This window comes from Mesoplodon mirus (assembly GCF_964341445.2).
Source record: "Mesoplodon mirus genome assembly, chromosome: 2".
Lineage (NCBI taxonomy): Eukaryota > Metazoa > Chordata > Mammalia > Artiodactyla > Ziphiidae > Mesoplodon > Mesoplodon mirus.
Genome location: NC_138977.1, coordinates 195,316,965 through 195,455,764, shown reverse-complemented (window position 1 = coordinate 195,455,764; position 138,800 = coordinate 195,316,965). Strand labels below are relative to the sequence as shown.

The window sequence follows — 138,800 nt, the reverse complement described above, 5'->3', positions numbered from 1 at the left end:
CACCAGGGAGGCCCTGTGTCTGTTTTTTTAATGCACAAGTGACAGTCATGTTCTTCTAATAGAAAATCTAAATGTGTCCTTTCACAAGTCCCTCCATTGGTCAAAGCTAATTATGACATAATTGTGAAACATGTAAGAGGAGCTACAGAATACTTTGCATTTGTGCTTAGAATTTAAAAGTCAAGTTTCTCCATCTGAAGAAATTTTTGTGTACAATGAAATATTAAACTTGGATAATCATTTACTTGAACTTAACTTTTTTTTGGGGGGTGGCGCTAGGAACATCCTCATGCTGGAAGGATGTGAGGGCCATTTTCCAGGATCCTTACCCCCCAAAATCATTCCAGAGGTCTCCTCTTTTTCACCTAGTTTGCCGATTTCATGGCCTATATTTTAAATGTAATTTTCTTTAACAGCTAATAGTCCAGAGTAGCATTTGAAGTTTTGATTTAAAAGGAATAATTCTTTTAAAATTTTCATTGCTTTGATTAGTCATTACTTCTCCATTTAGTAAAGACTTTGGAGGCGCAGAGACCTTCATCTACTTATTCGAGCTGTAGATTTGATCAGAGTAATTTTCTAGGCGGATTTCATTGTTTGAAAAGTAGTTAAATATTCATTAAAGAATTTCTAATGTCGTATTTGCACATTTTATATGGTCATGTCCTACAGTTTAGGGTTTAAAAAATAAACAGATCACTCTGAAAATGTTGTTTCCTTTTTTCCTTCAGCTTTTTTTCTGCTATGAGTTCCATTTGGATATTTTCTATTACAATCTTGACTAGTACTCATTCTCAGTGATCTAAGGGATTAAAAAATAAAGTGTAATATGGATAAACCACAAGGTCCTACTGTATAACACAGGGAACTATATTCAAGATCCATATTGCACTGTAGGGCACAGTGCACAAATTTAAACTCCAGAAATGTGCCAGGGAGGCTGAAAATAACAACAACAATAATAATATATAACAAAATTACTATAAAAAGAAAAAACATAACTAGATGCAATGCATGAAACTTTATTGGATTCTGGATTTTTTTAAAAAAATCTAGTTAAAAGGCATTTTGGGAAAAACTGAGAACATTTAAGTATGACCTATATTTTAAATGATATTTAAGCAGAGTTAATTATCCGAGGTGTGATAACAGTATTGTGTTTATGAAGAAAAACGTCCTTATGCCTAGTTCCTGCATGTGAATTATTTCAGGGCAAACTGATATGAGATGTGCAATTTACTTGTAATTCAGGAGAAAGAAATCTCTCTATGCAGATATATGATAAAGCTAAATTGCAAAATGTTAACAAGTGGTGAACGTAGATGAAGCATAGAGGAATGTTCATCTGTCTTATTGTATTACATTTTCAACTTTTCTGTAGATATGAATATTTCCTAAATAGAAAGTCTGAAGAAAAACTAACTAGAAACTGATCACGCCTCTACTTAGGAATATAATAAAGTTACAGAGAAAGAGAGTAAGAGAGACAGAGCCATTGCCTTGCTGGCTTCTCTCCTGTGGGCTCTGTGCAACGGAAGCTTCCCGGGCCCCACGATTACCTTAAAATGTTTTCTACATTATTTGAATTGTAGTGAGAAAATGTGGTCCTGAGGAATGTAACCATGGTGATTAAATGGTAAGATTGAAAAAAAAAAAAAAGACAGCACTAAAAGAGCCACGAACACGAGTATATTTTAGAGGAAAACGAATTTGGCAAGCCAAAGTACTGCGCGCGATGCTCGGGAACGCGTGGTGCTCCGCGACCCGGGTGATGTTTTGTGCGTCCGGTGGTGCTCCGCGCGCCGGGTGATGCTCCGCCGCGGGCGCACACAGGGTTAACTGCAGGCCGAGGGGCCCGCGCATCCTCTGCCCGCCCACATTCCGCCGCTGAATGGAGGCGATGGCCTGATGCCGGTGGGGTGATGTCGCCGCTCCGCATCCAACCTTCCCACTGGCCAAGCCCGCGCCCCTCCGGCGCCGACCCTGCGCTCTGCAGTCACGTTACCTTCCCCACCATTCACGCGGCCCGACGGGGGTTACAAAGCGGGACATTAAGAAGTCTATGGACGTCGTCGCAGAATCTAGAAATGAGGGGCTAGGAACGTGGAGACAATTACCGTGGTTCTGAAGGCCCCCGTCGTCGACTAGCCTAGTAATCTAACCCCTTTCGTGATGTGACAGGGGGCCTGTGTTTGCAGATCTGTTCCTTTGTCTGAATTTTGGAAATAAAGCGTGGTACAACTTGAGAAATGTGTGTGTGCGTGTGCGCGCCCCCTTTCATTAAATCCCTATGAATCAAACAAAAAAAAGAGACACTTTTCCTGATTTGCCCTTGTCTAATCTTATAAAGCACCTCTCATAAAATATAAACTTTTTTTTAATAATAGAAGAACTGGGTTTTAAGTTTACAGAAACCTAAATGAAAAGAATATATTATTTTCATAAATAATGCTCCACCAAATCTAATGATTTATTCTTCTTTCTGTAAAAACCATATTTTTAAAATAGCTTCAGCTGGCACTATTTCCCAAACTATTTTATAAAATATATAAAACATAAAATAATGTAAATCCTTCATTTTTATCACCTATCCAATTACCATGAAAATTAGAGAAAGTGTGATTAAGTGGGCAATACAAAATGACATTATCACCAGAAAAAGTAAATTGGCATGTGCAGAATGAGTAAAAGGAGATGTCCAAGTAGAAAATTAAATCACTCCTTTAACTAGTAGAGAACACACAATGCCCCAGGCGCCAGGGATTCAAGAGTGTGTGGAACACCGGTCTTGCCCTCCAGAATCTCCCAGTATTCCTGAGGAAGAGCGTTGATTGAGGTGGCCAGTATTATGAAAGAGTAAGTACCAGGTGCTGCAGGAGCCCAGGGTGCTGCAGGGACACCCGACTGGGTCAGGGTCATGGGTGTGTGTGGAGGTGACAGAGAGGGGGACTTAGGAAGGCTTCCTGAAGGAAGAAATACTGAGTTGAAACCTGAGAAAAGAAGTTAGGCCAGGGGTTCCCTAACTTCGTGGACATTAGAATCACCTGGGGAGCTTTTTAAAATCCCTGTGGCCCAGGTCACACTCCCGTACATCAGAATGTCTGGGGGTGAGAGCCTGGCAACAGTGTTATTTAAAATTATTTTAAGGGACTTCCCTGGTGGTCCAGTGGGTACGACTCCGTGCTCCCAATGCAGGGAGCCCGCGTTTGATCCCTGGTAGGGGAACCAGATCCCGCATGCATGCCACAACTAAGAAGTCCTCATGCTGCAACTAAAAATCCCACATGCCTCGAGGAAGATCCCGCGTGCCGCAACTAAGACCGGGCGCAGCCAAATAAATAAATAAATAAATGTTAAAAAATAAATAAAATTATTTTAAAACTCAGGTAATCCCAATGTATAGCAAAGTTGGGGGAATTACTAAAGCAAAGGGAGGGAAGCTGATGTTTTAGTTTTCTTAAGGAAAACATTTGCCCAGCAGGCATGTAGTAGTTGCTAGTCATTGTTCTGGTTTCCATCTTCTCCTCTGCGCTGCCTGCCTCTAGGACACATTCAGGAAATGTCTATTGACGTTGGAGAAAAAGCGAATCAAAATCCGGATGTATAAGAAAACCAGGCCTTCCTAAGGAATGCCGGTGGACTAATTGGGGTCTGAAACTTACAATGGCAAATCCTTCCGTAAAGAGAAGGTAAAATGCAACATTTTGACAACTGGGGAAAAAATGCTGTAATTGTCGCTTCATAGGCAACAGTTAAAGAACTATCGTTTCTATCTTGAAAATGGCTCCCCCCTCTTTATTAAAAAAAGCACAACGTCTGCCAAAATTATTAATTAATAATTAAGTACATTAATTAAGTACATTAATCATGAACAGCCTAAGGAGGAGGCCACTCGAAAAAATATTCCTTTAAGTAAGTGTAGGCAGGCTGTGCGGGGTGAAGCTAGGGTTCTCTCCGCCCACTGGCCACCTTCCCTGCCTGCTCAGGGAGCGGAAGGATTTGCCCATCACGCTCTCCTAGCTAAGCGTTCTTTGAGATGCTACTCTACCTTGGCATGAAATAGCCTCTTGCAATTTACCTCTTGTTTTAAATGGTAGTTCCAAGCCTACAGGCACTTTAAGAGGGCGGGGGGGGAGAAGAAAACCTCAATCCAGGCTGAGGCAGGCTGCACTTTCAGTAGATCAGACTACAGAATATGAACTCCTTTTTTTTTTTGCGAGGGGCGGGGTGCTATTCTCTGACATTCTAGGAGACCCACTGTAGCCCCGAGGAAACAGCATGATGTCACACCACTCAAGGAGAGCCCCAGGGAATGAACCCCACAGTGCTCTATCTTATTAACCTCTAGGAACCTTCGCATCTCTCTGTAGGAAAGCGGGAAGTCAAAGGTAAGGCGTTTATTCCGTTTCATCGCTCCTCCTCCGAGCACCGGGTGCAACTGTGACCCCATGGGATTAACAAAGGCAATCCTGTGACCTAGATTCAAGTCACAAAGGCGCTCCTCAATCCAGGGGACTCTGAGGGGCCAGGGCCAGGAATGGTCTGGAGAGAAAGCACTCTTCATTAGTCCCATACCTGATGCAATAACGGGTCCGAGCCTCTGAAACCAACCTACCAGCACAAACCCCTGCAAAACGTAAATTGACCTAAAATGAAGCTAGTCCCAGGCAAAGCCCATGGACAAGGAAGGAGAGGATGTTTCGTAGGAAAACAAGTGTGGATTTTGCAGCAGTCTCCCCAAGTGTAGCCGGGAGCTGTTGCTGAGCCCTGAAAATCAACCAGGCTCTTCCAAATATCTTTTCCTCTTGGGCACAGTGAAGTAATGCCCCTCACATGTATATGTGGCTTATAATCTGCCAAGTGTTCTCACAGACATGACCTCATCTGAGCCCCCTGTAAGGTTGGCAGGGCATGCGTTATCTTTCCCAATTAACATTGTGAGAAACTGAGGCTCAGAGCGAATGTCTTGTAGGGAAGAGCTGCCCCATGAACCCATGTCTGACTTAACGTCCTCTTTCTACTCAATGGCATTTCTTCAAATCTGGGCTGAACATTAGTAGCTCTTTTTAAACCACCCACAGAGCTCATGAAAAATACAGATTTCTGGAACACACTTGGATCTTCTGAAAGTGACCATCTGGGGCAGCACCGGGGAGACTATTTTTTTTTTTTTTTTCTTTTTGCGGTATGCGGGCCTCTCACTGTTGTGGCCTCTCCCGTTGCGGAGCACAGGCCCCGGATGCGCAGGCCCAGCGGCCACGGCTCATGGGCCCAGCCGCTCCGCAGCATATGGGATCCTCCCAGACCGGGGCACGAACCCGTATCCCCTGCATCGGCAGGCGGATTCTCAACCACTGCGCCACCAGGGAGGCCCAAGGGAGACTATTTTTAACCTGCAGATTGCCCAGGCGATTCTGGTAAGAATCACGTTTGGTAACTTGTTACCCAGACAAGACCCAGGAGTGTTTCACTTTGATTCGTGGTTCCTATGAGCTCTTGGGTCTAGTGTTTCCTTGGCCTTGCACCAATTAGCCCTGTGTGCTGCTGGACAGGTCAGATGTCTACCTACTGCCCCCTTCCCCCAAAGTCCTCCCAGTGGTTCTTCTGGAATGCCTAGCATGTCCACTCTTTAAGAAGTTCTTCAGGTTTGGGTGGTGTGGTGATGACATGCACAGGTGTTATCTGGAGGAGCTGGTTCAACACTCTGCTGTCAACTTAGGACACTAGCTGTCCTGAGAAGGTGGATGAGGGTCCCGGCATGAGGAGAGAAGGATGTGGACCTTGCTTGGGAGACCCTCGTTCTGTTCCTGCACCTACCAGTTGGGTGGACTTAAATAAGTTGTTCAACCTCTCTTGGCCTCACTACCCTCTTCTGAAATCCAAGAAGGTATATCAGATCCAAATCCTTATTTCTAACAATATGTTATGCTGAAGACCAATGTGTAAAACAGGGGAAGTCAGATATGACAGGTGTCCACCAGGACTTAGAAAGTCAGACAGTGCAGAGCACACGTGAAGCTTCATTTTAAGTTTTACCGCCTTGAATCACCTTTCTTCCCTGACACCATGGCTCACAGAGATGGAGATGCAAATAAAACCAACTCCCAAATCACACACGTCTTAAAAACAGATGTAACCTCTAAGGGTTTTTTCAACGGTATGAGAATCTCAGGCTTGAGCTAAACTGCCTTCTATCTGGATGAGAAAAGAAATTAAAAAAAAGAATGATTACAACTGCAGCACACTGGAGTAGGATTAGAAGAGTCTAAATTCCTCAATTTAGATTGAGAGAACATGATACTGACACAGAAGTATCTTGGAGAAATGCTGTAGACAGAAAAGCAAGCAAGGTGTCTTGTGTACTACTATTTATTTGTGTTAAAAAAGAAAAGAGAAACAAGGAACCCATATACATATATGGAAAAGTGATCATGCTGGTTACTTCAATGAAGGGAACTGGGTGGCAGGGAGTGGTGTGGGAGAGAGGCTTTTCATGCTATACCTTTTTTTACCTTTTGATTTTCACTATGTGCATTTTACTTTTTTAAACTACCCTTGGGTATCCCCCATCACTCCCTTTGACCAGCAATTCCACTTCTGGGAATTGATCAAACAGATATACTCACATTCAAAACATGACATGACCGTATAGTTGTTCACTGAAGCTTTTTTTTTTTTTTTTTGGTAATGGCAAGTGTTTGAAACGTTGTCAATATCCACCAGTAGGAGACTGGTAAAACAGATTGTGGCACACCTACAAAATGAAAAGCCATGCATTGTGCATATTAGTACACTGAGGATGCTCTCAATGTACTAATATGCAGAGATGCACAAGATACATTGTTGAGTGAAAATAGGAAGACGCACAACAGTGTGTAGAATATGAATTTTAAAAGGGGGTTAAAATATATACATACATATATACATTCATATTTGCCTGCGTATGTATTAAATCTCTGGTAGGGTACACTAGAGACAAATAATAGCATTTATCTAATGTGGGAGAATTGGGTGATGGGAATGAGGATAGAAGAGAGATTTTATTGAATATCTTTTTATACTTTAATATTTTTGAACCATGTAAATATAATACCTACTCAAATTAAATAATTAATGTTTTAAAACAAACATATAAAAATTACACTTTGGCTTCCCCCTCCTCTATACCAGCATGGCCATTATGGCTTTGCTTCAGGGCCAGAACAACACACTCTTAAAGAAGCCAGTCCTCGGGCCTCCCTTCATCCTTTCAAATAGCGACTTGCAGAAAATCCAAAGCAGCATCTCTTCCCTCTAGCTTCCTAGTCTTCAGAACTGTTCCATGCTAGCATTAATCCCTTTTTCTTATCTGTCCCCCTTACTCAAATCTCATCAGTCTTCCCTGGGCCTCTACTCTGAACACTGCTGTAGCCACCAGAGCTCTGATTTATAGCACAACTTCGTGCTTGGAATTAAAGGAAAGCAGAAGCACGGCTCTGAACACGGGGGTGTCCCAACATCTCCCTAGGGTTGGCCAACTCCTGTCCCTGTTGCAAGCTCGTAACTGGTGCCACATCTCAATGTCCTCATACAGCTGACGTCCCCGGGTCTTTCAAGGGATAAATAATTGCCTTTCACACTGAATCAGTCATTTCAAACTCAAGGCTAGCTGAGCCTGCCCCCAACGCTTGGTAAACCCCCCACATACCCTGGTCACCCATCATGTGCTTATCTTTACCTGTTTCCTCCAGTTACCTCCAAGCTTGTCAAAAACTTGTTCTCAGAGCCTCCAGCATCCTCCCAAAAAGCCACCCAGGCCTTGAATCAATGAACTCCCAAGGATATCACTGCATTCATTTCAAACATGTGTCCACGGCACTGGGCAGGATGCTGGAAGACAGTCACGAACAAGACTGAAATGGTCCCTGTCTACGTGGAGCCAGTAGCCCAGCTGGAAAGGCAACTGAACAAGGGATCAAATACTGCAGCTCTCAACTCTGGCTGCACATTACAATTTCTTGGAATCTTTTAAAAAAATGCCAATACTCTAAGTCCCCTCTTGGCAAACTGAATCAGAATCTGGAAGTGAGGACCGTGCAGCAGTATTTTTTAAACTTCCCAGGTGATTCTAATGGCAACCAGCACCGACAAGCCCTAACACAAGAGTTACACAACTTCCTACTTGATAATACAATCTAAATGGTTCCTAGATGACAGTCCTTAACTTAATCATAAAAATGGAATGTATTTTCTATAGATACAAGGCTAGGAACTAGGGCACTGTTCTGAAACCCCATTTCGTACCACAAACACCACTTTAATCCTGAAATAAGTGACAAGAAGCCTGAATACATGCTTTAAAAAATATCCAGTGGCAGGCATACAATATTAAAACATGCCATGGAGTGATCAGGGCTTATCCACGAGACAGGATGGAATAACTTGGTGTTAAAAGTCCTGGGGAATTGACAAGTAATTTCCAAACTTCTTAAATCACAGGGTTTTCTCATAGCCTCCATCCATTCCTTAGAGGGTTCCAGTGGAGTTTCAACTACACAGATAACCGTCTAGTCATTCCTTTTCTCTATGACTGGGGGCCCAAGTGTGTGCTACTATGATGATGATTCTTCAGTCAGTGGGCCTCACAGGGCAGAGTATCACTCCTCCCACACCCTCTCTAGTGGGCAGCTCTGAAGATTTCAGAAGGCAGCTGAAGGACTATGCATAAGGATTTTCCTTTAAACTTTATTTGGGGGTGTGGGGACTAATGCTTTTATTATCTCTACTGGGGTCTAATCAGACCCAAAGAAAAAACAACACATGGGAATTAGCGTCAGAACAATGAAATACATACAGCTGACAAATATATATACATATACATATTTTTAAATTAATTAATTAATTTTTGGCTGTATTGGGTCTTCGTTGCTGCGCGCAGGCTTTCTTTAGTTGCGGTGAGCGGGGGCTACTCTTCGTTGCAGTGCGCGGGCTTCTCATTGTGGTGGCTTCTCTTGTTGTGCAGCACGGGCTCTAGGCGTGTGGGCTTCAGTAGTTGTGGCACGAGGGCTCAGTACTTGTGGCTCACGGGCTCCAGAGTGCAAGCTCAGTAGTTGTGGCGCACGGGCTTAGCTGCCCTGTGTCACGTGGGATCTTCCCAGACCAGGGCTCGAACCCGTGTCCTCTGCACTGGCAGGCAGATTCTCAACAACTGTGCCACCAGCGAAGTCCCCAGATGACAAATATTTAACCCCCACTTTTCTCATCTATAAAATGGGCATCATTATAGATAAAACCTCATAGGTCTGCTATGAAAATTAATGGTTATCATTTAGGTTAAGAGTCTGATATGTAACACTACACAGTAGGTGGTATTCATTTCTTTTAATCTCTGAAAAGGAGGGCTGGCAAATGCTGTTTTATGATTTACAGATTTACAAATGAATCTACAAAGGGGTTACACCAATACACATTTCCACCAGCAGTTTAAGAAAATACTCATTTTTAGCACCTCCACCACAGAGTATCATTCTTAAAAAAAAAATTGCCAATTTGATAGATAAAACTAGTATAAGTTATTTTAACCTTCATTCATCTTATTAGTTCTAGTGTTGAACTTTTTTCCTGTCATATTTCTGATTTTCTATTTCTTTTTTTGTATCTATGTATTTTTTACATATCAAATTTAAATTTAAAAATGTAATCACATCTCAGTCTTTTGATTTACAACTTTTGCTTTTATGCTTCTTCATCTTGAGATTACATAAATATTCACCTTTATCATCTTTTAGTTCTGTTTTTAAAAAATATTTGACTTTTAGATCCACATGGAATTTATTTTAGACTATGATGTAAACTAAAGATTTAACTTTAATTTTTCCTTAAACAATTAATTACTTCTATTAGGACCCCTTATATAATTCATTCTTTCCCTATTGATTGGAAATACCATTTTTATTCTCTTTCAATAACTTTCACTGTCCCTTCTTATAATAATAGCACATATTTTAATTATTATAGCTTTGTAATATGTTTTAGAATCAGGTAGTGCAAATTCGGGGGGAGATTCTTTTTTTTTTTTTTTTTTTTTTTTGCTGTACGCGGGCCTCTCACTGTTGTGGCCTCTCCCGTTGCGGAGCACAGGCTCCGGACGCACAGGCTCAGCGGCCATGGCTCACGGGCCCAGCCGCTCCGCGGCATATGGGATCCTCCCAGACCGGGGCACGAACCCGTATCCCCTGCATCGGCAGGCGGACTCCCAACCACTGCGCCACCAGGGAGGCCCAGGGGGGAGATTCTTGACAATGCATCTTGTTTGTGTGTCACACACTTGTTCATGCACATTGTCCCCTGAATTAAAACATATTACTTTGGGTAATGCAACCTAACTTGAGATACTTTATATGGTGGAACAGGGTGCAGTCATTAAAAAGAAGCTTTTCCAAAAGGAGATATTTATCAACATGGGAAAATGCTTTGCATATATTAAAAGATTCAGGTTAAACAGTATGATATGGCTTTGTTACAACCAACAAATTTCATGTCTATATGCACAGAAAACAGATTGTAAATAAATACACAGGGCTTCCCTGGAGGTGCAGTGGTTGAGAGTCCGCCTGCCGATGCAGGGGATATGGGTTCGTGCCCTGGTCCGGAAAGATCCCACGTGCCACGGAGCGGCTGGGACCGTGAGCCGTGGCCGCTGAGCCTGTGCGTCTGGAGCCTGTGCTCTGCAATGTGAGAGGCCACAACACTGAGAGGCCCGCGTACCGCAAACAAAACGAAACAAAAAAACACACACACACAAAACACAAAAATGTTAATGGTAAGCTGTTTCTAAGCAATGGGATGATGGGTGATTTTTACTTAGCTGTATCTTTCAGCCTTTCCCAGATTTTCTACAGTGAATGTGCTTTACTGTTATAAGCACAACAATCAGTAATTAATATTACTGAAATGGATGTTTTAAGGCCCAACCCTAGTAGCTGTCAGGACAGTTGGAGTCAATCCCACTCCAGAGAAGAGACTGGCTCTTTCTCTTCAGAGGGAGTCGTGGACGGGTATCCAGCCCTGAAAGAGTTCAGTCCTTTTGATTGAGATATGTTGCCATTAGAACATGTTAAATGCCAAATAACATCATCTGGAATCTCCTGGTTACCCTCTGTGTTGCCAGCTGGGAAAGGGCTGTGGGTGTCACCTCCTGCTCACCCTCTCCAAACCCCACCCAGGAGGGCTGGGAAGACACAAAGATGGTGTGCTGCATCAGGGCGGTATACAAATGCTGGCATATCTCCGACCTTCTAATTCTATCAGGAATGCTTAGGGTGTGAATTTGACCATCTTTCTCAGCTCATAAATCTACTTGGGGGCACAGCTGAGCTGTCAGAGGCCATCAAGCAAAGCTCTTTCTGAGGTTGGCAGTTTGAGTAAAACAGCCGGGATCATGCCTCAGTAAAGTCCAGTAAAGAGCTTTGTATGTGGGGGCCTGGAAAGCAGCTTCTCACATTTTGATACAATAGAACAAAACAGTGGGAAATGTGAATGTCTGATTATCTGGACTGGTGGTCTCCCCTATGCCCCGCCTGCCCACTGAGCCATGGATCCTTATTCATTCACAGTTCTTTGCATGCAGATGGATCTACCTTATTCCCAAACAACTGCTTGCAGAGAATCCCGTCAGATTGGTTTATTTAATCCTTGTCTATAAATACAAATTGCCTACATTCGCTTCCACTGGAATCTGCTAGCCTTTTTATAATGGTATCTACTAAACTTCAGGCAGGTCATTTCTGCATAGATTAATTCTCCCTTTATTCAGTGGTCAGAACAGAAACATTCTCCTCTTTCTGGGACAGAACACTCCCCCAGAAGAGTTCCCACTATTTCCTCTTGACAAAAATGTAGGGTTGAAACTATCAAAAGAAATCAGTTTCCACCTCTAGATTACAGCTCCATCCAGAATCCATTTGTTCCTCCAATTGGTCAGTTTACAACTCAGCTGATTAGAAGTTCTAAGTAAAAGCATACTTTCCAGCATCTGCTTCAAAAGGGGAGGCACTGAGGCAGGCAGTTAGATTTTCATCAACTTCCTTTTCGGGTCAAGCCTCCAAGCATGGTAGTGCAGTTTTCTGCCTTTAGAGTCATAAAGCTCCTCTGACAGATTCTACACATCGATTGAGGTGAGGAGGAGTGCTGGCCCCAGGACAGGCACTCGGCAGTTAATTCCCCTGATCTGAGACTGGATGTCCCAGGAAAGACCTACCCACCCTGCATCTCCATATGGTAGAGGCAACCAGTGACACTCCCAAAGAGCCTACGTGAAAGACTCCTGTCTCCCCAGCGCTGATTTACTGCTCACTAAGAGCACAGCACCACTTAGGAGGGCTGAGAAACACAGGCAAAAGGGAATCTTTGCTACACCAATATTGGTAACATTGTTCTGTTTTTCTTTTTATAATTTTGTAGTTTCACTTTCTATCACTACACATTTGACTCAACTGAAGTATTTTGATGTAAGAAACAAGGGTCCGACTTTATTTTGTCCTGATGGCTCCTCAGTTGTTGCAAGACCATTATCTTCCCCCCAGTTTCGTAATATCCTACCTTTCCTATCCTCTAATAGTTTGCATTGTCAAGTTTTTTACTTTTGTCAATTCCAGCAGGTTTAAAATGGCATTACCATGTTACCTAATTTGAATTTCCGATTACCAATACGGCTGAGCATTTTTGGAATGCTTAGTGGTCACTGGGGTCTCCCATTTTGAGAAATGCCTGCTTATTTTTTACTTATTTTCCCCCTTAGTTTAATATATCCTGGATATGAATCCTTTGCCCTTCAAATGTGTTGCAAATATTTTCTCCCACTTTGTGACCTGCCTCTTTACTTCCTTTACAACGGCTGTTTGATGAACAGATGTTCTTAATTTTAATACAAATTTATCAATCTTTTCTTTTAGGGTTAAGTGTTCTTTGAAGCTCAGTTAAAAGCTTTCTTATCCCCAAATCAGAAAGTCTTCTTCTGTATTTTCTTAACATTTAAAATATTTTGATTTTCATATTAAGTCCCATATAAAATCCATCTGGAAGTGATTTTTGTGTATGCATCCAGATATACAAATTTTTCCCATATGCATAACCAGTTGTTTCCTAACAATTTATTGAACAGCTCCTTCTTCCCACATGATCTGTAGGGCTACCTCTGGTGTATATAAAAATCCCATTTATACTCTGTTCAGTTGGTCAGATGAATCCATCCCTGCACCAATATTATTACACTTAGTTATTGGAGCCTTAATGCTATTCTTGACGTCTGGTCCTCTCGTTGACACGCCCCCCACCCCCTTCAGGAATGTCCAGCCTGTTCTTACCCCTTTACAGATAATTTCCTACTTGTTTAAGATTCTTTCATACCTTTTGGGAGAAAAAAAGTACATGAGTCACCTATGATCCCCACTTTTGTTGGGAGTGTTCTTTTACCTTTTCTCCATCTTTACAGTTCTATTTCTACTCTTTCAGTGATTATTCTTAAAATTTTAATATGCATACTTGAACTCTGAAGCTCATCAACACTTTTAAAGTTTCTCCTATCTCCCACATTATTGTCAAGTAGTACTTTAAATTCCACCTTGTTTTTAAAATCTCCTATCTATTTATTACTCCTACGGTATTTTTATAGACAATGCTTATTTTATTATAGTTTTGTTTAAATAGATATAATAGTCCTGCTAGGGACTTCCCTGGTGGTACAGTGGTTGAGAATCCAACTGCCAGTATGCCATGGAGTAACTAAGCCCGTGCACCACAACTAATGAGCCTCTGCTCTAGAGCCCGTGAGCCACAACTACTAAAGCCTGCGCGCCTAGAGCCTGTGCTCCGCAACAAGAGGAGCCACCACAATGAGAAGCCTGTGTGTGCACCACAACAAAGAGTAGCCCCTGCTCGCCGCAACTAGAGAAAGCCCGCGCACAGCAACGAAGACCCAATGCAACCAAAAATAAATAAAATAAATATAAAAAAATAGTCCTGCTACAAAATTCAAAAGGAATAAAAGACTATACAGTGAAAAGTCTCTTCAACACCTCTGTACCCTGGCACCTAGGTGTCCTCCCAATAGTTTGTGTGTATCCCGGAGGTGTTTTACGCATAAAGAAGCAAATGTATATTGTACTTTTTCCTGTTTTATACAGAGTACCAAATCATACATAGTCATCAACCTCTTACTTTTTTCATTTATTGTAACTTGAAGATGATTCCTTATGAGTTAGTACTTATTCTTTTTTTTACACGAGTATAATTTCAGTCTGTTTACCAACACGTTTACCAATTTCTTTGTTCACCATGCTTCTTGCAGTCCACTCCTTCCTTCTGGATTCAACTGCCTTCTTTCTGGAATAAATCCTATGAGTTCTTTCAGCAAAATCTGAAAATGTGTTTTTCATCCTCTCTTTTGAAAGCTAATTTATCTCTGTACAGATTTCAAGGCTAACATCAATTCTTTTCAACACTTACAACTTATTTTATTGTCTTCTGGCCTATATTGCTGCCATTGAAAAGCCTGCTACCAGCATAGTTATTCCTTTGCAGGTAATAACTACTAATTCCTTTGCAGGTAACTTTTCTTTTTAGTTCCTTTTAGATTTTTCTCTTGTCTTTTGTAGTTGTACTATATGTCTAGAAACAGACTTGTTTTTATTCACTCTCCTAGATATTTGTTACACTTTCTTAATTTGAGGATCCATAACTCCTCTAAAATTCTGGAAAAATCTTCAAATATCTTCCTTCCCCTATTCTTTATGTTGGATCTTCTCATTCTATTCTCCATGTTTCTTAGCCTTTTCCTATTTCCCATCCCTTCCTCTGCTATAACCAGGGTATCTTCCTGATTTATCTTCTAGTTCACCAATTCTCTCTTCATATATGCCCCATCTGTGGTTTAATCTGTCCACGGGGCTCTTAATTTCATTAATTATACATTTTTTTAGTTCCCAAAAAGACTTAGTTTTTCAAATCTACTTTGCCTTTTTCAGTATCATCTTTTCTAATGGTTTTTATGCTTTCCTCCCCCAGCCAATCATTTTAAATATTCTTATTCCATAGTTATCATCCTACATTAAGTTTGTGAGGGTGCTAAAGCTCTAAGGTTGTGTCTACTGACTTATGCTCACAGTGGATTGTTTTGGACTTTTGATCATGAGTTCAGTTAAGTGGAGTTTGTTTCTTCTGTACTGTAGGAATATGATGCAGGCTTGGGTTATGGGTATGTCTTCCTTCCCCAACCAGGTTGCCATAATGTCTGTGTGCTTTTGTCAGTCTTTTTCAAACTGAGATCCTCAGCCTCCTAGGGACATACATACCTCATATTTGAGCTTCTTAAGGTTTCATTGGAACAAAGGGACCAGTCCAGTGGCAAATAAATTTTGCTGTTTTAAAATTCTATGTTCTATATCTCCATGACAAGTGAGAAAACTCAACCACTGGTCCTGGGGATTCAGGGAAATAATAATATAATTACAATAACCAGTTTCTGCCAAGTACAGCACTTAGTGGCACATACAGAAGATCATTTAGTTTCCTCAACAAACCTATGAGATAAGTACTGTAAGGCTTATAAAGGTTATGTAATATGTTCAAGGCTGTAAAATTGGTGTGGGATAAGGTAAAATTCAAATCCAGATCCATCTAGAGCCCAATCAGTTAATCACTATTCACTCAACAAAAATTTACGGAGGAACTACTATGTGTCAGCCTGTGCTAAGTGATGGGTTTAGTGGTAAAAAAACAGATATCTTTCTTCTACCTTTCAACTTATCTGTGAGGGACTACTGTTTTTGTTTTCCTCTTAATTTCCAATTTGTTGCAGACCAATACTTTAGTTAAAGAAATTTAAGAGGACTTCCCTGGCAGGCTGGTGGTTAAAACTCCATGCTCCCAATGCAGGGGGCACGGGTCTGATCCCTGGTTGGGGAACTAAGATCCCACGTGCTGCATGGCACGGCCTTAAAAAGAAAAAAAAAGAAAAAAGAAAGAAGAAATTTAAAACATTGCATCAATGTCAAACTGCTATAAAAGTTTCCTTTCAATTTTTGTTTTCATCTCTCCATGGGCTGGTAACAAATAGTTTGCAGACCAGCCCCACCTGCAGGCCACTTTTGCATAGCACCGCTCTACAGTGTATTGGCAGACCATTTGAGGGGCTTTGTGCAGATTTTTGTGATGATGATGACAACTGTGGGTGAATAACAAAGTGGAGAAGACACTTCTGACAATGGTGGCTTGTATGTGGACAGCAAGAACCTTCTAAGAAGGTATCATTAAGTATTTTATGTCAGTCTTCCTCAGCTAGTAAGCATGAAAAGGAGGAGGCAGGTAGAGATTCAGCAGATAGTGAAAATGCCACATTACGGTCTAACTCTACACAAATCTGGCAGCTCTCCTGGTGAAGAATGTATACCACCACTTGCTTCCTCTGTTACTCTAGTCCTCTAATAGGACAGGACAGTAGGTAAAGGGCCAGTCAGGAATACTAATCACAAAAGCTTAGGGAAATTTATTTGCAAGTTTTCTTTCCTCATCACCCTGCAAACAACCGGATCACATCATACAATGGCATGCATGCTTAGGAACTAGCAAGTGAACATTTTAATATTATACCAACTCAAGCAGTAAGATAAAGCTGCTGAAAAATATTTCAAAGCCAAATGACTTATGGATTATTTGCACCATTATTCTCCTATTATGGAAAGCAGGGACCTGATCACACACACAGACACTTAGCATATTGAAACCATTTATCTTACTATACTTTCTTTTAAGAATAATAAATACTACTAACTTTAAGATTTGTAAAGTTATAAAGAAATTTTCTATGACACAGTATACAAAAATATATTCCTATTCCTTTTTGTAAGTTAAGATAGATTTCCCAGGGGAATTCCCTGGCAGTCCAGCGGTCAGGACTCCAAGCTCTCACTGCCAAGGGCCCAGGTTTGATCCCTGGTCGGGGAACTAAAACCCTGCAAACTGTGTGGTGTGGCCAAAAAAAAAAAAAAAAAAAAGATAGATTTCCCAGGAAACAGCTTTAAGGTTTGCCAAAACTTCTGTAGGATGGACTAAATGTCTAAAAGCGTCTGACAGCTACTTTCATCTTAAAGCATCTGAGCAGGTATGGTTACGATATTCAGTATTTCAAATTTTAAACTGCAGTCTTTATCACTATTAGACTCAGAACTACATTATTTTCCTGCAATTGTGGTTTATTGTAATCTTAATCCATTTTCTCAAAGACCATTCAACAACACATTTATGCTATTCCAGTAATTACCATGCTACCCAGAAAAACAAGTGAACAGTTTATTAAGAATTAAATGAGGGTATGGAATGTGATACAAGTAAGACACTCAAGATGGATATAATAGTACTACTCACACAAAAAGTTAAATCTCTTAAAAAAAAATCACAAGACAAAAGAAAAAGCAATTCCATCATCATAAAGTAAGGTATTTCATGCAAAAACTTCAAAGAAATCCCCAGTCACCCCCAAACCCCCCAAGCTCCTAACAAAAAGCTATCTGAAATATTGCCATGCTAACATATTAACCACAATATAATCATTCATAGAAAAGCAACACACTAATTAAGCAATGGATTAGATGAAACAACACAGGCTGCAATATTGTAAACTCATAGACCACAATGATTTTACATGATAAGCAATTCCAGAGTCACTCATAGGGTGAGCAATATGGGCTAAATGTTGAGAGATAAGGTATGTAAATATAAACTCCATTAACTCATCTCATTATCTTCTAATTATAAAACCTAGAAGCTTCCAGACCTGAAAAATTACATAAAATTTGGCATACTCCATTTGTGTTCCAAGAATGACGTTAGGATCATATTTGCCATTATTAGAGAGCTGTATAAAAGCACTTCATGGTCAGGAATTGACCTCTTAAATGATCACAATTTACATCATAGAAACACAACTCCAGATCACATTTACTGTGATTAACTCTTACTCAAGACAAGAAACATGATTTTCTAGCACTTTATGTACAAGTTACTGCAAAAGCCCAGTTAATTTAGAGACCGAATAAAATGTAAAACAAATGTGAACTGGTACAGAGAGTGAAGGGGAACAGCCTCATTAACAAAGATTTAATGGGTAACAATCTTGTCTTGATTTCTGAGAGAACTACAGTCAACAAACAGACTGCCAAGCTGTAACTCATATCTCTGTACCAAGATGCTTTAGCATATTTCATGGAAAAGATAGTTTTACGTTAAAAAAATAGGAATGGCATTTTATGGGATAGCATTCCCCTCCACAGCTGCCAAACAAGCCTGGTCACCAGGTGGTGCATAAACAAAGTGTTATTTCCAAGTGGGTGTACCATGTCATGATGAGGCAACCCAGGAGCGGAAGCACCCATTTCACTGCACCTGCCTATTCAGGAGGCCAGGAGAGAACTGGGACACCTACATTTCATGGTTTTGGGTTGAGCTTACCTATGGTGTATAGATTGGCTATAAGTAAAACAGTAAGGCCAAAGAAAAAGAACAGGAAAAAAATACTTTGGAGAAAAAACTACCCACTCCCATCTGCTATTTTTTTCCCTTTAGATTTAAGGTAATTAGAACAGACTGGAAAAATTTCAGGATTATCCTTCCCACATCTGAAAATTCAACTTCCTATTTACATTCCATGAAAAGAACACTATAATTGTTCAGTGGCAGGATTTAGCCTCCCTAAAAAATAGAAGTTCTTGCTCTAATTTTCACAAAATGACATGAGAAAATTTTCCAATGTGAAACCCAGAGTTTGAGGCTAGTAAAGAAGTGTCTTTAATAATCAGGACCATCATAGTTAGAGCTCTTTGGAATGTGTGTTATACATACAAAGTTATCACAAATTAAAATCCCAGAGTATTTATGAAACAAGCTCTTAAATGGGAAAGACTTCTAATGAGACATAAATGCTTCCATCAGCAAATTAAATCTGATGAATCAATCCTTCCCAAGTGACAAGGTCTCTGCTAACGACTCAACATAGCCTCTGGAATCAAAGGTAAAAGATCATTCAATCATGATGATGCAAGATGAAGTACAGATGAGCAGTACATATGAAAAAAATCTGTAAACCGCTGCAGTTCTAAAACAGTAGATTTATATTACAAAGCAATGTAAATAAATATGGGGCTAGTACAAAAGCTCTTATTTACAGTTTTACAAATGAAACTGTATTCAGTGTAAATGCTGTGTTTTAAAGAACACAGTACTATATAAGTAAAATGAGTTCTGTTGAGGGGAATTACAGTTTCTGTTAGAATCAATGTATAACGTATAAAAGATTCAAGTTAACTCTGTTTATAATTTAGTACAGACAAACCCAGTTTAACCTGGAATGGCATCTGTTAAAGTGCTGAAAAACAGGAAATATTTAGAAAACACTGTACACTATTAAAGCTTTATCAAGTCAGAATGTTAAAATCCTTTCACATTTTTAACCTTTTGCCACAGGCTTGTGACAAGATGATTTTTCTCAGCAAAGGAGTAAAACTTACGAGGCCACCAGCTGCTTAGATGATTTTAGGTTCAGTTTTGCTAGTTTCCTAAAACAACTATTTATCCATCAACCATACCTTCAGGCCTTACAATCTGGTAAGTAATTAAATATTCAGGATACGCCTAGAAGAGAAAGATTAATTCAAATATTGGTAAACAAATTTTTTGAAAGGAGACTTATTATAAGGATTCCTAGTGAAGAGGTTCTAAATTAGTGCTGTGGATCAGAATCATCAAAGGGCATTTTCCTTACCTTGACTCCAATCCCTTAGATTCTCAATCAGCAGGTCTAGGATAAGTATTAAGCATGTGTTTGTTTTTAATAACTGAGGTGATCCTGATACATATCCCCCAGTATACAAAGCTCTAGAGATGCTTTTGACTGGATCTATGTCACTAAGAGCAAGAGGGAATTATACATTTCTTTGCTACAGAGAGGTTAACTACTAAATATAGGATTCTAATTAATTATATTTTACAGAAGCTAAAATAAAAAAAGGATGGTTGACAAAATCTGAATAAGGTCTGTAAGGTTAGATATATTACATTAATGATATTTTCCTGATTTTAACAATTTTAAGAGAATGTCCTTGTTTTTAGGAAATACACATTGAAGAATTTAAGGATAAAGAAAGATGCCTATTACCTACTTCCAAGCAGCTCAGGAAAAAAAAAAAAAGTATACACACATACAGTAGGGAGAGCATGATAAAGGAGAAAGAGAGAATGCTAAAATGTTAACATTTGGAAGATCTGGGTAAAGGGTATAAGGGAATTCTCTTTATTATTTTTGCAATTTTTCTTTAAGTCTGAAATAATTTCCAAATATGAGTTTAAAAGAAATCCAGCTCTTAAGGCAATATGCCTTGTCAATTTAAAAGATTAGTAAGCGGTTCAAGTATGGCTCTAAAGCATTTTTGAAGATGAACAAATAAAACTGAATTACCTGTTCTCCTCTGTAAATAACATATTCAGCTAATGCTAGTCCATTTACACTGGGTCGACCAGTGACTGAGTGATGTCCTGGAGGAGAATGTGCCATTTTCATTGCACTGAACTGCAGGAAAGATTTTCCCAAGGTTACCCGGCAAAACAGCAGCTGCCTATAACATGTGAAAAGGAAAAGATCTCTCTGAAGACAAGTCGTACATGACAATTTTATTTATGTACACTACATAAGCTTTTTAATGCATTTATACATGAACACTTATGATTGTTTCTATCATTTTACCCTTTAAAGAACTTTGTAAGAATGTCTTCTACTACTCTCACTAATGAAAGAATTTGTCACTTTAATTAATCCTTATTTTAACTACAAAATGATTATCTTATAGCAACTGTAATAATCTTAAAGTGATATAGACTCTGCCATCCTGTTTGTATCCCAGCAAAAGCACAAATCATAGCCCAAGTGGGAAGGAGGAGGAGGTTTTAAGGGGATTCCATGAAGTGCCTTACAAAGTTGAACATCTACCCAGGTAAGTCCTGTTGATTCCACTTTCAAAATGTATTGAAATCCATTCTCTTCTCTTAATTCTACTGTCACTATGGAGTCCAAATCACCAAAATTTTCACCTGGACTGTAACAATGGCCTTTGAACTAGTCTTTCTGTTTCTACTCTAATTCTTGTCTAAATTATTTTCCATCCAAGCAACCAGTGATTTAGGGAAAAAAACGACAAACAACAAAAACCATAAATCAGATCGCATCGCTTTTCTGCTTAAAACCTTTTAGAGGTTACTCACTGTGCCTAGAAGAAAATCCAAATTCCTTTTAATGGCTCTAAATTCTTGAATTTTACTGTGTTCATTATGCCCAGGAGCATTAGTTTTTCTTCCCACAGGCCAAACTTTCTTGCCCTATGGCCATCAGACATACTGTTTCCTCTATCATCTAGAATGATATGTATTCTACCACTCTTCTACTGGCTAATATTCATTTTTCAAGTTTCAGCTGAAATGTCACATCTTCAAATAGGTCTTCCCTCACCAGAAGTTTTAAGTTATTACTTTCCCACTCCCCACAGGCATATGATTGGCCTTCCTTAGGTCCAATGAACTTGTTATTACTTCACTGTTTCTCTAATTTCCTTTTTTCTATATAGGAGAAGAGGAGATTTGGTGGACTAATTGATGATTCTGTCTCCAAAGAAGATGGGCTATGTACTTTTTATTCTAAATATGTCCTTTGGAAACCTTTTAGCGTTTCTTTCTTTCTTTCTTTCTATATATATATATATATATATATATATATATATATATATATATATATATATTATGGCTGCTTTGGGTCTTCATTGCTGCACGTGGGCTTTCTTTTTAGTTGCAGAGAGCAGGGGCTACTCTTCGTTGCGGTGCGCAGGCCTCTCATTAAGGTGGCTTCTCTTGTTGTGGAGCACGGGCTCTAGGTGCATGGGCTTCGGTAGTTGTGGCTTGTGGGCTCTAGAGAGCAGGCTTAGTAGTTGTGGCGCACGGGCTTAGTTGCTCCGCGGCATGCGGGATCTTGCCGGACCAGGGCTCAAACCTGTGTCCTCTGCATTGGCAGGCGGATTCTTAACCACTGTGCCACCAGGGAAGCCCTTCTTAGCGTTTCTAATAGATTTTCTATTATAGTCACAATCAGTCCCATGATAATCCAGCATAGAGATATCTTAAGTTAATAAATAAACTTATTTCCAGACATACAAGCATTCTACTCCAAAGACAGCTGAGAAGAGGTACTCGAACAATGCTTACTATTAATACTAATAATCAGAACTATTTAGCCTCCAGATAATATATGACAAGTAAAAGTAGCAATGTTCAATTTACAGAATCTCAAGAAATTACAAGCCTCCTAACCATTCCAACTTATGATCTAAAATAGAAATGGGTGGGAGGTCATACCCAGGAGGACTGACTTTAGATACCTACGTGAGTCTAAATTTAGGGGGAAAACAACAAGAATAAAACGTAAACAGTCTTTGTTTCCCTTCAGGACTACAGTCCTTTACCCTTGGTAACCTTTCAAAGTCAGCTGGGAAGCTTTTAAAAATCCCATGCATAGACCAGACCCCAGACCAATTAAGTGAGAATCTCTTGAGGGTGGGACACAGGCATTAGTTTTTTTAAAGCCCCTTAGGTAACTCCAGTGTGCTGCCAAAGCTGAGAACTACTGCTCTAGGGTTTCTACATCAGTGATCAGAAGCTTCAGCATCAGCTAGGAACTTGGTAGAAACTGGCAGAAATTCAAGTTCTAGGGCCCCACCTACTAAATCAACAACTCAGGATGCATGGCACCGGAATCTTTGTTTTTACTAGCCCTCTAGGTGATTCTGAGCTTGCTCATGTTTGATAGCTACTGTTCTAGGTCTTTATAAGCAGTGTCCTAACTATAGAATAAACCTCGGTAATTAATCTTACTTGATTTTTCAAATGGTGAAAGATAATTTATTTACCTATGAGGATTTTATCGATTAGACCCAAGTCATTTGAATGATTTTAACAACCGAGTTAGACCAGGGTAACTAAAAGTAGGAAAAAAGTACAAAGTAGTTCTTTGATAATGTGCTTTCTAAAGGGATTGATGTATTTTATTATAACTTTTTGAGTAGTAGCATCACAGATTGAGGATTAGGATCACTATCACAGTGGAAGAGGGTCTCCCTCACACATTGCCATGAAATGATTAGGTTTAACAAGTAATGCCATTTTAGCCTTTGAATACTAGATTTTTAAACAGTCCACAATAAAATCTCTTTCATGCCCAGTGATATTTTCTATTCCATATTCTAAAAGCACCATGTGCTCTAATGATTGAATGAGTTGAATAGGTCAAGTGCGTAGAACTGTGCTTGGCCCATACAGATCATTTAATAAATATTAGCCATTACTAGAACTGGTGAGAGGACCAAAAGCAACCTGAAATATGACTAGCTTGGATTCCTAAAGTTGTCCGAGATAATGTTTTGCCCCCAAAATTTCTCAAATTTGAAACCAGTTCTTATCTGATTCTTATCAAAATAAACGAGAACAAGTGATCTCTTACCTGTGGCAAATGTAACAAGATCTGTCTTTGTGTACTGGACACCCAGTACCTCCTCCGATTCCATACACATACTGATTGCTTTTGGAAGAGTTTTCAGCAAAATAGATCCCAGCTCCAAACATGCCACCTATGTAGGCATGCCTTTCGTCAAAGCCTTTATGAATAATTGCATTCACAAAGGGAGACCCTAAAATACATATAAATACATAACATTTAAAAATTATCTTAGAAGAAAAAGAACAAAAGCTAAAGCCTCTTAGAAGTTAAATTCTTAAACATATATACACCACCACCACAATAAAGCAAAATCAAAACACAAGGGTTAACAAGTTAACTGTCAGCTAGCTCACCACTTTAGAATAAATAGTTAGTTTAGAAGAACTGCTAACATGAATGAATGTTTCTAATAGGGTGGTGGTTCAGATGCCAAGATAAGGACACATACAGATTCAACTAGAAAAACAAACAGATCACCTGAAATATCAGTGCTAGAGTTATCAAATTCCAGGCCCCAAATTCATACATATCCAGAACCAAGAGTCTCATATTCACCTCTTATGGGAAGGCTGAATGCAATTAGGTCATGCAATGATGCACACATCTGTGTACTTTTTCTAGATATCAAAAGTGGCCAAAGTGATCTTTTCATGTTCATTTTCTTCTTTACACCTCTTCTCTCCTATCCTTCCACTTCTCTGCCTTTTATCACTTGCTAGTACCAGATTTCAACTGTAAATGTGGTGTGTTCCTTCATTCCCTACATATTGACTTCTTTCTCCTCCTTCCTTGCACGTGTGCCAAGAAGGAGCTTAGCCAAAGGAGAGGAGGTACTAAGCATGGGTACCAGGCCAGGGAGTGGAGTGAGGCTGGGGGTTGGGAAAAGCCAGTAAAACACAACTAACTGATCCATCAAGATCAGTGTCCCTGTTCATAAAGGGACAGGAAAATACAATGAATTCCACTTTACAGAAATACTGAAGAATACAATAACTTATTTGAATTTGGAAAAACCAAAAACCATTTCTATTATAAAACAGAAAAAATTATTCATTACAACCATCAAGTCAATACATAAATAAATATGTTCTGTGACAAGAAATTATCATGATGATTTTTAGGGTTTTGGAATGAGAAGTACCATTTAGATATTATATACCAATTCAGTCTGCTATAGCCATTCTTCCAGGGGACTGTGAAATTTAAATGCTGTGTTTTATAGAACTTTACCAGTCTCTAAAAATTTTCTGCAATCAAAGCCAACTGAAGGAACAGACTGGACCGATCATGGGTAATGTGCTTGAAGACTTGATAAACACTACATTAATATCTATATTAATCTTTGCTATAAACATGAAACACCAATCATCAACACCTGCCAACTTGCAACATAAACAGGAAATTTCAAGAATGACAAGTAATGGTGCTCGCAATTCAACAAAAGTTCTCAGAAAACTCCATAGGTTCAATGACAGTGGCTCTTTTCGCTGAAGTTAAATGTAGCCTTGACACTTAGAATCAGTCAGAACAGGATGTATATATTCTTCTGAGGCAATTTTCAGATCTTATTTTAACTTTAATTCACCCAACCAGTTAAAAGTAAAATACACCATTTTTCAGAGTAATCATCACACAAAATCAACTATATTAAAAGGGAAGATATGAATAGTCAACATTCTCATTTCTACACTTTTTCTGTTACGGTAATCCTATTTATACATGACCCATTGTAAAACATACAAACTCTAAAGACGTTAAAAACACAGGGACTTCCCTGGTGGCGCAGTGGTTAAGAATCTGCCTGCAAATGCAGGGGAACATGGGTTGGATCCCTGGTCTGGAAGATCCCACATGCCACAGAGCAACAAAGCCCATGCGCCACAACTACTGAGCCTGTGCTCTAGAGCCTGTGAGCCACAACTACTGAGCCCATGCGCCACAACTACTGAAGCTCACATGCCTAGAGCCCGTGCTTCTCAACAAGAGAAGCCACTGCAATGAAAAGCCCGTGCACTGCAACGAAGAGTAGACCCTGCTCGCCGCAACTAGAGAAAGCCCAGGAACAGCAACGTAGACCCAACACAGCCAAAAAAAAAAAAAAAAAAAAATTTAAAGATTTACAGAAATACTGTTTATTTTTTTAAAATGACATGAGGAATATACAGATTCATTATTATTTCAAACCTGACAAAAAATGTGGAGGAGGATGGTGGTAGGGTTGGGGGAGAGGAATCTTACCATGAAATAGCATTCTTTCATTTGCATGGTTGTGGTTTTCTTCAGAAACTTCTTTCCTCCGGTGAGTATATCTTTCCCATAGTTTCTTGTTACAAACTTTCTGAATCTTTAAAAAGAAACCAGAAAAATAAAATCTCTAGATCATAATAATTAATCTTATCTAAAAATGGGCCACATAGGGCCAGAAGAGAGGCAAAACTTTTCTCTGAAATATAAATTATGTGTTATTTTTAGTCAACTAAAAAACTTTAACCCAACCATAAAAATGGAAATATAGGTACATTTTGGAAATCAAAAAACTACAAAGGGGAAAAAAGCTATATGTAAAGGTCAAGAGAACCGTTAACTGATTAAAATACTTCCATTCTCATTACTTTAGAATTATTACTAAAACATCTCCAAATCAGACATGCTGAGTTCTGTATGGAAGTATAAGAAAGAGAATACTATCCTTGCCCCCCCTGCTTTATCTGGCTGAAAGTACCATCTTTATCTGTTTTTAATTAAAAATATTTGAAATACACAAGTCAGAATGGCCATCCTGATCAGAAAATCTACAAACAATAAATGCTGGAGAGGGTGTGGAGAAAAGGGAACCCTCTTGCACTGTTGGTGGGAATGTAAATTGATACAGCCACTATGGAGAACAGTATGGAGCCTCCTTAAAAAACTAAAAATAGAATTACCATATGATCCAGCAATCCCACTACTGGGCACATACCCTGAGAAAACCATAATTCAAAAAGAGTCATGTATCACAATGTTCACTGCAGCTCTATTCACAATAGCCAGGATGTGGAAGCAACCTAAGTCCATCGACAGAGGAATGGATAAAGAAGATGTGGCACATATATACAATGGAATATTACTCAGCCATAAAAAGAAATGAAATTGAGTTATTTGTAGTGAGGTGGATGGACCTGGAGTCTGTCATACAGAGTGAAGCAAGTCAGAAAGAGAAAAAAAATACCATATGCTAACACATATATATGGAATAATAATAAAAAAAAGTTTATGAAGAACCTAGGGGCAGGACAGGAGTAAAGATCCAGACGTAGAGAATGGACTTGAGGACACGGGAAGGGTAAGCTGGGACGAAGTGAGAGAGTGGCATGGGCATATATACACTACCAAATGTAAAACAGATAGCTAGTGGGAAGCAGCCACATAGCACAGTGAGGTCAGCTCGGGGCTTTGTGACCACCTAGAGGGGTGGGATAGGGAGGGTGGGAGGGAGACGCAAGAGGGAGGAGATATGGGGATATATGTATATGTATAGCTGATTCACTTTGTTATAAAGCAAAAACTAACACACCATTGTAAAGCAATTATACTCCAATAAAGATGTTAAAAAAAAATTGAAATAGCCACACCAAACACACACACACACACACACACACACACACACACACAAAAACACATACACCTACCTAGTACTCCCTCTATCCTTCCCTATCCCTCCAATTCCTAAAATCTGTCTGGAGAAGAGTTAAAGATGGATACTGGTTTCATTAGGAGTACTGTCAAAATTCACAATCCTAGTGCTGTTTCTTAGCTGTATTTAAGGGTGCTTCAGCCCCCTGCTGGTCCTAGAACACATCTGGGAGCTGGTGGTTTTAGTCTTGGTTCAAATTAACTCAAAATACCATCACAGACATAATCAAGGCAGACAATTGGCATAAACAGAGCTCATTAATGTTTAAAAATAAAAGGGAACAAAGTTTTATCAATGAAAAAACTTTTATTAGATATCACATTAAAATACCTTTATAGAGGAAGAAAACAGCATACCTCCCAAGTTCAGTAACTTTGGAAATCAAACACATATTCTCTTCCCTGCCTTCACCCTTAACAAACCTCTACACATTCTGTTACTGCTTGCACACAAAAGGGACTTGACTGAAATTTGCCTGTAGTAGGAATAATTATTTGTCTTATTAAAAATTACTATATATATATATATCCATGAATAGAAATCTCAAGATGTCACTCAGGTCATACTATGATATGAACTAATAAAATACAACTCCCAGAAGAATAACCCTTTCACCTGAATAATGTGTGCTTGTTTTATATCATCTTATTTCTAAATAGTATGAACACAGTGATCTCAATGAATAATTTTAGTATTCACTAATTCTAAAATATGACATCTATTAGTATACTCATAATAGTATATTATTGTGAGACAGTAATACAACACAGCTGAAAAATTTGATACTGTTCACCTTTGAGTTTAAAATTTAGGTATTAGAAAGATACTTGCCACATTTTAATTATAACTCTAAGTCTTATAATGATTAAGAATATATCAATGTAGTTAATAGAAAATCACTATGCATCTCAAGTAGAGTATGCAGTTTGGTTGCTATATAGCTTAAACAACAACAACACAAACTAGCAAAGCTGAAAAAGGTCCTGAGAAGAGTAACTGATATCAGTAACAGGACTCTCTTTAAAACATTTTTTTTAAAGACTAGTTTTGGAAAGATGGAAGGTATAGAAGGAATACTACTAAAATTACCGAAAATTGGTATATGTGGGGACTCACAGAAACCTGTAGTAGTCACAGTTATGACAAACAAACCATGGTGTAATTATAAAGATGGGAGTCCTTTCATAAGTCACAAAAAAATTCAACTTTGTTACAACAGAGTACCTTAATAGTAGTTTACATATTTAAAGTCCTAAACCTGCAGGCTTTACCTTTACCCCAAGATAAAGCATAATCCCTAAACTTAAATATGTTCAACAGAGGCTGAACTAGTGTTTAGTACAGAGATTTGAGGGTCTTAAACCTTCCAAGGACATATTCTTTCCCAAAATATCCCCTGATGCCCTGTGAAAGACTTATTGGGCTGGACAGATAACATTCTTGTGAAAGTTAATCATGGCTTCGGGCTTTGAAAACTATGGTCTCAGCAAACTTTATTTTCACTAACTTATTACCTTGAGAATATTGTATCTGTTGAAGATTCCACCTGCATGACCTCCATCTCTGTGCTCTCGGACTGTACTCTGCATCTGATGGAAAAATATTCCAAATATACGTGCGTTAGCTTTCGTGTTTTTTTTGATTTAGGGAACATGTTATTGACTCATATGATTCTATTTTTGAGAATACAAAATGGGTTTTTAATATTTTTGTTGTTTAAGGAATGAGTTCTATAAGTTCACATGTACTGTTTTTGAGAGATAGCAGATAGCTAATACAATCTAAAAATACATATAGGTGAAAATTATAAAATGCAAACTGCAGGAAGAAAAAGAAACAAGCAGATGCATAGGTGAGCTAAACATACAAAGCCAACCACTTGACATACCAAAAAAACCCCCCAATGATTTATTTGTTCCCATTTGTTTTGCTCTAATAAAGCACAATTTGTATTTCATTGAGAGTTGGGAGTTTCCTGAGCTTTAGAACTAAGTCTCACTCAACTTTGTATCTCTGTGCTCAGCTCACACATTTAGGGTATGATGTTCTTCAAAGTGCAAGGCAGTATTCTAAGATTTTGGTGGATCCAAGAGTTTTGTGGAAAGAAAGCTAGAAAAAAATTTCCTAGATAAGTAGCATTCACATGTTTTGGGCCTTGTCTAAGATACTGGGCTTTGCAATTGTCTTCATGAAGGAATGAAATATGAGCAACCTCTTCTTCAACAGAATTCTGTGTATTAATTGTAGTGCTAAACCAAGTTATTAGAATTAAGGTTTACTGAGATAGTGTACTTTAAATGCAGATTTCAGAAGTTTTCCAGGTGGTAAAGAGTTAGGGACATTAAAAAACCCTGCTACATACATGTTCAAGTAGATCTGGAAACTTCTGGGAAATTTAGCCTACTGAACCAACGTTTACTTAAGGTATATGAACATACCTCTTCCTCCACAGACTGAAACTCTTTATCATCAGGAGACAGATCTATGAGAATTGTTCCACTTCCAGAGGTGTTCAGAGTTAAGTATGGGTTAAGACCTATCAAATGAAATTTAAAGGTAAAAAAAAATTTGCCAAAAAACCCCCCCAATAAACATCAACCCAAAACAACCACCTAATTTATCTGATACTACCAATTTTAAAAAACTTTTTATTTTGGGATAATTTAGATTTACAGGAAGGCTGAGAGCACTGAGAGTTCCTGTGAACTCTCACTCCACTTCCTAATGTTACCATCAGGAACATTAATGTTTCCTTAATGTTACCATTTTACACAATCATAGTACATCTGTCAAAAATTAAGTAAATTTCAGATTTTATTTGGATTTCACCAGTTTTCCCCACTAATGTCCTTTTACTTTATCAGGATCCAAACCAGAATATCACACTGCATTTAGATGACTTTTTTTTAAATCTTACAAGTCATAAGGGTTTTGTGAGAATAGTTCAGAAAACCTTTCTGTTCTTTATTTCCTATTTGTCACATGTTTTCTTCTTCAAATTATTTCCTTTATTAACTAGGTAGCCCTTTCAGCATTTGGTCCCTTTATTTTTTGTAAAACTGAGGAAGAAACTTGCGTGGCCTTAGGTAATTTTAAATCATCCAAGAACGAGAAGTCGTAAAGTCTACTAACGATGGAATGCTTATTCTAACCCATGATAGATTCTTTAATTCAGCAATGAATTTGTCATATTTTCTGAATGTCAACAGTCAAGATAATCATATATATTTTTGTATCTTTACTCTCACAAAAGCTTTTTAAATGGAATCTTAAAAGAGAATTTTCTAACTTCTTTGTTACATCTGTAACACAACTCTCCTTTAATCTCTACAAGATCTCCAGAGCTCCACTGTTTTCTGAGTTAGGGCTCAGATCCTTTACTGCTGGGTTAATGCATGGCAGTTTGCCTCTGGAGACTAAGAGCACTGTTCTGGTCTGAGTAACAGTACTACCACCAACATGCCAAACTCTGATAAAGATGTATAGATATGGCTGAATTACGTAATGTCTACAAGAAGTACGGAGACTATACAGAGAAGGTATTTTATAGAAAAAACACTTAACAGAATAAAGTCTGTGACAAACACTTGACTAAGCTATCTTCTAATGGCCTCAAGACGACATTTATCAATGCTGAAAGATCAGAACAAGTAATCTATTTTTTTTTTAAAAAAATTATTTATTTATTTATTTATGGCTGCATTGGGTCTTTGTTGCTGCGTGTAGGCTTTTGCTAGTTGCAGCAAGTGGGGGTTGCTCTTTGTTGTGGTGCATGGGCTTCTCACTGTGGTGGCTTCTCTTGTTGTGGAGCATGGACTCTAGACGCATGGGCTTCAGCAGCTGCTGCGCATGGGCTCAGTAGTTGTGGCTTGCAGGCTCTAGAGCAGAGGCTCAGCAGTTGTGGCGCATGGGCTTAGCTGCTCCGCGGCATGTGGGATCTTCCCAAACCAGGGCTCGAACCTGTGTCCCCTGCATCGGCAGGTGGATTATTAACCACTGCACCACCAGGGAAGTCCCAGAAAAAGTAATCTATTGACTTGATGCACTGAATGATAGCTAAGGCTGTTAAGTCAGCGAGATGAGAGGCTGTCAGAAACTTGCCACTGGTTCCATTTTGCAAATTGGGTATAATAAAGGTATAGAATCTTGGCTTCAAATGAAAATGAGGAAAGTGGTAACTTTATGCAGGAAAGTGACCCTGATGTGCTACATCAGACAGAGTCATTCTGTGTCATGATGTTTCTCCTCCATGTAGGAATGAATGTTCCTACTAAATTGTAGCTGGATATTATCAGAATGACCAGAGGCAGCATGGAGGTACGTACCTCTGACACTTGAAGGCGGTGTATCTGTTTCCATCATTGTTTCCTGAGCCTTTCAACAATCTTAACTGCTATCCTACCAGATCCAGTGTTTTCTAGTAGAGTCATGATGGCAGTCCACAACTGAGGGTTCTAGCTCCTCTTCATACTAACATTCCAGGGAGCCATGAGTCTTCCCTCTTCTTTATCTCATAAAATTTTGTCTTCTATACTAGAAATATCCAAGACTATCTCACATTTTAAATGTTTTGCCCCGGTTCCTATCAGGCAAGTAAAGTGCATCTACCTTTAATCAATTCTATTCCAGAATTCCAGTTTAAAACATTCTTTAGGGCTTCCCTGGTGACGCAGTGGTTGAGAGTCCACCTGCCAATGCAGGGGACACGGGTTCGTGCCCCGGTCCAGGAAGATCCCACGTGCTGCGGAGCGGCTGGGCCCGTGAGCCTGGCCGTGGAGCCTGCGCGTCCGGAGCCTGTGCTCCGCAACAGGAGAGGCCACAACAGTGAGAGGCCCGCATACCGCAAAACAAACAAACAAACAACAAAAAAAACCCCAAAACATTCTTTAGCTTGAATCACCTGATTTTCAAAGCTCTCTTTTTTCTTCTTCAAGAGGTGGACCTATCCTGGCTAGCATACATCCTTCCCTAAAAATTCTCTCATTTTTGCTAATGGGGGTTTGTCTTTAACCAGTTGTACAGCCAGGTCTTCAATTACAGGATGCTTCTGACCCTGGGGTACATCACTCCCTCAGTTTAACAATGAACTTAAAATGTGGTTCTGACACCTAAAATAATTCATCTTTTATACCCAAGACCTGATATACATACAGGAAGTGTGAATATCTACTGAACAAATGCAATTTGCATTTTCCTAACGTATCAACATTCAAGAGAAATAAAATATTATTCAACTTTGTTTTGCTAAGTTTCTTTAGTTGCAACATTACTGTTCCCCAATATTTTTCTTTTTGTTTTTCTTTGGTTCCCCAATATTTTTACTGCAAGTGTTTAGAATTTAACTACAATAAAAGAGATTCACAACATTATTTTATGCGCAGGCCTGAACACCTAGTCATTACCTATTATATTACCATAAGATATTAGATATTCAAGTTTCAGATCTTTTAGAACCATACAATTTTTGAGCTACAATAACTTCAGAAATAAATGAATGGAAATAACGGAAAAAACTTCAGCGATAAAGCAACACCCACATTTCTCAATGGTCCAGACACTTCACTTAGGTTCACAGAGTTAAAGGTAGCAGCTCAGGAAGCTTAACAGTGGCAGATTTAAGATTCGATCCCAGGTTTCTGGAATCCTACTCAGTACGCTTCTTATTAAGTGGACTCTCTGTTACAGATCTTAAAATTATCATTTACTAAGTTGAGGGCTGCCTTTGTGCAAGCTGTTAAACTGATGATAGCAATGACTTAAAATGAAATACCTTGTTGCCCAGAGATAAGTCTCTCAACTCCTTTAATTAGTTTGTGTCTATGTCCATAAGCATTGATCCCAATCTCCTTCAGCTCCTTGTGCCCCATCTCAACTAATACATCCAAAGTGATCTTACAAAAGAGAATGAAACTGTTTAGAAGACTTGTTTGGAAGACACTCATATATTGGTGTTCTCACAATGTATTAGATTTGCAGTTATTTCAAATTATTCTGAACAGATTAGAAATGAAAGCACACCAGCTGTTAAACTGAAACTGAAAAGTTGCAGCTAATTAAACAGAAAGTTGAGTCACGAACTACCAAAAATATCATTATTTTCATTTAATATAAGAACCTGAGCAGAACTAAACTGTAAAACAAAAATGCATTTTCAAATTAGCCACATTTAGGCACACTATTTTATCATCACTCTGCATCCAACCTATTTACACAATGTTCTAATGTAATGTTCCTACAGACTCTGGACTATGCTAACTGATAATTTGAGCATCATTGTTCAAACTAAGCCTTTTACCTCAAATATATTATTCCCATTTTGTGAATTTTTTTACATATCTTCCATGAAGCTTTCCCTGAACAGTCCAGCTTGTAGTAACTTTTTTTTTCTTATAATTTCTATGCCCAAAACTTGACTCTTTATATGTTCTTGGTATAGCCCCCTAACTAGATTGAAAGTTCCTTAGGGGTGCAAGTCTATAATAATTATATTTTCTGGACTCAAAAAAATCAGTGAATGTATTCTGACAGAATACTTTAAATTAGGACTATTCTAGAAACGCCCAGATATATAGTTTGTGTGTCTATGTATCTCCCCATAGTGGCTAGCAAAGTGTCAGGCTTAGAGTGGGTAGTGACTGACACAACAGAAATGAACAAGCTGAGCTCAAGGATAACTTACTTTTAAGAAATGAATACGCTAAACTTACTCAAGAAAGCTATTTTACTGCTACTACACAAGAAACAATTTTTATGTGCTAATAAACTAAATGGATATTCCAAGAACAAGCCAAATTAGAAGACTGACTGATTTCCAGTCTCTTAAAAAAACATCCTTTTCACCCCTCAATAGGCTGAATGGTTCAGGGCATTTCAAGTATGTTCTATTTTTCCCTTGAGGTTCCCCCAAACACCAAACCAAGCAAAACAACTCATGTACTTACCTGTTCTCTCTCAAATATATCCATTAGGTGTTCAAGTCCAAGATTCCTTACAAACTGAGTTATGCTAAAATCTACTCCCGGAACTAGAAAATAAAAAAAAATCACAGCACACAAAATTTCATATCAGAATAACGTATATCAACATTATAATAGCAAAGTTTTGTGACATTATTACATGCATGAAGAATGTAAAGATGAAGCAAAATATTAACAGCCGTTTGGGATATAATATTAAACTTAACATCAAAAATTGCAAGGAGAAAGCTATAAAATTTCAACATTATTAGAAGAAAAGAGTTAACCAATGGGGAACTCTCATGTTACAAAGAAATCTTTTCTTTTTAAGAAATTTTATTTTTAATTGTATCTTTAAAATGTTTCCATACAGCTTAAACTAATAAAATGTTATATGTCAATTATATCTCAATTAAAAAAGCAAAGTCTCCCTATCTTTGAAGAGGTAAGCTATTTTACAAAAAACGTTTATGAAAACAAGTTCCAGTGTTGCACAGGGTGGGATCAATTTTGACAAGTAAAAGGTAAAGAGACTGTAGGTATGTGTCTTTTTTTCTTTTCTTTTTTTTTTTGGCTGTGCTACATGGCTTGTGGGATCTTAGTTCCCCAACCAGGGACTGAACCTAGGCCCACGGCAGTGAGAGCGCTGAGCCCTAACCACTGGACCGCCAAGGAATTCCCTTTCTTTTCTTTTTAAAAAATGATATTCAAAATTAGGTATTTTGATGTGGGGTTAAAAGTATTTCATAATTCTGTAATAATACACTGGAAGAGATAAATAAAGGCATAAGTACTCAACCAAAAGGACTTCTATACCTTTCAAAAAGTATGTTTACATCTAAAGAGTAGGTTAGCAGCAGAACACTCATCAAGTCTCATCGCGAAGGGAGAAAGTTTCATTAGGAATTCTAATACTAATGTAAAGAGAACAATAAAAGGCCAAAACTTTTAGGCTATATTAATCTGATACTAACAGTTGTATCTAAGGTTAAAAAATGACTTTTTAGTAATCCAAATGACAAATATGTGGCTACAATACCAGTTATTTTGGCTGAATGTCTCACCTTCCTTTTTCTCCAAACTGGAAGCACCCTCTGTTCCACCTGAACTAACTACTGAAGACAGTTCAGAAAAACTGCCGGATAAGTTGTCAAGACTGCTGGCTGCAGAAAGGCTTGATGGGCTGGATGGACCTGAAGACAGAGCATCTGCAGTGGCTCCTGGGCTTCTCACGCCATTGAGCACTTGAGATTTATAACACGAAGGCAGAGCAGAAGGGGGCATGGCTGCTGTCAGGAGAGCACTGACATCATCTGCCTAGGGTATATGTCAGAGAGATGAAATCTGCAATAAGCAAGTTTTAAAATTCTATACTATACCCAATAGAACGCATTAAAAAATATGACAAAACCCAGCAGATGTGCACTAGAATTGATTATATAAAAATTATTTTAAAAAGTGAACCAAATTAAGTAATATTCAGCTAAATAAGTGATATTCAGCTATTAAACATAAAACATAATACAGAACACATCTTCTGAGACATACAAAATAAAACTGTTAAATGTGGCAAAGCAAGAAAAAAATCCTAAGATATCATGATTGAAAAGCACTGAAATGAATTTTAGAAATATAAATTTTTAAAAGATTTAAAACCTTTTAAAGGCATTCTGAAGACGTAATTCAATCTACATAGAACTTTAGTCAACAGAATGAGGTTTTTTTTTTTTTTGGAAAATATTCAGTAATATATTTGTTCCTCAAAATTGAACATTTGGAAGGGTAGGAAAAAAGATAATCATTTTAATCAAATCTACTGGAATGGAAAAAAAATCCCCACTTTACTGGTATATTAATTTGTTTAATAAGTAACAAATAACTATTCTTTAACAATGCTCAATTAAGACACTAAGTAATTAACATTCAGCAAGAAGTAAACAGTACTTGTTTTCATGGCTTTTCATTTATACTGCCTTTTCAATCCTCACCTTTTTCTTCCCCTGAATCTGAGGACTCCCATGACACTCATAGTTGGTATCTAACACTTAAAAGTAACATTAGCACAATTTACTGGGTACTTTTTATGTACTTGATATCACGCCGAGGACTTTAAATACATCACCTCATTTAATTCTCCTATTAACCAGATATATTTTACCTGCATTTGGAGATTAGGTAACTGAGGCTTTGAGGTTAGGCAACTTGCAACACTGTACAACTGTAAGTGGTAGAGCTGGAATTCTAAGGCAGGTCTGTTTGACTCTAAAACCCATGCATGTTCTTAGTGCACCCTGTTTCAATGTCACTTAATTATATCTAGTGGACTAACATATGTGCAGACTGAATTAGAAAAGGTCACTTCTAAGGTAGTTTGGAACTGGAAGGATATTTCCCTTAAGAAATAATGTTGCATATATGGTTGGGTTGTCAGCCTGCTGAGAAAATTCTAGCCAACCCCCAATGCAGCTGAACTAAATCAGCTTCTCAATGTAACTTGCAACAGTGGAATCTCAGTAGAAAGCAGTGCACAGAAGAGACTCCCCTTCCTCTTCACCTCAAGAAGAATTTCTTCCCCTTTTCCCTCCACTGCTCTGGGTCAATGTCCTCAGTGGCAGAGGCAAGAGAAGTACCTGCATCACAGTGGCCAAAGCAGAGGCTGGAGGCCACAATGGAGACACCTACAGGAGTTTCCTTGGGAGAGGAAAGAAAAAAAGACTTCCCATGGAGAACTGGAGGAACAAACTTGTTTCATGAACAGTTTTGGTGGGGTAAGCAATAAAATCTTTGGGATGAGGCAGTGCTGGGAGGGAAGAAAATCTCTATAAAGGCAGGCTTTGCAGCTGCACCCTGAAGGCCATGTTCCCAGCTGGGGAAGTTCATAAAGACCCATGGGCCTGTAGCATCTTGTGCCCTATGCACTGTAACAGCATCCACTGAGGGCCTTGCCTGCTTGTTTCCTAACTAATGTAAGCAGCTATACCTTATACTTCTTTTTCCCATTTCTAAAAGTACTCAGCTTACAGTAACTGATAATTCTATTATTTACTCATTATATTTTAATACCAAAGAGGTCTAAAATTTAAATTGGGCTAAAAGCCAGATTTTGCCACATTCACCATAAAGACATTTTATATATACCAAGTGAATTTTAAAAAGTCAGGAAATCACTGAGATTTTTCAAAGAGCCCATCACTTACTGAAACTAAATCTAAAGGTGTTTGTCCTTCCTGATTTTTAAGAGTTGGATCAGCTCCATGGGCCAACAATAAAGCACAAAGCTGTGTTCGTCCCTTTTGGGCTGCTTCATGCAAAGGTGTGAAAGCCCATTTGTCCGTAGCATTGACACATGCATTATACTTTATTAGTAAAGCTGCTACATCTACATGCTGTAAAAGAAAATACTCCTGTTACAGTCGGAAATATTATTTTATCGTACTTTAGTTCTTAAAAAGAAACCAGCTATATACCTATTTTTCCAGTTTCAAACTTACTCTAGAATGAAAAACTGTGTTTTCCCCCCATCATCATAATTTATGGGTAGCTGATTAAAAATTACAGTAGTAGACATTTACCTAACTTGAGAAAATATCTAGAAAATAATTAAGAATTCTACACAGGAACTAAATTAGTAGGACGTTAACAGTTTCTAATTTATTTAAGTGTTATAATGGCTAAACATCAATTTATAAACCAGCAGCCTTCCTTAATTAATCAATTGAAGATGGTCAATACTGATTGTTAACATTCAAGGCTATTATAAGTCAGGAACAACGCATCTCATCTCTACAGATTCGTATGAATCCCAAGGGAGTTTCTGGGCACCAACAAAATAAACAAAATCACCAACATCTCACTGAAAGTAAGATATATGTGCTAAGAAAGGTAATACAACAAAAGACAAAACGTGCTGCATGTCACATGGCAAGCTACAATAGATTCGGAATTGAAACTTGGAAGTTATTTAACCTCTTTAGCTCTCATATTTACTTCTCTGTAAAATGAGAAAGTCAAACTAAATTCCTTTTGAATTGTAATACTGATTTTCACTTTGAAAATTTCAGACATTTTTCAAGGTAACGTGAAAGAACTTACCCCATAAGATGCTGCATTGTGTAAAGGAATAAGTCCTCCTTTGTCTTGAGCATTCACATCAGCTCCATGTTGTAGCAGATACTCTGCAACTTCTAAGTTATTATAACCAGCTAATTTAGAAAAAAAGTAAAATCACTTGTTAATATAAAAAATAGCTACATATATGTATATATCTATATACAAAGAATACATAGGATTTTAAAAATAAGAGATTTTTATAGAAATCTGAAATTCTCCAATGGAGTCTATTAAAGATTTATCTTATGAAAAAAAAATTGCCCACTGGCCTCAAGTTGGAAGCTTTCAGTAATGATACCCACTTGTTTTGGAGACTCTAAAGTTCTATTGACTGTTATACTTAAATCTTTCCTTTTAAAACCTTCTTACCAAAGTCCCTGCCTTCATAGTTGTTGTATACACAACTTCCTGAACTCAGGTACATGGTCTCAAGGCTGCAAGCAAAAGGCATCCAATCATATAAAAGCCAAGTTAGGAACACAAGTGGCTGGCAGAGCAGAAGACAACACATCAGTGTGGGTCTCAGGGCCCCATTTCCCCAGAAGGCCACAAGGACATGCTTTTTGCTAGAGAGAATGTAAGGGTGCACATCTCTACAAGCAGCAGAATCTGTTGCTGCTAAAGCCATGAAGTAATAAAACTTAGTATTTTATAAATGTACCATAACCTCCCAGCTTTCAGCTATCTTAGTAAATGCATGCTCACAGTAAAGTATGTATATTTTATTTGACACATAATCAATAGTTTGAAAGCAAATCTGGAAATTAGTTTTGTCAACATAAAATCAGGTATCACTTGAAACTTTAAAATAGTTCAAAGTATTTAACTCATTCATTTTTACTGTAGTTTTCAGCCTTTTGCTGAAAGATATAAAGCAAAAAAAAAAAAAATTTAGTAAGAGCAAGTAAAGAAAAACAAAACTACCATAAGCTAAATACTACACCAAATCCAAAAGTCCTTCCAGATCTCAAGGTATAATACCGCCTAAGTAAGAAACATTTTGTGTATACAACGTATTTGCCACTTACAAAGAACACAGACTTAAATAGTAATATTAAATGTTCTAGGTAAGCTACCATAAAGATACAAAGCTAATATACCTAACTATGCAGAGCACAATTCAAATCAGAGGTCAGGCCACATTTTGTCTTACATGGACTAGAAACTCCTGATTGCCGGTGGAAGACGAAAAGCTTTACCTCGCTTTGTTAGCATTTGTGGCTTATCACTTTTAGTGCACTTTTAATGCTCTAAAAGACACATAGATGGAGTAATTCTTTTCCTTTGCCAGCGGGGTTCCAACTTACATGGGGTCATAATTTAAAGGTAAAAACCACATACACTAAAATTATCTCTTAAGGGACTTCCCTGGCAGTACAGTGGTTGGGACTCCACACTTCCATTGCAGGGGGCCCGGGTTCAACACCTGGTTGGGGAACTAAGATCCTACATGCTGCACAAGGCGTGGCCAAAAAACACAACAAAAAAACCCCCCAAAACAACAAAATCCTAGGAACATAGTTGCTCACACTGTGAGACTGAAAGAAACTGAGAGAAGAGTAAACTTACACCTCCTACATTACACAAAGTGGCAGAAACACCTGCATTCCTTTTTTTTCTCTTTTCAAACCACGTATATTTACATAAAACTTGTATGAGTCAAATGTGCCTATGATGCAACTCCACTAAAGTATTAGTTGTAGCTCAGTGATTTTAATGGCCCATTTCCTAGCATCTTCTTTTTTTTTTTTAAAGGAATATGCATTTGTAACTTTATTGTTTTTATTTATTTTTATTTATTTATTATTATTATTTTTTTTTGCGGTATGCGGGCCTCTCACTGTTGTGGCCTCTCCTGTTGCGGAGCACAGGCTCCAGACACGCAGGCTCAGCGGCCATAGCTCACAGGCCCAGCCGCTCCGTGGCATGTGGGATCTTCCCTGACCGGGGCGCGAACCCGTGTCTCCTGCATCGGCAGGCAGACTCTCAACCACTGCGCCACCAGGGAAGCCCTGATGTTTTTATTTAAAAAAATTTTTTTGGCCAAGTGGCATGCAGGATCTTAGTTCCCTGACCAGGGATTGAACCCATGCCTCCTGCAGTGGAAGCATGGAGTCTTAACCACTGGACCGCCAGGGAAGTCCCCCTAGCATCTTCAATGCAGCTCAAAAAGCTGTGCTGAAATCACAATTCTGCATTACATGCAGTGAAGACAAAGATACACTGCGCCAATCTTACGAGTGAAAACTCAGAACAAATGTTTTGTACTCGACTGTATTCCCCAAATATCCTGTGTTGAAGCTCTAACCACTAGTACCTTAGAATGTGACTGTATTTGGAGATAAGGCCTTTCAAGATATAATTAAAACAAGGCCGTTAGGGTCAACCCTAATTTAATGTGACTGCTGTCCTTATAAGAGGAGGAGATTAGGACATAGAGACACCAGTGATGCACATACACAGAGAAAAGGCCACGTGAAGCCCCAGAGAGAAGGTGGCCAACTGCAAGCCAAGGAGAGAGGCCTCGGAAGAAACCAATCCTGCCAACATTTCCAGAACTGAGAAAATATATTTCTGTTGTTTAAGCCACCTAGTCTGTGGTAATTTGTTAAGGCAGGCCTTAACAAACTAATATGACAAATAACAAGAAGTTTATGTAACTTCTGGAAGTCTTTAAAGATTTTTTTCTGCTTATGCTTAACAGCTATCATCAGAAGAATGGAAAGATTTAGCATTCCATGAGGACGGCCAGCTCAGCAGGCCTATTTTTAAAGTTTCTGTAGCCAAAACACGCTCACCAAAGATGATTCAAACAATATGATGCTCTGGAATAAAGGTTCCAAAGTACATGGTGACAGGCAGAGCCTCTTTCGATTGTTCTTAATGAATATAACATGCTAGTGCTAAAGTGAACATGGCCCTGTACAAATACACTAGAGGATAATTGTTGTATTAGAAGATACTTGATTTGAATCTCTCAAATTTACTTACAGGAAATATTTTACTCAGGTAAAACGAATCTTAGATGTCACCAGCTTCAATCTGTGACACTTCATTCACTTACCTGCTAAATGTAAAGGTGTTGAATGTCGGCCTTGGGTATCACGGCAATTCACATTATCTGGTGAAGACAACTTCTTTACTCTGGCTAAACAACCCTTCTTGGCAGCATCCAACAAAGCTGCATCTCCCCTAAGTAGATCTTGAATATCTGTATCTCCATCTTTAACAAGATCCAAGGGAGTATTTCCATCTCTATTTTTCTTTGTGGGGTCTGCACCATGCTGGGCATGTGAAAAACAGAAAGGGAGGAATTAGCTTAAGTTTGCCCTTGGTCAATGAGAAAATATTCAATGTAACGATACCAAAGAAAACTTTTTTTTTTAAAATATCTTTATTGGAGTATAATTGCTTTACAATAGTGTGTTAGTTTCTGCTTTATAACAAAGTAAATCAGCTATACATATACATATATCCCCATATCTGCTCCCTCTTGCATCTCCCTCCCACCCTCCTTATCCCACCCCTCTAGGTGGTCACAAAGCACTGAGCTAAAGAAAACTATTTTATACAGAGACTCTACCTTAAAGGTTAACATGACTGTTAATAATGCTTAATTTAATACATAAAAAATTACAATAAAAAATACAGAGGCACTTAAATATTACTGGGCTTTAACAATGCAATAATATAGTCAAAATTTTAAACTACATTCAAAACAAGGTAGTATTTCACTAAAAATTACCTTTCACATATGCTGTTTTTATTTTCACAAACATATTTCAATGTTCGTATAAATTTAACTATACTCGTTTTTACTGTAAAATATCTACACTGGTACCAGTATAGATAAACCAGTACTATCTATTTCATTAGTACTAAATAAACCTGGCTTATACTGTTCATGACATTTATTCTGAAATCTAGGTACAGAATTAGATTTTTGCTTCCTACCCCCTAACTAGTTTAAGTTTATATTAGAATTATTAGAAATATCATAAACATATTCTACATAATATACCCTGTCCATAAGTACTTAAATATACCTGGAGCAGAAGTTTGCAAATTTCATATTTTCCTTTTGCTGCAGCTTCATGTAAAGGTGTAAATTTCCATAAGTCTGCTACATTAACTACTGCTCCATGCTTAACAAGAAGTTCTGCAACTTCATAATGTCCATAAGAACATGCATTGTGCAAAGGTACAAGGCCTCTGAAAAGTTAAATAAGCAACACAACACAAAGATATATTTTAATTTAAATAATTACATACAGCTGATAAATTTCTTGACCTGCATAAGAAATTTTACTGATTTAAATTTATAGAACCTAAATTTATTGAAAGCAGAAATGGAATTACTTTGGGGTGGGGGGGTGGGCAGAGGGGACATTTTAAAAATATTTAGAATTGCAGAGAACACAACAAACATCTATTTTGCAATATCTAGAATTAAGAATATTCTATTCTATTCTATGGCCATGCAGCGCAACTTATGGGATTTTAGTTCCCCGACCAGGGGTCAAACCTGGGGCCACGGCAGTGAGTGCACTGAGTCCTAACCACTCAACTGCCAGGGAATTCCCAAGAATTATATATATATATATTTTTTTTTTCTTCTCTTTTTTTATTTTACATCTTTATTGGAGTATAACTGCTTTACAATGGTGTGTTAGTTTCTGCTTTATAACAAAGTGAATCAGTTATACATATACATATATCCCCATATCTCTTCCCTCTTGAGTCTCCTTCCCTCCCACCCTCCCTATCCCACCCCTCTAGGTGGTCACAAAGCACCGAGCTGATCTCCCTGTGCTATGCGGCTGCTTCCCACTAGCTATCAGTTTTACGTTTGGTAGTATATATATGTCCATGCCACTCTCTCACTTTGTCCCAAGAATTACATATTTTTAAAGAAGAATAATTTTAAGATAAACTGGAAGAATTCAAGTATTCTCAATGCAAACTGAAATATTTACCACATTAAAAATCAGCATCACACTATTGTTGTAATCTCCTTGGCCATTATAAAATTACAAGGTATTATGCAACTAAGTCTTTATATAAATGCTACTCATCATAAAATCTTAACTGAAATTAAGAAGCTATATTTAAGCCAGTTAGGAAGCAGACTTCTCTGAAAATAAAAGAACTACAATCTATCATAAAAGTGTTTTCAGATTTTCCTAAAAAGGTCAGATAAAGGAAGAGAGGACATGGCAATTGTTGGTACTTGCCCTTTATCTTTAGCGTGCACATCAGCTCCGTGTTGCAGCAGATATTCCACCACAGACACCCGATTATAGCCAGCTGCAAAATGGAGTGGCGTAGACTGACGCCCTTCAATGTCTCTGCAGTTGACACTCTGAACAGTACACAATTTCTATAGGACGTAACACAGTATACACATGATGTTACATATTCCGACTTGTTTTCATTCATTTAGTAGAAATTTCAAATGTCTGATTTATTTTCTTGTCTCGTCATATCAGTATTTCCAGAAACTCATACACATGATGCTACATATTCTGACTTATTTTCATTCATTTAGTAGAAATTTCAAATGTCTGATTTATTTTCTTGTTTCATCATATCAGTATTTCCAGAAACTCTTTGCTATTTATTCTTCTTACTTCATCTTGTCATTTATTGGGAAATCCCTCTGGTCCTCTTATCTATAATCATCTACCTTTGCTAAAGCTAGTAGGTAAATTTTATTATTACCATTACTGCTATATACATAAAGGTAATGCAAGTACCTGAAAGCAATCATAGCTTTCATTTTGTGACAAATATATGTAGAGATACACTGGATCATAGAAGAATGATGGCATCACCTGGGAACTTGTTAAAAACTCAGATTCTCAGACTCCCACCTACTGAATCAGAATCTGCACTCTGACACGATCTCTAGGTGATCTGTAAGCACATTAACGTTTGAGAAGTACTGTTCTAGAACAGTAGTTCTTAAATTTTCATGTGCAGTGGGTCCAACCTCCAGATTTCCTAATCCAGTATGTCTGAGATGGGGCCTGAGAAGTTGCATTTCTAACAAGCTCGCAGGTGATGCTGATGCTGGCAGTTGAGGAATTACACTTAGAGAATTATACTGTACTATATGGAATGAATTAACTAATAGAATGCTATTGGTTAGGTACCATCCTTGGGAGAATTAAAAAAAAGTCACTCAAATTTTTTTGTGTTTTGTTGGTTCATATGAGGAAGTCTAGCTGAGAAAGGCTGTCAGAGTAACACTCAAAATACTCAAGAGTATTCTGCATGAAAAGTATGAACACTTGGGGAAGGAAAGCAACATAGATAATAAATCATGGTGTTCAAAAAAAAAGTCAAGAGTATTTTAGTAAAGAATATTAGTAAAAACCCTTCCCATCCCCCCTTTTTTAAACTACCCTACCCTAAAAGCAGGGATAACTTTAAGCCTAATAAACCAAAGGAGCCAGCTATCAGTGGATTTATCTCAACAGGTTCAGTAACAGGTCTGATAAAGCTCTTCAGTGCTTCCCAAACAAGACATATACATTCAGGGTCCCACCACTGAGAAACAGTGTTTCATGGGTCTGAAGCCAGGCTCTAAGAATGAGTATTTTTAACACGTGTCAAGTGCTGCTAGGTTTGGTAGTTATCACTGGCCACTCTAACTCCCTAGCTCTCACGTTTAATTTTGTCCACTCAGACAAGTTTTCTAATAGTAGATGTCCAAAAAGTATCTAGCCTGATAGCTCACCAGTAAACAAACACAACCAAGCACATAATTAAGTGTTCATTGGGTAATATGTCCAAGTGATTCATACCAAGCCACCTGTCTAGAGATATACAAGGAATAGAAAGGTTGTTGGAGATAAATTTCCTCTAAGTGACTTTATTATTTTTTAAATTAATTAATTAATTAAATTTATTTATTTGGCTGTGTTGGGTTTTCATTGCTGCACATGGGCCTTCTCTAGTTGTGGTGAGCAGGGGCTACTCTTCATTGTGGTGTGCAGACTTCTTATTGCGGTGGCCTCTTTTGCTGCAGAGCATGGGCTCTTGGCATGTGGGCTTCAGTAGTTGTGGTACGTGGGCTCAGTAGTTGTGGCTCGCGGGCTCTAGAGCACAGGCTCAGTAGTTGTGGCACACGGGCTTCACTGCTCCGCGGCACATGGGATCTTCCTGGACCAGGGCTCGAACTTGTGTCCCCTGCGTTGGCAGGTGGATTCTTAACCACTGCGCCAGCAGGCAAGTCCCTCCTCTGAGTGACTTTAAAAGCAGAGGTAAGGGAAGACAGCCTAATGACTATCACAGGGATAGAGAAAGGTCTTCCTCAATTCAATGGCATTATGATATTCTTTAAGTCCAATTCCTGTCCCCAATCTCATCCTTTCTTCATCTATTTCTTCCTCTAAGCTTCTTCTATCTCTATGAGAACAAAGCCTGGTCTTTAATATTAGATGTACTGAATGTAGTTTTATGCTCTTTAACATATGTAAGTAGATGAGCATTACAATTTTTTATCACCACCTCCACCCCCCACACACACAAAAATCAGCTAGTTGACTCTAACTCCACCTGCCCAACTTATCACTCCTCCAGGAAAAAACTCAGCTCACTACCCTTAACTCAAGTGATTTGTTTTTCCACGAGTCATTAGTCAGTAAGAGAAACAAAATCCCCCATTCAATATCATGTTAACCTTCTAATTAAGGGCATGAGAACGTAACTATAAAACAAGTCAAACAATAAAATTGCATAATAGCATTTTTCTTTCAAAAAATGAAATTATTAAAAAAAACCCTTAAGTTATTTGGAGATGACTGTACTACCTACACACATAAAGCAGTAGGAAAAGATCACATGGACTTTTAAATCAACTTCCAGAAATCTCTTTATTTAAAAGGACAGTGAATAAATGTCCTCAGAGCTCAAGTTCTGATGAGGCCAACATTCACATTTTGTTCTCAGGAAATGTAAAACTGACTTTGTGGGTGGGTCTGTTCAGGATTAACACCACCATATAGAAATATAGTGAAATTGGTTGAAATAGAGACTTCTGCCATGAATCAAATCAATAATTTTAGCTTTTTATAAAATTTCTTATTACCTATCAATGCCCCCTCAAATAGGACCTAGCACTGTTTTGAAAGTCTGTGGGGGAGGTGTTGGTGGGGAGGAAGGACACAACCGGGCTTTTCCCCGCTCCTGGCTTTGGAAATTAAAATTAACATTATTGCATTACTAAAGAATTATCTGGGTTTCCCTCGTGGAGCAGTGATTAAGAATTCGCCTGCCAATGCAGGGGACACGGGTTCGATCCCTGGGTCTGGGAAGATCCCACATGCCGCGGAGCAACTAAGCCCGTGCGCCACAATTACTAAGCCTGCGCTCTAGAGCCCACGAGCCACAACTACTGAAGTCCGAGTGCCTGCAACAAGAGAAGCCAACGCAATAAGAAGCCCGTGCACCGCAACGAAGAGTAGCCCCCGCTCGCTGCAACTAGAGAAAGCCTACGCGCAGCAATGAAGACCCAATGCAGCCAAAAATAAAAAATAAAAGATTGTTAAAAAAAAGAATTATTTAATCATGAAACATGCCGAGTTAATTTTAATTTATATTAGTTGACCTGAAAAGCAGTCTTGCTCTTTCAAAATTTTAATCTTCTGAGTTACTTAGCTGGATATACAGTTTCTGTAGATAACAGAAATATCTGGTATAGGCATTGAGACGTTACATATGATTCCACAGTAAAAGCAAAATCTGAGAAAAGGTTATTCTAGGGAAGACTGTTATAGGAGATGGGGGCCATAGACAGGCTCAAGTTGGCTCTTCTGAGAAAGAAAAAAAATATTTCAGTCCAGATAAATTGAAGATTATTAGGAGACAGTGTCTCTGAAAGGTGGTGACACTATATTATTACTATATTTAAACACTGGGTCCTCACAGAGGTAGAGGGGGCAAAGAAATGAAGAAACTAGAAAAAATATATAGACAGAGGGATACATTTAGTTTTCTTCCTTTCCTGTTTTATGTGTCATATGTAAACAATAATGGACAATAATTTCATATACCTTATTCTTTTAAAGAGACAAATGAAAAGGTTCTTTACACAAAATGCATTCCCATAAACATGCAGTTTATTTAAATTTGTCACTATGATGTATTTATTGAGATGCATGTGAAACTAAAAAGTTTCTTTCATTACCCAATGATCCTTATTTGCAGAGCAGAACTAGATTAGCATTATTTACCTTTTAAAACAATGCACATATAAATAACTAGATTTTTCATTTTTACAGTACAGATTCATTAAACACGGTCAAAATAAAAACACAAAGTTAACAAAACTATAAGATTATGTCTTACTTTTACAGTTTCTACATCTCCAGCCTTTGCAGCCTCCAGCAATTGTCTGTCTGCCTCTGAATTACCTAATGGGATACCCTCTAAAAAGAAAGAGAAGTAAAGAGTGATTAACTTCCATTTGGAAGGTGGGACCAAGTTTTAAGGAAGGCATCTTATCTGAGAGTAACGTTCTTTTTATAGTTTGCTGATAATTACGTAGGGAATCTCCATGGTAGTAGGCGAAAAGCAGTAAAAACTTTTGTAACATTACATATGTCAAATGTATGTAGATGTGAATAATAATTATAAAATGAGATTTAAGCAATATAAAGGAACATAATATAATGAAAGATGGCTTGCTCTATAACCAAGTCAGTTGACGGGTGGTAAAGTATTAAGTTAGGAGAGCAGGGCTTCCCTGGTGGTGCAGTGGTTGAGAGTCCGCCTGCCGATGCAGGGGACATGGGTTCGTGCCCCGGTCCGGGAAGATCCCACATGCCGCGGAGTGGCTGGGCCCGTGAGCCACGGCCGCTGAGCCTGCGCGTCCGGAGCCTGTGCTCCGCAATGGGAGAGGCCACAACAGTGAGAGGCCCGCGTACCGCAAAAAAAAAAAAAAAAAAAAAAAAAAAAAATTAGGAGAGCAACAGCTAGATATCTATCTAACCATGGTTCTGCCATTGACTAGCTACCTGAATTGGAGTAAGTCACTTGAACTTTCTGGGCCTCTGATTTTTCCAGTTCTAAAAAGAGAGAAGTTGGACTAGAAACGTCTGAAGTTATTTTCAGGTCTGAAACTGTTTTATAGCTCATTTAAAATCTCATAGGAAAGGAAGAAAACATGTACCTTGTTCTCAGAACAAATAAACTTCAGATGGATTAAAGACACTAAGTATAAAAAAATTAAACCTTAAAAATACTAAAAGAAAATACAGGTGAATATTTTTTGTCTTGGAGCAGAAAAGCATCTTAAAGCAGTATATCAAAGGCAGAAACAAAACTAATTTGGAAAAATATCTGTCAGGCAATAACACAGCATTAAACAAAATCACAGGCAAGGAACAAAATGGAAAAAATACTGCAACATAAATCTAAGAAATGCAAATTAAAATAATGAAATACTGGGCTTTTTTTTCCCATCCATTAGTGGGCAAAGAGCAAATGGGGAGTTTCACTGTCAATATTTCTATAATTTGCATTTTAAAAAGCGTCTATTACTTCTGTAATTCACATACATGCACATAGACACACATTCACCCAAGGAAATGATTAAGAATCATAATACCTGGGGCTGACAAGGAAAACAGGTCCTGTCACATACTACTGGTAGGAATGTAAAATGGTACATAACAGCTTTTCTAGAAATGATTTAATAATTATGTTAACCTTGACTTGGAGATTCCACTTTGATAACTGACTAAGAAACTGGTTGGAAAGGTTAAGTAATAGCACTTAGTATAATACTAGGAAGACTGTAAATGTCCATCACTAGGTAGCTGAATAGGACTAATGTTATTACCCCCAAAACTGACACTGAAACAAGTGCATGGTATATGGGGAAGTAAAGGCAATTTTGAGAGCAGTCTTGTAGTTAGTTCACAATTTTAGGAGTTCACAGGAGATCTTATTAATCTGCCTTCATCTATTCAAGCAGTGTTTTTCTCAAAATGTAGTTTCCAGACCATAGGCATAAGGATCATCAAGGGTGACTATAAAAGGTACAAAAGGCTTGATCTGTTACATTTCTTCTCATTTAAGCTTTGAGATGTCAAAGACACTCCATTAAATTCTAGTAAAATACAGAGATATAGGCAAAGACACTAAAATTTATGGGACCAGATTTCTAGGCTGAAATGTTTAACCTATGCCAAATGTGTAGATATCTGATCTAAATTGATTTGATTTTAAAATGTAATAAGTATCAGTCCATTCAACAGTTACATGTAAGTCAAATAGTTGGTTACCTTGTACAAATTCTATATGCTTTATATGAAGGATCTAAAAAAGAGTGAAGAGGCAGGGCCAGTCTTTAGGGTACTATTTATAACTATGGTTGCTCTTCTAAGAGACATCATCTACCCTTTTCAGTTTTCCTTTCTTTAAAAAGAAATAGCAACTGTTGTGTCTCAATTTTAAAACCTTTCTAGATAAAAACTTAAGAGACAGCTATATACTCACAGAAGCTGGGCAGCAAATGCTACTGGAACAAACTCATAAAAGACTTACAACATTTGGGCATTGAGTACAATGAGTTGATTAAGAAGAAATAACAGCCAACAATTCTGAAAAATTTTCTTTTTACTACCAACTCCTACGTGATATGTGAAAAAAACTTAAAGGTTAATTTAAACAATAATAATTTCATGGAAGTATTCAATACCTTGAAGGAGTTGCTGCACGTTTTCATTTCCCATCTGTAAGGCAGTAAAGCCCTGAAGGGATATGATGTTAGGGTCACACCCATAGCTTAGGAGTAGGCGACAGGTCTGTAGATGACCACAATGCGCAGCTCTGTGCAGAGAAGTCTGACCGAGATTATCCAGAGCATTAACCTTAACAATCAGAAAAAGGTGAAATTAGCCTGTGGTACAAAATTTAAAATGATCTAATCATGTATCCAGCACTTGTTACTAATTTAAAAATCTCAATTAATCTCTTATGAAGCCCATTATCCAGTGCCAAAGAAAGTATTTTTGCTCAAACCTAGAGTATAAATTCACCAATTCATGAAGGTCCAATTTTTGATTAAAAATATTGAATAACAGTTGTTTAGCATTGAAGTACTCAATAGATTCACCACATTTAGAGTGAGACACTGCCTAAGAAAGTCTAATGCATGTACTTTTATGGATCTCTGAGGTGTAGAAACGTGGAGACTAACCCCAAGATAACAGTCGGTAACAAAGCCAGGGACTACATTAGCATTTAAATACTTATTTCTATTGGCTTAATCTTCTATCTTATTTATCATGTAAAATATAATCTGTATGGATAAGGACACTATGGTATATTCACACAATGGAATACTTCTCAGCAATAAAAAGAACAAACTATTGATACGTGGTTCAATCTCCAAAACATTATCCTAAGTGGAAAAAGTCTTACACAAAAGAGTATATATTGTACGATCCCATGAAGGCCCAGAACAGGCAAATCTAATCTGTTAGAAAAAATCAAAATGGTTGTTGCTTCTAGGCATGGAGACTGCCTTGGATGGGACATTGCCTCTGCCATGAGATAATGTTCTCAAGAGTTTTGGTTACACAGGTGTATGCATTAGGCAAAATTCAGTAAATGTACATTTACGATTTGTACATTTCGTTGCATGTAAATTTCACATCCAAAGAAAGACTGTAAATATTGACCTCTAGCTGATGCCTATTGAAAGAATTTAGGGAGAAGTGTGTAGTAACTTGCGAATTACTTTGAAGTGTGTCAAAAAATAAGACACTGATGGATAGAGAGAGAAACTGATGGATATGTAATAAAACAATACGGTGAAATGCTAGCGGTAGAATTTAGGTGGTAAGTATATAGTTATACCCTGTAAAATTCTTTCAGCTTGGTTGTATTTTTGAAATTTTTCATCATTAAAAAAATCACCTGTAAGACTCCTCCTATCTCATCCCCACCTCCCCACCCAGGAAAATAATTCTTCGAAACCTAACTGAGAAATCAAATTTCTCAGTAATCAATCATGTGACCACTAGTGTTTTGAGACACTGTCCAATTCATATTCATGGAATCGGAGAAGACCTGAACAGGATTACATAGTAAGACTTTCTCAATGAATGTAAAAGTAGCCTATAAAGAGCTAGTCTCCATACTTACAGAATCAGAAAAATCAACTTAAAATGCCCAGAGCAATTAATCTGTTTATTCATGTACCAAAACTCACTGCAATGTGAACTATATATCCACTTGAAAACTTTATTTGGGTGCCACTCTGTGTTAGGGTTAGGGTGACGAACTCGTCCTGGTTTGCCTGGGACTTTTCCGGTTTTAGCACTGAAAGTCCTGTGTTAAATCCCTTAGTCTTGGGACAAACCTGGATGGTTGGTCACCCTAGACAAGATTGTTTCACTGAGCTTCACAACTCAAATTTAATATGCATCCAGATATTCCTCAAGTAACGCACATGTAAAAAAAAGTGCAATCAACGAAAAGTTATAGGACAGACAGACAAATGAGATATGCCAAGCAGTCAAGCAGAAATAAACTTTATTTTTTCAATACTTTACAATAGGAAAGATTGAGATTATACATTATCAGGAATTCCCCCAAATAAAAGAGAAATTAGGACACTGAGAGGCAACATAAAGAGAAACTGTAGAATTCTAAGTGGTTCCTTGAGTGGAAACCCAAGGAAGGACAGATTAGAAAATCATTCTGCAAAGTTCTTTTAGAGAAGAGCCTCAGGGGTCCCTAAGGGGTAAAGGGATCTCTATTTCTTTCTTCTCCCTTCGTCATAGCAGCTCAATTCTATTATATAATGAATTTCTACCACAGATTTTGTTTGAAGAAAGCAACAATCGATGGCTATAAACTGAAAACTGTTGAATTAGGTGACTGTTATCTCTTCCAATCTGAGATGCTATGTGTATTGTTTACTGAGTAATTTTTTTTAAGTTCCTGGGTAAGAAATAATGACTTTTAGCCTCGATGAAAACCTGATTATTCCATGAATAAAATGCTTTGTTTTCTTTAAATCCACTTGACTTTTTTTTGAGGTATAGTTGACATATATTATATAAGCTTCAGGTGTCCAACATAGTGAAATCACCTTGACTTTTAAACTTAAGTATACCGTTTCTACAAATAGGAAACCAATATTCTCCTAATAAAAATTATAACTCTTATAAAAAATGTTCATTTGGGATATTCCCTAAAACCATCTTACATGCCACATTTTAGAATACATTTCTCTATTGAATGCTCTGGAATGAATGACTTCTGTGATTGATTTAAAAAAAATGCTTTGTGTACAAATGCCAACTACAGAACTTTGCAATATAAGGAGCTATGTTTTTAGTCAAGTTACTTAATTTATTTCCTTCTGTTCCACGATCTCTGGCTTAGTTATGAAATAACAGAGGGTAAGAGAGACTGTGGTTGGGGTAAATAACAGGAGTTATCATATTAACCAAGCAACAGAAGATAACAGAGGAGAATCCTGGAAAAGATGATAGGTCAGAATAAATATGTCTGGCTGGGGATATTCTTAAGGGTGTATTGTTAGAAAAAGAAGGATAACTTGACCAGTGGGGTGTGGTTAAAAGGAAGGGAGAAGGAAGGATATATAGGAATAATGTTTCTTGAGTAAATCCACAGACTTTCTAGCAGAAAGATATAGAAAAAGTATTTGCAGAACTAATCTGAGGGGAAAATACCTATGAAAGAGTAAATAGCTTGGGAAGTCAGGCATTTCATCTGCTAAATAGAAAAAACTCACTGGATTACCAAAGATTACCAAAAATGAAGTATACCTTTGCTTCATGTTTCACCACTACTTCAACAACATCGTTATGAGCTTTCTCAGATGCAACGTGTAGAGGAGTCAAGAATCTTAAAGAGAAAAAGTCAGCCGGACAATGAATGTATTTTCCAAAAATAAAAGTGTCAATAATTTTTAATTATTAAAAGCATACTTACTCTTTAGTCTTTTCATTGATGTTTGCTCCTTTTCTTAGCAACAGTTCACATATTTGCTTTCTTTTGGGATATGGAGATGCGGCAGCACAATGCTAGATAATTTAAATTGCAGCATTAATCAAGGACTATACATAACTGATTTTTAAGAACTTTCGTGTTTCCAATCAAGAACAATTAAGAAGTTATTTCATGTTTTTGTTTCATTTTTGACTTAACTTTGCTCTTCAAAGACTTTCTTTTGGATAGAATGTGCAATGATTACCAAATTCTGACAGGGCCTGAAACCCCTATTTAGCAAGTGATACGTGATTAAATATTTTGATTAAGCTTCATAGCTGTCCTACATCTCTGAAAAAGCTACTACTGCTGTGCTGAAAAACTTAAATTGTGACCAACAGTCCTTTCAAAACTGTTCCCAAAAAGCATGGTGTTTATGTTATTTTTTAAAGGTTAATAAAACACCCCAAAGGTTGGGATTTCTTTACATGAAGAAATAACACAGCACTTGTCAGCTCTGGATTCTGCTTAGAAAAACACTGATGGAATAGCCGACAAACTGGGTGGTATTTATATCTTCCTCAATGAGTTGCTCCAGCAAGATAAGGACCTTGAATTACTTGTTTGGTAAAATCAGTGGTAGAAAATTATATACTCTGAGTTGGAGGCTGCAGGATCTATGTCTATGATGTATCAAGGAGAAAAGGAGATAGGAGGTAGGGATTTGCCAGTTATAAACCCAACAAGTATCTCATGGTCGTGTGCCAGATCTTTGTCTCCCCACCATCCAGGATTATACCCATACACAACAGGTGTTCAAGAAACGTCAGAATGAGTGAACGACTAAAGTAATGCATGAAAGTTAAGTTAAAACTGAAACCTGAGATTTCATGGAATAAAAGTTCTGGATAACTGTTAAGCTGACTTGCGCACACATCTAAACACAGTACATATGAAATGTGTTTGATTTTAACCTACTGCTAATTATAAAGCTTATCTGATCTTCATGACTTTGCTTCAGATTCATTCTTTGATGTTGTTGCTGTCACCAAAATCATTCCTTTGCCCTCAATAAAATCATTTCTAATTGGTGAACACAGCTCTTTTGGTATGTTTTGAATCATCATCCCAGTACATCTATCAGGATGGCACAGAGAATGGAAAACAGTTTTATATCCAAGAATTCTTGAGCTCATCCGTTTCAAACTGCACCCTTACTCTTCTGCCCCATCCTGTTACAGACACGGCCTGTAATCTCCGGAAACCTGGAAGACAATGCCTCTGCAACACAACTATCTACCAACAGTTAATTCCCTGTATTTTAAGGTTAATAAAAAAAAATGAGTCATTTAATGGTAGAATACTCAGAGGAAAACAACATGTAGAATTAACTTTTCAGACTGGAAGATTTTCCAAGTCAGTTTTTCCAAGTTTCCCTGTACCATCTTGATACTGTTATGATTTAAATTTTGCAGTGGCATTTCTTATTAGTCTGCAACTTTGCTTTTTTTTTTTTTTTTTTTTGTGGTACGCGGGCCTCTCACTGTTGTGGCCACTCCCGTTGCGGAGCACAGGCTCCGGACGCGCAGGCTCAGCGGCCATGGCTCACGGGCCCAGCCGCTCCGCGGCATGTGGGATCCCCCCGGACTGGGGCACGAACCCGCGTCCCCTGCATCGGCAGGCGGACTCTCAGCCACTGCGCCACCAGGGAAGCCCTGCTATTTTTTTTAAACACGGATTTTTTTTTAAGTAGCAAAAAGTTCTACAATGTTTTATAGATAGGTTTCTACATAAAACTTCAGAGTTTATATCATGGCATAAGAAAGAAAATTAACCATAAAAGATATTAGGTAAGTAAGGCTACTACAAGTTAAATCTTCCCCTAAAGATATTAATTTACTTAGTGTCATCTTCCCTCACCGAAAGCACATTCTGCAACTCATACAGCTTTGTTCCTTTAAATTTCTACTTCTAAGGTAGCCTCTGATCACAACATTCCCTTTCTTATCTTCCACCACTTACCTTTACTAGTTTCCATTCTTTTCTTACTGCTTTTCCATAGACTGCCCAATTCTCATCTACTTTGTTACAGCACCACAGAGCTGACATTACCTCTATCAGGGAAGCTGCCTCTACTCACACAGATACTTTACTCACACAGTATAAAGGGGATATATACAGACTTTAGATCTAATTCTGAAAAAATTACAATACCAAAAGGAAAATCAAGTGGCTTTTATCTTGATGGCAAGATTATTTTCTTTTTCAGTGGGTTCCAAATTTTCAATCATAAACATTTATGCTCTTTATAATTAAAAAAAAGCAAATGATATATACGATTTATGACAATAGAAAAGTCACATATAATACATGCCAGTATGTGAATAAAATTTTTGGAAGGATGTGCAAATGAACAACAGTACTGCATTTTGAGCGGATGTGGTTGTCTATTTTTCTGTATTGTTTGAAATTTTTTCTTTATATACCTACAGGCATTAATTCTTAAAAAGCACATATTTTTAAAACAATACTATTATTAAAAGTAGGACATTATGTTAGTCATCCTGCATCACCAAAAGAAGTAAGACATGATGATTAATTTAGCATGTTTTTGGTTATTTCATTTTAAAAACTTAAATCTGAAACATTACCAATGCTGTTTCATGTGTTTGAGGATGCTTAAAATTCACCATTTCCAGAGAGAGATGTTTTTTGATTCGTGTAACATCAGCTTCCCGTGCAGCTTGAAGCAACGAGTGACCTTTAAATTCATCTAGATGAAGAAAAAGCATTTAAATCTGCATGAGAATTATCAAATTTATGGGACTTGCCAGATGTAGTATTTTTCTTGAACTTATTTTCAAAATTATCTACCAAGTAGCCAGAATGAAGCTCTAAAGATATTCTCCAAATATAACCCTTGGAAAGGGAGACAGTGGTATGCCAGCTCCCCTCAGTTATGACCCAATTCATTCCCATGTGTATACAACATGGCCTATTCAAGGTCTGATATATAGATTATTGCTATATATTCCCAGACCCGAGAGTTCTGAGAATTTTCCAAAGCACAGAACTTTTCTCAGTAAAGAAATAAAAGGAAACGTGATCATAGTCCCCATATTAACAGTATAGCAGCAGCAGATGGTTCTGCTCACACATCAGAGAATTGGGGACTAGACTAGCAGGATATTTCTAAGAGCCACCTACTGATCAATAAATGAAAGAGGGCATTTTCTCAAGATTCCTCGTTATTATTAATCGGACTTGTGAAACCACCCATGATATTTTACTATTCCAGAATAATACAAGCTTAACACAAGTTTCCTATTTATGTATAGCAATACTATATCTGAAATACGTGCCTATTTCTCACCACTACGTCTATTTCAGTTATAGACAGAAAAGCACAGAATTGCCCAGATACCAAAGAATATTAGATGGTAAGATCTGGGGACGATGTTTACAAGACAGCAATCCTACAAGTAACACTTCAAAACTTCACAGCAGCTAATAAGGAAGTCACATCAAAGACAGGAATAAAACTCAAATTCTTTCTTTCCAAAAGCATACCATCTATAAGAGTAACATACAAAAAGCATTTAACTTGACTTGAAAAAAGCAAATCCAAATATACTTTCTTTTCATAGTATCTTAAGAGCAAAATGAGTAGAAAACTTTCAAATGATTAAATATGTTAGTGTGAACAATAATAGATACCCATGGCTAAGGAAAATACCTTATTATTCAAAAATTTCCAAAAAACAAACAAGAAAGAAAAAATGTTAGTTTACTGATATAAGAGCTTAGCTGAATGAATATTCATCATTTTATACTTACATGCTAATCTTTCTTTTAACTGTGGTGTGGGAGCCAAGTCTATAGCACTTTTATTGTGACAATTCAGCAGTGTTGGATCTGCGCCGTAACTTAGGAGAAGAGAACACACTTCAACTCTGTTCTTGGAAGCTGCCTCATGAAGAGGAGTGAACTGCCACAAGTCCATTGCATTTACGCAGGCACCATGCTGGGGGTGGGGTAGGGTGGGTAAAGCATATATTTAGCGCTCAATTTTTAAGAGAATTTAGAATTATCAGTGGTGTGTAATTTAACAGCATGCAAGCTTAAAAAGGTTATGTTCCCAAAGGTCACTTTTCGAACCAATTACTTCAGAAAGAGTAATTTTTTTCCCGGCAGAAAAACAGTCAGTGGTTGCTAGGCCTACCCACAAGTGCCTATTTAACTCTTATTGTTAAAAATAGTTAAAAATGAAGCTTTACATTTAACCTGCATCCTTTCCAAGAACTATTTTTTCCTTTCCTGAGATATAATGTACATATGGTAAAATGCACAGTTCTTAAGTATACAGTTTGATGAGTTTTGACAAATGTGTGTATCTGTGAGACCATCACCCAACTCAAGATAGAGGATGTTTTCATCACCCCAGAATGTTCCCTCATGCTCCTTTTATAGACAATTCCTGCCCCCAATCTGACTGTTAGCACTATATATTAGAATTACCTGTTCCTGAATTTCATAAAAGTAGAATAGCACAGTATGTACTTTTGTGTCTAGCTTCTTTCACACAATGTTTCTGAGATTCATTCATGTTGTACCAAGTTTGTTTTTATTGGGGACTTCCCTGGTGGTGCAGTGGTTAAGAATCCGCCTGCCAATGCAGGGGACACGGGTTCGAGCCCTGGTCTGGGAAGATCCCACATGCTGCGAAGCAACTGAGCCCGTGTGCCACAACTACTGAGCCTGCGCTCTAGATCCCATGAGCCACAACTACTGAGCCCATGTGCCACAACTACTGAAGCCTGCGCACCTAGAGCCCATGCTCCGTAACAAGATAAGCCTCCGCAATGAGAAGCCTGCACACCACAACGAAGAGTAGCCCCGGCTGGCCGCAACTGGAGAAAGCCCCGCGCAGTAACGAAGACCCAACACAGCCAAAAATAAATAAAAGTAAAGAAAAAAAAAAGTTTGTTTTTATTGCTGAGTAGCATTCCACTGTATAGATATACCACAATTCATTTATCCATCATCTTGTTGATGGGCATCTGGACTGTTTCTAGTTTTTGACTATTATGAATAAGTTGTTATGAACATTCGTAACAACTATGAATGTTGGATACATGCTATGATTTCTCTTGGATAAATCCCTAGGGGTGGAACTGTTGGGTCCTGTGGAAGATGTATGTTTACTTTTAGGAGAACTGCCAAACAGTTTTCTAAAGTGGTTGTATTATTTTTGTATTGCCATCAGCAACGTTTTGAGTCAGGGCTCCACAACCTTGCTAATATTTGGTATCAGTCTTTTTAATTTGAGATGTTTCCAAGTATTGGATTTGGATAAACCACAGAGGTCATTCTAGCTCAACCTCTCATCAAACACAAAATCCCTTCCATAGCATTTCTGCAGAAGGCAAACCAGCTGCTTACTCTTTTAATACTTTCAATGATGGGAAACTAATTCTCAACGAACACAGTGTTTTATAACTATTAGATAACTCCTGACTCTCCTGAGCTTGACTGCTCTGGTAACTGCGCCCTCACCTCAATTAGCGTCCCCTCTATATATGACCTCCTCCCACTCTTATTTAGTGAACACTAGGTCTTAGGAAAACACCATTCAGTTGTCTGTAAGTCCCAATGCAATCTATCTCATGTTTCACTCTCATCCACAATTAACATTCCAAATATTGTTAAATTCAAGATTCAGTTTTACAATAAGCAAAGCATTACTGTTAAATGTGTAATATTAGTCACATTATACATTTTAAAAGGCTTATGGGCTACTCAGAGAATCTAATCATTACAGTAAAGTTATTTCTGTGGGAAAATATATTCAGTGGTAGCACATGCCCAAAAGGAAGCAGAGAGGCATTGGAAACAAATGCTCTCTTTCCCTTCTCATGACAGCTGCTGATAGAATGAGGAAAAGTTTCAAGGGCAGAATGAAAGCGGAGTGAGAGAAGTCTGAAGAATGTCAACTACATATGTAGAGACTGGGGGACAAAAAGAAATGGGTGTGGGTAACATCCTTGAATCCACTCTCAAAGAGAATACATAGCTTCTATTCTCACCCAACAGGGAGCAAAACAAGAAGTTTCTTGCCAGTCCCTGAAACCTGCTTGTTGAACAATAGCTGCCCAGCATAACGGAAGAAGTGAGGCTTACCAAGTAAGCCTGTTCCAACCCAAAGTACAACTGGGCAGGTCTGGAAAATCTAACTGGTGGTTTTAATAACATATGGTCCACTAAAAATTACTTCTGATATTTTCAAGAGTTTTGAAACTTCAAAACTTTATTCTGATATTCACAAAATGGGAAAGCTACTTTATATAAAAAATCTTACGGTATCTCAAAAATCTCAAAGCAGTCAGATGCTGATCTATCGATCAGCCACATTTTGTAATGATTATAAATACTCCTTCTATATCCACCAAGCACTAAAAACACAAAGAAGACATATATACTATGTATTTCAAGTAATTTTTTATAAGAAAAGTATGCAAGAACTAACCTTGACCAGAAGTTCAGTTACTTCATAATGACCATAGGAACAAGCATTGTGCAGGGGCACCAGGTCACTACAATACGAGAAGGGGGAAAACCCTGTGTTATTACAGATTCCCTAGGCTTTAATTTTAATTAAATTTACGCAAATTTAACTAGCAAATAGCTTATGTGACCGTCTAACAAAAGTGTATAAAACTTAATAATATGTATTTGAACCCTAAGTCCTAACAATTCTAACGCCCAAGTCTCTTTCAAATCCACCCCCCCCACCCCTGCCCCCACTGTTACTGCCATCCCCTTAGTTTGGGCCTTGTTTATTTCTCCCTGTACTACTGAAATAGGCCCCCCTTCAATTTATCCTCCAAGCTATAGCCAGATTTTTCTAAAAGGTAAATCTGATATGGTTAGTCCTCGTTTTCATGTCCTTCACTGCTACTTCCTTGCTTTCAAATGATGGCTCCAACTGTTTAGCCTGGCATACAATGATCTGACTCTCTAGCCTTACCCTTCGATAACAGTATGCTAAACCACTTAAAGTTCCCTGAACTCCATAGTATCCCCTGGGTATAATGGGATAGATTTCCCTCCCTTCTGACTTCTATACATCTTTTCCAAACTCAGAGCTCAAACACTGGCTCTTCTTTGAAACTTTTTTTTTTAAAGATTCTGTAAGGTAAATTGCTATATTCCGTAATATAAAACCCAATTCCTTCATGACAGCAATGGAGGAAGAACTTTCTATATAGGAAGGTACAGCAGAACCTTAAAATCCTGAATTATATCTGTAAGTTGCTCCTCCTTGGGAATCACTCACTAATCGCCACAGACATCATCATGATGGCCGCTGCTGAGGGATGGCCACCGCTGAGTGAGGGCCACCCATGGCTTAGTCTTTGGTTCTATCAGTCTTCTCTGTAGAGGCTCATGGCTTTCCTCACCATTTTGATTATGATTTCTCACTTACCTGAGCACCAATTTCATTCCCAACTATCTACTAGCTACCTCCACCCGAGTTCCCATCATCATCTCATAAAACCAAGACTTCTAAAAGTGAACGCAATGTTTCCCCCCTCCAGGATAATTCATTTTCTCTACTGGATTTCAGTATGTGTATCACTGGGTCTCACTCATTCAGCTTCAGAATATGAAATGTAATAATCTCTACTATTCTCCTCATCACATCCAGATATTCAACAAACCTTGACCATTCTTACGCTGTAATATCTCTTGCGTCTGTGCCTTCTTTTTATTTCCATTTCCTCTGCCACTACTATTGCAGATCTTATTACGCCTGAACCCCTACAATGCTCACTCTCCTAACTGCTCTTTTTGCCTCTAGTCTCCTTCTTCAATCTACCCTACACATTGTTGCCAGAGTGTGTTTCCTAAAACTCCTCTTTTCATAAAACTCCTTTTTTAGAAGAATCATTCCCCTTGCTTAAGATCCTTCAACAGCTATTGTGGCTCACAGAATCAAGCTTGAATTCCCTAGGCTAGAATACCAAGTTCTTTAAAAGCCGGTTCTTACCTACTTCTCCAACCCTAACCTTTACTTATCTCCTGTATTAATCATAGGCTTCAGCCACATTGGTCTAGTCATTGTTTCTTAAGATATGCTGCAGTATCTGTTTTAGCACCTTCTCTCACATCAATTCTCTTGCAGAGAGTGCCGTTTCCTAAACTCTCTGCTTTCTTGAACTAAGTCCAGGTCAAGTATCACCTCCTCCAGAAGGGTTTCTCAACCACTACAGCCAGCACTGAGCATTCCCTCCTAAGAACTCCTATAAGTGCTATCCTTTTCTATTTATCACCTCACACTTAGTAGAGAACCTATACTGTTAGGTATCTTTTCATGCCTCCTAGAGTACAGTGTAAGACCTATGGGTGGTGGCCTTAAGGTTTTATAATTAATTCCCTGTGCTCTCAGAGCAATCTGCATATTATAAAAGCTCAATAAATGTTTTATGCCGTTTAGTAAAAAATATGATTTTTACAAGATTACAGAGATTATCACAAGGACAGTAACACTTAAGAAATCCTCATTTTTGTTTAAATGTTTATTTACCCTTTATCTTTAGCATGAACATCAGCTCCATGTTGTAACAACAGCTGTACAATCTTTACTCGGTTGTAACCTGCTGCCAAATGCAATGGAGTTGACTGAAATGTTAAACAGACAAATTAATAAAATTCAATAGCTAAAAAATATGCATGAAAAGGTAAAAATCCAAATATAAAACCAGAAATCCAGAAAAACCTTTATAACTTCATTGTCTAAATAACAGTAATAATCTGGTTTTACAAAATCCAACTATATACCAAAGGCATAGTATAATAGTTTATAAGTTCACTATTGCAAACAGGAAACTACCTAAATGTTTATTATTAACAAAGTTTTACTAAGGTTAAGAATTAATCCAAATTATTGCTTAAAAGAAAATATCAGCATTTTTGTCAAATGTTTTAAGTTAAGAGATAAACACAATTTCATGTTACCAGGAGATGCACACAAACTTAGTTGCAAAAGGAAGTACCTTTCTGCCATCACTTGCATGGCAGTTGACATTTAATGGTGTCAGCAGAGCCATCATTTTTTCCTCATTGCCACTCCTAGTGTACAAAAAAATGTATTAGCAATTTGTATTCTTTATCAGGTCCTATCTGGAGACATGTATGTGACCATTAAAAAAAAATTCATTCTCTTTTAGAGAGTCTGCTTATTGTAAAAAAAAAAAAATTAAATTAAAAAATTAAAAATTAAATGGTGAAATATTTATGATACATATTTATAACACGAGTACACACCTGGCACTCTCCAAGAGTTCATCTTTCTTATATTCACCTGTGAATTAGGGGAAAAAAAGAAAGCAGAAATTAAAAAAAATTTAATTACAGAAGTAATGTCAGTTTTATGCATAAAGATGCTCAGTGAACTATATTTAAAGTAGAAAAAACTGGAAATAAATTTCCAATAAATGGAAAATAGTTAATCAACAGAATACTGTGCAGTTTAAAAATATTTATATGAAGACAGACAGAATACCTTTGTTATGAAAGTGAAAAAAAGAGATTCAGTGTTATATAATGAAACATTACCACAACTATATGAAAACAATATGCACAGAAAGAGGAAAGCCAAGAAGGAAATAAATCAAAATTTTAACAAAGTTTGTCTTAGGGGGTAGGTTATGGATAACCTTTTCCATTTCTTTTTTACTCCTCAAATTTCATAAAACCAATGTTACTTGTCTAACAGACAAAATGCATTCACAACTTCATTCAAAATCAGAACAAAACAAAATCCAATATAAAAATATAACAGTATCACAGAAATTACAAAAGATACTCTATAGCATCACCAATGGAACATAATCATTAACATTTTTATGAATCCAGAAGATTCTTCTACACTAAAATTGTTTTATTACAATGCTGCTTTAAATATATACAAATAGGGCTTCCCTGGTATCACAGTGGTTAAGAATCTGCCTGCCAATGCAGGGGACACAGGTTTGAGCCCGGGTCCGGGAAGATCCCACATGTCACGGAGCAACTAAGCCTGTGCGTCACAACTACAGAGCTTGCTCTCTAGAGCCTGTGAGCCACAACTACTGAAGCCCGCATGCCTAGAGCCCATGCTCCGCTACAAGAGAAGCCACTGCAATGAGAAGCCCGCGTACCTCAACAAAGAGTAGCCACCGCTTGCTGTAACCAAAGAAAAGCCCACACGCAGCAATGAAGACCCAACACAGCCAAAAATAAATAAATAAAATAAATTAAAAAAATATATATATATACACACAAGAACAGGACTAAATAAACTCCTTATGCCTATAGCCTTTATATTTACAAATGAATACAAGCAAAAACTTTAAAATCGATACAATTTAAATTAACATAATAAGTGTTTATTTATTTGCTTAAACGAAATCCTAACTGGTGTCCATAATATGAAGTGTATATTGATTGCTGTGCAAGGCTTCTTTTGAGCCCCAAGTTTTTTTTTTTTTTAATTAATTAATTTATTTATTTATTTATGGCTGTGTTGGGTCTTCGTTTCTGTGCGAGGGCTTTCTCTAGTTGTGGCAAGTGGGGGCCACTCTTCATCGCGGTGCACGGGCCTCTCACTATCGCGGCCTCTCTTGTTGCGGAGCAGAGGCTCCAGACGTGCAGGCTCAGTAGTTGTGGCTCATGGGCCCAGTTGCTCCGTGACATGTGGGATCTTCCCAGACCAGGGCTCGAACCCGTGTCCCCTGCATTGGCAGGCAGATTCTCAAACACTGCGCCACCAGGGAAGCCCAAGCCCCAAGATTTTTAACAAAGGTAAAAGTAGGGAATAGCATGGAATAGGGAAGGAGGAAATGAACACTGAATTGTTGGTTACAATAGCTCACTTTTCTAGTACTCTTTTAGGGGACTAGTCTAAATTTTCTCGGTAATACCAGAAGAAATATCACAAAGCCCAAGCACAAAAGCTCAAAGCAGAGCCCCTCAAGCTCTTGACTATTAGACATAATTCTAATGGTGATCACAGAGTAGATAAGAATCCAAAAAATAATATGGCAGAGAGTTGCTTCAGAGGAAATACTCTGGTAAGGGAGAAAATATGTGAAGTAGATACTACCACTCAAAAAAGCCTGACAGTCTAAAATAAACCTAAACCTAGGGACCACAGCCTTATATATCTTAATAGGTTGCAAGCACATGAATATGTTCCAGTAGAACACAATAATTCTCACTCTTCATGGTACTGAAATTGATGTGCCCAGAATCCTTTTTAGAAAAGCAAGAGAATGATTACTAACACACAATTATCTACCACACCTGCCCCCAATAAGGCAGGAATCACAAATTTAAAAGCTAATTAAAAAAAACAGAAAACTTTACCTTCCTTAGACAAGAATCAAATGTCAACTCTTCAGACGCAAAAAAGAATAGCAACTGAGGGCTTCCCTGGTGGCGCAGTGGTTGAGGGTCTGCCTGCCGATGCAGGCAGGGGACACGGGTTCGTGCCCCGGTCCGGGGGGATCCCACATGCCGTGGAGTGGCTGGGCCCGTGAGCCGTGGCCGCTGAGCCTGCGTGTCGGGAGCCTGTGCTCCGCAACAGGAGAGGCCACAATAGTGAGAGGCCCGTGTACCACAAAAAAAAAAAAAAAAAAAGAATAGCAACTGAACTGATACTATTAAAAAAAATCTCACTGAGGTCATTAACTGACTGTCTACCTAGCAAGTTCATTCTTTATATTCTTCCCAGAATACCCAAAGAGAGTATGTAGACTTACCAGTCAGCACTGCTTTGGCAGACGGGTCTGCTAAATCCAATGCTGTCCTTCCATCTGTATTTCGAATGGTTGGCTCAGCTCCATGCTGTAAGAGCACTGCAAAACAGCAACACTACCTTTCAAAATGGTAATTGTGACAATTTGATTTTAATAAATCATTTTCTCAAAAATTCTGGTCCAGAAGTCTCAAAGTAATTTAAAGACTTTTTATATCCTGATAGTATGGTAAATGTTATATTTTAAAGATAAGAATATATAAAATATTCCATTATTTAATGTATTAGACACATTTCATTTATCTCCCCTAAGCTCAATGTCAGATTTTCCTTTGCTAAACAAGTGACTAAGGACAGGTAAAGAACTAAAAGGCAAGTTTACTTGAAAGCTTGTTTTCTCACACCAAATGAACACTGCCTAGAAAGATTACTCTATAATAGCAAAAATGAAATTTCTAAAGCTGTGAATAGCCCAGGAAGAGGGATCTGCGGGATTAAAAAAAAAAAAAAAGGAAGAAAAAAACACTCTGCAGAGTTAACAAACCCCCAATCAAAACTGCTACATTACAACCCCAAAAGCATAAAAAGACTTGTGCTATACTCTGTACATATTGTTATTTGGTTATATAAAGATATTCCATCACACTCTATAAATAAGGAGCTGGGGAAAGACAGGCAAATACATGCAAAAAGGGAAGCTCAGCTTCTGTTCCTTTATAGGGTTAATGTTCATTCCACTGTACTCCTATCTCTAACAGTGATGTCCAATAGAAATAAAGTGTGGGCCACATTAGTAATTTAAAATTTTCTAGCAGCCAGATTATAAAAATGAAAAGAAACAAGTTAATTTTAACATATTTTATTTAATCCAATATACCCCAAATATTGTCATTTCAATATTTACATTTACATTGTAAGCAATATAAAATTGAGATATTTTGCATTCCTTTTCTTTGTACTGATATTTGAAATCTGGTATGTATTTTCCCCTTACAGTACATCTCAATTTGAACTAGCCACATTACAAGTCTTCAACTACCATACTGGACAGTGCAGATCTATAACTATATTTGGAAAACCCTACATTATTAAAGCTAATTATTTATATGCCTGAAACTCAGGTACCAGAAAAGGATTCTGAGCAGAGGGCAGGTAACACAAAGGGCAAAAACAACCAAAAAAAGATAACACACAGGAAAGGAGAACTGGACAGAGGTTACTAGGTAATCCTTTTCTTATCTTTATAAATTACCTAACCTAATTTAAACTAAGCTCATGACTTCAGTATAAAGTGATTTGGGTTGGTGGGGGGCTGGGAGAGCGAGAAAGAACAATTTAAGTCTAGCATAGAGTCCCTAGACTTTTCCTAGTGCACAGAACTGGTTTTCTATCTGTCTCAAGGATTTCAAGTGTCCCTGTTTTGCATCAGGAAACAGAGGTAAGGTAGCAGTCCAAAATCTCTGACTCTGTTAAGCTCAGAAAAGTCAATACCGGGTTAATGACAATTCTCAAATAAGCAGCCTTCTCGCATATAATTTCCTGTCAGTGACCAATCTGTTAAGCAAATTCTATTTCATTCATTAAAGTATCCTAAATGACTGACAGTTTTTCCTTCAAATGCTTCTTTACTTATCCTGCCATTTCTACTCTCCTACAACCACCCTAGTTCATGCCTTCATCATTTCTCATCTACATTATTCTACAGCTTCCTAGCTAGTCTCCCTAATGCCATCCTTTCTACTCAGCCCTCTACCAGATCACTCTTTCTAAAATATACTGCTCTCACCACACTGTCCCCTCCTTAAAAGTTATCAATGATTCCAAACTATCTACGTAACAATATCAAGCTCCTTACCCTGGAATCCGAAGCTTCTTATAAAGAAGTCACTACCTACCTTTTTGACCTTTCTCCCCAGTACTTCCTGGGAAGACTCAGGAAGGAGTGACTCAACTCCAGCCCAGTCACTGCACTCATTATCCTCTAACACTCTGTTCACTTCCACCACACCTTCAGCTGGTTCTTTGTGTGTGTGTTATTCCCAAGAGAATCCATATTTCTAGAGAAGAGAAATTCTGTACTACTCTGTTCTCTAAAATATTTAAGCTCAGTACCACATACAAAAAGACACTCAGTAAACAGTGGTTGGATTAATCACGAAATGTTCTTAAATACTTAAATTCAGCCTGGCAGAATCTGATCACATTAACAAATGAATTCAATTAAGATTGAGAATAGTTACAAACTATTTCAGAAAAATTCTGGAATGTAAACAGTCTTACCAATGCAAACATCAATCTTTCCTTTAATTGCAGCTTCATGGAGAGGAGTATAATTCCAATTATCACGAGCATTTGGGTCTGCACCATGTCGCAAGAGGAGATTGACTACTTCAGCATGACCAAAAGAGCATGCGTTATGAAGAGGAATAAGCCCCCCATCATCACGTGCTTGGACATTTGCACCATTCTGAAGCAAATATTCAACTACATCTTTCCGTCCAAAACCTAGAAGAAAACAAATGATCCACATTTAAGTTCTCCAAAGAAAATATATCAAATTAGAATCAATAAGTACAAGCCATGCTAAAATGTTTTTGGATGCAGAACAGTAACAGATTCAAGAATTCATTGATGAAATATATCACTAACTAATCTTAATTAGAAAGTCAAAGGGTCTCTCCAATGCATTAGGTAGTACTACTGCTAACTTCAGAGGAAGGTTATGAAATTAGTGACTGAAAGCCCGAAGTTCAAACATTTCCCACTCTACAACAGCATTCAATTTTGCAAATAACGAGTTCTGCATATTTTGTGGGCAGACATTTTCAGGTATTCAAAGTATATACTAACCAACTCTTGCTAGAATCCCTTTCCCACATCTATCTCATAAAATGTTTCTATTGAACTGGGGGACTATGAGACAGCAACAAAAATGTTTGTATTTGTCTATGTAGTGAAGATAGAGAGAGGTGATACTAGGCAGAAGTGTGATATGAGGTGTCTTCAAAGGAGCCCTTACTTTGCCACTTGCACAACACAAGCAACTTCTGCCTAGGCAGGAGGCCTTCTTTAAAAACCCATGTCCCACAGTTCTGCTGCAATTGCCCCCGTAAGGAAAAAAAACCAAAGAAGTCTGACAACTCATTTATACTGGTTAATAGATTTAGTACCAATGAGTTTCAATCTTTTACCATTCCCACGTAACAGCACCTAAAATCTTTTTACAGTTAATAGTAAAAAGAAAAGGATTTCAGGCATATGTTAAAGCAGTTGGGGAGACATACCTGTATATTGGGAGAGAGAGAAAAGACCTTTACATTCATCTGAAATTTTATCAGAATATTCTTAAAACCACCAAGCCTGAATATAGTCCTTCTAAGAAGACCAGAGTGGAGTTGAATGAGAAAGCAACGACATACAATGTTTCCAAGGTGTATGTCTGAGGCTGGCCTGGCTGCAACTGAGGGAAGAGTTAGATGACTGAAGAGATTAACTGTTTTGTTTTGTTTTGTCTAAATATTCTAAGCTCTATGTCACAGAGGTGGGTGTCTTTGATACTCCCTATTCTCGATCTTTGATTCTCCCTAAGCTCAAAGAGTTTACAATTTAGGATGTGGAGGAACAGTAATCTCAATATACTATAACTGTCATAAAAGAGGTGTATAGAAAATGCTACTAGAACTCAAAGAAGAGAATACCTAATTGGGGGAAAACAGAGAACAGGAAGGATTATCCCAAAGGAGAGTCCAGTGATGACATGTGAGCTGAAGGCTTACAGAAAAATGAAGGGATCATTAGGAAAATGAGAGGAGAAGTGAGGTGAGGAGAAAAGAGATAGGGAGTGGGAAAAAGCTAAGCAAGGAAAGAGCTCTGCAGTTGAAGCAGAAGAAATAAAATGTACACAGGCATTGAAGTGTGAAAGAGCTAATCATTCATAGTAGCCAGGACATAGAATGCCTAAGTAGGCAGAAGCCAGATGAGGAAGAACCTTACAAGCCACACTAAGGTGGTGTATGGATTTTGTCCTATAGACTAGTGTTTTTCAAGCTGCTTTCAGGCAATAGATTCAATGCAATTTTTTTTGCCTTAGAAAAAAATTGAGATATAATTGACATATAAGGTTATATTAGTTTCAGGTGCACAACATAATGATTTGATACTTATATAGTGCAAAATGGACACCACAATACATCTAGTTAACATCTATCACCACGCATAGTTAAAATTTTTTTTTCTTGTGATGAGAACTTTTAAGATCTATTCTCTTAGTAACTTTCAAATATATAATACAGTATTATTAACTATAGTCATCATGCTGTACATTTCATCCCCAGGACTTAATTTCACATAACATAATGCCCTCAAAGTCCATTCATGTTGTTGCAAATGGAAGATTTCATTCTTTTTTTTTTTTTGCGGTACGCGGACCTCTCACTGCTGTGGCCCCTCCCACCCCGGAGCACAGGCTCCGGACGCGCAGGCCCAGCGGCCACGGCTCACGGGCCCAGCCGCTCCGCGGCACGCGGGATCCTCCCGGACCGGAGCACGAACCCGCACTCCCTGCATCGGCAGGCGGACCCTCAACCACTGCGCCACCAGGGAAGCCCCATTTTTTTTTTTTTTTTTACAGCTGAATTATATTCCATTGTGTATATACACCTCAGTTTCTTTATCCATTCATCCCTTGATAGACACTTAAGTTTTTTTTTCCCATGTCTTGGCTATTGTAAATAATGCTGCAGTGGCACTATTTACAATAGCCAAGACATGGAAGCAACCTAAATGTCCATGGACAGATGAATGGATAAGACAAATATCATTTGATATCGCTTATATGTGGAATCTAAAATATGATACAAATGAACCTATTTATAAAACAGAAACAAACTCACAGACATAGAAAACAAGCTTATGGTTACCAAAGGGGAAATGGGGTGTGTGTGTGTGAGACAAATTAGGAGTTTGTGATTAGCAGATACAAACTACTACATGTAAAACAGATAAATAACAAGGTCCTACTGTATAGCACAGGGAACTTTATTCAATATGTTGTAATAAACTATAATGGAAAAGAATATGAAAGAGAATATATATACATATACACACACACACATATATAAAACTGAATCACTCTGCAGTAACCAGAAACTAACACATTATAAATTAACTATACTTCAATTTAAAAAAAAAGAAAGAAAAATAATGCTGCAGTGAACATGGGGGCGCACAAGCCTTTTTTCCTCATCTGACTAGACCTCTCAGCAACATTTGACAACTGACTACTCCCTCCCTTGTGAAACATCTCTCCGAGTTTCCATATCACACACTCCTGGGTTTTCCTTGTTTCATCTGTTCATTTAACAAATGATCAGGCAATATCAACCATGTAATGGACACTTTTCTGGGTGCCTGGGACATACTAGTGTACAAAACAGGCCAAATCTCTGTCTTTGAGGAATTTCTATGGAGGTGGGGGAGATGAACAACAAATGCACAAAATGAGTAGGTTAGAAGGTAATTAGAGGAAGACTTCCCTGGTGGTCCAGTGGTTAAGAAACCACGCTCCCAGTGCAGGGGGCCCAGGTTCAACCCCTGGTCAGGGAACTAGATCCCACATGCATGCTGCAACTAAGAGCCCGCATGCTGCAACCAAAGATACCGTGTGCTGCAATGAAGGTCTGGTGTAGCCAAATACATAAATAAATAAATATTTTTTAAAAAAAGGTAATTAGAGAAAGAGTAGAATAAGAAGTGATCAGGAGGCGCAGTGGTTGAGAGTCCGCCTGCCGATGCAGGGGACACGGGTTCGTGCCCCAGTCGGGGAAGATCCCACATGCCGCGGAGTGGCTGGGCCCGTGAGCCGTGGCCGCTGAGCCTGCGCGTCCGGAGCCTGTGCTCCGCAATGGGAGAGGCCACGGCAGTGAGAGGCCCACATACCACAAAAAAAAAAAAAAAAAAAAAAGAAGTGATCAGGGTGTGTGTATGGAGTGGGTCATAAAATGGAACAGGGAGGTCATCATAGGCCTTACTGAGATGGTGATATTTGATGAAAGACCTGAAAGAGAGAGTGTTAGCCCTACTGACCAACAGTTAGAAGGCCAGAGTAAATGGAGCCAAGTGAGAAAGGGGTAGCATAGCAGGAGATGAGGTTAGAAGTAATGAGGACCAGCTAGAGAGGCTTGAGGACCACTGTAAGAACTGTGGCTTTTTTACTCTGAGGAAAAAGGGAGTGTCACTGCAGGGTTTTGAGCTGGTAAATTACATGATATGACTTATATTTGAAAAGTACACTCTGGCTGTTGTATTGAGACTAGATTTAAGGGGGTTTAGGATAGAAGTAGATGAGAGATTATGGTGGTTTGGACCATAATGTGGTGGAACTTGTCAGAATATTAAGTAACAGATTCTGGGTACTCTGAAGGTAGAGCCTGCACAGTTTGCTCACAGATTGGATGTGGGGTGAGGGTAAGAGTGAGGAGGTTAAGAGAGGGTGGGGCTGAGAGGGGAGTCATGGATGACTCCAAGGTTTCTGGACTAAGAAATGGAGTGGTGGAGTTGGCATCAACTCAGATGGGGAAGGCTGCAGCCAAAACAGGTTCATGGCAAAAGATGAGGAATTCAAGTTTTGGACATGTCCTACTTCCCTGGGGGCTTCTTGCTTATTCCACCCCATTTTTAACGCCAGGATTCCTCAAGACTCAGTTCTCTACCCTCTTTTCCCCTCTTAGATGATCTCATCTTCTCCTGTGACTTTAAGCACCACATAGATATATAACCCGCAAATTTAAATCTCCAGTCTAGACTTTTCACCTGAATTCCAGACTGTTTACTGGACATATTTCCACCTGGGTATTTCAAAGGCATCTCAGACTCAACATGTTCCCTAACTTCTCTTCATTCCACCGACACTGCCCCAACCCACTGTCTCCAACCTGAACTATTGCAAAAGTCTCCTTAATTGGGCCTCTCATTTCTACTCTGTCCCCAGAGATCTTTTTTTTTTTCATGGTACGCGGGCCTCTCACTGTTGTGGCCTCTCCCGTTGCAGAGCACAGGCTCCGGACGCACAGGCTCAGTGGCCATGGCTCACGGGCCCAGCCACTCCATGGCATGTGGGATCCTCCCAGACCGGGGCACGAACCCGTGTCCCCTGCATCGGCAGGCAGACTCTCAACCACTGCACCACCAGGGAAGCCCCCCAGAGATCTTTTAAACACAATCATCATATCATACCCCTATTTAAAATAATTCACTAGCTTCCCACTGCTGCTTAGAATAAAATTCAATCACGCTCCCATGGCCTACAAGGTCTACTGAATGAACTGGCCATTACCGCCTTCTCAAACTTCATTTCATACCACTCTTCCCTTTCTGAGCTGTGATCCAGCTTTCTTTCAATTCATCAAGTATGCCAACCTTACTTCAGTGGTACATGCTGCCTGTCTGCTTGGACTCCTCCCTTGCTCTTTGCATCCCTCATTTCTACTCATTGTCTAATCTGTTTAAATGTCTCCACCTTAAGAAGGCCAACCCTGAGCATTCTATTTACAGACCATTCAGCACACCGACACATTCAATTCAGTTGGTTTTCCCCTCTCCTTCACTAGAATGCAAACTTCAGAAAAAAACACAGGAGTTTTTGTCTTTGTTGTTCACAGCAGTATCCTCTGGCACTTATTAAAACTTGTAATTACTGTTTAGTACTTATCTCCTGGACTCTCAAGTTCCATAAAAGGAGGATCAATGTCTATCTTGGTTCATCATTACTTCCCCAGTGTCCTTCACACTGCATGGCACATAGCAATTTGTTGATATGTGCTGAATTAATATATCACGGTATGAGAAAAGGAGACTGAGAAATAAAACTAAGAAAGAATGGCACTGCAGAAGCCACGAGGGAATATTTCAAGGAGGGCAAGGCCAAACCTGCTGCCACTATGCTCTGACCTGAATCTTCTTTACCACAGCCTGGGTACTGTTGATCACACTGTCCTCCCAAGTGAGCCACCCACAGCTGCCCCAGTCAATGGCTCTGCTATCCCAGCCATGCAACACCCACCTGGAAGAAAAGCTTTTAAAAAAGACTTAGGTTGGAGAGTAAGAGAAAAGGAATCAACATAAAGAAAAATTAGTAAAGGTATCTCTTTCTTTGGAAAGTTACTTGATGTGCCCAAGCACTTTGAGAAGGATCACTATTTCTTCAGTGGTAATCGACACATCTGAAGTAGTCAAAATGGTGACTCACAGAGTAACTTCCCAAAAAAGGAGTGTGAGGTGGGCATAGAAATAGGTGTAGTAGAACATCTAGTTGTTACAACAGATAGTGTCAATTAGGAAGATATCTGGTTCCAAAGGATCAGTGATCAAGCTGAAGAAAGGTCAAGTGAAGCCTTCTGTTAAAATACCATTGAGAAGAGAAGAGAGAGAATCGATACTGATGCATCTGACTAAACACTGAAATTGAAGTTTTAGCTAGGGAGGAGACACAGGGAGAAAGGGTTAAGGTGATTTTATCTACATAGTTACCAACAGTCCAAGACACAGATGACTTCTACTTCAATAACTGTATCAACATGATTTCCTAGCCATTAAGACGTCTGACACCCATCTGGAGACTGACTGACAGATCAGCATGTTTTCCAAGTCACAGCGTAAGGACTATATAATATGTGTGCAGAGGTCATGCTGCTATCCTGAGACAGCAGATAAGAGTCTGAGATTTTGAATGTTTGAAGCCACTTCTTGACATGAAAGGAATTATTCAGAGGGGGTCAGCAGGAAGCTATTTCAAATTTTAAAATCTTCTACTTTTGGAAGTTTGGTGAAACCTTAGCTTTACATGGCTTCCCAAACTCTGAGGGCTAATTCATGATAAAATCCCCATTATTACAGTGTCAAGAATAGTTCAAAGCACTTCTGTTAAGTACTCATTTCTTGAAGAAAAAATAGTTTTGCAAGGTATATTCTGTTCATGCTCTCACTGGCCAGGTAAAACATGAATAGGCATATCCTTAGAGTCAATGCCTATCTTCATATCCTAAGGATCTCTTTATAAAGGAATCAGAAGCCTACAGTTAGCAGTCATGGCTGCTCAGGATACATTGTGGTTTATTTTATAATTATGGAATAGCACTCATCTTCAAACATGAAAATCCTGATGAAATCATATACTGAGTTTGAATCCACTATAAAGCACTGACAATGAAACCAAACAGGCTTATTTGGAAAGTAAATCTGCTGATCAATAAACTGTGTTACTTAATGGCAGGCACTGTCCCCTGTTCATTTCTGTCTACTGGACAAGGCTAGTATCTGGTATATAGGAGGATTTGATAAACATTTGTTTGGTGCATAGCTAATACTTTGTTGGAACAGTAAGCAAACGACCTCCACAGAAAATATGAAGTTAATGATTTGTGATGACTAAGAAAAGTAGTCTATTCAATTTCTCTTTTGTCAAGTTTTGTTACAGTCTAGATGCCATCAGTTTCAGCAGTCCCAGGAACTGTCTTGCCAGCCATGACTATTGTTAACAGTATCATATTTTGCTGCTCTACTGGAAACATGCTTTCATCTGAATGGCTTCCAGAAAGCTGTGAAGCACTGTAAGTCACTACAGAAAAACCAACTTAGACTCTTAGGAAGTTTCACTGAGAGCCATCACCTCCCCCTTTTTACAGTCCAAAGGTGGAATGGGCCACTGATGATGCAGCTGGTCCAATACGAAATGACAGTGATGTCTTGCCAACCTAAAGGTAGGCTAGTGTCATGTAGGGCTTTGTCAGAAGAAAACATTCAGAAACAGAAAATGTCAACAAATACCATCAAACAGAGAAGGCTCCTGTGGCCTAGGAGATGGGAATGTATAATCAAGCAGCCTTCAGCTTGACTTACACAGCCAGGACTCGTCAGATTTTTTTAAGGAATATCATTTTATACTTCTCATTTACTATTAACTTTAGTTTACTAAGATCCAGAAAAAGTACTTCCCACGTATATTTCTTGAGAATGAGGAACACAAGGGACAAGGTTTTGCCTAGCTCAACTTGGGACAAATAATCTGGTCAGAGTGGAAGAAACCTGGAAAAGGATGCCATGGCCTCTGACAACCTGAATGCGGAAATACTGCAACAAGTACTCCAGACTGGTTGTTACTGAAGTCAACTGCCTACCTCTCAATCCATCAAGAGCTGAGGAAAAAGGTATAACTCAAGTCTTGATAATATACTGGGAGATCTGATAAGTCAAAAAAAAATTCTGAATTCTTAAATAGACTGGTTTTTATTTGATACTGGGGTTTTCTACTGATGCAGAATTTAATTATTCCCCACTGCAAAAACCAATCCTGGAAACAAAAGTCTATAATTCTAGCCCTAAGTAAGAAATGTGGGTACATTTTGTGCATCTCCCATAATTATGACGGTGACCTACAGCCAAAAGAAGGAAATGCTTTTGAAACATTATTGGAGGTCTTCAATAGCACCATTTTGGGAAAGGATATCAATGGCAATCACAAAAGTTATTATATCTTTGGTAGCTGAGTTGTTAAAATCTTCAATTGGAGGAATCATTCCACTTTCTTATACCAGTCAGATTCTGACTTACTGGTCCAATTGCCTACCCTATACAGAAATCCTTTCTACAGCATCTCTGAAAGATGCCAATCCAACCACTGTTTGGAGACTTCCAGCCAATCCCACAGTTGAATAGATTGTTAAAGGCAGTCTGACTCCTTGTAACCTTTCACCTACTAGCCCCTAGTTTTGACTGCCAAGGCCAGAGGAGTCATATTCTCTCACTTTTCTACTTGACTATCTTACACATATGTGAAGACAGAAACATTGTTTAACCTTAGTCTTCTTTCATCTCTAGAATAAGTAACTCTAGCTTTCATATCAGTTGCTTATATAATAAGTTCCAGATGCTCTAGTTCCATTTCCCCTCTTCCAGGGAAAAAAAACAAAAAAACAAACAAACAAAAAACCCCTCTTATATGCAATTCACATAATTGAATATAATAAAGTTAAGTCTGACTAGTTCAATGTATATGGCTGAGTAGCATACTACAAATACAAAACAAATGTTACCTTGTTTAACTAGAACTCTAACAATGCAAGTTCTTTTTAAACCTGTCATTCTCTAGCTACATACATATGTATCACCTCCTTTCCACCATCTCTATACCTGAATTCCTTGAACCTAATAAATTATTTTACATATTTTCCTACTGAATGATACCTCTCTGCACACTCCAAAGAATATTTAAGATTCTCAAGCCAGGGAATTCTATTCCTCACAGCCCAGTCCCCCGAGTTCTAAGATTCTTGAGAATACTGCGTATTTCTTTCTTTGGCTATGATGGACAACAAGATGACTTTCTCCCAAAGATTCTGTCCCTCTTCATTTTTCAGAAATAAGTTCAGAGAAGCAATCTCCTTTACTGAGATCTGCTGTTTTCTAGGGGATTATACTGTCAAGAATTTCAGATGTGATTGCTTTTAGCAAAATTAGAGCTGTAGCCTTCCTACCACCAACCTGCCTCTACAAGTTTTGTAATGTGTCACAAAAAACTCATTCATATCCTCTGTGTGTGTGTGGGGGGGGTGTAGGTAGGGGGCTGGTGGCAGAGGGATTGAAGAGGGAACAATTTTTCTCGTAAGAAGTGACTTCTTAAAGCATGCTTATCTAAGAAATGTAATCTAGACAATAGGAGAAAAGTTGCTGTTTATGTTGATTACTTTTTTCATTTGATAGAAGAACTTAACTCCTTTAGGACTGACAATTGATTATTCCTTTAATTGAACTAAATATTTTAGATGAAAAGACAGACCTAATTTTTTCTAATCTGTTCTATCGTGATTCATTTTATTTTTCATTCCTGTTCCTTGGAAATCCAAACAAAAAGACAAAATCATGTCTATCCTACCCCCCAATAAAACCTCCAAGCTTTAATTGGCTTAAAAAAAATTTCCCTCCCATAGCTTACCCTATAATGTACAAACACAAGAAACTGCTTGGTCAGGCAGTTACACAGTCCCACCTACATTGAGCTTCCAATAACCTGCTTACATGCATATTAACATAACGAATAACTCACCACCTACAAAGATTTCATAAAATATATTCTCCACATATTAAGAAAAATGCAGCTGGATGCACTTATTTAAAAATTAAGAAAACACGTTCTCTCTCATTAATCTAATAATAATTTAGACTGAATTTACCGAGCTAATTAAAAAAAGTTTCTAATACACCTGAGTTTAAATGCAGGGCTTTAAAGCTTTGATTTAATGTAGACTATTAGTAATTTTTATTTTATTAGTTTCTTTTATACCTTGACTTCTTAAGCTTATAACCTGTACCTGAGAATTTGGGTAAATTGTGAGAGGTAAGTTGGTTCCTAAAATACGTTTTCCATTTCAGTCTAAACAAACCACATGAAATCTATGTAAAAAGTACTCTGCAATGTTGGGACAGAACTCAGGGTGGGATGGTTGGGAGGAATAAGGTCAATAAGAAGCTAATCCATAATCTTAAGCCTCTAAATATTACTATTTTCAGATATGAACTCATTAATACAACAAATTCTTGAAAGGTAGCAACTAAGATCTTCTTTGGTTATTTTTATCCCACGGATCAAGTGAACAGAATATAAGTAACACTACCCCTTGGATTACATATCGTTGGTTATGACGGTTTGCCAAATCAGTTATTTAAATGATTACTACACGGACAAGCAGGACAATCCAAATTAGCTGAGGACAGGCAGCACTGATCACCAAAATTTTAAGCAAAATGGCTAAACAGAAGATTAGACTTTGGTATTCTTCATCCTTCCCTTTCTGCTGCCCACAGGCTGTTTATAGTTCTCCCACCGACGGTCCCCCAAACCTTCTCCCTTAAAAGGCTCCTCAATGAGAACCCAACAAATTTGTAATTGATGGAGAAAGCATACCTCCCAGTAGTATTTACATTTTCAAACAGGTACAGGTTAAAACAAACAAATCTCCCACTGGTAGAAAAGTGTAAAAGCAATGTCTGTGAACAAGGAAATCTTTCTTATGCTCCTCTGCTCAACATTCCTACTCCAAGAATGTTTTAAAGAGTGCTTTAAAACATACTCTTGGGCTTCCCTGGTGGCGCAGTGGTTGAGAGTCCGCCTGCCGATGCAGGGGACACGGGTTCCTGCCCCGGTTCGGGAAGATCCCACATGCCGCGGAGCGGCTGGGCCCGTGAGCCATGGCCGCTGAGCCTGCGCGTCCGGAGCCTGTGCTCCGCAACGGGAGAGGCCACAGCAGTGAGAGGCCCGCGTACTGCAAAAACAAAACAAAACAAAACAAAACAAAAAAAACATAACTCTTCTGCTTTTTCAAAAAATTATTTTAAACAATCATGTAACGCACGAAGTGAAAAACCAGCATTATCTGAAGTATGAGCCTCTACTCCCGCTTTCAATTGCGCATGGCTCACTTGAGGATAGAGGTAATCACGATCCTTCCTCAAAGTGAAAAGTATAAATGCTTTATAGAAATAAGATGTAAATTGAAAAAAAAAACGTAATTCAAACGATCTAAATCTCAGAATGAGGCGAGGATAGTCCCAATTTAAATTCTAGATCCAAGCTAGAGTACCTGCACCATCTTTCCTCGCATTCTACTACTTTCCACCCAAATTTGTACGTGTCTGGCAGAGATTACCCGCCCACACACAACCTAAGTCAGATATCAATTCTCCCAAACTTGACTCTTTCCAGTTCTAGTCTCCAGAAACTTGCTAATGACTGCTACCCAGGTAAATCTATTAACGCTAATGTGCCAATGATTAAGCTGCTGCTCCTAAATCACATCCCTGCATTTTACAAAAGCATTAAGAACGTAACCCAAAGGCTTTTTAAGAGTTATAGTGGAATGTGCAAGAACGATAAATTCTGGAGATAACTGGCCTTTAAATCACAAGGTCTACTACGTCCCTACTCTTTCTAGTATGCAGAGGCCTTTTAGGGTAGTAAGACCGGAAGTTGGTACAGGTATTGTCGACACAAAACAAAGCAAAAAAGCCCAAACAAACAAACGAACAAAAACCCCCACAGCTTCCAGTGAGTAAGGCACACTCGCTCCCTAGTCCCCTAGGGGACTCCTCAGTCCCCACTCGACGACGTCGAGATGACCAGGACCGGAGCCCCAGGGGGGAAGGGCGGGGGCAGGAAGAGCACTGTGTCTGGTTTCGGGCCTGCGAGCCGGGGTGCGCAGGTGGGGTCTGGGGGCGAGGCGAGGCGGCGCTGGCCCCAGTTACCTGCGGCGAAGTGGAGCGGGGTGGACTTCCTCCCCGCCGTGTCGCGGCTGTTCACCTTCTCTGGCGTCACCAGCCTCTTGACTCGCTCCACGTCCCCGTTGCGGCACGCCTCGAACAGCTCCCGGGCGGCCGGTTCCACGGCCTCGGCCGCCGCGCCCGCGCAGGCCGCGCCCCCGCCAGCGCAGCGGCGGCCCGACATGATCCTGGCCGCCGCCGCCGCTAGCAGCAGCGCCAGCAACGGCAGTAGGAGCCCCGGCCCCGCGAGCAGGAGGGCGAGGCCCCCCGGAGGAGACGCGCTCAGGGCCCGGGCCGCTCGGATCCCTGCTGTCACCGGGCTCGGCGCAGTCCCATGGCCGCGCCGCCCTGCGCCCCTCGCTCGGCCTCGCGACCCCGGCTGCCCCGCGGCGGCGGCAGAGGTACCGCGATCCCAGCGTTCGACCTCCGAAGCGACGCGGAGGCGGAAGCTGGCAAGGCCCCTCCTGCCAGCTCTTCTGAGCCCTGGGAGCGCACGTGACGTCGCGCTGCGCGTGCGCAGTGGTCGTAGAGGGCCGGGCAGGTTTCGGCGAGCGGGGCGGCGCGGAGGGGTTTGTGGGAAATGTGAGGCGAGATCCTCCGGCTTTGGGAGGAGAGGGGGATTCGTCCCACCGCCATCTTTGTGGTGGGTTTTGCTGAAGTGGAGCGACTCTGCTTATGGTCTTTCTTAAAGAATGGATTTCCTGATCTGAATTTCATTATTACACTGAAGAGAACTCTTGAAAGTTTTTCCCCGATTTTGCATATTATTTTGGACTTCTTTTGTGGAAAATTTCCATGTTTTCAGCTTCCACAATCCCTTTCTCCTGGGGGTTTCTTTTCTGTTTCGCTTGTTTGTACACCCCCCCACCCCTATCTCCACTGTCTCTTCCCTTCCCCCGCAACTATTTTGCTGTTTGTGTGCCACATCTCGGAAATGAATGAGTTGCTTGATGGGAAGTTTGGATGAGCTGCCCCAAGATCATTTGAAGAAAATTAGGAAAGCAGTGAAAGTTTGTTCCAATTCTAAATTAATAATTGAGAGGCATGGCTTAGATTAATTACTGTTTCCATAGTTATTAGTTTAGGACTAAATGAGGGACCCCTCGTAACTCCATATTATGCTGCTTTGGCTGAGGTGTGGATATACGGGTGACAAAGTTCAATGAGTTGCGACTTATTTTTTTTGCTATGAAAACAAGAAAAGCACATAATTCTCACGCTTAAGGTAGTGATCAGCTGGGGGTTTTTATTTAAAGATTTTTTTGGTGTGGACCATTTTTAAAGTCTTTTATTTTTAAAGTCTTTTATTGAACTTGTTACAATATTTTATGTTTTGGGTTTTTCTTGGCCAGAAGGCATGTGGGATCTTAGCTCCCCAACCTGGGATCGAACCTACACGCCGCCCCCCCCTGCATTGGAAGGTGAAGTCTTTTTTTTTTTAATTAAATTTATTTATTTATGTATTTATTTTTGGCTGAGTTGGTTCTTTGTTGCTTTGCCCGGGCTTTCTCTAGTTGCAGAGAGTGAGAGCTACTCTTTTTTTTTTTTTTTTTTCCGGTACGCGGGCCTCTCACTGTTGTGGCCTCTCCTGTTGCGGAGCACAGGCTCCGGACGCGCAGGCTCAGCCGCCATGGCTCACGGGCCCAGCCGCTCCATGGCATGTGGGATCCTCCCGGACCGGGGCAGGAACCCGTGTCCCCTGCACCGGCAGGCGGACTCTCAACCACTGCGCCACCAGGGAAGCCCTGGGAGCTATTCTTCATTGCAGTGTGTAGGCTTCTTGCGGAGCATGGGCTTCAGGCGCCTGGGCTTCAGTAATTGTGCTCGCGGGCTCTAGAGTGCAGGCTCAGTGGTTGTGGCGCACGGTCTAGTTGCTCCGCGGCATGTGGGATCTTCTCGGACCAGGGCTCAAACCCGTGTCGCCTGCATTGGCAGGCAGATTCTTAACCACTGCGCCACCAGGGAAGCCCTGGAAGGTGAAGTCTTAACCACTGGACTGCAAGGGAAGTCACTCTAGACAGTCTAATCATCTGTGAATGTGAATGTTGGAAAAAGTTTCTCCTTTTCCCATCCTAGGCCTTAGGCCTTACTGGGTTGGCTAAGACCGCTAATGTAATAGTGAGTAAAAGTATTGATATTGGATATGCTTGCCTTGTTCTGTTTTTTAAAAGGACATCTAACCTTTTACTGTTAAGAATGATGTTTTGGGGATTTCCCTGGTGGCCCAGTGGTAAGAATCCACCTTCCAATGCAGGGGACGCTGGTTTGATTCCTGGTTGGGGAGCTAAGATCCCACATGCCGTGGGGCAACTAAGCCCACGCACCACAACTACTGAGTTCTCGTGCCTCAACGAGAGAGCCCGTGTGCCACAAACTACAGAACCCACGCGCCCTGGAGTCTGCGCGCCACAACTAGAGAGAGAAAACCCACACGCCACAACTAGAGAGAAGCCTGCATGCTGCAACGAAAGATCCTGCACACGTCAACAAAGAACCCGCGTGCTGCAACTAAGACCTGACGCAGCCAAATAATAATAATAATAAAAAAGCCATCTCTAAAAAAAAAAAAAAAAAGATGTTTTTTCACCTAGAAGAGAACATAGGTAAGACATTCTCTGATTAAACTGTAGCAATATTTTCTTAGTCTCCCAAGGCAAAGGAAATAAAAGCAAAAATAAACAGATGGAATCTAATCAAAGTTATAAGCTTTTGCATAGCAAAGGAAACCATAAACAAAATGAAAAGACAGCCTACAGACTGGAGAAAATATTTGTGAATGATACGACTGAAAAGGGCTTAATTTCCAAAATATACAAACAGCTCAGACAATTCAATATCAAAAAAACAACCCAATCAAAAAAATGGGCAGAACTAAATAGACATTTCTCCGAAGAAGACATACAGATGGCCAACAGGCACATGAAAAGATGCTCAATTTTGCTAATTATTAGAAAAATGCAAATCAAAACTACAATGAGGTGTCATCTCACACCGGTCAGAATGGCCATCATCAAAAAGTCTATAAATAATAATTGTTGGAGAGCATGTGGAGAAAAGGGAACCCTCCCACACTGTTGGTGGGAATAGAAATTGGTGGAGCTACTATGGAAAATAGTATGGAGGTTCCTCAAAAAATGAAAAATAGAGTTACGATATGATCCTGCAGTCCCACTTCTGGGCATATATCTGGAAAAGATGAAAACTCTAATTTGAAAAGATACATGCACCTCAATATTCATAGCAGCACTATTTACAATAGCTAAGACATGGAAGCAACCTACGTATCCCTCTACAGATGAATGGATAAAGAGGATGTGGCATATATATATACACACACACACACAAAATGGAATATTACTTAGCCATAAAAAGAATGAAATTTTGCCATTTGCAGCAACATGGATGGACCTAGAGATTATCATACTAAGTGAAGTAAGCCAGACAAAGACAAATATTATATGATATCACTTATATGTGGAATCTAAAAAATAATAAAAATGAACTTATTTACAAAACAGAAACAGACTCACAGACATAGAAAACAAAATTATGGTTACCAAAAGGGAAAGGAGAGGGGGTGACAAATTAGGAGTTTGTGATTAGCAGATACAAACTACTATATATAAAACAGATAAACAAAAAGGATTTACTGTAGGGCTTCCCTGGTGGCGCAGTGGTTGAGAGTCCGCCTGCCGGTGCAGGGGACACGGGTTCGTGCCCCGGTCCGGGAAGATCCCACATGCTGCGGAGCGGCTAGGCCTGTGAGCCATGGCCGGGGAGCCTGTGCGTCCAGAGCCTGTGCTCCGCAACGGGAGAGGCCACAACAGTGAGAGGCCCGCGTACTGAAAAAAAAAAAAAAAAAAAAAAAAAGGATTTACTGTAGTACAGGGAACTATATTCAATATCTTGTAATAACCTATAATGGAAAAGAGTTATAGATATCTGAATCACTGCTGTACACCTGAAACTAATATTGTAAATCAACTATACTTTGATTAAAAAAGAAAAGAATGATGTTTTTTAAAATGTTGTTTTCCATAGTGTTTTGGTAGTTACACTTTTTTCAGGTGAAAGAGGTTTCCTTCTGTTTGCACTTTGCTAATGATGTTGTCATGAATGGATGTTGAATCTTTATAAAATGCTTCCTTTTTTGTTAAGTTTTAATCATAATTGGATGTTGAATTTTATCAAATGATTTTTTCCCTACACCTATTGAGGTAATTTTCTTTTTTAATCTGTCCATGTAGTTAATCATATTTATGGATTTTCTAATGTCAAACCAATCAATAATTTAAAATTTTCCCACAAAGTAAACATCAAGTCCAGAGAGTTGTTCAGGCAAATTCTACCAAACTTGCACAGAATAATTCCAGTCTTGTTCAAACTCTTTCCAGATACTAGAGGAAGACAAAATACTCCCTAACTCATTCTATGACACTGTTATAACCTTGATACCAAAGCAGGTAAGGACAAGAAAGGAAAATTACAGACCACTTTCAATCATGAACATAGATATAAAACTTCTAAATAGACAATAAGCTAACAGAATCCAAAAAGGTGATGTAGAACCAGCTGGTGCTTGAAAAAAAAATACTCAAAACAAATACAACACACAAAAAATAACTCCAGATGTGTTTATATGTATAACTAAAGCAACTGTGGGACTGAATCTGACAGTCATTTTCTTAATTGGAAACAAGATACTTTCCCTTGCCTATCTTTATTTTTGCCTTCATTAAAAGGGAAGTGATGGACTTCCCTGGTGGCGCAGTGGTTAAGAATCTGCCTGCCGGGGCTTCCCTGGTGGCGCAGTGGTTGAGAGTCCGCCTGCCGATGCAGGGGACGCGGGTTCGTGCTCCGGTCTGGGAGGATCCCACATGCCACGGAGCGGCTGGGCCCGTGAGCCATGGCCGCTGAGCCTGCGCATCCGGAGCCTGTGCTCCGCAACGGGAGAGGCCACAACAGTGAGAGGCCCGCGTACAGCAAAAAAAAAAAAAAAAGAATCTGCCTGCCAGTACAGGGGACACGGGTTCGATCCCTGGTCTGGGAAGATCCCACATGCCACAGAGGAACAAAGCCCGTGCGCCAACTACTGAGCCTGCGCTCTAGAGCCCGCAAGCCACAACTACTGAGCCCATATGCCACAACTACTGAAGCCTGCGCGCCAAGAGCCCGTGCTCCACAACAAGAGAAGCCACTGCAATGAGAAGCCCACGCACCACAATGAAGAGTAACCCCCGCTCACCGCAACTAGAAAAAGCCCTCATGCAGCAACAAAGACCCAACGCAGCCAAAAATAATAAATAAAATAAATAAATAAATAAATAAATTATAAAAAGGGAAGTGAACAGCTTGGACTTAGGGATAGTGAGTTAAAACAGAAATACGGAGGTACAGAAAAAGACTATACCAGGTTGAATTGTGTCCCCCCCAAATTCATATCCACCCAGAATCTCAGAAAGTGACCATGTGAGGATGGAGGCAGAGATTGGTTTGATGCATACACAAGCCAAGGAATGCCAGGGATTGCAGGCAACCATCAGAAACTAGAAAAGGCAAGAAAGGATCTTACCCTAGAGAGCCTTCAGAGACAGCACAGCCCTGCTAATTCCTTGATTTCAGATAGCTAGCTTCCAGAATTGTGAAAGAATAAATTTCTATTATTACAAGACACCCAGTTTGAGGTACTTTGTTATCGTAGTCCTAGGGAACTAATAACAGATTATGATGCTATAAAGTGGGGTGCTGCTGTGACAAATACCTAAAAATATGGAAGTGGCTTTGGAATTGGATAGTGGGTAGAGGCTGGAAGAATTTTAAAGTGCATGATAGAAAAAAGCCTAGATTGCCTTGAAGAGATGGTTGGTAGAAATAGAAGTTAAACATAATTCTGGTGAGGGTCTAGAAGGAAGAGAAAACTGTAGAGAAAGGTTCTGTAGTCTGAGGGCATACAAATATCACTAACAGAATGTTACTAGAAATATGAATGATAAAATGCTTCTGATGAGGTGCCAGATAGAAATGAGGAACATATTAATGAACACTATAGGAAAGGTAATCCTTGTTATAAAGCAGCAGCAAACTTGGCTGAATTATGTTCTACTATTGGGTGACAATAGAATTTATAAGAGATGAATTTGGATAGATTTCCAAGCAACATGTGGAAGGTGCAGACTGGTTTCTCCTTGTCACTTACAGTAAAATAAGAGAAAAATTGAGAAATAAACGGTTAAGGAAAACAGAACCTGCAAATGATGAATTGGAAAATTCTTAGCCTACCCAGATAGCATACTTTGGAAACAGGGCCGAGGGTGTGAGTGGACAACTCTTTGCTATAGAGATCAGGTGTGTCTAATTTATGGCTCCAATCAACCATCTCAGCAGCAGCCAGCAATAGACAAGTTTACCGAGGAACACTTGTGTCTGATGGTGTGGATTCTCTTGACATCCACAGAAGATTGACAAGGTTTTGGAGAATTTTACACCAACAGAAACCCTGCCAGCCCGGATGGAAGGGGACAGAGACAGGATGAAATGAAGAAAGAATACCCTTGAGGGCAGAGCCATGAAGGCAGAGGCCAGAGAGGGTGGGGCTGCCACCTAGGAGGGTTGAGAGGATGGAGCATCAAGCCACAAAGGATTACTCTTAAGCCTTGAAGCCTAATAGAATTTGTCTTTCTGGGTGGTGAACTGTTTTAGAAAGGTAATCTCTTTACTCCTTTTTTTTTTTTTTTTTTTTTTTTTTTCAGTTTAGGAATGGCAATGTTTATCCCATGTCTATCCCATCATTGTATTTTGGAAGCAGACAGTTTGTTTTCTAGTTTCACAGGTCTGTGGACAGAGAATTTTGCCCCATGATGAACCATACCCAGAGTTTCACCCATACCTGATTTAGATGATTTAGATGACGAGATTTGGATTTTTTTTTAAGTTGACAATATTTTGGAATTAGATTTAATGCTGCAATGGGTTAAGACTTCAGGGGACTTCGAGATGGGGTGAATGTATTTTGCACATGGGATGGATGCGAGTTTTGGGGGAGGCAGATGGCAGACTGTACTGAGTTGATAGTGTCCCCTCTAAAATCATGTCCAGTTTGAACCTCAGAATGTGACCTAATTTGGAAATAGGGTCTTTGCTAATGTAATTAAGTTGAGGTCATATTGGATTAGGATGGGCTCTAAATACAATCACTGGAGTCCTTACAAGAAAAGACAAAGACACACAGACACAGAAACATATGGAAAAAGGTAATTTGAGGATTACTGGCAACCACTAGTAGCTAGAGGAGGCAAGAAGTATCCTCCATAGAGTGTTTCAGAGAAAGCATGGCCCTGCCAACACCTTGATTTCAGACTTCTAGCTTGCAAATTTTGAGGAAATAAATTTCTGTTATTATAGGCCACTCAGTTTGCAGTACTCAGGTCAGCAGCCCTAGGAAATGAATACACAGGGCCACTGATACTTGTGAGAAATGCTTGTCAAATATAAGCGCTCAAAGGACTGAAAGCTCACAAGAGCATGGCAAAGTGGGCAAATGGACTAAATGTACAAGTTGTGAGGGAATGAAAAGGGTTACCAACTGACCTCTGCTCAAGGGTTATGTTGTAGGAGCTTGGGAAGGAGACAGAAACTGCAAAATGATTTAGTGGAAAAGCTTTGCCTTGGTGTTTAACTTGCTGCCTAATGGAAACCGATTATATGCCTGTTTACTCTTCATCTTTCGTAGCCCTTTGAATTTCCCTAGATAAATAGTGAAAGTATTTTGGCTTTTCAGTTTCTATGGTACTTTCAGCTATTTTATGTTCATGACAGAACATTTGGCATGTTTTGTTATGACTAAAGCTGACAGAAATGCAATGTCATTTAAAAAAATTTACTTGTTTTTTCTTTTCACAAAATGTTTGTTGTTGAAAGTTTGAAAAATAGAGGTCAGCAAAAGGAAAAATATGCTAACAAAAGTTGACACACACACATTAACGTTCGTGTCGCAGCTTGCGTTCTTTGGGAAGCTTACTCTGAGATGGAGACTAGCGTGCAGGATGTTTATTAAGGAATGGTCTTGGGATCAATACTTGTGGAAGGGAGGAGAAGGAAGCAGGATTGGGTAGAGGGAGAAGTTGAACTGAGATACAGCTCCAATCAACTAACCTGATGACTAACTCTGGATCTCAGATGGCCCTTAAAATTGTCCCAAATCTGGGCATGAGGAACAGACACTTACACCTCCTACATTGATCAGTCATTGAATAGGAACTACCCTTCTAGGGAGGTATGATCTTGGGCCAGTTTTATTTAGGCAAAGTAATCCCCAACGAGGGCTGAGAACAGAGGGCTGTCTTCCTGAAGTACTTCCAGTGGCTGGGGGAATGAGTCCTCCATTTCTTGAGAGGCATCTGGGTGGCACATTGCAGCATCTACCACATATAGGTATAGAAAACTGAGTTAATCATATTCTGCAATTCATGGCTGCTATGGACTGAATGTTCGCGTCCCCCCTAAATTCACAGGTTGAAACCCTAATCTCCAGTCTGTTGGATTTTTGGGTGGTGAACTGTTTTAGAAAGGTAATCTCTTTACTCCTTTTTTTTTCAGTTTAGGAATAGCAATGTTTGTCCCATGTCTATCCCATCATTGTATTTTGGAAGCAGACAGTTTATTTTCTAGTCTAGCAGACAGTTTGTTTTCTAGCAGACAGTTTGTTTTCTAGTGGGATGTGGGGGCCTTTGGGAGGTAATTAGGTCTTGAGAGTGGAGTCCTCATAATGGGATTAGTGCCCTTAGAAGAGACATAAGAGAGATGATCTCTCTCTCTACCATGTGAGGATACAGCAGCAAGTTCTCCAGAACTGTGAGAAATAAAAGTTTGCTGTTAAAGCCACACCTTCTATGGTGTTATAGTAGTCCAAGCTGACTAAGATGGTGGCACTTTATCACCATCTGTTTTGGCAGCAATCTCTTTTATTTTATTTTTTTCCCTTTCAACTGATCCCTAGATCCATTCTTCTACCCTGATATGTTTGGTGTATATTCCTTGATTATGAACTATTATTGAAAAATATATAATACTGTTTTGTGTATTTATGTGTTTTGAATTTATATCAGTGGTACTAAGCTGTAGTTCTTTTCAGTTTTCCATCAGTTACATTGATGATACTGTGCTATTGCCGTCTATAGTTGTGCTCCTTGCTGTTTTTCCCAATATTATGTTTTTCAGATTTATACATCTTACTGTATGTTCATCTAGTACATTGCTTCCAGATGCTTCATTTTACCTCCCCATCTTTTTTAGTGATGAAAACCCAAGTTAATTCCAACTCTCACTACCATAAACAATTTTTGTACATATTCCCTTTAGGTAAGAAAGTTAAAAAAATGGTATTTATGGGTTAAGGTGGATTCATATATCAATTAAAATAAAGCTAACTGCTGTAATAGATAAACCTTAAAATCTCAGTGGCTTTACATAATGGAAATTTCTCACACATATGAAGTCCAGCTGGTGGTGGGGCATGGTCCATAGAATCATTCAGCGCCTAGACTGGTGGAGGCTCTGCCATCTGTTGCCGTGGTTCTAAATGTTGATAACCAACCAACATATGTGGAAAGAAAGAGAGAGAGTAGAGGACTGCATGGGAGATTTTTACAGGCCAAGCCTGGAAATGGCATATATCACTCTACTCACATTCCACAGGCTTAAAGTCACACAGTTGTTCCTAACCAAAAGGGAGGCTGGAAAATATGGTGTAGTTGAGGGTCCAGGAGAAAAAGGAATTAGGTCTGTTGAGTGGGTGGCCAGTCTCTGCCATAGTTCACTCTTCTGGCAACCAATATCTGCTTCATGCTTCTTCCCACATAGGTTACACCACATCTTAAGAGAGACTACCCAAACTCTCATTCAGTCACTGCATGCAACTCAAGTTCCAGAATTTCCTGGTGATATGCAATTCTTTCCATCATAGGTGGTCAAGCCACCTATTAGCTACAATTAAAAATTCTTATTTGGAAAAGGAAAAGATGGGAGACAACAGTCAGGGGTTCATAGTAATTATGAAATCCTCTGGGACTTGCATTGTGAATACCTCCTACCCTCGGGTGTGGGGTAATTTTTGATTAGATACTGATCCTGTTCCTGTTGAGGAGTTCCCTTGTCCATTGTTTCTCATGGTCTTTGAGTTAACCCTCCTGGATATTCTTCCTTGTCCATTTTCTGAAGGACAGCTGAAGAGGTAGTTGAGGAGTAAACCCTTCTTGGGGACTGCAGAGTTTTCTCAGTCTGCCTGCAGCTATGCAGATTTGAAGACCTGAATTTTGAAGACCAGAAGAGTCAATGCTTCTTTAGTAGACTCTGTTTTTGGTTTTGGCCAGATAATTCCTTCAAAAACTTACTAGGTTTCTGATCAGTTTGCTTCTAGTCAATTCCTGGTGCCTATAACCACAGTTAAATTCTTTCACAGACACAATTCTCAGTCCTAATTTAATTTTTGCTTCCTTGATGCCACGCTTCTTTCTCTTACTATAATGATAGCTACATTAAGACCATAAGGCTTGAGAAGGAGGGCCAACCTCTCAATTTATTCTTTGCTGCCTGCCTAAGTCTTAATGGTCCTTGGTTGCACAAGAGTTTTCTCAATGCTATTTCCTTCTGTTTAGCTTTTGTGACCCTCCTAGGCCCCACGTTCTGGATTCTCTTTATTCCCTTTCATTTCTGCTTGAAATTAGATAATTCTTACCTGAGATTATCTTGTTTTCTAATATCTTGCTAAATACAATCAGTAACAACCATAACACACAGTTAACTTTTTATTTTCCCAATGTCTTCCCCTAAGCTATGGACCTGGTAAATACCTGGTCTGTCTTTCAAGTTATCTCTGACAACAGTTTACCACATATTTTGCCATTGCATATATGGGTCTCTATATCCATTTCCAACACTATCCCCCCAAATCATAATATTTTCCTCACTGCCTATCCACCGTTAAGCCAATGCCACACAATTTAGATTTTCTTTTACAACACTCAACTTCAAGTTTCTAATTTCTGTATTAATTAAGGTAATACTAAACTACCAAAATTTTGGTGGTTTAATACAATAGAAATTTATATCTTACACCATAAAGTCTATGTGATTGGGCTGTGGGGAGGGAAGGTTTTTTTCCACATGGTCATTCAGGGATCCAGGGTAACAGAACTTCTGACTTTCCAATGAGCTTCTTCTAAGGTTGCCCTAGCTAGTTCTGTGCCATGAGCCTAAAATACACATACATAACTATATCTCATTAATATTACGTGTTAAAATGAAAATATTTTGGATATATTAGGTTAAAGAACATCTATTATTAAAATTAATTTCCCCTGTTCCTTTTTACTTTTTAAATGTGGTTACCAGAACTCTCTTGCACTGTTGATAACATATGGGACTTGTTCAGTTTTTACTGGGGCACAGTCATGCCCACTCATTTACGTCTTGTCCATGGTTGCTTTTGTGCTATAACAGCAGAATTGAGTAGTTGCAACAGACAGTCAGTTTCCCAAAGCCTAAAATATTGAGTATCTGGCTTTTCACAGGACAAGCTTGCTGACCACTGGCCTAGTTGATTAAAACCTGTTGTTGTCGACATAATAAATATCTTCTGCAAATGCAATCCCTGGCTGTTTAACATTTTCTATGGTTTTCTTTGTTGAAAAAAAATTCTTTAATTTAACGTAGTCAGATCCTTTAATTTTTACCTTAAGATTTGTGCTTTTTGGGTCTTTTTAAACACGTTTTTCCATTCTCAAATATCATAGAGATATACTCCTTCATTCTCTTAGCATTTCACACTTAAGCCTTTGATCCATATCAAATTTACCTTTTTAAAAATTGACGTGGGGGTTTCCCTGGTGGCACAGTGGTTAAGAGTCCGCCTGCCAATGCAGGAGACATGGGTTCGAGCTCTGGTCCGGGAAGATCCCACATGCCACGGAGCACTAAGCCTGTGCACCACAACTACTGAGCCTGTGCTCTAGAGCCCACGAGCCACAGCTACTGAGCTTGCGTACCACAACTACTGAAGCCCACATGTCCTGGAGCCTGCGTGCCGCAACAAGAGAAGCCACCACAATGAGAAGCCCACGCGCCTAGAGCCCATGCTCCACAACAAGAGAAGCCACCGCAGTGAGAAGTCTGTGCACCGCAATGAAGAGTAGCTCCCACTCGTTGCAACTAGAGAAAGCCTGCGCGCAGCAACGAAGACACAATGCAGCCAAAAAACGCCCCCCCAAAATGATGTGAAAGTATTATCAAAATTAGTAGGATAAACTATTTTCCCTACAGCATCCATTAAATAATCCATTTTCCCATTGTATTATGGTATTACCTAGAATTCCTATTTCATTCTATAATCTTGTGCAAGTTCTATGTTTCAGTTGCCTCAACTCTAAAATGATGATAATAACATTACTTACCCCATGAGGTGACTGGGCAGATTAATTATGTTATTACAACTAAAGTACTTAGGATAGTACCTGGGATAAAAAGTCTACAGTAAGTATTGGCTATTACTATTTGTATTACCTCTTTCTGTGATATGTGTATCTCATGTGTGTGTGTATGTTTCATGGCAGGTGGCAGATATGCAAGAGAAGACAAGCCACAAAACACATGTAAAGCCTCTGCTCATGTCACATTCACTCACATTCCATTGACCAAAGCAAGTCCTATGGCCAAGCCCCAAAACAGTGGGGTAAGGATATCTGTCCATAGTGAAACTATGGCAGGGGCCAAAAAGAAAGGAAGAATTGTGACAATATTGTCTTCCACATTATTATTGTTGCTGTTCTTATTATTTAAAAAATTCCCATATATCCATGTTCTGTTTTTGAATTTCAACTCTGTTTCAATGGTCTATTTGCCTGTTCCTGCAATAGAAGCATATGTTTTTATTATTATAACTCTGTAATATACTTTCGTATCTTGTAGGTTAGGTTTCCTCCTCTTTGCTCTTCTTTTATAAAATTGACTTTTCTATTTGTGGAATTTATTTTTCTACATAAATATTAGAAAATGTTTGATAACCTCAAAAATTCTGGAATTCTAATTAGAATTGCTTTTATTGATTAATTGGCAGAAAGACTGACATATTTACAATGTGAATTAAGATGAGAGACTACCTTATACTCATTAGATCATTAGATAATATTAGGAGTGGGTGGGGATACTGGGAAACCATTTATGGTTGCATGATATAGTGCTTCCATTCTGGAGAGCAGTCTGTCAATGTTTAATAAAGTTTATGTGTATGTGCTATGATGTAGCAATTCCTCTCAAGAGTTTTTACATGATACACAAGTAGACATGCACAGGATGTTCATTGCAGTTGCTTATGGTAGTCAAGAGTTGGAGACAACTTACATGTCCTTCATAAAGGAATGGATAAGGAAAATATATAAGCATATGATTGAATATGATGCAATGATCAGAAGAAATGAACTGGATTTTCATACAGCAACATAAATAAGACCTCATAAACAAGATTGTACAAAAATTGAAAAAGAATGCAATTGATAGAATAGTTTCATGTATGTAAATTAAGAAATACACAAAATAATACCACATATTTTCAAGGACAAATACACGTATTGAAAGGTAGATTGGAAGGACATACATTACATAATACATAAGAAAGAGACCTTATGATGGGATGTAGAAAGAACATGGAATTGGAGACTGGGGACAGAAATAAAGGAAAAAGACAATAAGTACTACATTTAAAAAAATGTTAATGGGTCTTAACTTGAATGGATAATGATAGCTTTCCATGAAATTAATATTATCAATTCAATTCTATACACCTGAGGTAAAAAAGAAGGCTCTGCTAATAGTTTACTAAGGTATAACACTTTTTGAAAGGATTCTATTTTTATTTTGTAAATAGTTTATCTATACCAATATGAAATAAATGAAATAAAATTAACATTTTGCTTCCACCTTTTAAAATTGCAAATTACTTTATTAGGTTAGTGCAGCTTATATTTACTTAATAAGAGCATTTCTATTCCTATGAAAATCTTACCACATTCTCTTTTTGCTTCAATCTTGAACAAAATTTATTTTCAACGTCCTTTATTAATTGCATGTTTGTTTTTATTGTGTATATTTATTTTTCTCATTTGTTTCTTGACAAAATAGTCCAATGGCCAGTTCTCTTAATTAATTTAAATTCACATTTTGTCAAAAGGCACACTAATTACTATACAGTTAGTATTTAGAGATCATCATATACCTGATTAAAAAAAAGAGAGAGAAACTCTCTTATTCAGCAATCTAACTTCCTTAGGCAAAATCAATAGCTTCACAGAAGGGGAAGCTCTAAAACTCCGTGGTTGGGACTTGTACTTTTAGCATGGTAGAGTAACTTATGTCAGAAAAATGCATCCTTTCAGAATAACTAGAGAAAAGTTGGATAAAACAACAACAAAAACAAATAAAATCTCTTTATGGGTATTGGAAAGCTGATAAACAACTTAGAACTTGAGAGGTCAAGATTCTGGAGAGGAGAAAACCACGGAGAGCTGAACTAACATTCTGCAGACATGTTTTTCCAAAGGGTATTTCACAATTCTGGGCTCAAGGAATGTGGCTGAACATGCAATAAAAGTCTTGGGCAAAGGGCAGCTGCTGGAAGGCAGAGAAACCATCAGAGCATCTGGTAATCCTGTGGGTCTAAAGCAACACAAATTAGAGCCTGGAGGGGTAGAAAAGTGAACTCAACTGGTCAGGTTTTTTTTTTGTTTTGTTTTGTTTTTTAAGCGTTTTGCTGAATTCTGAAGCTGTAAAATATAGGAGGCAGAAAGTTTATGAAAAGCAGAGTGGGGTTTCTGGCTGTCCCAGGCTACTTAGCAGTCAAGGCTTAGAGTTCAAGACAAGCCATGGGAGAAGGGCCCTGGGGAACTAGTCAGGCTTTTAGTTGGAACTTTGCAGGCTATGCTCTAGGGTGGAAGTGATGAAGAGGTAGAAAAAGCTTTAGTAAAGCTGCAGCATAACCTTGAGTTAGCTCAGTCTGTGATTGGATTAAGGTGACCAGCCCTAACTCTACCTACCTAGCAGATGAAATGGTGAATCCTTTCTAGAGATTCCCTCATCATCCAGAATTTCTACAACTTTTCAACCCAATATCTGACTGTCAACTAAAGAGTACTAGACATGCCAAGAAATAGGAACAATAACCAAAAACATAAGGGAAAAACCAGACAGGTGATTCAGAATTATAGATATCTGTAAAATTTTTAATATAATTATGGTAAATATATTCAAGAAAATAGAGAAAAAGAAGGAAGAACTAGATTAAGAAAAAGAGAATTTCACCAGTGACAGATAGGACATAGCAAACAGGTCTAACATATACGTAACTGGAGTCCCAGCAGACTAGGAGAAAAAGGGAAAGCAAATGCTCCAAGATAGAAAAAGAAAATGTGGAAAAAAGGTAAAGGGTAGTGAAAAAGCTAAATATGTGAATAAATATATAGATAAACATGAATGGATTCTGAGTGTATAAAACAACAGTAATGTTCTTTGCAATTTTAAAATATGTGGAATTAAATCCATGATAACAATAACATAGCAGACAGGAAATGGTAAATGGAATTAAAGTGTTCTAAAGTCTTAGCATTGTCAGGGAAGTAATAAAAGTAATAATTAATTTTAGACTGTGTGGTGGGTTAAATTGTGTTCCTCCAAAAAGATATGTGAAATGCTGACCCTAGATACTCAGAATAATCTTGTTTGAAAATAGGGTCATTGGAGAATTATTAGTGAAGTAGAGATAAGTTCATACTCCAGTATGGTGTTCTTATAAGAAAACAGCCACGTGACAACACAGAGACATAGTAAGAATGTCATATGAAGATGTAGGCAGAGATTGGAATGATGCATCTGCAAACCAAGGAATGCCAAGGATTGCTGGCTATCACCAGAATCTAGCAGAGAGGCATAGAATAGTTCTCCCTCAGAGCCCTCAGAAAGAACCAACCCTTCTGACACCTTGAGTTTTGGACTTCTAGCCTCCAGAACTATGACAGAATACATTTCTGTTGTTTTAAGCCATCTAGCTTGTAGTACTTAGTTATGGCAGCCTTAGGAAATTAGTACATGTGGTAATAAATTATAGTATTTAGGCTAACCACTAAAAGAATAGCTTAAAAAGTATAAATAATAGATGGAAAATATAGCATTATTTAATAATAATAATATAGTATTATTTAACTAAACCAAAAGAAGATAAGAAATGAAAGATAAAAACCATCTGGGTGAGATGTAAAACAAGTAATAAGATAGTAAACATATTATAATATTATGCATTAATCATTACATTACATTAAGTGTACATTTAATTATATTAAATGTAAATGAACTAAATATTTCAATGAAAAGATTGTCATATTGGTTAGAAAACAGAATCCTATTATATGCTGCTTACAAGAAACATACCTTGATATAAGAACACAGAAAATGTGAATCTAAAAGAATTAAAAAGAATTAATGAAATAAAAACTGATGTAGCTATATCAATATTAGACAAGAACACATTACAGTAAGGAATATTACTAGGAGTAAAGAGAAACATTTAATAATTTTAAAGATGTGAATACTTCAGGAAGATATAACAATTTTAGATTTATATACACTCAATAAGATAGCTTCAAAGGGGCTTCCCTGGTGGCGCAGTGGTTGAGAATCTGCCTGCCAATGCAGGGGACATGGGTTCAAGCCCTGGTCTGGGAAGATCCCACATGTGGCGGAGCAACTAGGCCCGTGAGCCACAACTGCTGAGCCTGCGCATCTGGAGCCTGTGCTCCGCAACAAGAGAGGCCGCGATAGTGAGAGGCCCGCGCACTGCGATGAAGAGTGGCTCCCGCTTGCCACAACTAGAGAAAGCCCTCGCACAGAAATGAAGACCCAATACAGCAAAAATAAATTAATTAATTAAAAAAAAAAGATAGCTTCAAAGAACATGAAGCAAAAATTTGACAGAACTAAAAGGCGAAATAGGGAAATCCACAGTCACAGTGAAACACTTTAATGTGGATCTCTCAACACCTGTTAGAACAAGCAGACAAAATATCAGTAAGTATAAAGATTTGAACAACATGATTAACGAAACAACTGACATACATAGAACACTACACATAACAACATAATACACACTCATTTCAAATGCATGTGGAACATTCATCAAAATTGACCATATGTTGGATCATAAAGCATGTGTCATAAAAATTTCAAAGGTTTGCAATAATACAAAATGTGTTCTTTGACCATAGTGAATTCAGTTAAAAATCAAAAACTGGTAACTAGAAAATTCTCAAATTTAAAGAAATTAAGCAATATAATTTTAAATAAGTCATGGCTCAAAAAATCATGATGGAAACTAGAAAGTATTTTGAATTGACTGATAATGAAAATATAACATATTAATACCCATAGCTGCTACTAATGCTGTGTTTATAGGGAAATATATAGCTTTAAATGCATAATCAGAAAAGAAGGAAGACTGAAAATAAATAATCTAAATATTTATCTTGAAAAATTAGAAAACAAAAGCAAAATATCAATAAATCTACAAAAGTAGAAAATAAATAAAGATAAGAGCAGAAATCATTAAATATATAACAAATGCACAATAGAGAAAACAAACAGAACAAAAAATTGCATCTTTGAACAGACTAATAAATTTGACAGACTTATCAAGATAAGTCAAGGAAAAAAAGAGAAAGCACAAAATTCTAATATTAGGAATAAAAAGAAACTCCTACAGATCTTACAGACATTAAAAATATAATAAATGATATATACAACCCATGTTGTATAGTCTCGTATCTAAATAAGTTGATTCTGTAATTTAAAAAGTTTCCAATAAAGAAATCTTCAGGCCCACATGGCTTTATGGGTGATTCTTCCAAATATTTAAGGAAGAAATATTAATTTTATACATCCCCTCCAGAGAAGGGAAAAAGATGGAACACTTCTAACTTATGTTAAGAGGCTAGCATAACTTTTGGTACTGAAGCTTGAAAAGGACATTTAAGAAATGAAAATTAGAGTCCAATCTCTTTCAAGAACAGATATATAAATATCCTAAACAAAATACTAGCACATTGAACCCATCAATGTAAAAAAAGGATGATATATCATGACCAAATTGGCTTTAAATGAAAATTAATCAGTGTAAGTCACCATATTAACAGAAAAAAGAGGAAACTCACATGATGGTGTCAGTAGATACAGAAAAAGCATTTGATCATGCAATAATCATTCGTGATTAAAAACTCTTAGCAAACAGAGTTTCTTTGCTGTGCACCTGAAACTATCACAACATTGTTAATCAGCTATACCCCAATATAAAATAAAAAGTTTAAAAAAAACTCTTAGCAAATAGAATAGAAGAAATTTATTTTATCTGATAAAGAATATCTAAGGGACTTCCCTCGTGGTCCAGTGGTTAAAACTCTGCGCTCCCAATACAGGGAGCCTGGATTTGATCCCTGGACAGGGAACAAGATCCCGCATGCCACTACTAAAGATCCCACATGCAGCAATGAAGATCCTGCGTGCTGCAACTAAGGCGCAGCACAGCCAAATAAATAAGTAAATATTAAAAGAAAAAAAAAAGAATATCTACAAAAATACCTAGAGAAAACATAATCCTTAAGACTGAGTATTTAAAAACACCCCCTTGATATGGGCAATGAGACAAGCTTATCTTTTATCACTTAACATTGTACTGGAGGTCTGAGCCAGTCCAAAAGAGTCAAGAAAAGGAAGAAGGAAACACATTAATCTCAGATGATATGGTTATGTGTGTAGAAAATCCAAAAGAGTTCATGAACTATTAAAACAAATAACTGAATTTAAGCAAGGTTGCAGGATGAATGATCAAAATGTAAAAGTCAATTTGTGTTTTTATATACCAGTCACAAACTATAGCAAATAAAATTTTAAAAGATAAAATCTATAATTGCATTAAAAAACACATCAGATATATAGCAATAATTATAATGAAATATGGGCAAGACCACCATATCAAAAAACTACAAATCATTACTGAAAGAAATTAAAAATGATCAAATTAATAGAAGTCTATATCATGTTCATGAATTGGAAGACCCAATTTGTAAAAATGCTGTATCAATCGGGGATCAACCAGAAAAGCAGAATCACTAAGACAAGTAAATAAATAAACACACACATATTATATATACATATAATATGTATACATACATGTATATATATGTACTATATATATATATATATATATATATATATATATATGAGATTTGTGATAAGAATTTGACCTTACACAGTGTGGGAGTTGGTCAAAGAATCTCTGTAAAGCTGTTGTCTTTGTGTCTCATGCTGGAGCTTGAAATCTGTATGGCAGGCAGCTGAGAAAGGAGGATGGATATAAAGTGGGTAGAGCAAAGAAAAGCTGGAACACATGAAGACACATGAGTGAGCTCAGCTTTCACTGCCTCCAATCCTGGTGATGTGGGTGTCCTGCAGGAGATACTGGTGCCCACTATCAAGGAGTCAGAGAAGCTGTAAGAGGATTCAGAGTAAGCTGGAGCAATTATAGGCCTGATTGCTGTTCCTATACCAGCAAAGTGAGCCAAAAGATAAGTGGCACTGTTCATGAACTCTAACGATGCCTGCTCTGGAATTCTGAACATGAAAATCATGACTGCTTCTTCATTTCTGTCCTCCAAATCTCAGGCAAAAAAAATCTCCCATGGCTCACTCTAACCAAAAAGCAATCAGGGAAGGGAATTCTGGGACATGTAGTTTTGCTTACCTAAACTGACACATTATAAAGCCACCACAGATATCAATTTTCTACCAAACTGACTTATTGACTTAGTCCAATTCCAATAACAATCCCAGCTGTTGTTTTTATTCTCCCTGTAGAAATTGACAAGTTGATTCTAAGATTTATCTGGAAATGCAAAAGACCAAGAGCAGTTAATAGAACCTTGAAGAATAAGGCTTAGGGACTTACACTACCAGATATCAAGACTTGTCAATATTGTTACAGTAATGAACATAATGGGCCCAAGGAGAGAAAAATAGAAAAAGGAAAGAGAATAGAATGTCCAGAAACAAACCTATATATATATATTTATATACATATTTACCTCATTTGTGACAAAGATGAAACTGTAGTACAGTAATGAAATGATGGTCATTTAAATAAATAGTGCTGGGGGCTTCCCTGGTGGCGCAGTGGCTGAGAATCTGCCTGCCGATGCAGGGGACACGGGTTCGAGCCCTGGTCTGGGAGGATCCCACATGCCGCGGAGCAACTAGGCCCGTGAGCCACAATTACTGAGCCTGCGCGTCTGGAGCCTGTGCTCTGCAACAAGAGAGGCCGTGATAGTGAGAGGCCCCGCGCACTGCAATGAAGAGTGGCCCCCACTTGCCACAACTAGAGAAAGCCCTCGCACAGACACGAAGACCCAACACAGCTATAAATAAATAAATAAATAAATAAATAAATAAATAAAATTAAAAAAAAAAAATAGTGCTGGGACAACTTGATATCTGTATGAAAAAATGAGCTTTTGTCCTTGCCTCACACCATACACAAAAAGCAATTGCAGGTGGATTATATCTAAATATAAAGGGTTAAATAATAAATCTCCAAGAAGAAATCATAGAGTAATATATTCATGAATTTGGAACCGGCAAAGAGTTTTAAAAACAGGACTCAAAGAATGTGCTAACCATAAAGAAAAAAAATGATAGGGACTTCCCTGGTGGCACAGTGGTTAAGAATCCGCCTGCCAACTCAGGGGGAACGGGTTCAATCCCTGGTCCGGGAAGATCCCACATGCTGCTGAGCAACAAAGCCCGTGCGCCACAACTACTAAGCCTGTGCTCTAGAGCCCGTGAGCCACAACTACTGAGACTGCGTGCTGCAACTACTGAAGCCCATGTGCCTAGAGCCCATGCTCCACAACAAGGGAAGCCACCACAATGAGAAGCCCGCACCTCGCAACAAAGACCCAACGCAGTCAAAGATAAATAAATAAATAAAAATCTTTTTAAAAAATGATAAATTGGATTTTGTTCATCAAAGATACCACCATAGAGTAAAAAGTCAAGCCCCAGAGTGGGAAGGGATGGTTACAATATATTTATATCTGACCACCGATTTGACAAACCTCAGATATATAAAGAACTCCTACACATTAATTTTAAAAAGGATATAAAAAACTATAGAAAAATGAACAAAAGTTTGTAATGTTCTTAACCCGTAAGCATATAAACAATTTCAGTAGGAGCCATTTAAAACCACAATGAGATATCACGCTTACTTATCAGAAGGGCTACAATATAAAAGGACTGACTACCAAACGCTGGGGAAGAACTAGAGCACTGGAACTCTTATACCCTGCTGGTGAGAGTGTAGATGGTTACAACCATTTCAGAAAACTGGCAATGTCTACCAAAGCTGAACATATGCAAATCCCATGACTCAGCAATCTCACTTCTAGGCATAGCCCCACCCCAAGAAATGCATATGCATTCTGGTTCCAGAACTTCATTAGAAGCACTATTCATGATAGTTCCAAACTAGAAAATACATGTGTCCATTAATAATAGGATGAATAAAAAGTTGTATTTCACAGCAGTGAAAACAACATGGATGAGACCCACAAACACAATGGAAAGCAAAAGAATTGAGAAGATTCATATACGTTTCAAAAACAGGCAAAAGTCTGATAGCATTAGAAGTCAGGGTTATGGTCACCATCTTGGGCAGGTAACCAGGGGGGAGAATAATGGGCTTCTGGGTGGCTCTAGTACTCTAAGTCTTGATCTAGGTGCTGATTACTTGGGTGTAACCAAACAAATAGAAAATAGAATCTAAAAAGATAAAATCTACAATTTCACAAAAACATTTATATTCATTTCACTTTGTGAAAATTTATCGAGCTGTATGCGTAAACAATTTGTGCACTTTTCTTTAGTTATGTTATACTTCAATAAGTTTTCAAGGTGCTCAATTTTTCTACTAATCAAATAACAAATTATCAAATACTAATAAATAACAAGACATGTGAGGGGGAAGAAACAATCTCATTGATGATCAGAGTAGAAATTGTAGCATATGATAAATTCTACTCAATGGATTATGTTTTAACTTAAAAGTATATTTATCACCTGGGGAAAAAATGCAACACTAATGTCAACTATAAATATCAGTAGCCAATCTTTTCTCCCAAATATCAAACACTTAATTTTTATAATCAACAAGTACTTTTTGATCTGAGAATATGAACAACAATTACAAAGAGATAATTTTTATATATGTCTTTCGGTCTTTCTTTTGGGTAAAACTCCTTATTTCTTTAAGAAAATTTTCAGATATTGCTTAAGGCTACAAACTTGCAACGAGTAGTAAATAAAGACCTAGACATTTGTGCATTAGCATAGTCTAGTGAATATAGACAACAATATTGTATTATAATCAACAAACTTGATAAGAGACTAGAACTTAATTGATCCAACCACTAAAAAGAAATGATAATTATGTAATGTGATAGAGGTGCTAATTATTGCTACAATGCCAATCATATTACAATATATAAATATAACAAATTAACATGTTGTACACCTTAAATTTATACAATACTATAGGTTCAATTAAAAGGAGAAAAAATTCAGCCAGAAACAAAAATAATTTCCCTATTTTTTAAAAGCACATTACGCTTTTAACATTAATTGACTTTTTCCAAAGTGGTGCCTAAAAAAAATGGAATCATAGATAAAAGCTTTGTATTAGTAAGTCTACTAAATGGCTGCATATATATATACTTCTCAGTAAAAGGTAGGCTTTAAAATTTGCAAATTGCTACAAGCTGGCATGGCTCTTACAGTTCTTGGTGAAGACAGCCATCTAGTGGAAATGGCTTTACTCATTTTTAGAGACTGGCAAATAGCATGAATATGAACTTTCAGCCCAACTACAAAGTGCAATGTTGGTTTAAGGCTTAAAAAGAAATACAAAAAAAGCGTTCAGTTGCTTCCTTATGTCCAGGTCTGAAAGTGAAGTGGGGGAGGGGAGGCAAGTTGTGGGGTAGGGAGAGAAATTGGTGCTTTGCACACAGTCTGGGGAATAGTGTGCCATTAGAGTAGAGGGAGCTCTGGACTCAAACATGCACTGCTTTGAGCTGCATCAAATGCTCTTTCAAGGAAGCAGGAAGAAGAAAATTTTGCAGGATAGCAGGAAGTTTTGCAATGAAAGCTGAACAACTAGCACCTAGTTGTTCAGTTAGTTAGAAGTCATCAACCCAGTTAGAGTTCCAGGTGAGTATTCCTTTAAGTTGATGGTTTAAATAACAAAAGCATTGCACTATACCAAATGTACCCTAAAGGCTCCAATTCTGAGAAGGAATGGTGTAAAGTAGGGTCTGAATTAGGGGTGAGCAAAACCTGAGTTAGGTCTGCTTCTCATGTGTACAATCTATATGACTCTGCTCATTTTACTTACCCAAATTACAGTTTTGTTTAAAAAAATAGAAAGTACAGTATAGTAATAATACCGGTTTCCGTGACTCATACCTAGGGAGAGAAAGAGTCTCTCCTTTTAATTCCTGTCTGAAACCTTGGATGCTAGTTGTAAATCAGTGCTACCCAGAGGCACAGAGTAAAACACTCTCTCATCATAGCTTACCATCAAACTGTGTTTCTCTAACTTTTGATGTCCACAGACCATTTAATGGATTTTTAGAGCATATGCAAATCACCAAATTTAGCCTTAAAATCTGTTAGCATTAAAAAATAAAGCATAGGTACTTCCCTGGTGGTGCAGTGGTTAAGAATCCGCCTGCCAATGGAGGAGACACAGGTTTGCTCCCTGGTCTGGGAAGATCCCACATGCCATGGAGCAACTAAGCCCATGTACCACAACTACTGAGCCTGCGTTCTAGAACCTGCTAGCCACAACTACTGAAGCCCACGTGCCTAGAGCCTGCGCTCCGCAGCAAGAGAACCCACAGCAATGAGAAGCCCGCGCACCACAAGAGTAGCCCCCGCTCGCCACCAACTAGAGAAAGCCTGCATGCAGCAAGGAAGACCCAGCGCAACCAAAAATAAATAAATAAAATAAATTAATTTAAAAAATAAAGCATATTAAAATTATTAATAATCATCTCTGACCAGTTTGATCATGGATAACTTGAACTGACTACTGAGCCTGTGCTCTAGAGCCCGCGAGCCACAACTACTGAGTCCTCGTGCCACAACTACTGAAGCCTGCGCGCCTAGAGCCTGTGCTCCGCAGCAAGAGAAGCCACCGCAATGAGAAGCCCGCACACCACAACGAAGAGTAGCCCCCGCTCGCTGCAACTAGAGAAAGCCCGTGCGCAGCAACGAAGACCCAACGCAGCCAAAAAAAAAAAAAAAAAAGGTCATGAAAAACCTAGGGGCAGGACGGGAATAAAGACGCAGACCTACTACAGAATGGACTTGAGGATACGGGGAGGGGGAAGGGTAAGCTGGGACAAAGTGAGAGAGTGGCATGGACATATATACACTACCAAATGTAAAATCGATAGCTAGTGGGAAGCAGCCACATAGCACAGGGAAATCAGCTCCGTGCTTGTGACCACCTAGAGGGCTGGGATAGGGAGGGTGGGAGGGAGGGAGACACAAGACGGAAGAGATATGGGGATATATGTATATGTATAGTTGATTCACTTTGTTATAAAGCAGAAATTAACACACCTTTGTAAAGCAATTATACTCCAATAAACATGTTAAAAATAAATAAATAAATGAAATATTTCTTCTCATTGCAAACTTAAAGTATTTATTAGCTGCCCTTTATCATTGGCACAATTCACTATTTTCTTCAATGCTGAGTGAAGACCCAGAGGTATATGTAGATTACCCGCTGAGCTATGGATCTGTGTTTAGACACCGTTTCTTTTATTTGCATAGCAGCACATCACTTGCTCTAATATAGCTGGTACTCCATCATTACTAAATCCACCACACCTTTTCCATTTCACATCACAGGTTCACAAAATAATTGTCAATCATAAACTCTCCCCCTGTAGCATGAGGTTTCAGTGTTAAATACATAAAGCCATCATGTGTGTACCTACTGCCTGTATAAAATATATAGAGTTACGAGGTGGCTAATAATTTCAGTGCTTTTAAGCAACTGTAGAGTGAAGTATCTTCTAAACTGGGTATGTGATAGTAATTGCCTTCCACGGCTATATTCCAGAGATATTCATAATTCAATAGTGTTATTTGATAAATAAATTTTGCTAAATGCTTTCTTTCTAAGAGGAAAGTGTCAATTTTATTGATATGGCTCTTAGTACAAACATCGTACTAATACCATAACTTATAGCTGTTTTTACTATGAGGAATGAAATTTTGAATGATGTTCCTATAATTTTGTCCTTTTTTTTTGCCTTTAGCAACCCAAATTCCTCAATTTAAAGCTGGGAAGCATTATTTTGTGCATATTTGGCTTACTAGAGGGATCATGGTATTTTAATTAAAAATGACCCTTATGTTTCCATGGCATGAACCATTTGACAAGTTGCCATAACAGATAATACTCTGGAGACTAAGACAAAAATTCTAATAAGAAAATGTGCAAAGGATATGAACATGAATTTGCCTAACTTACAGTGCAGGGAACTCCAATAAGCAAATTAAGAAATGTTTAAATGCATCAATAATCAGAGAACTTCAAATTAAAACGATGAGATATCAGTTTCTATTTCTTAGAAAGCTATATCATGCCAAATTTGGAGTTACAGGAACTCTCAGGGACAGCTGGTACCAGTAGACAGGTGTGATCCAGCAGTACTTGATAAAATTAAAGTTTTATCAAGTATAATATATAAAATTATATATTTATACATTAATATATAACTCTGCTCCCAGATATGTATGCCAAGGAAATTTCACATAGGTAAATGTGGGAACTCATTTAAGAATTTTAATTTCAGCATTATTTATAGTGGTAGGTGGTTGGATGCTCCCTTGAGTGTCCATTACTGGGACAGGGGCTAGGTGTGGTGGTTCCACACCATAGAACAAGGCAATAATCAGAAATAGCTAAGCAGATTTACACATGGCAGTATAGATGAACTTAAAAGTATAGTGTAGAGTGAAAAAAAGAAATAAAATATATAGCAAAATACGATTTAAGTAAATTACAATTATCTTTACGCAAAACAATATATTTTGTAAGTACACTTAACAACCAAAAAGATACCTATTCAACTCATTGGCATGGTTGCCTATGAGGGATGAAGGAGGAAGTCATGAGGAATAGGGGTTAAAGGAAATAAATAAAATAAGGGCGAGGCCGTGCGCAGACCAATGATGATAATGGGCCATGAAGTGGAGAATATGATTAACTCAACCTTGTGCACCTGGGGCATCCACCCCACCCTCCCACCTCCACAAAAAAACTCAAAAAAGACCTATGATTAAAAAAGTCTGCACCCTTACAATCATGTCTTTGTCTTGCATGTATATCTCATCTCTTCAGATAAAGTTGTTCCAAGCTAGTTTGGGCATACCTGACTTAGAAAATCTTGCTTTTGAATTTGCCTTTGAAAAGGAGCTGTGAAGGATGAATATTTAACAGATTTTATGCTTTTCCCAAACCAAAATAACAAGAATTAAAGAGCTCCTCCAAGCCAAAGCCAAATTGGAAATAGAATAAAACTAGAATGAGATATATAATACTATTTATAGAAATGAAAATTACCTTCACACAAAACAATATATTTTGCAAGAACACTTATAAACAGAAAGGTACTCATTCAACTCATTGCTGTAAAGGAATGGAAGGAATGCTCCCATATACATCCCTACTGGCTTGCAATAGTAAGAATGTTTAGAGATGGGGAGAGGTTCGAAGGAAATTCACTAGACCCTAGGCACTGAAATAGATATTTCATATAGATTCTCTCATTTAATTCCTACAACAGCCCTGTGAAGTAGGTTATTATCTCTATTTTATAGGAAATAGGAAAACTGAGACTGAAAAGCATTCTAAATATCATGTAGCTCTTGAGTGGTAGAACTGGGACTCAAATCTTGATTAATTCTGAGGAAGAGCATAATAAAAATCATGGGTATGCTTGAATCTGTTTGGCTTTGTCCTCACACTAGACAATCATGGCTTAAATAATATAGATACTGGGCTTCCCTGGTGGCGCAGTGGTTGAGAGTCCACCTGCCGATGCAGGGGACATGGGTTCGTGCCCCGGTCCGGGAAGATCCCACATGCCGCGGAGCGGCTGGGCCCGTGAGCCATGGCCACTGAGCCTGCGTGTCCAGAGCCTGTGGTCCGCAATGGGAGAGGCCACAACAGTGAGAGGCCTGCGTACTGCAAAAAAAAAAAAAAAAAAAAAAAAGATATAGATATAGATATAGATATAGATATAGATACTGGTAGAGAGATCCTAAGGAAAAATCAAGCCCAGACCCTTGAGAGTAACTTAACCTGTAATTAGAAGCGTTTACTTTTTCAATTCTCCTAGCTATGTGGTATTTTTCCGTGGACTTTTAAAACATAGTTGTTACTCGTTGTGTTAAAAGTAGAAAATATGATAATCAGACATTTGATACTGGAATTGATTGAAGTTGGAGCTCTGGATTTCCTGTTAAACTCATGTCAATGAATCCAGTAGAAAAGAGTTTATAGTAGTTCATATTTATTGTCATATCATAATGTGATATTGGCATAAAACGAGTATGCAGCCTTCCAAAATAAGTTTCCTGAGAAAAAATTTTACATTTCTCCTTAAAACACTTTATAATGAATACTAAATACATCTGTATTCAGATTTATAAAGAAATAAATGATCTATTGGATCTATTCATATCCAGTTTTAATATACTGACCTTAAAACTTCAATTATAGATTACCCACAGTTCACATTTTAAAATTTCTGTTGTTCAGGAAGAGGACAGGAAAAACGAGCCAGAGAACAGAAAAGGGAAAATGGGAAACGTAGTAATGACTGGTGACAAAAAAAGTTGTTTTTGTTTTGTTTTGTTTTTGTAAATTGAGAAGAGAAAGAAAATAGGCCGAAAGGAGAAGTAGAAATCTAAATGACTTGCTATTGGTCACGGGACAGAAGGGAGTATGAATTTGACTTGCTTGGTTAAAAAAATATTTTAAAAAATGAAGTGTGTTGGTGGATGTGTGGGTACAAACAGAAACAATTAGAAGTTTGACTTTTTGTTTTGGAAGATTTATTTCCAAGTCTACAGGCTCATCCTGGAAAAGCTTACTTGGTATGTTCACTGCCAACGACATCAGCTAATGACTACACTAAAGGAAATAGGCAGTGTCCACATTTGGAAGAGAATATAGTCTTCCTTTTACATCATGGACTGGCACCCTTTTATTTATTTATTTATTTATTTATTTAATTTTTTGGCCCTGCTGAGCCGCATGTGGGATCTTAGTTCTCCCACCAGGGATCGAACCCCTGCCAGCTGTAGTAGAAGCGTGGAGTCCTAACCACTGGACTGCCAGGGAATTCCCACTTCTTCCTTTCTAATTTGGATTCCTCTTATTTCTTTTTCTTGCCTGATTACTCTGAGTAGGACTTCCAGTACTATGTTGAACATGAGTGGTGAGACTGGTGAGTGGGCACCCTTGTCTTGTTCCTGATCTTAGAGGAGAAGCTTTCCATCTGTCACCACTGAGTATGATGTTAGCTGTGGGCTTGTCATATATGGCTTTTATTATGTTAATGGATGACCCACATCCATTAAATCAGAATTATTTTAGATTGGGATCAGCCACCGGCTCGGCTCTGCAGATGGCCAGAACTGCTGGCTGAGATCTCTGCTCTGGCACTGCTGCAAGCAGGAACATGGCCTGCCAAGATTGGAGACTGGTTGCTGGAAGCCCTGCTCCCCTTCTCCATCTCTATCTGATCCCCAGTGGTTGAGCCCTGAAGATCCCCCCAGTGGTCCTTGTGAGATGAGAACTGAGTGAGCCTCCTGGGAAGAATCCTGCAATGCTGGGGGAGCTGGATATCCACCCTGGGCTCTCTTTTCCCACTGGAAAAATTGTAGTCCTAGGGGAGTCCTCTTGGTGCAGTGCTATGCTGGCCTAGGGGAGGGGTGACATTCTCAGAGTGCCCCCTGACACTTCGAACGCGGTCCTTCTCAGTCTCTGTGGTCCAGGAGTATGCTTTAGCCTCAACCCCAGTTTCTGGAATTTTCACAGTGGTGCCATGTCTATGGATGGCTCCTGGTGGTGTTTTGTGAGAAGGACTGAAGTTGGGAATGATTATGTTGCCATCTTGATGACATCACTTTTAGCCAGGCTTCTGATATAAGAGAAGGTGCATTTAGATATCAGAGAAGTACATTCTCTGGCATGAACTTAAAAAGCAAACCTTTTGTGTTGGTTCTTTGAAGGGAGAGCTGTAGTCTTGTATAAAACATGCAAGACTCATAGTTGACAAGTTAGGAGCCTGATTTGAGAGCCTCTTTACTCTGTACTTAGATCAGCTACTGATGAATGATGAAAAATGGGGAAGTATGATTCTTCAAAGGACCTTTTATTTTCATTATTTAAAGAGCAGAGGCTAGAAAATAAGATCTACCAATGAAGTGACAGGGAGTTGGATCTCACTGGTCAGGTGATCTAAGGCAGAGCCGGAAGTCCTTAGTCAGTTTGACTGCTCACTTAAATTATCTGGGAAGATTTAAGAAAGTAAGTAAGGGAGAGTGTGCATGTGTGTGTGTGATCCCACCATCCTAAAATAATTCTGATTTAATTGCTTTGGGGTATCGTGGACTGGCACCCTTCTAAAAGTAGGGTGCCAAAGTTCCTACTCCCTTCCCTTTGACATTTTGGAGGCGTCTGGCCATGATTTCCAAACAGGGAGGGAGCAGGAGAGCTCACTGACACTGAAGTGGAGGAAGAAGCATGCTGGCTGCCATTTTTTTTTTTTTTTTTGCGGTACGCAGGCCTCTCACTGTTGTGGCCTCTCCCGTTGCGAAGCACAGGCTCCGGACGCTCAGGCTCAGCGGCCATGGCTCACGGGCCCAGCCGCTCCGCGGCATGTGGGATCTTCCCGGACTGGTGCACGAACCCGTGTCCCCTGCATCGGCAGGTGGACTCTCAACCACTGCGCCACCAGGGAAGCCCCTGGCTGCCAATTTTTGTCACTGAGGCAGGTAGCAGACTGTCATAGGCAGCGGGGAGGTAGGCATGTGATGGCAATCAATTTTGGTATGGCGTAAGTGCTATTCGTTGCCGTTCTATATTCTGATTTAAAGCATATGCATTTTTGATTTGGCGATGGGGATAGCAGTGACGCTGGGTGAAAGGGGAGGAGTGGGACTGGGTGGCGATGGTTAATGTCTGACCTAGTAAGTTCTTGTGTTAGGAAGAAGGAGTTCTTGTGTTATCCTCCCTTGCCTGTTAGGAAAGACTTTGCAAGGAGCATATGGTTAAAATTGATAGAGTCCTGCAGAACTTCTTGAAGGAGGATTTGGGTCTTCATTTATTGATGCTGATTACAGTATCCTACTTTCTAGCTTAATCCAGGATTTATCTTTGACCCAATAAATTGCTGATAACTCTTGAAACATAAAGAATTTATATTCAGTCATCTGCACCTCGGTCACATAAACTGGTAGGTCAAGGGTCTGTACTCTTCCCATTCAACAAGTGTTCATTGCATTCTTGCTGTTCTAGCTGTGATGTGGGAAACTGAAAAAAAGTACAGTGTATTCTAAGGATTTACTCGTGAGTAGGAAACTCTGAGTCTAATAAGAGAGGTAAGCTATAACTTACATAGATCAGTTTGCAGTGTAAACAAATATATATTTAAGAGAAAACTTGGATCTAAAAACTGCAAAAATTCATCAAAAAAAAGGAGCCAACTGTGGTCTGGAAAGGTTACTTGGAGAAGGTTAGATTTTTGACTTGGTTTCAAGGGATGGAGCCAGATTTAGATGGGAGGAGAGAAGATGTGTTCTAAATGGTCAGGGCCTGATTTAACGTTTAGAAGAAAATTTATGATGTGTGTATACCATATGCAATTCAACATAAAAGAATTCTAAAACTGTAAGCACAAAACATGCATGCATGATGAAATTAAACAGTTTATTTTACTTTTCTGGTTGCAAAATTCTGGATAAATGCATTATAGTTGAATCTCTATTTCTCTCTCTGCCCTCTGCTTTGCTAGTGTTTTAAATACCTACTTACTTTCTCTATTAGATTATCCAGCAACTTGGAATGGGGAGATCAAGGCTTAGATATAATAAAGAATATGAAAACAGTAAGGACAGTTTGTTCTTATTTATTTGTTTTTATTTGAGTGGGAAGATTTAGATTAGGAAAGAGTAGGAGATAAATTCAATGGATTGGTGTGACTGGATATTAGAATCTTTGAATGCTAACTAGATGAACGTTACCTGGTAGATTATGAGAAGTCATTAAAGGTTTTACAGTGTGATGGTATGAAATCACTGTAACAGATTTATCAAAGAAGTGGCTTACTTTATGATCTTTATGTACTAGTGGAAGGTTCAGATAAAGATAGATTGGAGGAAGTTGAGACTAGGTAAGATATTGGAAAAAATATATATATATTTGCTTCTTTATCCTTCCTGTAATTTACTCCACTTCCAGGATTATTTCATCCATGTTAGCTGAGTTTGTTTCTCCCTTCCTTCTCTCCCTCTTTCCTTCTCTTTTCTTATCCAGAATGTTCTTCTACATAAAAGAAAAACATATTTGTCCTCACAAACACATTCATAAATAAAATAATTGAAAGAGCTATGATTTCATTTGGCTGTTAATAAAGGAAAACCTAACTAACAATAGCCTAAACCATAAGAATATCTATTGTTTACTTAATAAGAGCATCGGAAGTGGGCAGTTCAGGCTTATTCACTGGCTCAATGATGTCATCAGGATTTACGTCTCCCTGTCTTTCCATTGTACTCTTCTCATTGAGTTGACTTTTAGTCTTCATGAACGTCACCTCATTGTTGCAAGATAGCTGTCACAGCTCTGAGCATTATATCTTCAAAGCCATGTTCCAAGAAGGAAGGAAGAGACAGGTACAAAACATTAGTTACTTCTAAAACTTGGTCTTTTTATTTGAGATGGGAAATATTTTAGTTAATTTTCCCTTCCCTTGAAAAAAATCAGATGACATGTTTACTGTATAACAGTCTGTGCCAAAGTAGAATAGGATTACCATGACTGGTTTAGGAGAATCATGATTCATTTTTGGGGACTGGGATAGATCAGTGGCTCTATGGTTACTTGAAAAAATCAGGGTTTTATTGTCATGGAAGTGGGGTATGAGGCTTAAGTGATGGGTGGAAAATGAACCATGTGTGTCATAATTATTAATTTAGAAAAAGTAGAAGAAATGGTAAAGAATGGTAATATAGGATAACTCAAATTGGGGCAGAGGTATATGGGAAGCTTATTAATTCTACAAATACAATAATTGAGCTCCTACTACATGTCAGGCACTTTTTTAGATGCTGAGGATACAGCTGTAAATAGAATAGCGTCTGTGTGCCTGTGCATGTGTAAGTGTTGGAGGGACAATATAGAAATAAACCAATATATATTAATGATAAAGTCAAGTTGTAATATGTGCAATGAAGTAAGAAGTATGTGCATAATGCTATTTTAGATACAATGTTTGGAGAAGGTGTCTCTGATAGGGTGATGATTTAGTAAAGACTCGAATAAATGAAGGGGAGACATATCTGGCAGAAGAGTGTTCCAGGAAGAGAGAACAAGAAATAGAAAGACCCTGATGAGGAACATGCTTGGCATGTTTGAGTAACAGCAAGGAGGCCAGCAATGCTGAAGCAGAGTGAGCAAGCAGGAGAGTGGTGGATGTGGATGTTGACTAGGTGGCTGGAAATCAGATCATACAAGGCCTTGCAGATTATGGTAAGGAGTTCTATTTTATTCTGTTTAAAGATGTTGGAAGGCTTTGAGCAAAGAAGTAATATGATGAGGTTTGCATTTTAAAAAAGACAACTTCAGAGCTGTTCTTTGGGAAATAGATTGTAGGGGGTAAGAATGGTGGCAGAGAGACAATGGCAATGGCCCAGGCAATAGATCATGCTGACTTAGATGAAGATAGTAGTGGTGGAGGTGGTGAGAAATATTTAGATTTGGAATACATTGTGGAGCTGGAGCAAGCAGAACTTGCTAACAGATCAGATGTGGGGTGTGGGAGAAAGAGAGGAGTCAAGGATGACTCCAAGTTTTTTTTTTTTAATGATAAAAGTGTCAATTCATTAAGAAGATAAAACAACAATAATATGTATGCACCCAACAACAGAGCTTCAAAACACATGAAGAAAAACTGACAGAACTGAAGGGAGAAATAGACAATTCAACAATAATTGTTGGACACTTCAATATCCCATTTTCAATAATGGACATAACAACTAGACAGATCAACATGGAAATAGAAACTTGATCAAATTATAAACATAGTAACAGACACAGAACATCTATAAAACACTCCCTCAACATCAGAATATATATTCTTCTCAAATGTACATGGCACCTTCTCCAGGAGAGATCATATGTTAGGTCTCAGATTTAAAAGAATTGAAATCATACAAAGTGTGCTCTCCAACTCCAATGAAACAAAGTTAGAAAATCACAATAACAGAAGGAAATTTGAGAAATTCACAAACATACAGAAGTTAAACAATACACTCTTAATAATCAATGGATCTACCTGGCTGGACAGCTGGATTGGGAGATGTTAATCCTGTAGATGATTGATGGTGATAAGCCTTAAGGCTAGAGGCAGTGTTAGGTAAGGCCTAAGAAATGTTGCTATGTTCAACTCTCAAATATTTCTTGGATCTGTCTTTGTCTGCAAACAAACATACATTTAATGGCTTCTGAGATAAGCTCCCAATCCCATTATAATCAAACCTTGTGAATCTATTAGACTATTACTCATTACTGCCAGTCCAACTGCCCAGCGACTCCAAGTTTTTGACTTAGGCAATTGAGGGAATGGAGAAGGCTTCTTCAGCCAAAACTGTTCATTTAGTCATCCCTAGTTTCAAAAGAGGCCGAGAAAGTAATAATTTCGCTTTCCTAACTTCTATACTAGAGGAAACAAAGAAAGAAAAGTAGGGATGAATGCCAAGTGAGCCAACCTGTGATGCCCGCAACATAGTTATTATAAAAAATGGCACATGTTGGGACTTCCCTGGTGGCGCAGTGGTTAAGACTCCATGCTCCCAAAGCGGGGTGCCTGGGTTCAATCCTTGGTCAGGGAACTAGATCCCACATGCATGCCACAACTAAGAGTTCACATGCTGCAACTAAGGAGCTGATGAGCCACAACTAAGGAGCCCGTGAGCTGCAAATAAGACTTGGTGCAACCAAATAAATAAATAAATATTTTTTAAAAATGGCACATGCGATACCATTGATGACTGAGTTTGTTTCGGCACATGCCGTTCACCCCTTTCTCGTGTACTCTCTGTTCTCAGGGTACATCTTTACTTGGTCAGAACCTATTAAGGCCTCCCTGGTTTCTACTCGGTGATTTAAGTCATATGTCAACTTTGAGGTTGCTGAGTGTACGTTACCAAAGCAATTGATTTCTGGATACCTTCAAGGCTGTTCTTCTGAAAAAGCCAATCGACTATGCGGAAAATTAGGCGTTCTTGCCTTATGTAACCATTGATTTTTTTTTTTTTTTGCCTGAAATTTTGTTAACACAGATGGCATTGACACCGTCCTTGAAGCCATTTTAGAGAAACTGGTTTATTTATTTCTAATCCATTGGTGGGAGATGGAGTTAAATCTGTAGTATTTTCAGTGGCAAAGTGTGATTCTGGGGCCAATAGTAGGTCATTTTAGAATTTCCTCTTCCTAATGTGTTTTTCACATTGAAAGGTGTTGGTTTAAGAAGGTAGAAGCAAAAAAAAAAAAAAAAAAAAAGAAGGTAGAAGCAGGTCTCCTCTCACCTTCCTAGGGAGGGAGGGAATGGTTGGAGCAGGTTCTTAATTTACTCTCTAACATTAACTGACCCTAATCATGTGAGCTGGATCATTTGGCTAAGTGAGGAAAGCAGTGTTCCAGTTGGAGTGATTAGTATGTGTGAAGGCCTAGAAGCGATATGGAGTGTTGGCTCATTTAAGAACCCAAAAGAAGTTCAGTGAGACTGTTTGTCATGTGTGATTACAGGTACTCAGTGGGGAACAAGGAAGCACGTGCTGAAATCGACCAGTGTTGGGGAGCAGGGAGGGTGGTTGAGAAAGGAATTATAGAAGAAGTGAGGCCTGAGCCAAAGCTTCATGTATTCATTAATCTGATTGTTGGAAAAAAACCCAAGATCATGTGCCAGGTGCTGGCAGAGTGCTGGGTATAAAAGTGATGAACCAAACAAATATTTCCTGGCACCCTTTCTCATGCAGTGTATGATCTAGTTTTAGTGGGAAAACACACTAGAAATAATCGAATAAATAGGTATATAACACAAACCAAGGTAAATTATACAAAGGCAAAGTACAAGATGGTATACTAGAGAGACCTAATTTAGATTGAGGGTGGTAGTGGTTGGGGAAAACCTCTGAGGGAATGACATTTAAGCGGAGACCAGAGGATAAGTAAGAGACTGGCAAAGAGCCATGGAAAGTGGTTCAGCAGAGAGAAAAACATAGGTGAGCTCCCTGAAGTGGGAAGAGCTTGATACGTTTGAGGACCTGAGAGAAGAGCAGGGTGGCTGGAGGAGAGTGAGAAGTCAAAAAGTATATGAGATGAAGCCTAAAAGTTACAAGGAGCCAGGTCATGTAGTGTCATGGTGAGCGTTCTTGATTTTGACACTAATTTTAATAGGAAGCCACTGAAGGGTTTGGATCAGGTTTATATTTCTAGATTTTTTTTTTTCTGGCCCTTGTGTGATGAATAGTTGGGAGGGGCAAGAGTAGAAGTGAGATCAGTCAAAAGGTTATGACAGTAGTCAGGAAGGAAAACAGAGGTGGCTTGGTTGGGGCCAAATCCTCAGCAGAAGAGGATGGGTTTGAGATATATTTTGGAGGTAGAATCAGTAAGAATTTGTGGTGAGTTAGATTTGGGAAGTCAGGAAGAGGGAAATAACAATGATGACTTCCAGGTTACTGGTTGGAGCAGCTGTTTTAACGGAGGTGTCTTTTACTGAGAGGTAGAGCAACAGGCTTGGATGACGGAGGGTGTAGAAAGAATGGGTTCTGTTTGGGACATATTAGATGTGAGCAGCTTATGAGATATCCAGGTGATGATATGAGACTTGAGGTCAGGAGAGAAATCTGGATTGGAGATAAAAATCTGGTATTTGATAGCATAGAATTGATACTGGAATAAATGAGAATGGGTGAGATCATCCAGTATAGAGTGAGAAGACTCCTGAATAGAGGCCTAGAATAACTCCACACTCTTTAGAGATGGGGAAGAAAAGGGAAGGCTGGAAGAGGAAACCTAGACAGAGCAAGCAGGGAGGTAAGGAAGAAACTAAGGAGGTGAAGTTTCATGGAATTGGAACAGCAGGGTGTTTCAACGTGGAGGATGTGGTCAATTGAGAGGTTTAGTAAGATTAGGATTGAAAAGCGTCTATGGGATTTGGCAACCTGAGTAAGGAAAAATTTATTAGAGTGGGTCAGTGACAGGGGAAGATGGGAGAAGTTTGAAAAGTGAATGAGAGACACGGAAGTGGATCCCGTTGGTAGACAATGCTGTCAAATGTAATTATTGTCTTTAAAAGTAGGAAAGCAAGATTATCAGGAAAGTTATTGGGATTTCTGGGCAGTGTGAGATTACTGGTCACTAATTTAAAGGGAGATTAGTCTGCACAGTTGTGTGATATTCCAAGCTATACCAGTTACTTGGGTGCAGGCCCAAAGGTGCAGGGTCCTGGCTGGGGTTTTCCAGGTGAGATATTTGCCTGTGCAGGTGAGTGGATAGGGTGATAGTTGGTGAAGACGTGGGGGTCTGGGATAATGTTGGGGTGGGAAGGGATGAGAATTCTAAGCCAAAGGAACAGGCATAGGGTCGAGGAGGTGCTGCGAGAGATGAGGCTTGGAAGTTTTAAATGGAGATATAAAAAGTCACCTTCTCTTTCGTGGACTTTCCATTCATGCCCTTTTCTCACTGGTTATTGTCCTTTATACATTAATAATATAAACCTTTTGTTTGTCTTGTAATTATGTATATATTTTTGTTTTTCATATACATTTTCATTTAGTTTTGTTTGTGGTCAGTAGAAATTACATTTTTAAATGTTAAATTGATTCATCTCTTTCAGACTTTCCCTTCCCAAACTTCCTATGGAATTTATAAATTCCTTTCCCTCAGAGATTGTATAAATTTTAATTTATATTTTCTTTCTTTAAAGTTTTAATTTTTTTACATGCAGTTTTTATATAGTCTGCATAGTGAAGGTCTAAATGAAGTTTCTGTGTAAAAATCTAAGCAAAGGCATTTTTTTTTAACTAAATCTTTCCTACATTCTTTATTATTTATTGAATTTATATACGTAGAAATGTATGTATGTGTATATACATGTGTGTGTTTCTAAGAGACACATTTTGGTATATATACATTCTCATATTTTTCTGAGTGTCTCTACCTATGTCTAAATCTACATTTGTATCTGCACACACACACACATACACACACACACACGGAGACTTAAACAATATATTCATACTGTAGGGTTGTGTATCAGTCAGGGTCCTGCTAGGAAACCACACTCAAGTTGGTTATTAAAGGGTTTGAAGAGTTTAACAGAAGGAGCATTTACAGAGGTGTGAGGCCAGGGTTAGAGGAACCAGCAGGTAGAGCGCATCTAGAAACTAGATATCTCAGCAAACCTTTTCCACCCTAGGCCTCTGGGGTTTGAAAGAGTCTGGGGAGGGAGCTGTTATTGGAAACTGGTGGGAGCTGTAGCTGAGGGAAGGACCATTTAACAGGTACTGTGGACTCAGGTATAGAAACACAGCATGACACACCACAGCCCAAATGCAGGAAATAAAAATTCCAATCTCTCTCCTGCTTCCTGTCTCTTGCTGGTGACTCCCATTGGTCAAATACAACAAAAAGTCACTTTTGCAAATATTTACTATTGTTATGCTTTGATACTATCTTTAATCATTTGACAGGTGGAAATATCTTTATCCCATTATTTTAATATGCATTTCTCAGATTAATAGTAATGTTATGTTTGTTCTTTGCCTACACAACATTTGTATTTCTTAAAAATACACTGTTTGAAATGGGCTCACAGACATAGAAAACAAACTTATGGTTATCAAAGGGGAAAGAGGGGAAGCAATAAATTAGGAGTTTGGGATTAATAGATACAAGCTACTATATATAAGATAGCTAATCAGTAAGGACCTGCTTGCTATATAGCACAGGGTACTCTAGTCAGTGTTCTGTAATAACCTATATGGGAAAAGAATCTGAAAAAGAATGGATATATGTATATGCATAACTGAATCACTTAGCTGTACACCTGAAACTAACATAACATTATAAATTAACTATACTCAAATATAAAATAAAAATTAAAAAAAGAATATATATGTATGTATAATGGAATCACTTTGCTGTACACCTAAAACTAACACAACATTGTAATTCAACTATCCTTCAATAAAAAATGCACTGTTTATGATGTTGCATGTATTTCTAATGAAACATTAGTTTGTTAGAGATTCTTTTATATTTGAGCAACTCTTTCTCTGTCATAATATATTACATTTTTCTCCCCACAATTTGCCTTTTCTTTTTTGTTTGTGTTGTTCTTGTTAGAAAGAAATTTAAGGTTTTGTGGGTTTTTTGCCAGTTTTTATATTTTATATTTTGACTTCTTTTGGTTTGTGCTTAGAATACCATTTGATTTGATTTGAGACGTTACTGCTATATTTGGTTCTTTTTTGGGATTTTATATTCTGTTCCACTGACCTATGATTGCCCAAATTTCAGCCTAAGGTTTATGTTATTGTGGCTTCATAGCACATTTTGTAAGCTTGTTGGACAGGTTTCCCTGCACTGATATTCTTTCTATATTGTTCTGTTTTTTTTTCTTGTACGCTTATTCTTGCAGATGAAATTTTGAATCATGTCAAATTGGAGGAAAATCCTGTTGGCATTTTTATTTTCATTGTGTTGCCTTGGATTAATTTCTACAGAACTGACATCTTACCACTGAGCCTTCCTAGTCCAGAAACACCTCTTACAGTTTTCCGAGACTACTTTATGCCCCTCAGTAAAGACTTGTAGTTTTCTTTATATTAGATCTGCATCTTTATTTTAAATGTATTTTGAAATACTTTGTATTGTTGTTATTACAATATATAAAAACCATTATTTTGATGTTTTACAACCAACCACCAACTTATTGGAATTTCTTCCACTAGTCTTTCATTTGATTTATTTTTGTAAATTCTGTTGGAAAACCAGTTCATCTACAAATAATGACATTTCTATCAACTCCTTTTCAATATTTATATTTCTTATTCATTTTACTTATTTAATTCTACTAGCTAGAAATGTCAGATTAATTAAAGAAACAATGAAGGTAGTAACAGTGGGCATTTTTGGCTTTATGGGAAACCATCTAGTATTTATCATTAATAACATTTTGGATATCAGCTTGAGAGACTTTATAAAAATCATTTTATGAAATATTTATGAAATTCTCTTAGAATGAAAAATATCAGGCTTTAAAAATGTTAGCTGAAAATTTAAATTTTAACTAATTAATATAATTCATCATATTAATACTTTTTCAATATTATGTAATCTTTGCATTCATTGCATTAAGCTTACATGATTAAAATATTCTAAAATATACTGCTGGATTAAAATTTTCAATATTTTCTTTAGGATTTTAAAAACAGCTTTTTAAAGGTACAATTGAAATATACTAAACTGCACCTATTTAAAGTTTAAAATCTGATAGGTTTTGACATATGCACACGACTGTGAAACTATCATCACAATCAAGCCCCAAAGTTTCCTCATTCCCACGTGTAATCCTCCCCTCTCTCCCCATCCCCACCCCTTTCCACTCTCCTCCCCACACCCTATCCCCAGGTAATTCTGTTCTGCTTTCTGTCACCATAGATTATTTCCATCCTCTAGAATTTTATATAAATGAAATCATACAGTAGGAATTTTTTCAGCAGGGGTTGACTTCTTTCACACAGCAAAATTATTTTGAGTTGCACATATTGATAGTGTATTCCTTTTTACTGCTTAATAGTAGTCTACTGTGTGGATATACCACCTTTTGTTTATCCATTTACCTTAGTGGACATTTGGGTTGTTTCCAGTTTTTTGTCATTACAAATAAAGTTGCTTTGAATATTTGCATGTGGGTCTTTGTGTGGACACGTACTTTCATTTCTCTTGGGTTGATACCTAGGAGTAGAGTAGGATAGCTGGCTCCTATGGTAGATTTATGTTTTATCTTTTGCTCAGTTTTAGCATTTTGGTTTGAAATATTTTAAACACACAGTGAAGTTGAAAAGACTTTTAAGTGACCACCTTTGTACACACTATAAAATTGTGTCATTAACATTTTATGCTCTTGCTTTATCAGATATCTATCAATGCAATCAATTCTCTGTCCACCCATCAATCTACCTTTTTTTTGATGCATCACAAAGTAAATTGCAGACATCAGAACAATTCACCTTAAATATTTCAGTAAGCATTCATTAGCTATTCAAATCATTAGTATTCAATACTTGTTTACAGCTTTTTCTTATGATATGAAGTTTACATACAATGAAATCTACACAAAATTGTTCCTTTGCTGAGTTTTTGACAAATAAATGCACGTGTGGAACCCAAACCCATTTAAAGATATAGAACGTTTCTAGCACTCCAGAAAGTTGTTCATGACTGTGCGTAGTCAATCCCCAGCTCTGCTTCACCCAAAACTACAATGTCTATACAATGCTGGTGAGAATCTAAAATAGTACAACCACTTTGGGAAAATTTCTGGCCATACCTTATGAAAGGAAACATACACTTACTTTATGAGCCAGATATTTAATTCCTAGGTATTTACCCAAGAGAAATGAAAGCATGGTTCACAGAAAGACTTGTATGAGAGCATTCATAGCTTTACTCATAATAGCCCCAAGCTGGAGACAGCTCAGGTGTTCATCTGTAAGAGGCTGGATAAACAAATTATGGTTTATTCATACAACTGAATACTGCTCAGCTATAAAAAGGAAAAAACTACTCATATATACAATAATACAGATAAATTTCAAAGGCATTGTGATGAGTGAAAGATTTACACAAAATGGTAAATACTGTGTGATTCCATTTAGATGAAGTTCAAGGACAGATAAAACAATCTATAGTGGAAAAACTGAGAATTGATTTTTTTTTCAAGAAACAGCCAAACAATTTTCCAAAATGGTGGTACCACTTAACATTTCCTTCAGCATTATATGAGAGTTCCAGTTCCTTCACATCCTTGCCAACACTTGGTACAGTCAGACTTTAAAATTTTAGTTATTCTAATAGGTATATAGAGGTTTTCATTTACATTTCCATAATGACTAGTGATATTGAGCAGCTTTTTATGTGTTTATTTGCCATCCATGTATCTTTTTTGGTGAAGTATCTGTTTAAATATTTTTGCCCATTAAAAACGTTTGGGTTCTTTGTTTTTGTACTCTTGAATTTTGAGAGTTCTTTTTATATTCTGGATATAAATCTTTTATCAGGTATATGCTTTACAAATATTTTCTCCCTGTCTGTGGCTTGTCTTTTTCATTTCTTAACAGTGTATTTTGAAGAATAAAAGTTTTTAATTGTGATGAAGTCCAATTTATTAATTTTTTCTTTTGTGGATTGTGCTTTTATGGCATTTTAAGAAATCTTTGCCCAAACTAAGGTCACAAAGATATTCTCCTATGTTTTCTTCTAAAAGTTATATACTTTTAGGTTTTACATTTAGGTCTATGATCCATTTTGAATTAATCTTTGTATATGGTGCAAGGTATGGATCAGTTGTTTTTGCTGTTTTTTGCATATAGGTATTCAAGTTTTCCAGCACCATTTGTTGAAAAGACTATTCTTTGAAGAATTTTTTTTTCATCCCTTTGTACCTTTGGCAAAAACAGGCTGTTCATGTATTTATTTTTTCCTGGATTCTCTGTTCTGTTCCATAGATCAATTTATCTCTTTTTAAGCTAATACCATGCTGTCCACACTGTACCACAATAATAAAGTAGTGCTTTAATAAATCGTAAAGTCAGTTAGTGTTAGTCCTTCAACTTTTTTCTTTTTCAGAGTTGTTTTGCCTTTCTAGGTCCTTTGCATTTCCATGTGAATTTTAAAATTAGCTTGTAAAGTTCTTTAAAAACTGCTGAGATTTTGATTGGGATTGCATTGAATCTATAGACCAATTTGGGAAAAATCTTCATCTTAACAGTGTTGAGTTTTCTAACCCAAGAACATGGTATATCTCTCCATGTATTTAGTTCTTCGTTAATTTTTTTCTCATTATTTTTGAACTTTCAATTTTAATTGTTCATTGCTAGTATGTATAAAAATACAATTGCTTTATATGTATTAATCTTAAGTCTGCAATATTGCTAGGCTTATTTATTATTTCTAACAGCTTTTTATTTTGCAGATTTCATCATATTTTTACATAGACAAACATGCCATCTGTGAATAATACAGTTTTACTTCTTCCTTTCCAATATGGATGCTTTTTATTCCTTTTTCTTGGCTATTGCACTGGCTAGAATCTCTAGAACAACGGTGACTAGAAGTGGTGAGAGTGGATATTCTCATTTTGTTCCTGATCTTATGTGGAAAACATTTAGACTTTCACCACTGAGTTTGATATTAGTTGTAGATTTTTCATAGATATTTTTTATTGTGTTGAGAAAATTTCCTTCTAATCCTAGTTTGCTGAGATTTAGATGTCAAATGCTTTTTCTGTGTGTGTTGAGATGATCACACAGCTTTTACATTTTTAGTTTGTTAACAGGTGAACTACATTAACTGAATTATAAATTAAGATATTCTGAAAATATACTTCTGGATTATAATTTTCAGTATTTTATTTAGGATTTTAAATCTCTATATGTTAGATAACTGTATTTTTTGCATATTTTTCAGGTTTAAATATCAAGGTTATATCATCTGGTAAAATGAAATGGGAAACATTCCTTTTTTTTCTATATTCTTTAGCATATAAATTATGGATTCCTCTTTGTGATTTGTAAGAACTAATCTGTGAAACCACATGGGACTATAACCTGGTATCTTTTGGGGGGATATTTTTAGACATGTTGAAAAGTTTTCCCCTTTGGTTATTATCCTACTAGGTTTATCACCTTCTCATCAAAGATTTTGTCATATATATACATAATATGTATTCAGAAAATAGATATTAAATAAATTTGTGTTTGTGCCTCCTTTCTCATTCCTTATGTTGTACATTGGTGTTTTTTCTTCTTAACCTTGATTATGATTGCCAGAGCTAAGTTTTCTTAGTCTGTAAAAGTGAACCATTTCTTAAAAATAATTGATACTTTGAACTGATTATGCTGTGAGCTGCTGCATTCTGTCTTTTCTCATATTTTCCTTAAATTTATTTTTTGGTGCTTTTTACAGCTTCTTGACTGAGCTATATTTAAGTTATTTTGATTTTTTTTTGTTTGTTTAATATAAATGCTTGAGGCTTCATGTTTTCCTCTGAGTACTTTTCTCCACAAGTTTAGATATGTAGTGTTCTCTAAAAACACTAGACTTTAGTCTTTTAGACTTTTCTAAAAAGTCTGTAATTGCAATTTAATATTCTTTTGTGGCCCAAACTATTTAATATAGTGTTTAATAATTCCCAATGGTTTACTTTTTTGTTTGTTTTCCCTTTTATTAATTGCATTGTGGTTAGGAAATGTAGCCTGTACAATTTTTTAGTTTTTGGAATGTATGGAGATTTTCTTGTTGGCTAGGATGTGAAACAATTTAAAACTTATGGGATACAAAGTGTGATATATATTATTAACTCAAGCTTTCCGTTATATTTTTATACATTAACTGTGTTTGCTTTTAATTAGATCTATTAAGAAGAGAGAGTATGTTAAAGTCTCCTATTATGGTTACAACTTCGGACTTTTCCCTGTGCTTCTAGCAGCTTTGGTTTTATCTATTTTGATGCTATCTTATTTGGTGCATAATCATTCATGACTGTATTCCTGGTTGAATTTTCCCTTTTATACATCTAACATTAACCCTTTTCCTTTAAAAAAAATATTTTCCATTGAATTCTATTTTGTCTAAATTTAGTGTGTGTGCACACACACTGAACTTCAAATTTGTTTCAGACATTAAAAAAATAAATTTATTCATTTATTTATTTTTGGCTGTGTTGGGTCTTAATTGCTGTGCACGGGCTTTCTCTAGCTGCGGTGAGCAGGGGCTACTCTTCGTTGCGGTGTGCGGAATTCTCATTGCGGTGGCTTCTCTTATTGTGGAGCATGGGCTCTAGGTGCATGGGCTTTAGTAGATGCAGCACGCCAGCTCAGTAGTTGTGGCTCATGGGCTCTAGACCACAGGTTCATTAGTTGTGGCGCACAGGCTTAGCTGCTCTGCAGCATATGGGATCTTCCCAGACCAGGGCTCGAACCCATGTCCCATGCACTGGCAGGCGGATTCTTAACCACTCTGCCACCAGGGAAGCCCCTGTTTCAGACATTTTTAGATGAGTCTACCAATCAGTGAGATCAAGCATCTCTTCTGCCACAATGCCTTCTGATATGTGGATGGCATCATTCTCTGATTTCCAACAGTAATACAAAGTATTTTCTTTGGTACTTGCTTCATTATTCCAATGGGAATTGGTAAGTGAGTGGTGTTCTGATTACCACCTTGAACTTGAAGGCTTTGCCTCCAGGTTTGGCTTCATTTTGTACAACTCCATCCTCCACGTGGATCCTCAGCCATCTTTCTAAAATGCAAATCTGATCCTGGCTCTCCCCAAAGACTTTAATCATTTGATGTCCTTATTTGTGTACAGTATACTACTCCTGACCACCAAACCTCATTGGCACTCCAGCCATCGTAAAAAAATAGCCCTTTTTTTGATGCTTCACTTTTGCACAGGTTCTTCTCTCCCTCTGGCGTGCCTTTTGACCTTTTCTTCACCTTAAAAAAGTCCTCCTAACTCTCATTCAGTTTTGATCCAGCTTAAATGTATTTCTGGGATGAAGCCTCCTCACTTCCTTCAGACACAGTAAGTTTCTTCTTTTCTGTGTTGTCATAGTATGTAGTTTATGCCTCGGTAGTAGTGGTTAGGACAGAGGTCTCAGGAATTAGACTCTTCTTAAACTAGCCATATGACCTTTAGGGAGTTAATCTTGCTAAAACCTCACTTCTTAGAGTTGTTGTGAGAATTAAATAACTCATGTAAAGAGTTATACAGTGTTTGGCACACAGGAGACACCTGGTAAATGTTAGCTTCACTATTACTCCAAACTTTAATCTATCTGCTTAAATTTCTATGTCCTTCACTGCCCTGTGAGTCCCTCCAAGGTAGAAGCTCTGTCTTTTTCACCTTTCTATCCTCCAGTGCTTAGCACAGTTCCTTAACAATCATTAGTTAAATGAATGCTTACTTCCCTACATACTACACTTCTGTGTTCGGGGAAGCAGTCTTTAATAATGTAAAACTCCCACTTTCCCCTACTCACACATCAGTGAATGTTAAAGTTTTGAATAAGCAAGAGTTGACATCGGTTTTTAAAAATTATAGCTTACTTAAAAAGATCTGTAGCTCTTCCAGAATTCAGCAGTTTGAATTTAGATTTGCTGTCCTCAAAACAGCTGGAACTGTTTATCTTCCATTTTAAACATGTAATTTATGGTAAAATTCACAATTAAATGCTTGGAAAAATGCAACATGGCTTATTTAATTATTGGCATGAATAGATCTGGCACTTCATAATAATATAGCAACAGTATAGAAGATAGCTTTTTGATGAAAGGCAGTATTTTGATAAAAACTATAAATAAATATACAGTTCTTCCCATACAAAGATGATATACTGAGTATTTGGTTTGATTAATTTTTAAAACAGCAGTGTTGGGTTTAGGATAAGCTGCCTATACTCTTTTACTCATATTAAAAAATAATGAAGATAATTATAATAGAAACAATAGCTGCTATGTACTGTATACCTACTATATGCCAGAGATTGAGGTAGTATTTTGTATTTATTAATTTTTGTTATCAAAACAGCCTAGCAAGGTATATATTATTTCTGTTTAATAGATGAAGAAACTGAGGCTTAGCAGGTATATTAGTTTTTCATGGCTGCTGTAAAAAATTACCACAAAGTAGGTTGCTTGAAACAACAGAGATTTATTCTCTCACAGTTCTGGAGGCTAGAGGCCTGCAGTCAGGATGTTAGCAGGGCTGGTTCCTTTTGGAAGCTCCAGGGGAGCATCCGTTCCTTGTCTCTTCCAGCTTCTAACTGCCGTTGCATCCTTTGGCTTGTGGCCACATCACTCCAATCTCCACCGCCACCTTCACATCACTTTTCTGTCTGTGTGTGGCATCTACTCTCCCTCTATCTTTCTCTTTAAGGACACTTGTGATGGCATTTGGGGCCTACTTGGATAGTCAGGGTAATCTCCTCATTTCAAGATCCTTAATTAGTCACCTGCAAAAACTTGACCATATAAGGTAACATTCACATGTTCCAGGTATCTGGATGCGGACATATCTTAGGAGCCATTTTTCAGCCCAGCACAGCAGGGTTAAGTAACCTGATAAAAATCCATACCTAGTAAGTGGCAGTTATGAGAGCTGAACTCTAATATACTTGACTTCAGAGTTTATACTCTGCACTATTTCAAAAAGGAGGCATTTGCAAGATAGCTGCCTTGTCAGGAAATGGTGGTGACGGGACAGAAACAGAAGAGTTCAGAACGGGGGATTCACCCCAGTAGGAGGGAAGGGTGTAGGTAGGCATCTAACTTCTCTCAGAGCCAGTTTCTTCATTTAAAATGGTGATTCTCTAGAACAAGGTGGGTGACTGTAGGTGCTTAGTGCAGGTGACTGCAGCACAGGAGAGGGCCAGGTCCTCTGGGGGGATCCACTGGGTCTTACACCAGGGGTCTCCATAAAAGAGCCAAGTGGCGAGAAGGCTGGGTGGGATCCTCAGTTTTGGGAGGTAGGCAGTGTGTGTACCCAGGAGGTCTGGGATCCTCAGAAGCTCTTGGGATTGTGGTGGCTGAAATGATCCTATGACAGAGACTGTTTTCCTCCCTGCTCCCATTTTTTGTCTTCTATGGAGAATGGTTGTCTCTAAGGCCAGAATTGCTTTATAGGCCTAAAGAAAAATTCTGTCAGGGAAAAAGATGCTATGATTGCCTCCTAACGCTGGTTTGGATTATGAATTAAGCCAGGGACTATGACGCAGAATTTTTTCTCCTTCAATTCAAGAAGGCTACATAGGGAACTTCCCTGGTGGCACAGTGGTTGAGAATCCGCCTGCCAATGCAGGGGACACGGGTTCGAGCCCTGGCCTGGGAATATCCCACAAGCCGTGGAGCAACAAGGCCCATGAGCCACAACTACTGAGCCTGCGCCTCTGGAGTCTGTGCTCTGCAACAAAAGAGGCCGCGATAGTGAGAGGCCCGCGCATCGTGATGAAGAGTGGCCCCCGCTTGCCACAACTAGAGAAAGCTCTCGCACAGAAACGAAGACCCAACACAGCCAAAAATAAATAATAAATAAACTATATAAAAAAAAAGAATCCGCCTGCCAATGCAGGGGACACGGGTTCGAGCCCTGGTCCGGAAAGATCCCACATGCTACAGAACAACTAAGCCCGTGCGCCACAACTACTGAGCCCACACACCACAACTACTGAAGCCCGCGCACCTAGAGCCCGTGCTCCGCAACGAGAAGCCACCGCAATGAAAAGCCCGTGCACCGCAACGAAGAGTAGCCCCTGCTCACCGCAACTAGAGAAAAACCCACGCACAGCAACAAAGACCCAACGCAGCCAAAAATAAGTTAAAAAAAAAAAAAAGGCTACACAGATCCTAAAGGGTGTCTTATGCCCTGATTGTCATCTTGTTCTGTCTAGCAGAGCTAATACTATAAACACCTCAAATTTAGACTCCTTTTAATGTTTTAAATAACCAGTGTCACAACTGCCAGGAAAAGTAGTTTAAAAAATCCACATTGTGAAGAAAATGAAAATATGTCAGATTATATTAAGTACCGTGTAGATGGAAATATTCAAAGGGAAATAATATAATGTGAAAAGTCACTGCTGTCAACTTTAGATAATGCCAACTTTAAATAATAGAACATCTTTAAAAGGTTGGAAAAAGGCATATACACTGTATATAAAATAATAGTGCCACAAAAACATCCACCTCCCCTTCCCTGACAGGAAAGGAAAGGTCACAATTAAGTGGAAAGTCATTGCTACACAGAAAGTCACTGGAGGGGAGAAAAGCAGGGAGGTAAATTTTCTTCTTATTATTACCAAGGACCAGTCATTTTGGATCAATCATTCCTGTTCAGGATGATTTTAATGCCTGAATCTAAGGATATTTCAGAAAATTTGATATTAAACTGTTTACCGTCTTAAGGCTGTATCAAAGAACATATATAAAAACAAAAACATGGGGATAATATATAAGCTTTTAATATTTAAACATTTGCATAGTAGTTAAAACCTTTGGATAATTCATAGACATATTTTCCCCCCAACATTTTATTATAAAATCTTTAAAAGATACAGAAAAGTTGAAAGAATTATATAGTGAATATCCATATATACACCATTTTGATCAGGGGTTGGCAAACTACAGTCCATGGGTCAAATCCAGTTGCTTGCCTGTTTTTGTAAATAAAGTTTTATCAGAACACAGCTATGCCTATTAGTTCATGTATTTTTTCTGGCTGCTTTTGTATTATAACAGCAGAGTTGAGTCATTGCAATGGGGATTGCAAAGCCTAAGTACTTACTATCTGACCCTTTACAGAAAAAGTTTACCAAGCTCTTATTTAAATAATATAGTTGTTAACATGTTGCTGTATTTGCTTATCATCTATCTCTCTATCTATCTCTCTATCTATCTATCCATACATCCATCTATCCATCCATCCACTATAAGCTTATTTTTAACAGGAAGAAAAAGTACGAAATAGTCATTTGGTGGTCAGATTCATTTCTCAAATAGTTAAGGATTATTACTAAAATTTCAAAAGAAAAAAGTATTCAAAAAGGAAAAAAAATCACTTAACTTTGCTATTTGTATTATAATTAGGCTTATTCTCAGCCATCATGTAGATAAACTTAGTTACAATGTTAGATGCAAAAAATCATATTAACTGAACTTTTTAATGGAATTTTTGAATGTTACGTTATTTCTGCTTGAATCATACTGACTTATTTAAGTTTTGATGTCTCCAAATCTATTACTTGGTAGTTTTTATCAAGGCGGTATTTATATTCTGAGAGGAAAACTTCCTCAAAATAGTTGAGTAAAAACTAATTTTTCACTCTTTAATAGTAGAACTATATATTGCTGCTAAGTTGTTAATGAAATTGTATAAAGTTAGGATTATTACCATTTGTGCATTAAAATCTACAAGCATTATTTACTGACTCTTTCCTATGCCTTAGACAGAGTTAGAGTTCTAGGTACTTTGGGGGATGTGAAGATGAATCAAAGATTCTGTCCTCCAAATACCATATGATATCACTTATATGTGGAATCTAAAATATGACACAAATGAACATATCTACAAAACAGAAACAGACTCACAGACATAGAGAACAGACTTGTGGTTGCCAAGGGGGAGGAGGGAGGGGGGTGGATTGGGAGTTTGGGATTAGCAAATGCAAACTATTATATATAAGATGGATAAACAACAAGGTCCTACTGTATAGCACAGAGAACTATACTCAATATCCTGATAAACATAATGGAAAAGAATATGAAAAGGAATGTACTGAGTGGGCCAAAAAGTGCCTTCAGTTTTTTAAGTAAAAATAAAAGACACATTTTTCATTTTCACCAAGAACTTTATTGAAAAACATATTCACCCTTTTGTTCCACTACCCTCTGCCATTTTTCAGGCAATTTCATAATTCCATCTTCCCAAACTTTTAATCTTTTTGAGCAAAGAACCATTCTAGGTGCCTTTTACAGTCTTCCAGAGAATTGAAATTTTTTCTATTGGGAGAATTATTCTTTTTCTTTTTTTTTTTAATTGGAAAATTTTTAAAATTTTTATTTTATTTTGGAGTATAGTTGAACAACAATGTTGTTTTTTTGTTTTTTTTTGTTTTTTTAATTTATTTTTTTGCTTTATAACAAATTTAATCAGTTATACATATACATATGTTCCCATATCCCCTCCCTTTTGCGTCTCCCTCCCACCCTCCCTATCCCACCCCTCCAGGCGGTCACAAAGCACCGAGCTGATCTCCCTGTGCTATGCGGCTGCTTCCCACTAGCTATCTACCTTATGTTTGGTAGTGTAAATATGTCCATGCTGCTCTTTCGCTTTGTCACAGCTTACCTTTCCCCCTCCCCATATCCTCAAGTCCAGGTCTGTGTCTTTATTACTGTCTTACCCCTATGTTCTTCATGACATTTTTCCCTTAAATTCCATATATATGTGTCAGCATACAGTATTTGTCTTCCTCTTTCTGACTTACTTCACTCTGTATGACAGACTCTAGGTCCATCCACCTCATTACAAATAGCTCAATTTCGTTTCTTTTTATGGCTGAGTAATATTCCATTGTATATGTGTGCCACATCTTCTTTATCCATTCATCCGATGATGGACACTTAGGTTGTTTCCATCTCTGGGCTATTGTAAAGAGGGCTGCTATGAATATTTGGTACATGACTCTTTTTGAATTATGGTTTTCTCAGGGTATATGCCTAGTAGTGGGATTGCTGGATCATATGGTAGTTCTATTTGTAGTTTTGTAAGGAACCTCCATACCGTTCTCCATAGTAGCTGTACCAATTCACATTCCCACCAGCAGTTCAAGAGTGTTCCCTTTTTTCCACACCCTCTCCAGCATTTATTGTTTCTAGATTTTTGATGATGGCCATTCTGACTGGTGTGAGATGATATCTCATTGTAGTTTTGATTTGCATTTCTCTAATGAGTAAAGATGTTGAGCATCCTTTCATGTGATTGTTGGCAGTCTGTATATCTTCTGTGGAGAAATGTCTATTTAGGTCTTCTGCCCATTTTTGGATTGGGTTGTTTTTTTGTTATGGAGCTGCATGAGCTGCTTATAAATTTTGGAGATTAATCCTTTGTCAGTTGCTTCATTTGCAAATATTTTCTCCCATTCTGAGGGTTGCCTTTTGGTCTTGTTTATGGTTTCCTTTGCTGTGCAAAAGCTTTTAAGTTTCATTAGGTCCCATGTGTTTATTTTTGTCTTTATTTCCATTTCTCTAGGAGGTGGGTCAAAAAGGATCCTGCTGTGATTTATGTCATAGAGTGTTCTGCCTATGTTTACCTCTAAGAGTTTGATAGTTTCTGGCCTAACATTTAGGTTTTTAATCCATTTTGAGCTTATTTTTGTGTACGGTGTTAGGGAGTGATCTAATCTCATACTTCTACATGTCCCGGTCCAGTTTTCCCAGCACCACTTTATTGAAGAGGCTGTCTTTTCTCCACTGTATATTCTTGCCTCTTTTATCAAAGATAAGGTGACCATATGTGCGTGGGTTTATCTCTGGGCTTTCTATCCTGTTCCATTGATCTATCTTTCTGTTTTTGTGCCAGTACCATACTGTCCTGATTACTGTAGCTTTGTAGTATAGTCTGAAGTCAGGGAGCCAGATTCCTCCAGCTCCATTTTTTGTTCTCAAGATTGCTTTGGCTATTCGGGGTCTTTTGTGTTTCCATACAAATTGTGAAATTTTCTGTTCTAGTTCTGTGAAAAATGCCAGTGGTAGTTTGATAGGGATTGCATTGAATCTGTAGATTGCTTTGGGTAGTAGAGTCATTTTCACAATGTTGATTCTTCCAATCCAAGAATATGGTACATCTCTCCATCTATTTGTATCATCTTTAATTTCTTTCATCAGTGTCTTATAATTTTCTGCATACAGGTCTTTTGTCTCCTTAGGTAGGTTTATTCCTAGATATTTTATTCTTTTTGTTGCAATGGTAAATGGGAGTGTTTTCTTGATTTCACTTTCAGATTTTTCATCATTAGTATATAGGAATGCAAGAGATTTCTGTGCATTAATTTTGTATCCTGCTACTTTACCAAATTCATTGATTAGCTGTAGTAATCTTCTGGTAGCATCTTTAGGATTCTCTATGTATAGTATCATGTCATCTGCAAACAGTGACAACTTTACTTCTTCTTTTCTGATTTGGATTCCTTTTATTTCCTTTTCTTCTCTGATTGCTGTGGCTAAAACTTCCAAAACTATGTTGAATAAGAGTGGTGAGAGTGGGCAACCTTGTCTTGTTCCTGATCTTAGTGGAAATGGTTTCAGTTTTTCACCATTGAGAATGATGCTGGCTGTGGGTTTGTCATATATGGCCTTTATTATGTTGAGGAAAGTTCCCTCTATGCCTACTTTCTGCAGGGTTTTTATCATAAATCGGTGTTGAATTTTGTCGAAAGCTTTCTCTGCATCTATTGAGATGATCATATGGTTTTTCTCCTTCAATTTGTTAATATGGTGTATCACGTTGATTGATTTGCGTATATTGAAGAATCCTTGCATTCCTGGAATAAACCCCACTTGATCATGGTGTCTGATCCTTTTAATGTGCTGTTGGATTCTGTTTGCTAGTATTTTGTTAAGGATTTTTGCATCTATGTGCATCAGTGATACTGGCCTGTAGTTTTCTTTCTTTGTGACATCCTTGTCTGGTTTTGGTATCAAGGTGATGGTGGCCTCGTAGAATGAGTTTGGGAGTTTTCCTCCCTCTGCTATATTTTGGAAGAGTTTGAGAAGGATAGGTGTTAGCTCTTCTCTAAATGCTCGATAGAATTTGCCTGTGAAGCCATCTGGTCCTGGGCTTTTGTTTGTTGGAAGATTTTTTTATCACAGTTTCAATTTCAGTGCTTGTGATTGGTCTGTTCATATTTTCTATTTATTCCTGATTCAGTCTTGGCAGGTTGTGCATTTCTAAGAATTTGTCCATTTCTTCCAGGTTGTCCATTTTATTGGCATAGAGTTGCTTGTAATAATCTCTCATGATCTTTTGTATTTCTGCAGTGTCAGTTGTTACTTCTCCTTTTTCATTTCTAATTCTATTGATTTGAGTCTTCTCCCTTTTTTTCTTTTTTTTCTTTTTTTCCCTTCTTTTCTTGATGAGTCTGGCTAATGGTTTATCAATTTTGTTTATCTTCTCAAAGAACCAGCTTTTAGTTTTATTGATCTTTGCTATCGTTTCCTTCATTTCTTTTTCATTTATTTCTGATCTGATTTTTATGATTTCTTTCCTTCTGCTAACTTTGGGATGTTTTTGTTCTTCTTTCTCTAATTGCTTTAGGTGCAAGGTTAGGTTGTTTATTCGAGATGTTTCCTGTTTCTTAAGGTGGGATTGTATTGCTATAAACTTCCCTCTTAGAACTGCTTTTGCTGCATCCCATAGGTTTTGGGTTGTCGTGTCTCCATTGTCATTTGTTTCTAGGTATTTTTTAATTTCCTCTTTGATTTCTTCAGTGATCACTTCGTTATTAAGTAGTGTATTGTTTAGCCTCCATGTGTTTGTATTTTTCCCAGCTCTTTTCCTGTAATTGATATCTAGTCTCATAGCATTGTGGTCAGAAAAGATACTTGATACAATTTCAATTTTCTTAAATTTACCAAGGCTTGATTTGTGACCCAAGATATGATCTATCCTGGAGAATGTTCCATGAGCACTTGAGAAAAATGTGTATTCTGTTGTTTTTGGATGGAATGTCCTATAAATATCAATTAAGTCCATCTTGTTTAATGTATCATTTAAAGCTTGTGTTTCCTTATTTATTTTCATTTTGGATGATCTGTCCATTGGTGAAAGTGGGGTGTTGAAGTCCCCTACTATGATTGTGTTACTGTTGATTTCTCCTTTTATGGCTGTTAGTATTTGCTTTATGTATTGAGGTGCTCCTATGTTGGGTGCATAAATATTTACAATTGTTATATCTTCTTCTTGGATGGATCCCTTGATCATTATGTAGTGTCATTCTTTGTCTCTTCTAGTAGTCTTTATTTTAAAGTCTATTTTGTCTGATATGAGAATTGCTACTCCAGCTTTCTTTTGGTTTCCATTTGCATGGAATATCTTTTTCCATCCCCTTACTTTCAGTCTGTATGTGTCTCTAGGTCTGAAGTGGGTCTCTTGTAGACAGCATATATATGGGTCTTGTTTTTGTATCCATTCAGCCACTCTGTGTCTTTTGGTGGGAGCATTTAGTCCATTTACATTTAAGGTAATTATCGATATGTATGTTCCTATTCCCATTTTCTTAATTGTTTTGGGTTCGTTATTGTAGGTCTTTTCCTTCTGTTGTGTTTCTTGCCTAGAGAAGTTCCTTTAGCATTTGTTGTAAAGCTGGTTTGGTGGTGCTGAACTCTCTCAGCTTTTGCTTATCTGTAAATGTTTTAATTTCTGCATCCAATGTGAATGAGATCCTTGCTGGGTAGAGTCATCTTGGTTGCAGGTTTTTCTCCTTCATCACTTTAATTATGTCCTGCCACTCCCTTCTGGCTTGTAGAGTTTCTGCTGAGAGATCAGCTGTTATCCTGATAGGGATTCCCTTGTGTGTTATTTGTTGTTTTTGCCTTGCTGCTTTTAATATGATTTCTTTGTGTTTAATTTTTGACAGTTTGATTAATATGTGTCTTGGCGTATTTCTCCTTGGATTTATTCTGTATGGGACTCTCTGTGCCTCCTGGACTTGATTAACTATTTCCTTTCCCATATTAGGGAAGTTTTCAACTATAATCTCTTCAAATATTTTCTCAGTCCCTTTCTTTTTCTCTTCTTCTTCTGGAACCCCTATAATTCGAATGTTGGTGCGTTTACTGTTGTCCCAGAGGTCTCTGAGACTGTCCTCTGTTCTTTTCATTCTTTTTTCTTTATTTTGCTCTGCAGCAGTTATTTCCACTATTTTATCTTCCACCTCACTTATCCGTTCTTCTGCCTCAGTTATTCTGCTATTGATCCCATCTAGAGTATTTTTCATTGCATTTATTGTGTTTTTAATCAATGCTTGATTCATCTTTAGCTCTTCTAGGTCCTTGTTAACTGTTTCTTGCATTTTGTCTATTCTATTTCCAAGATTTTGGATCTTGGAAATAGAATCTTGGATCATCTTTACTATCATTATTCTGAATTCATTTTCAGGTAGACTGCCTATTACCTCTTCATTTGTTAGGTCTGGTTGGTTTTTATCTTGCTTCTTCTCCTGCTGTGTGTTTTACTGTCTTCTCATTTTGCTTATGTTACTGTGTTTGGGGTCTCCTTTTTGCAGGCTACAGGTTCATAGTTCCCGTTGTTTTTGGTGTCTGTCCCCAGTGGCTAAGGTTGGTTTAGTGGGTTGTGTAGGCTTCCTGGTGGAGGGGACTAGTGCCTGTGTTCTGGTGGATGAGGCTGGATCTTGTCTTTCTGGTGGGCAGGTCCACATCTGGTGGTGTGTTTTGGGGTGTCTGCGGACTTTTTATGATTTTAGGCAACCGCTCTGCTAATGGGTGGTGTTGTGTTCCTGTCTTGCTAGTTGTTTGGCATAGGGTGTCCAGCACTGTAGCTAGCTGGTCGTTGAGTGAAGCTCAGTGTTGGTGTTGAGATGGGGATCTCTGGAAGATTTTTGCCATTTGATATTATGTGGAGCTGGGAGGTCTCTTGTGGACCAGTGTCCTGAAGTTGGCTCTCCCACCTCAGAGGCACAGCACTGACTCCTGGCTCCTCAATTTGGGATGATTTGTTGTCCATTCATGTATTCCACAGATGCAGGGTACATCAAGTTGATTGTGGAGCTTTAATCCGCTGCTTCTGAGGCTGCTGGGAGAGATTTCCCTTTCTCTTCTTTGTTCTCACAGCTCCCGGGTCTCAGCTTTGGATTTGGCCGTGTCTCTGCGTGTAGGTCGCTGGAGGGCGTCTTGTCTTCGCTCAGACAGGACAGGGTTAAAGGAGCAGCCGCTTCAGGGACTCTGGCTCACTCAGGCCTGGGGGCAGGGTGGGGCACGGAGTGCGGGGCAAGCCTGCATCGGCAGAGGCCGGCGTGACGTTGCAGCAGCCCGAGGCGTGCCATGCGTTCTCCCAGGGAAGCCGTCCCTGGATCCCGGGACCCCGGCAGCGACGGGCTGCACAGGCTCCCGGAAGGGCGGCGTGGACAGTGACCTGCACTCGCACGCAGGCCTCTTCACGGCAGCAGCAGCAGCCCCAGCTTCCCATGCCCGTCTCTGGGCTCCGCGCTTTCAGCCGCGGCTCGTGCCCGTCTCTGGAGCTCCTCCAAGCAGCGCTCTTAATCCCCTCTCCTCACGCACCAGGAAACCAAGAGGGAAGAAAAAGTCTCTTGCCTCTTCGGCAGCTCCAAACTTTTTCCCGGACTCCCTCCCGGCTAGCTGTGGCGCATTAGCCCCCTTCAGGCTGAGTTCTCGCCGCCTGCCCCAGTCCTCTCCCTGCACTATGACCGAAGCCCGAGCCTCAGCTTCCAGCACTGCCCGCCCCGGCGGTCGAGCAGACAAGGCTCTCGGGCTGGTGAGTGCCGGTCGGCACCGATCCTCTGTGCGGGAATCTCTCCACTTTGCCCTACCCAGGTACGTGGTGAGTTTCTTGCCTTTTGGGAGGTCTGAGGTCTTCTGCCAGCATTCAGTAGGTGTTCTTTAGGAGTTGTTCCACGTGTAGCTGTATTTCTGGTGTATCTGTGGGGAGGAAGGTGATCTCCGCATCTTACTCTTCCTCCATCTTCCCCGGAAGTCCTGGGAGAATTTTGTAAACACTGAAATAAACAGAAATCTGAAGGTGCAATGTCTGGTGAATATGGCAGATGAATCAGAACTTCCCAGCCAAGCTGTAACAGTTTTGCCTGGTCATGAAAGAAACATGTGGTCTTGTGTTATCCTGATGGAAGATTATACATTTCTGTTGATTAATTCTGGATACTTTTCGTCGAGTGCCGCTTTCAGTTGGTCTAATTGGGAGCAGTACTTGTTGGAATTAATCGTTTGCTTTTCCGGAAGGAGCTCATAATAGAGGACTCCCTTCCAATCCCACCATATACACAACATCAACTTCTTTGGTGAAGACCAGCCTTTGGTGTGGTTGGTGGTGGTTCATTTCACTTGCCCCATGATCTCTTCTGTTCAACATTGTTGTACAGTATCCCCTTTTCATTGCCTGTCAAAATTTGTTTTAAAAATGGAATTTTTTTGTTACATTTAAGTTGAGAATCACAAACAGAAATATGGTCAAGAAGGTTTTTTTCACTTAACTTATGTGGAACCCAAACATCAAAGCGATTCACATAACCCAGCTGGTGCAAATGATTTTCAGTGCTTGATTTGGATATTTTGAGTATGTCAGCTATCTCCCAAGTGGCATAACGTTGATTTTTCTCAATTATTGCTTTAATTTGATCTCTATCAACCTCAACTGGTCTACCCAACAGTAGAGCATCATCCTGTGAGAAATCTCCAGCACGAAACTTGGCAAACCACTTTTGACATGTTTGATCAGTCACAGCAACCTTCTCCATATACGGCGCAAATCTTTTTGTGCGTTTCAGTTGTGTTTTTACCTTTCTTGAAATAATAAAACATAATATGTCGAAAATGTTGCTTTTTTCTTCCATTGTCAATATTAAAATGGCTACACAAAAATTCACCAATTTTGATGTCTGTTTTAAAATGCACGTTGATATGACAGCTGTCACATACAATGTAACAAAATTGTTTCGAATGACGTCAGAGACAACTAAGTGCTACTAGAGCTATCTTACGGAAAAAAACGAATGAACATTTTGGCCCACCCAATATATATACGTATAACTGAATCACTTTGCTGTACAGTAAAACTTAACACAATATTGTAAATCAACTATACTTCAATAAAATAAATTATAAAAAAGATTCTGTCCTCAATGAAAACACTAACTCAAAAAGACAACTGTACCCCCATGCTCATAGCAGCATTATTTAAAATAGCCAAGACATGGAAACATTTCATGTCCATTGGTTGGTAGAGTGGATAAAGAAGTTGTGAGTGGAATAGTGGAATATTATTTATCCATAAAAATCTAGGAAATCCTACCATTTGCAACAACATGGATGGACCTTGAAGGCATTATACTAAGTGAAATAAGTCAGACAGAGAAAGACAAATACTGTATGATCTCACTTACATGTGAAATCTAAACAAAACAAAACAAAACAAAAGTTACCAGACTCATAGAAAACGAAGTCAGATTTGTGATTATCAGAGGTGGGGTGGGGGAGAGGGGGAATTGGAGGACGGTGGTCAAAAAGTACAAACTTACAGTTACAAGATAAATAAGTCCTTGTGATGTTATGTACAACATGATGACTATAGTTTACACTGCTGTATGATATATAGGAAAGTTGTTAAAAGAGTAGATCCTAAGGGTTCTCATTACAAGGAGAATTTTTTTTCCATTCTTTTTATTGTATCTCTATGGGATGATGGATATTAACTAAACCTTTTGTGGCAATCATTTCACAATACATGTAAATCATAGCATCATGCTGTATACCTTAAACTTATACACTGATATATGTCAATTATTTTTTAATAAAATGGGGAAAAACAGATCCTGTTCTTAAGGCATATAGCTGAGTATGGGAGACGGGCACAACGACTGTAAGACAGAGTGGGCAGTGTTTGATGTTGTGAGAATATAGTAAGCGCTGTGGGAGAGCAGAGGAGGGTGATATTAGGCATCTTTTTCTCCTGATAAGGTGGGATCCTGAAGAAAATGGCATTCGAGTTGGATCCTTATAGACTGATGACATTTGGAAACGTGGAGCAGGAAATGAAGGGCTGTCTTTGAAAAGCAAGTTGGGAGATTGCATGAAAGCAGCAAACTGCATTTGGCTTTCTGGCGGTATAGGCAAAGCTTGTGAAATTTAAACACACTTGTGAAACCCATCTAGGGTTTTCTTTATCATTGGTTCCTAACGACTTGCAATCAAGAGACAACTTTTTGTAAAACAAACAATAATCTTATGAAATTGTGGTTTACTGGAGGGTAGTTGCTAATCATTCTCTTACTGCCTGCACATTAGCTTGGCAGTGATACAATTTAAACAGTCATTTCCCATGTAGTACACAGGCTTGAATGAGTTAA

At 38.3% G+C, this 138,800-nt stretch overlaps 1 protein-coding gene across 3 annotated transcripts; it reads right to left on the bottom strand.

Moving 5' to 3' along the window:
- Nucleotides 1-17,311: 17,311 nt before the first annotated feature.
- Nucleotides 17,312-79,866, bottom strand: TNKS2 (tankyrase 2). 3 transcript variants are annotated; one of them, XM_082604053.1, is made up of 27 exons: nucleotides 79,374-79,866; nucleotides 67,362-67,586; nucleotides 65,086-65,181; nucleotides 62,609-62,645; nucleotides 62,338-62,413; nucleotides 61,869-61,963; nucleotides 59,808-59,874; nucleotides 57,119-57,305; nucleotides 55,933-56,054; nucleotides 53,285-53,376; nucleotides 53,119-53,197; nucleotides 50,013-50,184; nucleotides 47,657-47,736; nucleotides 43,537-43,682; nucleotides 42,349-42,514; nucleotides 41,367-41,586; nucleotides 38,285-38,394; nucleotides 37,390-37,578; nucleotides 35,257-35,509; nucleotides 34,178-34,260; nucleotides 33,007-33,127; nucleotides 29,675-29,772; nucleotides 28,751-28,825; nucleotides 25,802-25,907; nucleotides 23,567-23,753; nucleotides 20,486-20,642; nucleotides 17,312-19,662 (listed from the first exon to the last, which is right to left on the bottom strand). In XM_082604053.1, exons 1-27 carry the CDS (start codon nucleotides 79,570-79,572, stop codon nucleotides 19,600-19,602), a joined length of 3,501 nt encoding a protein of 1,166 aa, XP_082460179.1. In that variant the 5' UTR covers nucleotides 79,573-79,866; the 3' UTR covers nucleotides 17,312-19,599. The 3 variants fall into 3 exon arrangements, with proteins under 3 accessions (XP_082460179.1, XP_082460180.1, XP_082460178.1); XM_082604052.1 differs by lacking the exon at nucleotides 17,312-19,662 and having other exon boundaries at nucleotides 20,044-20,642; XM_082604054.1 differs by lacking the exons at nucleotides 53,119-53,197; nucleotides 53,285-53,376.
- Nucleotides 79,867-138,800: the final 58,934 nt, after the last annotated feature.

What these genes read in the sequence shown, in the direction of transcription:
- TNKS2 (XM_082604052.1), bottom strand. Translation starts at nt 79,572, where the DNA reads ATGTCGGGCCGCCGCTGCGCTGGCGGGGGCGCGGCCTGCGCGGGCGCG. An exon ending in GAACTCTTGGAGAGTGCCAG is followed by an intron (nt 62,414 to 62,608) that starts GTGTGTACTCGT and finishes TTTGTACACTAG; the next exon opens with GAGTGGCAATGAGGAAAAAA. An exon ending in CAGTTTGGAGAAAAAGGAAG is followed by an intron (nt 34,261 to 35,256) that starts GTGAGACATTCA and finishes TTTATTTTCTAG; the next exon opens with TTCCGGGAGTAGATTTTAGC.